Here is a 111,676-nt window from a genome sequence, read left to right on the forward strand (position 1 = left end):
AGTGATAAATCTATCCATATATTGACAATGAATTTTGGGATGATATCTTAAAGTTGGGGTCCTAAATGTTATTCATGGGATATTCCACGATTCTCTCCATCATCCTCTCCACAATCCGGAAATTTTGCTGCAACTCACGATGGTCAATAGCAGGGAAAAAGCATAAACCATAAGACGATTTTTCCATGGCCCGAGTCCGTATGTGTCTGTAAGTATCGCGAATTCTTCTTTTTATTCCTGTTCATTTGATATCTTGATGAATCAATTGGTGTATGCGAAACTATTTTAGCAAATTTCATATATTTTCTATGATTTGGTTGAGGTTTCAAATGGGATTAGGCATCAGTTGGATTGGGTTATTTTGACTGTGTTAGGGTATATCATTCGTATTTCTTTGCAGATTATTGATTGAGTTAATTTTGGTCTCAGATATATAAATTTTGATGGATTTTCAAAAAATTTCCAATACTTGTTACGAAATCTACCATGACTATGTGATGCAAATATTCTTTACAATGGATTTCATAATTTACCATGACTAAGATAAATTAGTCATACGATCCTAATTAACCATATCTCTATATCAGTTGTGACGTCTCATTCATAAGTATAGATTTCGTAATTTTTTTTTGGAACACGATAGATTTGTAATTTACTATGACTTTATATGATAATTGATTGTAGATCCTATAATTGGTCAACATAGCCCATGAACCTTCCAGTGACAAACAAAATTTATAGAGCCTGGATAAGCGTTTGCAAGGGGAATCATAGAAAGTACTTCCTCCGTCTCTCTTTTAGAGTCCAGTATTTCATTTTGGATTGTCCCTTAATAAGTGTCCATTTTGTAAAGTTAATGGATAAAAGTTGGTGCATTTTCTATTTTGCCCCTAAAAGTGAATTCCATTTTGAAAAGTTAGTGAGTAAAAGTGTAATAATGATGTCTCCATAGAGGGTAAATAGGGAAAGTGAAGGTAAAAGTTGATGTGAAAGATGTAACGATGATGTCTTTTTAATAAGTTGGAGTTACGAAGCAGGATACTTAAAAAGGGACGAAGGAAATATAAAATGATGATTACCTAACGACGATAGATGATGTTGTGATTCCAATGTTGTAATTACAAAAAAAAAAAAAAACATTAGTGTTCTTGATTTATGTACCATGATCATGATGTGATCCAATATCGTTTTTGTTTTACCATAACCCCTATGGAAAATGTATATTGACCAAAATTTATCATTTTCTATTACATACTTCATTTTTACCATAATTCTTGAGGGATGGATCATATTTAACTTTATTACATCGCTAATAAATTTACCATAACTCCTGCTATGCATATGTGTTTTTATCATAATTTCTTCATACATGCAAATTGAATCACAAAAGCATGGGGACCATGATGTTCTGTAAGTTTTGAAAAGATAAAAGATTATCTTATTCTTTCGACTTCTCCCACGATAGCATGTAAGTTTTCATCCCTGTTATTTTAGAACCCAACAAACCTAACCATGGTTTAGACATTGAACCATTTTATTGGGTCCCATTAATATACCACATTTTCTCTATTAAAAAGTCTAGAGCCACAAAAAAAATGCACAAATATATACACAAATATTCACATAAGCAAATAAACTATAGTATTGTGCCCGTTTGATGCACGAGACAAAAAAAATTTACATTATTGGTTTTTTATTCTCATACATCAAACAAGCACAACGCTTTGTAACAGTATAAAAAAATTAAATGGTGGTATTAATAATATTAGTTGCAAGAACTCCTACAATGGTGGCACCGAGAAAATAATGCCAACCTATCTCATAATAAAAAGATCAAACGAACCCAATTTGCCAAAAATGAAAAATGAAAAAGAATTCATAAATTAAGATAATCAAAAAAAGTATGAAATTTCGTTTATAGGCAAAAAAAGGAGAAGGTAGGATCAGGAGTTTCTCGTCACATGAGCACATAAATAGGAACTGATCACACAACGATCTTACACATGCGCAATATCTGGGCGGAAGAAAATTTTATAGGGTGGTTGGACAGTGGATGGAAAAGAAAAAATGAGGAGCAAATAAAGAAAACTTTCGGATATTATTGAATACCCTTCCATTTTTTTTATTTTCCACCCCGAATCCAAGATCCCAAAGAAAGCCTTATTAGGGATGACCTCCAAGGACAAATTTGGGTCATATTGATCATAAGAAGCAAGTGAATTTAAGCAAAAATAAAAAAACTTTCTGAGCATAGCAAATTTGGTGATTACTAAAGCTTACCATAAATTCAGATATGATAAGTGGAATCCCCCTTTTGTTCCAAATTGTTGATTTATTATTTTATTTTGAGATGTTCCAAAATATTTTAGCCCTCTTGAAAATTTACAAATCTAAAATTGGTAAGTTTTCAAAATTCAGTTATGCTACACTTACACACACCTTACACAAACTCACTCACATCAAACATTGAGCCCACATGTGTGGGCCCTATGTTTGATCTTTGTGTGGGGGGTTGATTTCACCATGATTTTTTTGAACCTTCTTCTATAGACTGTGAGAGTGTTGAAGTGATCTTGTGTACCTGCAGAACCGGAGGAGCTGTTCCTCCGGGAAGAAGCTCTGATGAACAAGTCAGTAAGTGGAGGAGGAAGGAGAAGTTTAGTCAGAATATTTGCTAGGAGAAAGAAGTGAGTAATGGTAAATTTTTCTAGACCTCTTTACTTTTGGAGGTGGTCTTATATTTATAGGCAAAGATGTAGATTGCTGCATAGACTGGTTCTGCAACCCACGTGGTGCGCCACGTTCGGATGACGTCACATGTCAGGTGCATTTATTAGGCTCCGCTTCATAGGAGGTTGCAGAGCCGCATTTGTCAGTGTCAGGGAAGTCGCATCATTTCAGAGATGTCACGTCAACCATCAAAGAAGACAGCTAGCATATCACCAGAAGCTTCAATAGAGGCGGTGCCCGATTAGATTTTTTCCCGAATGAACAAAGTCCTTTCCAAACGTTCACCAAGTAATCCGGAGAACGATAAAGTATCCGAACAAATTAAACCCGTTGACGCTCGGATTATTTCGACGTTCGGTGACGCACAGAAGACCCTCGTATCCTTCGAAAAAAGGGACAATATTACACACCAACCCACAGATGAACTGAGACAACTAAACGATGAGCTCAAACAGAATCGACCCCTCTGAACTCCTTGAACCTTCGGATATTTCGGCCCACTACACTTTGGACCCAATGGTTGATGTCAGTGAGTACGTGTGGGCCCTATGTTTGATTGTGTGGACCCTATGATTGATATGAGTGAGTTTGTGTAAGTATGTGTGGTAGTATATTAATTGTCCAAAATTATCCTCATAAATGTCTATGATTATATTGAAGGTGAGTTACAATAAAGGATAATTTTGGAAAATGACATCTTGAGATGTGATGTAATTTTAATAATTATATGTACTCTTGAAAAGTTAAAATTTCAAAGGAGTACACAATTAGGAACAAAGGGAGTAAGAATTAAGTAATATTACACAAATTTGATCGAATATGATTAGTTAAACTTTTTAAGTATAGAAAAAAAGAACTAAGATTTGATTGTTTAGTTAACCCAATATTCAATGGCATTTTAGTCATTTAGTGGCAGAAACTAACGTTGTCCGTGTAAACTATTTTTTTTTTTTTTGTCAATTGATAGAAAAGATAATTTACATCATGTATGAAGTATAAAGTACAAATTTGGGATACTAAATTAATTATGAGAGTCCATGAGACAATCAAGTCCAATAATTCAATCAATATAAGAAATAAGCTCATTATAGAATAGAAATAAAGAAATAGTGAAACAGCAGTAGGTGTTGTAGAGATTCGAACTCCTGTTCTCTTAATCAGATGCAAAAGGCATGACCAATTGTGCTAGTCCCAGTTGATTGTGTCAATGTGAACTTGACGGACTGGAAATCTAGATTACTAGTAATACTAATAGTTTGTAATATAAGGGAGGTCAGTGTAATTTTAAAAATGTCAATTGGAGTTGGTAAAAAAAAAAAAAAAACTGTCGCCTAAACCATTGGCGGTTACAGACTTCAAAACCCACTCGCGTGTATATATATACACACAGCCCTGGCCCCTCCTTTCTTCTTCCCCCCACCCCCCCCCCCCCCCTCTAGAATTCTTTCAGACTTTCGTCAGTTTTCTTCAGAAAAAAGGGTAAGTTCCAAAAACTCGAACCATTTCGATTTCCTCCTCCTTCTTCTTCTTCTTCTCTTGTTGTTATTGTTGTTGTACAAATTACATTCATTCACATGTATCATGTACTCCATATGCGTATGTACCATACGTATGCGTTAAAATTGGGAGCGGTGGGGGACCCGTGTGGGGGTCGGAGACGAAGTACCAAAAAAAAGTAATTAGAGGAGTGAGAAAGGCAAGAGAGAGAATTGAAGAAAACTTAAACATCACGACAGAGGAGAAATGGGGGGTGGGGATAGTAAAAGACAGCTAGCAATGAAGGAGGATGCTCACCTACCGTCACAGGCTTCACTCCAAATCCCTATCCCTTTTTCTTAGGCCCTCTCTCTCTCTCTCTCTCTCTCTCTCTCTCTCTCATTTCAAAAAACTCAAAGCAAAACCCCCAGCCCCTCATTCTCCTGCTCTGTTCTGTTCACAGAGTGACTAGTAGCAGTATAATGGAGGTCTAGAGAGTAGGTGTTTCTGTCCTTTTGTCGTTTTTGTTTGACTGGATTCTGTCTCGAAATTACCGCCTGTGAATAATTTTGTTAGCTTTTAGAGGGATTTTGAGCGGGAATTGCTGTTGGGTTTTGGCTCTGCATTTCATTTGGGCGTAGTAGATTTCTCATGCCTAATTTTCCGCTCAGAATATTGATTTTTTATTTTTTATTTTTGTCTTTGGCCTGAGTTTTCAATGCGGTTTTAATGGCTGCAAAAAGGAAGCTTCCTCTGTATTTCTTGCATTTTCTTTCTTTTTTCTTAAAAAAAATGCAAGAAAACCAAATGCTTGTTTTATGTGCATTTTTTTTTTTTTTTAAATTTTCTTCCGATTTTGGTTGGGTATAAAGAATTAAGGTACTACTAGTATAATAAAGTTGTGATTTTTTCTTGATTTTTCCTACGTTTTCGCAGTAGCTAACCAGTCACTTAACAATTCTTCATGGTTATGTATTTCCCCCCCTCTAATAATATCTCTGTTCCTTCTTCTTCGTTGCAGTGAAGTTTGGTGGGTTTTTCTTTGTGCATTCCAGCTCCCTTCTTTCAAGGTTTGCATTACAGTTTCTCTTCCCTTCATTTTTCTTCTCCCCGTTTTCCATCCCACCAAAAAAGTACTATATAATCTTGAAAACCCATAAAAATGCACCGAGATTCTTCTGTTTCAAATGTAGAATCTTCATTAGATTTGCTAAATTTAGACTCAAGGGATTCTCAGTATCTCTCAACTGCAATGAAAATCCAAAAGAGCGAAAAAAGAAAAGAAAAGAAAAGAAAAGAAATTATCTAAAATCTTTTGCTAACATACGCCACACGGCGCATGTGACGCCCAAAATCATCGACACATTTGTGGCCCGCATCACAGCTGTGTGTTAATTATCCCGCTCTCATTACCTCACTTTCCCTTTGGGCATTTCCTGTTTGTTTCTCAGGAAAAGTTAAAGCAAAGGAAAAAATGATGGGGTCTGCTGATTTCGCGGAGGAGCTAGACTGCGGCAGCTTCTTCGATCAAATTGATGACTTAATCGATTTCCCCGCCGACAATGGGTGCGGTCTCGGCTCCGGCGCCGACGATTTTCCCAACATTTGGTCTAACCCTTCGGGTTGTTTGCCGGGTTCTGACCCGATTTTCACCGGCAATAATGGCAACAGTGCTTCCGACCTATCTGCTGAGCTCTCTGTTCCGGTGAGCATTATATTATTTTTCATTTACGGAGTATTTATCAGCTCAATTTTCTTCAAATCAAGACGGAGAAAGGGATAAATGGTGGTGGTGGTCGACACCTCATGGATATTATAAAAAGTTACATTACTCTACTTGTATTTTATTCCCTCCATACCATTCTTTTTGTCTTTGCATTTCATGCCACCTTTTATAATAATTTTTTTTTAAATTAAAAGTTACTCAACTTTTTTTTACGCCATTCAAAAGATGTCAGTAGTCAATACCTAAGCACGACAAAAATAATAAGACGGAGTGAGTACTATTTATTGCCTAACTCTGTAGGCCCGCTACATCTAGGTTCTCAATACAAGAAATCTAATATTAACCTTTCTTCCTTAGTAACGAATTCTGAGCTATGAAGTACAAGTACTCTAAAAGTAAATAAATCCTCCTGTGAATTACTAAATCCGTTTTGGAAGATGCTAAAAAGAGCTTACTGGGCTGTCGTTAATTAACTGTATAAGCATTGGCCTAGTTAAAGTTCTGGCTCCCTTGAACGAGTTTGCTGTTGTTAATTTAGTGGTATTTTGCTAATTTTCCTCGACAAGTATTTGGATAACATTACTATTATGTTGTTGACGGCCCAAACTGTGTCAGTGAGGAGAAGAAAATTTCAACAAAATGAAGAATTAAGAAAATGTTGGGTTCCAAATTCCAATGGACATATATCATGTATTTGATTGAAATTCACATACATCGACATACTTTTTGAATGATTAATTGTACAACAGGTTGTTTTTAGTATTTTCATGGGAGTATTTATTTGCGCTTGATGGTGAAATAATCCTTTTGTATGGTCAATGAATTTATGGCTTTTAGAGGATGGTTATAAACTTATCATGGATCCTAGGTTTTAGCATTTGACCTCGATGTTGCTCCTACGAGATTTGAACATCTTTTCCGTCAAAAGTCAAATCTTTTCTTGGTTTCAAAATTCAAATCTTTGCTTTTGCCCAAGTTATTTTTTTTAAACTTGAAATTAAGTAGGGAAGGAGTAATTTTTTAGTGTATACAAACAGCAAAATAGTCTTGGAATAGAGAATGATGTCACAAGTCTTGAAATTATTACTCCTACAGTCCTACTTTAATGCAAATCAAGGCGGCGTATATGTCTGCCAATGCTTATGTTACATCATTCTTATCAAGTCAAGAATGCTGTGTAAACTTACAAGTTTTGAATCTCTGTTCCCTTAAAATTTAAATTTTTGAAGTCATAGTTTGAAAAAATGATCATGTTAACTCGTACATCATTCTGGTGTTTAGAAATCATTTCAAAATGGTGTTTGCGTGTTTAGTTTGTACATCCTTTGGCACTTGACAGGGTACCGTTTTCAAATTGGTTTTTGCGAATGCAAGCCAACTCACCATCGGACAAAGTCAACAAGAGTTCCACCACCACATGGATACTTAGTACTAAATTTATGGGCATAATCCTATTTGAAATGGTGCAGAACATCTTGAAGGTGTACCCGCTATGTTGTGGTAGCTGATGTAATGGCTCTGAATCATTAATGTACCCAATTGTGCATATACAGATATACTATCATCGCATTACCTATTGCTCTACCCGACCTTGAAATGTTAAAAGACTGATTTTCTTTTTTCTTTTTTTCTTCCTTTTTTTGGAATTTGGAATGACTTTATACATTTAGCTCTCATGCACTATAAAATCCTGTGATCTCTCCTTTTAACGCTGGGTCATCACGTTCAACAAAATCTTGTCGTTTTAACTGATTACTCTTCAATCGTCTAGTCCTGATTCCTTTTTTTTGTTTGTTACCATTGTTGATTTTGTTGTTTCTGATGTTCTGTTTTCTCTCAGTATGAAGACATTGTACAACTCGAATGGCTTTCAACATTTGTGGAGGATTCTTTCTCCAGTGGAGGCATGACCCTTGACAAACAAAACCCTTCCATCAACAAGCACTCATCTCACAGCCATTTCCAGACTTCCAGTCCCGTCTCTGTTCTCGAGAGCAGCAGCAGCAGCTCCTCCTCCATGGGGAAACCAGCCACACTCAGCCCAACTCAACGCGGTCCCCACCGTGCTAGAAGCAAGCGGCCACGCCCTGCAACTTTCAATCCCCGCCCGGCAATCCAAATCGTGTCTCCAACTTCCTCTCTCACAGAGAATCCCCAGTTATTAGCTCCCCTAGTAGTTTCCTTGGATTCTCATAATTTTCTGGAGTCTCATTCTATGAAGAAGTTACCAAAGACATCCGGGGGAGAACACAAGAAGAAGAAAGTAAAGATGTTGCTTCCGTCGGCTCCTGCGGCGATGAATCAAAATCCGCCGTCACAAAGTGTCAGGAAATGCATGCATTGCGAGATAACAAAGACGCCGCAATGGAGAGCAGGCCCAATGGGCCCCAAAAGCCTTTGCAACGCGTGTGGGGTCCGGTACAAGTCAGGTCGGCTGTTCCCTGAGTACCGGCCTGCTGCAAGCCCAACGTTCGTACCGTCATTGCACTCCAATTCTCACAAGAAGGTCATTGAAATGAGAACCAAGACCTTCGAGCCAGAACTCATTCCAAGCAGAAAACTTTCACTGGATTACTAGTTGGAGTTCTGCCCTTCACGACCTTGATTTCCTCAGTAATCTCATGTGATGTCCCTTACAGTTTTTCATTTGTTCTTTGTACAGAGTGTAATGGGGGGATATGAGTATTAGATCGCCTTATTTTAACTATAAGTAGAGGAAAGCAATGAAATGAGAAGACTCAAGAAGTAGGGAGTAATGGATGTTTAGGCTCTAGGTTTGAGGTTTAGTGAGTATCAAAGTATCAATCTTTTAAGATGAATAGGCGTTGAAGTCAGTGTCGTATCTTTCATCTTTTTTACGGTTACACTTTGTTTCCCAAGTTTTGGGAAGTCTTTTTGCAGTTAATTTGTGAGCAGGTAGTTCTGAGATGGGCAATGGGTACGATCAATGATGATGCTTCTTCTACTTACTTTCGTGTGGTTGTTTCTTTCAACTGTGTTGGGATCTTGGATTTGTTGAGGGATTTTCTTCACAAAATGATCTAGGATTTGTGGCGGGATTCCCTTCACGAATCGAAGCCATGTTTCTTCGAGATTTTTGCCTGAAGTGTTTTTGAGATCCAACATGTTGGAAGGGCTATGTTTAACCTGTTAGTGAGAAATGATAAGTTCACAGACCATGTATTTATTCTGCTGCAGAAACCTAATACTAGTATAACCGTAGATGAAGCATATAGTATTGGGATTAGCTCATGCACTGGATAAAGAGGCTTTTGATGAATGGTTGATACTTTTTTACCTTCGTGAATTCTCATGATCATGCTATATTGCTAAGCTTGGAATTTGGATTTCTCTTCACGAGTAAATGAATGCAATTAGAAAGAGCCTTGTTGATATTTTCACAGACGTTAATTGTCATAATAGAGAGGCTGCAGTCATTTCCAGTTTTTGTCGGTCGTCGAACAATCTCGATGATACTCTCTTCCATTGCCTAACCTTACACACTTTACCTTCAAGTCAGCTATCTCCTTCTCTACCCTGGCATTTCACTTCTTGAATATTTCAGACTCCTCTGACCTGTACTTAATTTAATCTCTGACCTGTACTAATTTAATATACCCATAACTTCCTCGAATGATTATTGGTATCTAAAACCGCCAAGCGAAGACATTGTAGTTGGATCCTATACATCTATATGAACAAGCTCCATCTTGTTAGACCTAGGAGGTCTGCCTCCTTCATGAAAACTGACTCGTCTAGCTTGTAGAAAATACATACTCACACCTTTTAATATCAACTGACTCAATCCAATCCATGTTAGCTTTCCATGTGACTGCATGACTTCTATCCCCTCCTCACTCATGTGTACCAATCTGTTGTGCCACAAACTTGAACTCACCTTGCCATCCGCAATAACAAGTAAATCACACCCTTGTGAAGTCAAGTAGAGAGTACCATTCTTCTTACTGTGAACTACCATTATAGTACCATTGGAAACTTTTCACGTGTCACCTGTTAATATGTTGAAGTATAACCCGGTGCTCCTAGTTACTCAAATAAGATTTCTCTTCAACTGCGGGACGTGTCTGACATCTTTTAAACACCATCGGTATCCATGTGTCTCAATCTGCATGTCACCTCTACCCACGATACTACGTGGCTCATCATCACCCAAGAACACTTTCCCAAAGTCTCCTGCTACATAGTCTTCAGAATCCCGTATCAATCACCCATGACTTGGCCATACCGTCCATCACCCGTATCCATAGTTCATAAACATTTAATCAAACACCTGGAATGCGTCTAAATAAACAGACAGGGAGAGATAGAGAGAATAATTTACCCGGATTGAGGTCGGAACTATATTTGCAGCAGGTTCAAACTTCGGTGGTTACCTGAGGCGGTGGATGCCGTAGAAGATTTGAGAGAGAGGTGGTGGTGCTGGTGGTTGGTGTAGTAGCTCTGAGGAAGAGGAAGGGAGGAGTGAAGAGGGGAAGTCATAGCAGATGAGAAAGAGTGGGTGAGAGAGAGAGAGAGGAGTGGGCGTTTGGTCGAGGGAGAGGCATGGGGGTGTGGGGAGCGGTTGAGAGAGAGGGGTGGGATACAGAAGACATGGTATGTATGCAGGAACTGCCGTGTGTGCCGATGAGCGTCAAAAATTAGAGACGTCAAATCCATCTCAACCGTTGCTAAATCTGGCTCTTAATCTTGGCCCTTGAGTAAAAAGGTTCTAACCAATCTAGACCATCCATTCAGGGCAAAATGATTCTGTACTGTTGGATTTAAGTCCCCTTAATAAGATATTGTTAGTAAATAGTAAGAACATAAAGGGAAATGTAAATAGCTATTTTCTGGTATTTGTATTAAAAATTCAATTGTTTGAATATCGACAAGTACTTAATCGAGTTTCATTAGTGTAAAACCTTCTTTTTAATCAGAGGTGGGACAGCCGGACAGGCCGCCTGCCACTCTATATAGTTCGGCCCCTGACTTGAACCTTGTCATCAAACACAATACCAACACATACTAACCGAACTACAGTTGTGTTAATTCACTGAGATGCAACATAAACGAATAATAATCTTCTAGCATATTCAGATTGAAAAGCATTTTTATAACATGAACCTTGTTTGCTGTGGAAAGCTACTCGTACATCTCTGCAACAGCTGCCGTGATATCGAACGTACATGGTGGGGCGGTTCTGGAGACCCTTAAAAAAATCCTCCAAATTTTAATCTCATAGTTTCCGATGAAATTTTGATGATCCAAGCCGTTCAATGTGTTCAGAACATGATTTTAAGAGTGCCCTCAAGAAACTGGCAAAAAAACTAATCGGGAAGGGCTTGATTTGAGCAGTTTTTATTGAACCGTTCAATAAAGTTCAATAAAAAACTGTTCAGATGAAGCTCTTCCCGGTCATTTTTTTTGCTGATTTCTTGCACGCACTCTTAAAATCACGTTCTGATTACATTGAGCGGCTCGGATCATCAAAATTCAATCGGGAACTTGGAAGGATTTTTTAAGAATTTTTTTAAGTGTCTTCGAAAACGCCCCAGTATATATATGGTGTGCCACGGACTTCACGAACGATAACCAAATCAAATCAATCATCTTCTAGTTATGAAGATACCGATCTTGGTTTCACTCGCCTGTGTTCTTCCATTTTTTAAACCCAGCAATGGCCTCTTCCATTTTTTAAATCCACCAATGGCCAGATCCTCTTGGCATTATATAGTCCTCTATCTACGTCTTCCACGAAGCGAATTTCCAACCCTCGAACTAACCAATCTTGACAACCACTGCTTAGTGCAGTTAGTCAGTCATTGTCTTCTCTTTGTGAAAGGTCTTGGGTTCGAGCCCCATAAAGGGCAGACCCTTTAGGAGACCAGGGCTATGGATAGCTTCTGGTCTCCCCGTGCTAACTCTAACACCCCACTAACCCCCGCTGATGTATATTGCTGTGGCCAAAAAAAAAAAAAAATCCTAACCAATCTTTGATTTCCCGTCTTCCAACCCATAGCTCCCACTGAAAAACCCAAGGTTGTTTAAACAAGTCTCTTGAAATCCTAGATTGTTCGAACCCTGTTTTCGCAATCTCGGCTCTGATTCTAGTTGTTGGAAATTAAGCTACGAGTTCAATCTCACCAACACACGGACCCTCTTGATCCTCGAAAGCTATGAATCACAAAATCACACAAACAAAACAAAAGCAAAGGTAGACACCATGTCTACTCCTCGGGAGCCACACGCTTGTTCACTAGTAATCTAATCGATGGAGTACACTCACAAGTTCTCTTTCACAAGATATAGCAGTCTCTCTGAAAAATATATGAAATTCTAACCCTAAAAATTGTAATAGGGATATAAAAACAATTGTGCCCGTGACTCCATATAGTGCTTGTCCGGATGCAAAACACGCCCGTTTGGATTGGAGATGCTGAAAGCTCTAGTTTCTAATTGATCTCGCGGCCGTTCGGATGTTATAGGCTTCACACCCTGATATATATAGTACCAAGCTCATAAAATAAGGATTTTTGTTTTATGTAGAAGAGGGAATTAGTTGGATTTGCTCAAGTTTCCGTCTGAACAGGTAGAACTGTTTGGTCCAATCTTCTCATAGAACTGATCTCCCATCAATCAAAATACAAAATCCCAATTCTCCTAAAAAAGGGGAAAAAAAAAAAAATCAAATTCTGTGTCAGTCCTTTGATTGGGCTTAGAAATGGGAAGAATCAGAGATATCCAACAAAAGCTGCCCAAAAGTCCTTGGGAAAATGACGGCCCATGACGTGTTTTGATAATTAATAACCGTCAAGAACATACTTAGAACAATTGTTAATGCTAAAAATGTCTTTGTCATGTATTAATTATCAAAACACGTCATTGGCCGTCATTTTCCCAAAGTCCGTTTGTTGGTTTTGGGCTGGAAACCCACTATTGGGCTTCAAAAGTCCCTATCCATTCCAAAATTTAAAGGCTGGCCCAAGAATCTTTCTTTCTTCTCTCCAACAAAATCCTCCAACCAGGAATGCATGTCAACCAAAATGTCATTTTTTCTGTTTTGTATTATTGAATAATTTTGTAACACCTAGCACACATTTCTCACTCTAGTGTAGACTTGTATATAAAAGGTGGTGGGAGCCTACAACACAACAAATGAAGTGCACGTGGGATCCAATCTTTCTTTTCGAAGTCCCAATTAGTATGATGGTAGTAATTAAAGTTTGTTAGGCCTTTAAGCAAGCAATCCATTTTATTTCAACACATGTGGATATCTGGGCCCTTGAGTCCTTGACTAATCTTTCAGCATACGTGGCGTAGTGCAGCTAGTCTTGGGACGCATATAGATGTAGTATTAGGTAACGATGCGACTCCTTAATTTGCAAATTGTAATATAGATTTGTACTCCAAGAAGCAGCAGCTGCATCTCAACCGTTCATTTCAACAATAAATTTTCCGTGCTTATGGACGATTATTATAGATCGAATATTTTTCTTACAAGTAACAAATACTCCTAAGAATTTGCAAGTAATCTGGACCATTAAAATCATTTTTGGAGTTGAGATTGCAGGAACAATTCCCTGCAGGGGCGGAAGCAATTAAGGGAAGGTGACACGTACCGATACCGCCCCCAATTTTAGAAAAGGAAAAAAAGAAGACTTTACACATAAAAAGGTTAAAAGTGGATATATGTGAAGAACACTCAATCTCATGCTTTGGCATGGTGGTAAAGTGAGATGATTAAATCACCAAAGTTAGGTGCTACGGTTTGATATCCCTTAGCACCATTTGCTACTTCTTTTTTTTCTCTTTCTGTTCTCTAAAACTCATCTCTCTCTCTCTCTCTCTCTCTAAATTTTTGCATAGATTTCCACTATATTTGTATTTTTTGTCACTAATTGAAAAGCAATGTATCCCATTTGGACATTAAATTTTTACGTGACCTATTCCTACATTTTTTCTGTAAACTAATGTGGTTCCATCGACTAGGTTATTTATGGTATGCAATACTTTGTACAAATATTGTCAAAATTGCAATTTAGAGAATAGACTGTTTGAATCAAGAAAAATTAATATGATAATATCTTATATTTGCATATCATAAGAGAAGTTAAGCAATCATTTATTTCTTTTTCAAAAAAAGCCCATGACAAAACTTAATTACATAATATCACACTTAAATTTTTGTCTTCATATTTCTGCAAAACATATAACTAGATTTTTATTGAACGGTGTCATCCTCACGTCTAAATCTTAGCTCTACCACTAGTTCCCTGTCCAAAAAGAAATTGGCTACAAAGAAGGCGACTTCATTGGAGATGCTCTTAGGTAATATATCGAGTATAAATCTAGAGCGTAACCATGAGGGGAGGGAGAAATGTAAAACTTAACTAGCTAGCAATCTACTGAACTCGTGTGATAAAGAGCACTAATGACTTAGTTCATGTCCATCGTCGATAGCTTGATTTTCCCGAACCCCTCTAACACCGCATGCGTTTTTATAAATTTATAAGTCTGAAACAAGTGCCGGTCTTGACACTTGGGTTGTTCAAGTCCGACCTCAAATTTGGTTGCCCACTTAGTATTTTGTATAAAAAAATAAAAAAGACATATAAGCAAAAAAACAAAAACAAAAACAAGGTAATATTGTGTCTTTAGCTTGAATTACATCAAAAATTCAAAATCAAAATGAAACCCGGTTATAATGCTTTATGATTAGCACGATTCGATTTAAAAAAAAAAAAAAAAAAACTTCTCCTTGAATTTTTTGAAGCAAATTCTTCAATTAAATTATCGTACTTTAACTTATCCAAGTACTTATTTTCACATGAGATTATAGCCAACCCGCTTAATTTTTTAAAGTGGGTGGAAACTATACATATTTAAAAAAAAATTTGAATTTGCAAAAAGCAATTTGGATCATGCCCCTAATTTTTTTTCCACTGGATTTCTAATTTTTTTTTATATTTACAATTTTTTTTTTGTTGCCCCATGTCGGGGTTTTTTCCAAGCCTGCAGGTTTGCAAGGCTTACCGCCTAGTCGGCCCTGTCTGAAACTTATTATTTTGATTTTTTTTTAAAAAATTTTGTAACTTTTTGTGTAGCTTTTCGTCGTAATTTTTGGAGTTAATCGTTCATCTCCACAAGACGAATCGGAATATTTAAACCGATGTTGAAAAAATTCAAATATAACGGTACTTTAGATAAATAAAACATCTGTTTGATACTTTTTTCGTTTTTAGCGAACTTTTTTTTTTTGCTTTCCTTCATAATTGTGTACTTTTTAGACCTCTCTTATCGAGACTGATGATTAATCTAAAAAATATGACACAGATATAACAAAAATTCAAAAAAGACGAATAAAACATACAAAACAAATAAGAAAAATAAGTTTACAAGAATGGTTTGCCTCTTTTTTTTTGTCATTCATTAAACTCAATCTACTTTATACTAAGGGAGTTGAGGAGGAGGATGGACGTTTACGAAAATTGAACTCTACTAATATGCATGTAAGTATAAGAGAGACACTAACTGCATTCCGCTCCACTTAGTATTGTCTTTCCTTAAAAAATGAAAAAAAGTGATCTTCAAAGCCCAAGAGGATCCTAAATATGCGTGGGATCCCAAAATTGTTGACCAGATGCGGAGTATGCTGTAAATGTGCATAACTCAGCAAAGAAAGAGGCGGGGCCGCCGTCCGCGGTCACCGGAGCGGCACATCAGCAGCCGCCACCGGTTAGGTGTCTGACACGTGAAGAAAATCAATGTCTTAGAAAAAGCTAAAGCTAAAGTAAAATTAAGGGTGACAGTCCATGTGGGCCACATTTGTTATTGCTTCCTTTTTGTCCAACTGGTGAGTGACCTTTTCTCAGAAAGTTTATCCACACAGCAATTGTGCATAGTAATTGTGCAGATCACGATGGAGAGTTCATTGGAGCTTCTATACAAATAATTGAGCAGTGCTACTGGTACAGCAGCTGCTGCTGTACAGCAGCTGCGTACAGATTCCTTTTGCGCTCGCCTCGGGTCTCGCAAAAATGATTAGAGCCGCTCATGTTGTTCAAAATACATTGTTTAAGGTCCCTGAAAAAAATCACCTCAATCCGATATCGGGAAAGGTATTTACGAATCATCCAACTTTGCTTCAAAATTTAGGCTAAATTTTGAAGCAAAATTGGATGATTCGTAAACACCCTTCCTGATATCGGATTGAGGTGATTTTTTTTGAGGAACCTTAAACGACGTATTTTGAACAAAATGAGTGGCTCCGATCATCTTTGCGGAACCCGAGACGGGCGCAAAGGGGATCTGTACGCAGCTGCTGTACCAGTAGCATTTTTGCAAATAATTTGAGCTGTGCATTAAATATAAAATATTTTCTTAAAGGCTCTTACAAAAAATTAGAAAATTAGTTCAATTCGATATTGACAGAATATAGATGCTCGATATCTATATGCTCTTTGTACGGGAACTCCGTAAAGCAGAAACTTGATAATAAGAGATTTAGACACAAAAATTAATTATAACCTTTTAGGATAAAATAATTTGAAAAATAAGATTTTCGCACGGTTCAAATGAATTGAAAATTGGAGTAATTTAAACAGTCTAAAAAATTAAGTTCTCCAATTTTGAATCCGTTTGAATCAGTGCGAAAATCTTATTTTTTGATTATTTTATCATAAAGTGTTATAATTAATTTTTGTCTCTAAAACTATCATAATCAAATTTATGCTCGTTTGAGGGAGCATAACCGAGAAGAAGAGGAACCATTAACCTGCCCCACAATTTAGATGACGTGGCCACTGGCTATTGGTTTTCCGCACAACCCAATGTAAACGGCCAGAACGTGTATAATTTAATTTAAACTCCTTATAAACATGTAAATTAGTTTAAATCAACTAATTTTGCGCACGATTCTATACTCCCCCTCTCTGTCTCTCTCACTCTCTCTTTTTCGGTGCTTCGGAAATTCACATACAAAACACGATTCTACTAGGAGTATTACTTTTTGGGCACGATTCTTCAGATGGTCTGGGATTTGGACACCGCATGGTAATGTGGAGTAAGGCCCCGTTTTCACTAATAAAATATACTAAAAATTTAACGCATTTTATCATCTTGTTGTTACTAATAAAAAAGTCTTAAAATTTTAATGCATTTTACTAATTGGTATCTCCTAACAAAAAAGTTTTTTCCAACTCAAAAACTTTTTCACTCAAAAACTTTTTCATTAACGGAAACAACTTGACATTTCTCAACAACTTATTCACTGCCAGAAAAACCTAACTTTTCAACCACAAATAAAAATCTAAAAATTTTTCATTACCGGAAACACCTTCTTAGCTTCTATTTTGAAACTCTGTTGTTAGGCACATTCTATACATGCTTATTTTTTTTGGAAGGTAAAAAAATTTCATTAATCTATGAAATTATTACAAATTAACAGGAATAATGAATGATGGCATGATATTCCTAACCTGAGACCCATTAGAGTTACAAAGCCATGAATAATCCTATACTCATCCGAGACCCAAACCCAAGATTAGCAAGAAACCATCCAAGGAAACACCCAATGGGACAAGCCCACATCAAATAGGCCAAGCCCAAGATACACCCATACCTAAAGAGCAAAGTAGCCATTACCGAAAACCTAAAACCCTAGCGCCGCCGAGCCGCAATCGCCACCGGAACACCACCCAAGCCCAAATTAGCCCAAGCCCAAACAACAACAGCAGAGACTGCTCGCCAAAAACAGCTCGACGAGGGCAGCAGCTTGACAACGCCAAGAGACCACCACCACCACCGCAGACCCTCAGGCCGCCCACCATTACAGCCACCAAAAGCATCAGCAATGACAAACGCAGCCCGACCATCGTTCGATCACAACTCCAAGCTCCGATACAACCATTGTCGTTAGGCCCAGACCCGAGGTTACCTAGCAGTAACTCCAGCGGCTATATGAGGAAAAATCGAAGAATAAACGAACCATAGTCGCCTCCGGAACCCCGATCAACACCAGCCAAGATCCGACACATGCCGTTAGGCCCAGACCTAGCATACCCAACAATAACGCCAACGGTGAATTAGAGAGAAACCGGAGCAAAACGGGAGAGAGGAGGGAGGATGATGATGATGGAGGGGAGTGGGAGAGGAAAGTGACAAAGGAGAAAAAGAAGAAAATAAAGAGAAACAGAGGAGAGAGAGAGAGAGAGAGAGAGAGAGAGAGAGAGAGAGAGAGAGAGAGAGAGGAGGGGGGGTCCCCCCGGAAAACCCTAAAACTATTTGAGGGGAAGAGTTTTAGAGAGAAAAGGGGGGTGGTTTTGCCTTTTAACATGATGGTAGTTTGAGACTTAAGCTTTGTTTGGGTGTAAAATATTTTTCCGTAAAATATTTTCGGTGTTTGATTGTATAAAAAATTAGAAAAATATTTTTCATTAATTAGATAAAAATGACTTACTCTTAAATCATTCGTAAGTTATTTTTCTGAAATAAACTTACTGCCTTATACTGCAATTCTCACTGCTCAGTTTCCTTTTGATCGTCAAACCTGACCCACATTCAATTCCCCCACTCCCTCTCTCCTAAATTAATTGAATTCCACCGCTAAGTCCCCCCTCTCTACACTATTTTGTTGATTTTTGAAAATATTTTTCATGTACTAACAAAATATTGAAAAATAAAAATTTAAAATTTATTTTCTAAAAAAATATTTTGTATCGAAACAAACGGAGCCTTAGGGTTCATTTTTCAAAATTAGTCCACGATAATTTCTAAAGCACCCTAGCTAGTACTCACTTATAAATAATGCCATGGTTGTTATTGGTGCAATTGCAAAACAAATGCGTTGGGTGGCATTAAACTATCAAAAAGTACACCGAAAAGTATGAAGTTAGCAGGTGGCAATCTTCATTATTACTATTTTTAAAATCAGAGCAGTCTTCATTAATTTGTTTGAAATATTTGTACACACTTTATGAAAATATGTACAGTGCAAAAATTAAGATTTTTTTATGCTTTGTAAATTGACAGGCTCGGAAGGAAAATCTTTTTGGATACCCCATACATGTGGGTCCGTATAGGGAGAGAGGAAATGGCTACAGGGCTGGGTGGGGGATGTGGGGTTTTTTTTTTTTTTTTTTTATCGGCTAAATAACATTTTATTAATGAAAAAAGGGTTCCCAACCTACAAAAGTTTTTTATAGAGTGGTTAATTGGAGATGAAGTTCATGCTAAGTTTGTAGAAATAAAGAAATGAAGGGTGAGTCGGAGACTTCGAGTACATTTGTTGCTCACACATGTCCGGTTAAAGCGTCTCTTTCTATGTGTGTTTTTAAAATGGTTAGGAAATTCTCTACAACCCCTATTACAAACTAATTTTTTTTGCCTTGTTTCTTTAGAGAGAGAGAGAGAGAGTCATGTGGAAGGCACCCAATATAATTTAGTCATGTAAAAGGGATATATATATATATATATATATATATATATATATATGTATGTATTTTGGTCATGTGAAAGGCATAGTAGTATTATATAATTTGGTACATTCTTATTTGATTTGACCACAGGTGAAGCGCACAGGTCACTGCTCTTGTAGAGCACATATATAGATGACAATTAAGCTGTGAAAGTCTTTCGCATTTGAAAATCAAAGTGGCACAATTTCAAAGTAAATTCCGGTCAGATCAATTATAGATTTCATGATGTAAGGAATAAACATTTATTTTCAAATTTGATAAGATTTATACTTCTATTCTAACAACTCATTTGGTACAAATGATCCTTTGAAGATTGATTTTAAGGTCAATTTCACAGAATTAATCAACTTATCCCCTTCTTAAACAATATGCGATACACGTAAACACGTACAGCATATTTTTGGATAACTCAGGCGCCCAGACGCGCGCCTCGACTAATCCTGGGGACTAGTCGCATCGCCCACTTGCGGGGAGTCTCAATTAAAGTTAGAGCAACACTCTGTATGGACTGACCCCAAAGGAGTTGATATAATCTAAGAGATTTCAAACTTGAAACCTTAAGAGGGAGCAATATATATACGGAGCGGTTCTGGAAACACCCAAAAAAACACCTAAAAAACATCTCATAATTCCCGATCAAATTTTGATGATCCGAGCCGCTCAATATGATCAGAACGTAATTTTAAGGGTACCTTTCAGAAATCAACAAAAAAAATGACCGAAAAGGGCTTGATCCGAACAGTTTCGAACAGTTTTTTATTGAACGGTTTAAATAAAAATTGCTCAAATCAAGCCTTTTCCGGTCATTTTTTTTTCTAATTTCTCGCAAGCACCCTTAAAATCACATTCTGCACACATTCAACGGTTCGGATCACAAAATTTTGATCGGGAACTATGAGATTGAGATTTTGGGTGTTTTTTTAGATATTTTTTTGGGTGTCTCTTGAACCGCCCTGTTATATATATATATATTGTCAAAACGATAACAGATGATATTATAGATACCAAAAACAGTACATCAAGAGGAAACTCCATTTCTAAACAAGAGATCAATAAACCAAACAGGAGGGGACTCAGTTCAAAGACTATACCCAACTCCAACTAAACTCATCGCTCCAAACAGTCAGAGCACTGCAGAAAACAACCAAAAACACCCATATAGGAGTGATAGAAGCCCCACAAACGGGAAGAAATTCCACAGAGTGGACATCAAAGAAAGAACAAAAAAGAGAAAAACCATTAACAGAATCGAACGGAGTTAGCCATACCAGAGCAGACTTCATCCACCAACTTAGATCTCCCACTCCGGCAACCACGATCTACAAAGTACTACTCTAAAAGCCGTCGGACTGCATGACAGAAGAGAGGCGACGGAAGGTGGCTTGGGGAGGAGGATGGGGGTGAAAGGGGAAGGAGAAAAACCTCCGAAATCTAAGATGAGCAATATATATTAAGATAGTAATAACTAATACCATACCATAGTGAATGTTTCAATACACCTTTCATCTTGATGATAACATATATATAAGCAATGATTTTTGCGTCGTCGAACTCTAGTTGTCTTGATAACTCTAGTCGTCAAGCTCTTTACTCGTTCAACTCGTTTCTTGGCAACATTCTTCTCTACTAGTCAGTATTCAATTGTGAGCTTTACCTATTGTGAGGAGAACCTCCAAAAAAAAAAACTTTATTCGCAAGGTGAACCAATCTTATCACGGTGATTACAAAATAATATTCAAGTCCAAATCACAAAGAAAAGAGAATAAAGAAATTAATCAGACAAGAAACGATGATTTGCATGGTTTGAATTTGATTTATGCCTGCAACTAGTCAAACGAGAAAAGATTCCACAATCAATAGAATCTAACACTCTAATAAAAGCTACATTTTATTAGTGGAATTACAATATCCTTACTTTCGTCTGCCTCTCTGAAAGTAAAATTCCAGCCAATTCATGTTAATTTCCTTAGGACATAAGTCCAAAGATAAGCTGGAAATATCCAAAGAAATGTTGCTCGTGCCCCTGCTCGAGCAATTTCCTCCAACCATCGATTTCTAAAATCAAGCCAAATAGTTAGCTCCACACTAACAAATAGTTTGTACGTATCATTTGATGGTACAACTAGCCTTATCATCGAATATTGTAAGCAATATATGAGAGTGCCTTATCAGATTGATTGCAATTTTGCTGTAATTCAAGTTATGAAATGACGACCTATAGGCTGAATTAGGATGTCTTGATTTTGTGAATAAGCGTCTTGGTTTTAATTCAATGGTGAATCATACGAAACAGTTTTGATCATATTAAGTCTTAATGTTTTTAAACATCATTGTACTTAGTGATTACGCAGACTACCCTTCATTATGTCGATTATGGATTGAGCTAGTCTTGCGGTTGACACATAAATATAGAAATAGCACAAGAAGTAGTTCTAGGAGCAGCAATTTGAGATCCCTTCGATCTTCATGTGCTCTTCTCCATATTCTTTCTATTGTTATCAGCAATTGATCTCTCTAAATTCAAAATTAGGATTTGTTGACAATATTATGGGATTCTCTGGCTAAAAATGGGTGGCAGTTTTTCTAAGCCATTGTGCATGGCTGGTGATTTCAATGAAATTAGAAACCTTGGGGAGAGGCAACGGTGTCCTAATAGGGATAAAGGTATGATGGATTTAAATGCATTGTAGAAGAGACAAGCTTTTGGATCTCCCAATTGTCACGACTCAAGTATGTTGACAAACACTTGGCATGCTTCTCACATAAAGAGATCTAGAGTTCTTTGGAGCAATGTGGAAGCAGGATTCTAGGAAACTTTTAGAACCATCTCTCAGAATAAATAATCTAGAGTGTTGTACATAAATCTAAACTTGTGTAAATAATTGCAGAGAATTCTAGAATAGGGTAGTTGAGAAGCTTTTAGAGTATGTTCTAGAGTTCTAGTTCTTTGGTGTATAAATGGGTCAGGGTCTCAGTTACCCAAACCGCTTGAAAGCTTTGTACTCAAGTTCATAGTAAAAGCTCTTTCTTCTCTACAAAGTTCTGATCACTCTCCTATTCTTCCATCGTTTGGTTTATTTAGGTGCAAGTTAAGGCGGACGTAACATCTAAGGCCGCACAGTTGACTTAGGAAATTCTAAGGTTGTGACACAATGCATGTGAAAAACTTTTCGCGTGCCGATTGACAAAAAGGGAAAGGGGTTGAGAAAACAGAATTGCCCACATTCGAAAGGATAGGTTATTGAGTGCTCTCGGGACAATGGTCTAAGACAAATCAAAACACACCTCATGCCATTACGTTTCTTAATTTATCAATATAAAAAAGTTAGGGATTCCACAGTTTTTACCCGTTACGACACATGTGGGGTACACATGGCGTACCACATGGCCTATTTGCCAGAGCAGAGAATAATTTCTCCATTCAAAAGGGTCAAATCACTCATTTTACAAAATTGCACTTTATCCGTTCCTAAATTTTGATGTCACTAAACCTGGTCTTCGAACCGAAATATCAGGGACACATCCCAACAACTAGTTACTCTTAAAGACATTAGTGACCATGGTTAACGAACTCCCCACTAAATATGGTTAACTGAGTCTTCTCCGGCTGAGACAAGAGCAAGACTGCAAAAATCAAAGACTCCGCTAATGGTTCTTGAAAAGTAAGTACTTATTTGCAATTTTCAAATTTAAATATAATTGACTTATTAAATTTTTTTTTTTGTAGTATAGATCTTGTTTGACAGATCTCGATGAAATCTTTCGAACAGTTAGCGGAACAGGGCTAACCGTGGTTACTACTTAAATGTTGCTTCATTTCAATGTTAGCCCAAATGACTCAAGATATTGCAAACATATCATGAGTGAAAGACGAACACGTAAGGTTAATGGTGTAAGTTACATTTGATTAACACCCCACATATGATTCATTGTTTTTATAATGTTTAAAAAGAATTCTCTTCCTATGTAGTTTTTTTTTTTTTTGAATGGTGAATTTTTTTTATTAATCTCTGAACAAGGAGGACGGCACGTATGTCCAGTCTAAGACTCAATCCTTTAATTAACAAGATGCCAACCAAAGAACAACTATGAGACAAGCCAAAACTCCTTAAAGACCTAAAAACTCAAATAAAATGGGACAAGCTCAAACAATTAAGATCCAAACCTACAAGTAACTGACAAAAGTAATATATTGTAATAACAAATTTCATGCCATGCCATGCCTATATATGTCAACTGACTCAACTCTGTCGAGGGCGTGTCATGTTTCTCACATGTTTCAAGTGTCTATTTATGAATTACACCGGCTAGGCTTCCTTAAATGTTGCAGAAATATTTTTATGCAACTAATCAAGAGTGTCTCTCTTTTAAAAAAAGAAAAAGAAAAAGAAAAAAGAAAAAAAGACGACAATATATATTAGCCCGTAACCGGCCAGTAAATACAAATTTCAGTCTTTCTAATCAGAAAACATCCGTTTACCTGTCTTTATCGTATAAAAACTATGAAGACTAAACCCTCGTTACTTTACTCCCAAAAGCATTTTAAAATATAAGGTTATTAAAAGGCTTTGATTCATAATTTGACAAAACTAAAAACAAGAAAACGAATACTTTCGGTCAAAGGTGGCGTTGGACAATCACTTTCTATAAAACATTAGAAAATAAAATAAAATGCTTTCACACCTTTTGTCTGCACTCATCTTCTGTCTTCTTGCATGTGAATTTATAATACTGCTACTGTATTTCACGAGTAAGAAAATTCACACTTAAAAAAGGCAACGCTATACATTTACATCATGAAGATGATACAAATGAGTACACCTAACGATTTTACACTCCATTTTTACCACTTGCATACTACTTTTTTCATTTGCTTTTGCAAGCAAATCTATAACGGTTATTCTCTATAACACATGAAAAATAAAGTAATTAAAAGGATAGTATCGTAATTTTATATAAATAAGAATAAAAAACTATAAACAGGACGAGTAATAGAGAGTGTAAAAATCACTCCCTTAAATAAGTAAAAAAAAAAACTGTGCTGTCCAAAAATGTACACCAAGTTGTATGAGATTCATCTCGGAATTCCAAACAAATATCCCAGCCGTTTAATTTGTTTAAAATATTTTTAAGCATTTCAACATAATAATCAACTCAATCGAATATTGTTAAAGCTTTAATTGTCGGAGTTATTCGATTTTTGGTGCTTGAATTTGCAAGGACCATAAATTGAATGAAATATTGTCAAACTCTTATCGATATTCAATTGAGTTTATTTTTTATTGATACTTATAAAAAATATTTGAAATAAATTAAACAGTTTGAAATATTTGTATGAAATTCTGAGGAGGGTCTCACACAACCCGATATATACATGGTGTAAGAGTAAAAATCGAGTAATTATTCAGTGATTCATACATATAGTCTTGAGCCTCGCATACATATGTGACGTGGTAGGTCCAGACCACACAATAATTTTTCTAGTAAAAACCAGAAATAGGAGAGATACAATAAAACTCTGGGTACACGTACACCAAATGTCCACCATGCCACGTGGGATCCATCTTGGAGTCCCACATAAATGATCGAATCCACTCAATTTATTTAGACTAATTTTTTAAAAGGTTTCTAGAAAAAATCAGTTGATTTTTACCCATATTCGATTGAGGGTGGGTTTGGATTAAAAAGTAGGGAGTAACTTTTTTCATTTCTATTCAATTTTTTTTTTGCATTTGTTAATTTTGCATCAAATTTTTATGACTTATTTGTTGGTCTAAAAATAAGTCAAAAAGACAGTTTTTTTTGACCTTTTTTTGGTCTTTTTCAAAAAAAAATTATGTGTTCCGCTAAAAGATTTATATTTTTTCGGTTTCTCTCATCAAGACAAACTAATAGGTCATAAAAGTTTGACACAAAACTAATAAATGCAAAAATAATTGAATAAAGACGAAAAAAGTTACCCCTACTTTTTAATCTAAATCCACCATAAGCTGTTTTTTTACAATGTGCTTTAGAAAATTTTAAATTGAATTTAGCGATTCCGATTATCTGTGTAAGATTTTGAGATGGGTTCCACACGGCGCGGTATGTATACCATGCCGAGAAATTTTTTCGGTGCCGAGTGGGTATATTCCACGTGGTACCCACTCAGCAAATTCGGATTGTCCAATACACTTTTGGACGGTTCGGATTGAAACCCTATTTCTCCTCCCCACCCTAACACTCTTTCTTTCTTTTTATTTTTCTCCAAATCCAAGCCATCAAAAAATGCAATGGATGACTCAGATGCGCCGAACGGACATCACATGATACTCACCATGCACTGAATTTTTTTCCATGCCATATGGTTTACCCAAAGTCGGAGTCGGAGGGATATGTGGGAACAACGCCCCATACACTGGGGTGGGACTAGTGCTATGAATGGGGAGATTCAGATCTGAGGGGAGGGACCAAAAATATACTTGCAGCAGAATTGAAGTAAGAAAAAAATGAATGACAAAATTATTTTCACATAAAAATTAGCGAAAAAAAAAAAAGGATTACTCCGTAGGAAATACAAATACTGTAACAGGGAAACAGAGAGGGGAGAGAGAGAGTGACAGTTTTACCAAAAATAAAAATAAAAAAAAAGAGGAGAGAGAAGAGCACCTGGAATGTCAAATGTTTTGGAAATACTCGAAACAGCCTCATCCCAAAATCCAACCCCCGACCCCCTCTCTCTCTCCTTGCTCTTCCCAAAACCAAAAAAACTCCTTTGGAATTCTCTCTCTCTCTCTCCCCCATCTCTCTCTCTGTATCTCTGGCAACAGTCTGGTCGGCAACTTCCTCACTGTGTGTGTGAGACTGCATAAATACAGTGTGTGGTCTCACTCACCCTCTCTACCCTTGCAAAAATACTCCATTTACTATTCTCTCTCTCCCCAGTTTATTGATAGAGAGGATTTTTCCGGTGCGAGATCCATTCACAGCTTCGCGTTTGGTCTTAGAAGGGGATACGGAAGAGATCATCATAGGAGTATCTATGTTTTACCTCCTGATTTCTTCGTCTTCGAGAGGCCTTGTAGAAAGGTAAAATCCGGCTAATAGATCTCAATCTCTTCCCCTTTCTTTTCTATTTGCTGCTTACTACAGTGGAAAATGATGCAAAATGACTTCTTTTTGGGCTTTATGTGTTGTGAAATTTAATTACTAAAATCTTTATATATTTGTGGAGTAGGAGTTTTAATTAACCGCTCCCAGTACCCTTCATCAAATCCTTTTTTCACAAACTTCCCAACTTTGTCCCATCCGTTTTAGTGAGGAAAAAAATCTACTTCGTCAAATCTTTTACTCCCATAGAATTTGAAGTTTTCTTTTCCCCAATAGTAATTTGGTGGCAGAACTTTCCAGTGGAGCTCTTTTTCTGCAATTTTGAAATTTAATGAAAGGTTTGGTGAAGGGTTTTTTCTTCCTTCTAGTGTTTCTTTGTTGGGTTTGTTGGGTAAGTTGTTTGGACAAGTGTTGGAGATGAACTAACTTTTGGGGAATAAAATTTCAAGGCTCGAAACTTGTGTTCATACATACCTTGATCCAAAAAAGGAAAAAAAAAACTTGTGTTCATACATTTGCCTCAACAACCAAACAAACCCTTTTGTTCTTTCCTTCCTTTATGATTCGACTAAAATTTGTGTGATTTCTATCCATGTTTGCAGAATTTACTGAATCTATTAAACAGGGAGGAGACCTTTTATTCTTGTGAGGCTTAAAAATAGGGATGATAACTGTAATGAACTCAGTGACCAAACCGATGAATGAAGTGGAGAAGTGCTTAGATTCTCAACTGTGGCATGCCTGCGCCGGCGGCATGGTGCAAATGCCGCCGGTGAATTCGAAGGTGTTTTATTTCCCTCAGGGCCACTCTGAACATGCCCACGAGAAAGTTGAATTTGGGAATTTTTCAAGAGTTCCCCCACTGATACTATGTAGAGTTTCAGGTATCAGGTTTTTGGCCGACACTGAGACTGATGAGGTTTTTGCAAAAATCAGGCTGATTCCTTTGATGAATAACGACTCCGATTTTGAGGATGATGATGGGTTTATGGGATTGGATAAAACCGAGAGCCAAGAAAAACCAGCATCTTTTGCGAAAACTTTGACCCAATCTGATGCAAATAATGGTGGGGGTTTCTCAGTGCCAAGGTATTGTGCGGAGACTATCTTTCCGCGGTTGGATTACTCAGCTGAACCACCGGTTCAAACGATCCTCGCGAAGGATGTTCACGGAGAGGGGTGGAAATTTAGGCATATTTACAGAGGGACGCCGCGCCGTCATCTTCTGACGACGGGGTGGAGCAATTTCGTGAATCAGAAGAAGCTAGTTGCCGGCGACTCCATTGTTTTTTTGCGAGCCGATAATGGGGATCTTTGTGTTGGGATTCGAAGGGCGAAGAGGGGGATTGGTGGTGGCGGGCCTGAGTCGCCTTCGGGATGGAATGCGTTAGGTGGAAACTGTGCCTCTCCTTTTGTGGGATATTCGGCTTTCTTGAGAGAAGATGAGACCAGATCTACGCGAAGTGGTAGTGGAGGCGGTGGTTATGCGAATGGATCTATGAAGGGGAAGGAGGGAAGAGTGAGGGGTGTGTCTGTTATCGAAGCAGCTACTATGGCTGCTAAAGGACAGCCTTTTGAGGTGGTTTACTATCCACGAACTAGTGCTCCGGAGTTTTGTGTGAAGGCATCAGCAGTGAGGGCTGCAATGCGGATTCAGTGGTGTCCTGGGATGAGATTTAAAATGGCTTTTGAAACGGAGGATTCATCTCGTATAAGTTGGTTCATGGGGACCATATCTTCTGTTCAAGTCGACGACCCAATCCGATGGCCTAGTTCTCCATGGAGACTCCTTCAGGTAGCTTCCACCAGAAATTTTTACACTATGCTTTGGTGGCGCCTTATTATTGTTGTGAACTTTGTATTGCTTCCAAGTAGTTTTTTTTTTGTTTTTGTTTTTGGTTGATCTGATTCCATGTAGTTTATTTAAGGCAACTACTGTCGTATTTAGTTTACTTCATTCTGTGAAAGTAGTCAGAGAATTTTCTTGTGGTCTTTCAAGTTGCTTGTTGAGTTCGATACTTAGTATTATCTCTCTATGTGGGGACATAAGCTGCGTGTACCTTGCTTGGGTTCGGTGGTTCCTGCTTGAACTTTATTAGTATTTAACAGTAATAATCTTTTGGATCTTAGAGGTTTCTATGGTAATGGAGGACACAGCTCATGATTTGATCCATTGTTGCCTCTTAATGATTAGTGCTACAAAGTAAAGAATGACATGAAATTGTGTCATTGCACCCCACGCACCTCTTCTCTAATTACCAAACAGGGATGGAAAATTCCTAATTCTGAATAACACTTTACAAGTTCTACCCTCTTCTTTACCTGTTCTTCATTTCCATCTTTAGTTATCTAGGACTTCAAAGTGACATGTCATGTTAGGAGAAATCCACATTGATGAAAAATGCAGGCTCACATTTCTTGTATCCTGGCCTTTGACTTGATGCCTTTTTTCTCCATATTTTGGATTATCTACCTTTGACTTGTTTTACTTTCAATAAAATAAAGACCTCTCATAAAATCATGCATACATTGGGGGACTTGATGCTTTTCATAGCTTCAAATTGCTTGATGGTACTTCCTTTCCCCATACATCCAGTTGATTTTTTATTTCTGTCGAAGACCTATTATGAGCACCACTTTGATGACCATATGATGAAAACATAGAAATAGTTTTTGTAAACTTTTCAAATTGAATCTGCAGTATTTATCATAAATCCATAACACTTATTGAGGAAGGAAATTTATCAAATCTGACAATGGTGCTAATCTACATTTGCATTTGAAAGATGAGATTTGTGAATTAATGGTTGGTTCTAACTCGTGTTGTTTAAAAAACATCTTGCAGGTAGCATGGGATGAACCAGATTTACTTCAAAACGTAAAACAAGTTAGCCCATGGTTGGTCGAAGTGGTATCAAACATGCCGGCCATCCATCTATCTCCTTTCTCACCACCAAGAAAGAAGCTGCGAGTCCCACAGCCCTCGGATTTCCCCTTTATTGGACAATATCCGATACCATCATTTCCAAGCAGTCTCCTCAGGCCCAACAACCCGTTTTGTTGTGTGCCCGACAACATTCCTGCAGGCATACAGGGAGCCAGGCATGCTCACTTTGGACTATCTTCAGCAAATCTCCACTTCAACAAACTGCAGGCAGGTCCGTTTTCCCAACCACCACCGAGGGTTCCCACCGAAGATAACGACAGTCTTTCTTCTTTGCTCTCTATGGGTGTCTATACCCAAAATTCAAAGGACACTAACGAAGTAAAGGCACCCATGTTCTTGCTCTTTGGTCAACCTATTCATACAAAGGAACAGATTTCCCAGAGCTCATCTGATGGGAATCAAGAGAAGACCCCGAATTTTTCTGATGGCTCGGGATCGGGAGTTGTCCAAAATGGTCCACCGGAGAACTCCTCGGACGATGGGTCCCCCTGGTACAAAGATAACCATAAATCAGAATTTGGATTGGAGACGGGTCAGTGTAAGGTTTTCATGGAATCAGAGGATGTTGGTCGGACCCTCGATCTCACAGCCCTCGTTTCATATGAAGAGCTGTACAGAAAACTGGCCAATATGTTTAGCGTAGAACAATCGGAGATGTTGAGCAACGTGCTGTATCGGGACGCTTCAGGTGCTGTTAAACATATTGAAGATGAACCCTTCAGGTGAATGTCGTTTTTTTGGTGTTTTCCTTTATTTCCTGTGAAGTACTCCATTTTTAATTACAATAAAATGGGAGTTTGGTTTATGAGTTTTGCATAGCGAGCATGCACAAGTTCTTCTCACAAAAGTATTGTTGTGGTGGTGTTGGTTGCAGTGAATTTTCAAAGACGGCAAAAAGGTTAACGATTCTAATGGATTCGGGTAGCGACAACATGGGGAGGTAGATGAAGGGGCGGTGACGAAATGTGATTGTACCTTGTTAAAATGTACAGTTGAACTATTACCTATTCTATAGCTTAGGATTCTTGTTTGTTTCCTAAAGTTTCTTGGGGGTTGTAGGAGAAGCCTACTTCAACCAATTTTCGGTTTTTAGTTTGAGACTCGTAGCTGCGGTTTGATTGGTAAAAAAATGATGGTTTTTTTTTTTGAGTTACTCATGTTTCGTGAAAAATTGTTAAAAGTTTGGAGATGAAATGTTCTGTATTGAAAACATTCCTTTCATGCAGAATCACACTTTGTTTCTTTTATGAGAAGGCAATGCAAAGCTTGAGTTAATTTTATGTGTTCTTCCGCATATGAATTCTCCAACTTCTCAAGTTTTGATGCACAGAGGTCCATTTTGTACTCAAAGATCAGAATACCTCCAGCTTCTACTTCTTCTTTCTGAATTCCAGTTGGAATCGGATCAAAAAAGAAAAAAGATAAAGATAAAGAATTCCAGTTGGATTGGATTGCATTTGTCAAAGAAATCTAAATTACTCCTGTTTTGAGGTACAAGGGTTGCAATAAAATTCTCTAGTGTTTGTGTCTCTCTTGGTCTTCTCCTTTCTTCGTGATTGTACCTTCTACGTGATTGCACTTGTGGTATCAGAGCCATGACCCCTTCTAGCTTAAGCCCCTTATGGGGACTTCTTTTTCAATATTACTTCAAATCTTTTCTACAAAAAAAATTGAAGTGTATGTTCTGTGGTTGCTTTAATAGGATCCTCCACATCATAAACTCCAAAACCTATTTTGGTTGTGAAATTTTTTTATCAGTAGGTTAAAAGTACCTTGAGACTTTAGCTCTTGTGGAAGCAATGTGTCTCGATTTATCTATCCTATCATACCAAATTCAACTAACCAAATTGGTAACACCAAAAAAAAATAGTACTATTACATCATCCAAACAACCTTGCTAAAGTATAACATTTTATCACTGTATTAGTAGAATAAAGTTTTAACTTGGGATTTCACTACTGAACTATTGGAGATGTGGTCATATATGACATTCATATCCTTATATGTAAATGCAAAAACCTAAAAAAAATAATAATAATTAAGACAGACAACGTACTTATTCATTTTCTTGCAATTTTTTTTTTATGTATGCTCTATAAAACAAATAGTATTAGCTATTTTACTTATATTTTTCTTTTGACTTTGTTCCCTATCCAATTTACACATTGATAGAGAGGCTTTATTGGGAAAAAGATGGACAAATGTTTTTTTGGGTTCTTTTGATTAGAATGAAAATGAAAGCAAGAGAAAAAAATGGATAGTGCAAGAAACTGAATCTTCTATACAACTCAACTTAAACTATTTTAGAAATTTAATTTTCTTGTGAAAATTAACAAATCTTATGAGACTTCGCATTAAATCCAGAGTCTTGCTTTCCTATCCAAATTCACACCATATACCAAGGTTCAACGTCCCCGAAACCTTTCATTTTTGCCAAAAATATAGAAATTTTTTTCACTTTCTTTTCTATGATCTCACTTTCTTTCGTTTTCACTTTCCATCATTCTAATCAAACATACCCTGAGAATAGTTATTCTCATTTCTCACTCTTTAATTGCAATGTTTTCAACATCTAACCATGGGAGCCTTCTCTAGTGCCGCAAGAACAGGGAAATAGATTAGTTATATATCCTTGGGATTTGAATCCGATTATTAATTAGCCTAAAATGAAGGACTGACCACAAGGCTTTTAAAAGGTAACACAAAGATTATGTTGTCAGAAAACTGCTTGATCAATCCCACATCCATTAGTCAATTGGTTCGTGCATTTCACTCTCAACTAAACGTATTTGTACTCTCTTTTTTTCGGTTTTTTGCTTTTATCAAACTTCAATTCATATCCATTGTCTATTAACTCAGATACGCACTGTTAATAAATTTATGATATTTTTAGTTAGGAATCAAAGCCTTGTACCGGAGAAAACCGTTGAAATTTAAACCATACATTGGGATCTGCTCAAAGACTATTTGCTGTCATAGCCTTAGAATTTCCCAAGCCAACCATGTGGCCTTAGATGCTATGCTCGCCTTTGTTTGCACCTAAGTAAGCCAAAAGATGGAAGAGTAGGAGAGTGACAAGTTTGTAGGGAGAGAAAGAGCTTTCACTGTGAACTTTAGTACAAAGTTTTCAAGTGGTTTGGACAAATGAGGCTCTCACCCATTTATACATGAAGAGAGAAGTGTATGTAGAACATAGAAGCTTCTCAACCACTCAACTCTAGAATTCTCTACAAGTATTTAAACAAGTCTAGAATTATATACAATGCTCTAGATTATTCGAGGGAGATGATTCTAGATACATTGCTCTAGGAAACTTTAGATAGTTCCATAAAAACCTTCTTGTCTTAGTGGGAAGCATGTCAAGTGCTTGTTAAAAATGCTTGAGTCATGACATTCCCCCAACCTATTGAGAATTCGGATGTGCTCAAAGGAGCATATCCGAATTCTTCTAGCGAACAGTCTTTGAGCAAATTCAAATTTAGATTTCGACTGTCTCCTCCAGTTCAAAACATGGATTGTAAAGGATCCACTTCCTTTTAATTACTTCATGGAAAACAAGTACTTACACGTAATCACTACCTCTCCTATTTGACAAGTCAAACTCAAGCCAAGTAGTGGGTTAATCAAGCTTGACTTCAAGACAATAGCATTCAAAACCAAACCGCTTACCCATTTGTTTGACCAAATACGAGCTTTGAAAGCCAAGTAGTGGGTTAATCAAGCTCGACTTCAAGACAATAGCATTCAAAACCAAACCGCTTACCCATTTGTTTGACTAAATACGAGCTTTGAATTAACTTATATCTTCAAAGTGATCAAACAAATGGTGTTTGATTAAATATTTATTATCCAGATCACCGTCCACTATCAATCCCTTAATTCCAATGGTGCAAACAAGCCAAACCAATTCATTTATTGAATAAGCCTCTATAAAAGAGCCAAGCCTATACAATCAAACCAAACTTTAGAGCGTTGAGTTTGGCTCATTTACTACACAAACTTAAAACTCGAGCTCGAGCTGCTTGCGAACAACTCGATTTGTTTGCAGCCCTAATTTCAATAGTGGCTAGGGACGGATGCAAGATTTTGAGGTTGGAGTGACAAACATTCAAAAGAACTTATAATATTGGAAGACGATATTATCAATAGCAATTGTAAAAAAAAAAAATTGTCATTTATAGTTTCGATCAATCTATTCAATTAATATGATACGATACGATCATGATTGATTGTAATTGCATTGAATCTTAGACTTTTATATTTATTTTAGAAAGCAAAATAGTTTTAGAAAAACAGTACGTATATAAGACGTTAGTTTTCAAAATACCTTGGTTGGACCGGCGTTGAATTAAAACAATGCAATTTTAAAAACGTTATTGTGGTTTCAATAGAAAGTTAAAAGACGATCTCGCTTATGCTCATCCGCCCCTGATAGTGGCTATATAGATTTATAGGATGTATATATATATAGTCATTTTCAAATGAGCAGGTCCTTATTTTAGTTAAAATAAGGACCTGTCAATTTCTCTCATTTTCCGTTCGAATTTCAATGTCCGAGCCGCTCAATGTGTTCAGAACGTGATTTTAAGAGTACCCACGAGGAATTAGCAAAAAAAATGACCGGAAATGGCTTCATCCGAGCAGTTTTTATTTGAACCGTTCGATAAAATATAAACAAAAACTGCTCGGATGAAGCTTTTCCGGTCATTTTTTTTTGCTGATTTCTCGCGAGTACCCTTAAAATCACATTCTGAACACATTGAGTGGCTTGGATCATCGAAATTCTATCGGAAAAGGGAGGTTTTTATTTTATTAAGTTAAGGTGGTCTCACTCTATATATATATATATATATATATAGAGATATATTATAGTGTTGTATACTCCCGTATCTTGGGTCGTTTTTGTGTGTGGCCGTGTGCGGGGGTGGGGTGGGATTGAATTTGACAGTGCAGTGTGGGAATATTAATTAATTGAACATGAAGAAAAGAACAGACAGACAGCAAAGATTTGACATATACTCCACTCCAGTATGTACTACTAAATAAATACTTCTTCGTTTTTTCTTGTTCGTTCGTTCCGTTTGTATAAAAAGAAAGAAAGAGAGACACGACACATTCCCCTATTACAATGGGACCACTCCGCTCATAAAAGAGGTTGTGGCTATTGATGTATTTTATTACTAAATAAATATGAAGTACCTACGTAGCTGCTCCGGTGTCAACTCTCAGATTTGTTGTGCCGTTTTGATGGTCGGATCGATGGATCATCATCTCCTCCCCTGTTTCTCATTCCCAATACAAGCATGTACTGATAGTGATAGAGTAGAGGATCAAATACAGTAACTATAAAAGGTGGTTTAGACAAGTTATTTCTGCTAAATGAACTTTCACTTAATTTTAGGGTAAATAGAATACTTATCTCAAAATCCATGATTTTGTGGGTTTTGTACACGACAGGGAAAACCCTCATTTTTATTTTTATTTTTAAACCTTTGCTAGAAATTTCGAATTTTTTTTAATCTTTAAGGTTTGCATACACATTTACATTCTTTTGTCTCATTGTTAACGATGATATCTAATTATTTCAAAAAAAAGAAAAAATCACCAATTTGCCATTGTTGTTTCTGGTCTGTATTAACTTTTTATTACCCCATTTAGAAGTGTGATACTCCAACTATTAGCGCAAGGCGAGAATTATTTAATGGTAGAAGTTTGAATTTTACGGTGAAACAGTTGAAGTTTGAGCATATTAATTGCAGGAAAAGTGAAAAGAATTTTACGGTGACAAGTATGTATGCAGAAATTCTTTTCACAGTGGAAGCGTGGGTTTTATCGAAGGGTCAAAACCTCTTTTAATGAAGTTACGGTTATTTGGGTGGAAGTAAATATTTTATTTTATTTTTACCTTTCTGTTTCAAAAATTCTATTGTCCAAATTTCGTACAAATCCAGATCCTACCTGTTTGCATTAGGGTTTCTTTTACGGAATTGATATTTTTATCCCGTTTTTGTATTTTACCAAAAAAAAATACGTACACACTTTCAATACTAAAAAAAGAAAAGAAAAGAGTGTGAATAAATAAAAAAAGAGTGTGTAAATATCAATTTCCTTTCTTTTACCATCCCGATACAAAATATTGTACATATGAGGCAAAAAATGTGCACGAGAACACAAGGCATTGAAACTGAGAAAGTCGTTGCATATTTCCATGACTTGAATTTGAAGCTGTGATCCAATTTAATACTTTACTAGTTTTTATTTCCTATTAGTTAGTGAAAACCAACACAAGATCCAAGATTATTGGAGTATTATTTTTTTTTAAACTAGAGATTAATTAACAACGTTCACATAAAACAAACCCGAGAAATCAGGTTTTCCATATGGGAACTCCCCAATCTTGTCCCTCCATTTCCCTCTTTATCTTAATAATAACATTGACACACATAAACAAACAAACAAACACATCCCAGTATATATATTCGTGCAACATAGTAGTAATTAAGAAGTTAGAAATAAGAAAACTTATTGGAGGGAATGAAGGATGGTCTTGGGGCACCGCTAAAAGGTGTTCAAATCTGGCGACACATAAATGTATGGTAGAGAAAGGTGTTGGAGCACCACTTGACGGTGCCGCAAAACCAATAATTGCCATAAAATAGGTGGGTCACGTAAAATGTATAGTGGAGAAGAGTGTTGGGTGGTACTAGTACTATACCAATAGGGATGGGGGTACAGAAATAAAGGAGCATGGAACAATGGGGCCAGTTGGTGGTTGTTGGATCAATTGGTTCACAAGTCTTTGTTTTTTGTTTTTTTTTAACAGGGTTGGGGTTCAAAAGTCAAACGAAGTGCTTGTCAAAACAAGAGAAACCCAACCATGCATAGTTTACGGACACTGCAATCTTTACATGATCTCTCTCATCATACAATCTTGGCCTGTCATTACATATGATTTGTTGCCACTTGCAAATCAGTTGGACAGATAGACAACAAACAAACTGGTAGAAAACATCTCACGTGAGAGTGAGAAAATTGGATTCTCATTTTGATCTGGTTAAAGTTGATTTGTGACGGGATTTACTAAAGGGAAGGGGAAAGTCAAAAGGGAAACAAAAGGGGATTGATTATCCAAGTATTTGTTTTTTCCTTTGGCAAATCTCTTTTCAAATTCTTGATCCAAACACGTTTATAAAATTACTAGATCATACAATTACTACTCAGTATTTTTACAACGAGGGTGCATTGAACTTCGTCCCAATTAATTCTTTACATGCAAATAATCCTCGGTCCCTCGCATAAAGTTAACACCTAGGCTGACCTAGCCTAAGACCAAACTAGGAAACTCGAAACTAGCGGCGTCTAAATCGTCAAGCAATTAACTCATGGGTCCAAAAATAACAAGTTTTTAAGTGGGTAGTCATATGGTACACACCCTTTATTAGAGAGTGTACCGTACGCACCGTGATTTTAAACCCTTGGATTTCAAAGGGAATAATTCAGATCATCCATTTATTAAATCAATTAATAAAATAAAAAAAAAAGGGTTTAGCAGGTGACAGGTTGTTCTCTCCTCCTTGACTTTCTATCCCTCTCCCTCATATGTAAAATACTACAAATTATATAATATAACCATAATTGTTATGACAATACAAAAAATTGGCACTTTCTTTCCACAATGTGTCGTACCAAAAGAAATCGATCAAATGATACTAGATATAAGACCAAACTATGGCGTAGCACAATCAATAATTATTATTCCCAAGCAAGATACAAGTCTAAAATATCACAAATTAAATATCATATAGCTTGACGTCCTAACAGCCTTGATCGATTGTTCCAAAAATACACTCACTAACGACATTTAGATTGTACATTCAATTTATATATGATATGAAACATGGTCCTCTGTTGTAGTTGAATGTAAGGTAGCCTTGCAACCGTGACACAATAATAACAATTAAATCCGTTGAATTTTTTTTTTATGTTTGTTGATTAAGTCATCTACGTAAATTTTTTCCTCAATCAGGTCTAGGAAGCTCTATCATCAGCACGCATATTGAATAATAGAATGATATTTTCCATTCAAGTAAGTGTCTAGCTATAAGCCATCAACTTCATTCTTGGTACGAATGACCTAATTGATATTATGTAAATTGTAAAAGATAGAAGATTTCAATTAAAAAAAAAACCTTATGTGGGGCTCAGATGGTGCATTATTAAATTTTGATGTTGTATTGAAATTGAACGACGAGATTTGTTGAAGTATAAAATTTCAATGATTAACTATGTAATTTATCCTAAAAAATAACAATATTCTTTTAAAAAAAATAGAAATGAAGGGTGCAAAACTTGAATCCAAAATATTTTAGATTTTAGATAAATGTCCAAACTCCAACACCTTATCACTATGGTACACAATTGATAATTTGTAATTCTAAAAGCTATTAGTTATATAGTACTTTCTTGTTCGTAGGGGTCCTATTTCCCGTTTGAAAATTTGAGAAGACAGTGACCTCAAATGCCTCCGTTTTAGTGTTGGGCTTGCACTTGTAGATTATATTATAGCCTATGTCATTGGTGTAAATCAATATGTCGACTATAATAAATTTTTTTGAAAGAAAGTACAATGACAATAAATTTACAAAATTATTTAGATTGTACTTCCACGACCTAGTTCCAGGGACCACCATTAAATTTGGATTGGTATGCATAGGCTGAAGGTTTGCCACCGATCCACGTGTCAAATATACAGTGCCAATTGTTAAGTGCACCGCCCTGAATATTGATAAGATTGAGTAGTAATATAATTAATTTTACCAATTACAAAAAGGGGAGTAATTTTCACACTCTATTTTTTGATATTCATACTTATTTTTTTGTACTCCATTATAGTGTCGAAAGTGTATGTATTTGAGACAGTTGGATAATTAATTTTTTTAGTGACATCTCATTTTTCACGAAGGAATTTTGATTTTTTGAATTAAATTTTGTAGAGAAAAAATCTAATATAGACTAATATTTTGAGAGGAAATTGTAGTTGTATTCGAAAATTTGGATATAGTACTTATTTTTTGGTGAATTTCTTGAATGAAAATTTTGTGCGAGAATTTCATTTTTAGTTTAAATTATTGAGGTATTGTGTAGGAAAAATTAAAATTTGAAAAAATAGTGTGGAGGGAATTGAAAATTAAGATAATATGGTGGAAATTTTCAAATTTTGAAAAAATTATGTGGTGGGAATTGAAAAAAATTAGGTTAAGCTTCGTACAACACATTGTGCTAAGGTAATGACAATCTATAGTATTGTTATAATATTTGTGATTATTTTATTCAATATTTGGTATTTAATTTACGTATATATTTTGCTTCGGTATAACTATTATGGATTTTTTACGACATATTTTTATTTTTTTGTGGAATATATCATCACAAAAAAAAATATATACGATAGGTTGTGGTAAGGTAACGCCACTTTATGATTTTATCATAACAATTGTGGTTATATTATTTAATTATAGTATGCTATTTTGCCGATTATAACCATCGTTAACTGAACAAGCTAATTGAATTTTTTTTATACGACACGTTGTGGGTATAAAAACATCAATTTATTGTATTGTCATAACAAATTTGGTTATATTACTGAATTTGTGGTATTTTAGACATGTCTTATTATATTTAATCAATTTCCTTTATTACGACACATTGTAGTAAGAAAATGTCAATTTATGGTATTGTCATAACAATTGTGGTTTGTTACATAATTTGTGGTATTTACATATGTTTTCTTTTGATACGACACATTGTGGTAAGAAAATGACAATATTAGGTGTTGTCATAACAATTGTGGTTATTTTATAAAATTTGTGGTATTTTACAAATATTTTTGGCTTGGGTGTAACAATTGTTGATTTTGGTACGACAATTTTTGATTTTGTTACGGAATATCATAAGAGTCAAAAAAAATTGGGTACGACTCATTGTGGTAAGATAATGCCAATTTATGGTATTATTATAACATTTATGGGTAGCATTATTTAATTTTTGATATTGTACGCATATATTTGGTTGGGATACAAGTATTATGGATTTTGGTACGAATAATTATGGTTACATAATAACAATACTTTTTAATTATGAATAACCTGCTAATGACCTGTTCAACAGGTAAATTTTAAAATACAAGTCATAACTAGCACCTTAAATATGCATTAGAAAATCAAAAATCGGCATAATGAAAATCACAAATTCTCGTAATTTAGACATACGGTATACCCTTTGTACCGTAGCTTTCTCCTTTTTAAGTAAACCAACATTGATGATACCCTTTTAATTAATTGGACCGATAAGAAAAAAAGAGATTCTTTGTGTGTGGAAAAGAACTTTGAAAACTAAAACTTATTAAAAAGGGTATTTGAATGGGTAGTGGGAGATGGTTACAAAATCCCAATCATGAAGATTGGTGAGTGGTCTGGTGATGGACCTGTAACGACCCTGATTTTTGGTAAATAAAAATTTCGTTAAATATTTGAATTTTATTTTTAATTACTAGGTATTACTTTTAAAATTCTTTTTTAATTTCTAATAATCCGTCATAATTAGATTTTAGTCTTTTAAAATTCATTTCTTGATTAAAAGCCCTACTTAGCTAGTAAAGTTAATTTCCAACCGACTAGTTGGAGGAACCGAGCAACCAATTCACCTAGTTATAATACCATAATCCTAAATGGACCTTTTTGACCCTCTTTGAGCCTTGTGAACCCCTCCCAACCCTAATTAAACTCTTAGACCTATAGAAGTAATCATTTCACCCATGACTAGTTATTCAAAGCCCATACCTATCATCTTTATTTCTTCAACCATTGGTTAATAAATGTTAAGGAAAATTCTATCCATTGGATAATAGATTTTTTTGACTTGCCAATGTAATTATAAGCTTGACAAGACAACTCATGCCATCATTTTGCTTCCAAAAGAAGCGAACTTAGCCTTGTCATGCATGCAAGCCTAGAAAGAATAGCCTTGAACTTAATTCCCCTCCTAGACTTACTTTCCTAGATTTTCATAGATGTACATATATACATATATATACATACTTGGTACAAGAGAGAGAGAGAGAGAGAGAGAGAGAGAGAGAGAGAGAGAGAGAGAGAAGGCCGAGAGAGGAAAGAGAGGCCGAGAAAGAGAGAGGAGGGAGAGTGTGGTGTGTGCTTGTGTGTTGTGCACTCAAAGCTACCCCTTTAGCCTTAAAGTCTATTTATGACTTGATAACCCATTTTTAGTCAATTTTTAGCATAGAATCCTAGCCCTAATCATCCTAGATTTGATTCCAAAGTAGCCTTTAATCATCCTAGAAATTGACTACAATGTAGACCTATGAATGACTAAACATGGAAGGCTGTGCCTTAGCCTAATCAAACCCTACCCTAGACTTGTAAGACTTGCCAACCTAGGCTATGATCACCTAAATTTACCTGGAAAGCCTAAGATCCTACTTGATTTTATAGCCTTATGCCTAAAGATTGGATTTGACAAGTCATGGAAGACTTTCAATCATAATTTGCCTTTTTAACCATTGGACAATATTTGCTAGGAAAAATTTTATTCATTGGGTAATAGAAGTTAGTTTGGCTATAAATAGCACCCCATCTTTCCCATTCAACTCACACTTTCACCCATTCAACTTCTCTCTCTAGAATCCTTGTGTTCTTACTTTGTTTTTCCTAGTTTTTCCTTGTTCTTGAGTTCTTCCTAAGTTCTTCAAGAAACTCATCCTAGGCCGCCACTAAACCGCCACTCAACCACCCTTCGATCCATAAAGTTTAAGTAGTTTAGTCAAGATCTAGTTTCGAGAGAAACCTTTCTCTTTCGAAGCTACCGGAGGCCAACCGTAGGAAGTTACTCCGCCCGACGTACACATTCTCTCCGTAGTCGCCACTACCGCCAAGAAGAAAGGTAGAGTCCCATATACGCTATCTCTAAGTATACGTAGAGTCTCTTTGTCCACCAACTCCAAGTATAACGTATAACCGTATGTTGGAAGTGTAAGTAGATTCTCCGTATATAAGGTTATCTATCACTTACAATGTTTTGAAATGCATGATAGTTAATAACTTATTTTCGCTAATGGAAGTATGAACATGTTGGAATAATCGACTTTTACTCTAATAAACACATGTGTTGTTTTGAATTTTCCACAAAGGAAGAAAGAACGGTTTTGCAAAAGATAAGACTTTATCGTTGATAGAAATATTTGTATTTTGATCTTTAGATGGTTATGAGCATGTGTTATGAATTGTTTGCATTACTTGTCTTGTTGTAAAGCATAAGTGATTTTCACTCCAAAGACGTCCGTACATGTGGCGTTATACTTTAAGTGATGATTTAAGCATGATTAACAATATAGAGTTGGATGATCTTGCTAATTTAGTTTCAAGATTATAATGAATGATTTATGATTACGTATGTGAAAAGTCCTACCGCGGAGTTATTGCATAAAAACGAGACACAGAAATCGAGAAAGTAGAAACATGACACCTATGGTGTGTTAATGGCAAGGTATGTTTTGAAACCGCAATGTTGCCGGACGTGGTAGCCCATTGTGTGTAAGAAAACCCGCAATGTAGCCGGACTTGGTAGCCATTGTGTGGATTTATGGAAACCGCAACGTGGCCGGACTTGGTAGCCCGTTGTGTGAATGAAAACTCTCAATGTGGCCGGACTTGGTAGCCCATTAAGTGGATTGTGAAAACCATAATGTGGCCGGACTTGGTAGCCTATTGTGAAGATTGCCTATGGGGCCGGACGTGATAGTCTCATTGGTAATATGGCTTGGTTATCCGTAGAGAGAAGCCAATGCAAAATTTTGCATGCCAATGGGAACCCGGCGCGGCGGAACCATTGTGAGGATACTCGGGAGACCGGCGCGGCGGAACCAAGGTTGGGTGTGTTAACAACAATTTTGAAAATGTTGATATGATTATGAAATGTGGAAAATGGTGACACGATCTACGAGGAGTCGCGTAGGAGAAACCCAAAAAATCATGGACACCAATGTTAGTTGAATAGTGAATGCGGATGTGTCATTGTTAACTGTTTTGTCGCATATGTATGAACTATGTGGAAATCATTGAATTTATGATCGTTTGTTCGTAAGTTAAGGGTTAGTGAGTATGGGTTATTCTATTGAGCTCTCGTAGCTCACGGTGTTACCTTTGGTGACCCTGACATATTATATTGGTTGGGACGCCGGTATAATGTGTCAGATCTTATAGATTAACAGAATGAACTCTACACCTTAGAAGCTTTTGGAGCTGAAGAGCTGGCTAGGATGGAGAAGCAGACGGAGCTGTAATTAGGAACCCTAGTTTCCCCTCCCTTTTATAATGAAAGTACTTATATGGAGGTTATGATGTAATAATGAGCTAGACTCTATTTAGATATTCAATAAAATTGTCTATTTAACGTTCCCAAAATTCGGAGCGTTTCAAGACCCCTGGTTGAGGTTGCTCCTAATAGCAATATTGGTTAAGCATGACCAAGGTCAAGGACCTTATGGATGATATTGTGGGTTGGCATACCCTACTGGTGTCCCAAAGTTTTGAACTTAAAACATTAATTGTTGCAACTATTTAAATATACATCTCCCTAGTTTTGTTGTTTTTTTCGAAAAGCCCTCAATGGAGGCGTTCCCAGTCTGGTTTATTTATTTATTTTTTTCAACCTCCGCTTCTATACATTGGAGATGGTTCTGATGGCCCTGACTGGCAATTATTGGATATCAGAAATGAAAAATAAAAAGTTCCTCAAAATCAAAGATTGGACCTGTAGATGTGTCATAGGGGGGTTGTTAGGGGACTTAATGTTCACGCAAGTTGCCCTATATCTGACAGAGTTCTGGAGGACATGGAACACCTGTTTAGGAGCTGCCACAAAGCTAGATAAGTCTGCGAACCCGCAAGCTTTGGAGCCAAGTAAATTATGTTTTGGTAACAATATTACTTGGGGCATAATTTTTGTTCTCTCTTATTGGCAGATTAGGAAAAGCAGAAACTCGAAAGCTTTTGAAAACGTTATCACTGATGCCCAAGCAAACGTGACAAAGTCTCACTCTAGCAAAATTCAAGAGGTTTTCAGGACCTCGATAGCCTCTTCTCATAGAGAACCAAGACTTATTACTTGGTCTCCCCCACCTGCGAGTAAGATCAAGATGAATACTAATGGGAGCGCAAAGGAGGATGGAAGGAAAAGTTGGCTTTGGAGGGTTATTCAGGAAGGATAAATGGTGATTGGTTATGCAGATACTTGGGCAAAATAGAGGGATGCAATTGCATGGAAGCGGAGCTACGAGGAGTTCACAGAGGATTGCTAATTGCGCAGAGGAAAAAATGTCATCATTGAATGAGATTCAGATTTGGTGGTGGAACTGATGAGGAAGGGAGCAATCATTGAAGACGACAGGTTCCTCATGAAGAGGGGCAACCGTTCCACTCATCACATTCTGAGGGAAGGAAATATGTGCCCTCATAAGCTTGCTAAGAATGGAGCTAGGGGTGAGCATGAACCAGATTGCTTCAATGTTATAGTAATTCAAAAACCAAACCAATACATAAGAGGATAACTGTAAAAGCCCATTTACTATTGTCAAGATTGTAATTTATCTCAGCATGGTGAGGGAATAATGAATGAACCCTTTCGGCAGAAAGTGATCCGTTAGAGATCGTACAGGATGCCAGAGAGAGAGAGAGAGAGAGAGAGAGAGAGAGAGAGAGAGAGAGAGAGAGCAGCTCCAATAAGAACCTTGAAAAGCCCTTTTTTCTCACGCGCAATAGCAAACGAAAGGTAGAAACAGTGTTAAAAAGAACAGTGCTGCTTAATAACAAATCTATAGCTCCATTGAACCCATTAGGATATTGGGGTGACAGCGCATATAGGCCTCTTCGGTACCATTATAATCAGAAATTTGGTACACGTGCCAATGCACCTCGCCTGCATGTTCATAAAAAGCATCCAAATCGGGTAGAATTACCCTCCTATATGTGCACATGATAATTCACCTGACCTTTAATGACTAAATGCTTGGATCACGCATTGATCGATGAAGAGATAACCGAAATGGAGATGGATTCGCATGAACACAAAATTTTACGACCAATTATTAAACCATAAAAGGATGTTTTTGTCATATCTGTTCATTTTCTCCTTGGTCCCTAAACAACCATAAAAAAGAAGAGTGTAATGAAAGAGATCATGATTTAACAGAACAAGTTATATGCCCATATAGACGATCAACTTCATACAAGTCTTGATGTACAAATACACAAATACCAGTGATCTTTGTTTGTCAAAAGTAATTAGACCAAGCACATAAAGGCAACTACTTTAGAGCAATGGGGCTCTTCATAGAACTTTAACCCAGCTTCATTCTTCATGCATTCGTATACCGTCGAACATGAAATGCCATACCTGAAGCATAATAAAGGGCGTGATCAGTTACCAACCTCGACATGTTTCATGCTTGAATGCCAGCGGATATCTCATAAGAAAATGCATATTTGACGGTAGAAATGGTCTATGTTTACCAGGTAAGAAAAGACATCAGACAGTGTGCGTGACTAACAATTTGCAACTATACAACCTGCTGTGTACCTCAACTTAAACTATGGCCTCAAGACCTCCCTTGGCCACACGAGAAAATCAACTACTAAAAGGCTGGGGCAGAAATCAAATGGAAATTTAGCTTATCATGTGACTGCAATCAGAAATTTTGAATCATGAACCAACAAATTACCAAAACTAACCTAAAATGGGCTATAGAATGGATTCTTAGGCCGGTCAATTTTTTTATAACCTCCTGAATATTTTCCATCAGGTATTGATACTTCCAAGATAGTCAAAAGTTAAATTTGCAAGACATGAATCTGTGACCCCATAGGAGCCAGGCTATGCTGAGACAGTCATCTTGCCTTGTTGCACATTCTGACCGATTCGGCCCCCGGAACTCGAATGAACTCTTGTATGGATATTTATGTTCAAAACACATGAAATTTATGTGTCATGTGTACACTTCGAATGAGCATGAAACTTAGCAAAGGAGGTCAGAAATTTGATGTCATGCTTAATTGGTTATGCATCTTTCCCATTGGTCGATTGAAGAATGTAGAAGTTGACCTGGCCGGTGTCAAGACTACTGCCGACTTCTAAGTAATAGAAATCATAGATGAAAAGGACCCATATCCTACCTTGTTGGGGATTTATTGGGCTTTTGAGAATTATGTTGTGATAGATCTCAAGAAGGAAACCATGACCTTTGAAGCAGATGGAACCAGAGTAGTTCAGCCTTTGGACACTTCATACTAGTGGAACGATGTTGTACCATGCTTCCATAGATGTGCAACTTGTAGTTTCATTCCGAGTATGTCAATGCATGATTTTGTTTAATCAAGGGGTTAGTTAAGTCACAAGGTATAGAGATGTCTTGAGCTGTGCTATGACTTGAGCCGTGTCATGTTCTAGAGTGAGGTAGGCATGGCGTATGGGAACCTAGTGTATGGGATCATAGTTTATGGGAACATCACAACATTTGACTTAGTGGATTTTTCGGTCATTGAGAACAACGTTAAGTGCACATAAAACTCTTGCATGCTGATTTTCTGCACTTGATTTACAGCTTTTCGCTATACATCATTTTTCCACGTCATGCATATGTGGAAGAAGGGTAGCTTGCTTTATTTTATGGAGTGCCTAATACTGATGGTGCTACGTTGCCTGGCATTTTACACCCGGTGTAGATAGAGACGGAGTTCGCTACGAAGTCGCGGTGAAGGACGTGGAGAACATCGAAGCTGAAGAACTTGTTGAGCCCTGGATCTACGAATAGACTAGATGACTCGTCCCTTGTAAATTATTTTGTAAACTTTTACCTAATGTTAATTCAAAAACTTATTCGATTAAAGATTTGGGTCATAATATTGTAATTTAAATTTCCACACAAATTCTATCTGAAAGTTAGAATTTATTCTGGATTTTGTCTAAATTATTTAAATAACGAACCAAATTTACGGGGCATTACTACACCGTTTTCAAGTTCATATTTGCAAACCATAGTCCTAACTCGTAAGAGGATAATGAGAAGCTATAAAGAAGAGAGTAGTCTTTAGACTCTTTACATTCAATGGAGTTATGTTTTAGGTAAATGATAATTACATTTTTGGATTTTACCTGGCCTAAGAAGCATGGATATGGATATGACCCAACATGGACAAACATACACGGCACTTTCTAAAAGTTAGGACACGACACAGCATGGACAATTCACTCAAAAAGACGTTTTCTCAAAAGGGACAAAATAAAAGCATAGAATAAGATCCCTATCTGGATATGCAGAACAATATAACACACTATATACACAAAGTGTCCAAACTAGATGCAATGACACCATGAAAGCCACGAGGTCAGTGTAGTGAGTAATTAACTGGATCACATATACAATATGCTCATAGAAAGTATCACGATGTCAGCAATACAAAACCTTTTAAGAGATAAGCAAAAAAGAGGAAATTTGTAAGAAGTCGCAAGAAAAATGATTTTTTTATCAGAGAACAATTTTGTATGTAGACCCAACCAAAAAGAAAGTTACAAATAAACCCAAATGAGATGAGGACAACTATTGTAGAGCGTGCCTGCACCGTCGACAAAAAACGAACTCATGTCGCTTTGGTCCTCGAACCTATGCAATAGTTTCTATTTCTGAGTTCCTATTCTGTGGCTCTTTCCAAATGTTTGCAATCAGCTATAATTATAGCGTAGACGTAGTCAAGGTGTACAGGATTGGTTTTATCAAAAACTGATAGAATCATTCCACACTAAGGTCTTTTCTATACAACAATTGAATGACCAAACTCTTAGAAGAGTAAACACCTACCACTCCAATACCGTCCCGTGTACAAGAAAGGATTGGTTTGTTCCTTATCAAAAACTGATTGAATTGTTCCACACTAAGGTCTTTTCTACACAACAATTGCATGACCAAACTCTTAGAAAGGTGAACACCTACCACTCCAATACCGTCCCGCGTACACAAAAGAAAAAAGATCTAAGGAGCAACCACTCAACTTTAGAGATAAAATGAGCTGTAAATACATTACCTGGCTGAAACATCACAGATTCACAAGTACCAAATCACAATAGTATTCTTTGCACATTGACAATAAGGCAAAAATCTCTTACCGTTTGAATTAGGTCTCATAAACGCAAGTTCATCATGGTATACCAAAGCAAAAACTACTGATTATGGTTTAAAAGAGAAAAATTCCCTGTGTGCAAAGAACCAACTCACAAATTTATAGGGAAATGACATTGGGCTATACAGCTTACAAAGGGAGCAAATCGCACATTTTGATTATTGGTATGAGCATCTTGGACAAAAATTGGGGCAATATAATCCTTACATAAGGGCCATCCAATTCAACTTTTAGGCGCTAAGCTGCTACAATTTTAGCACAGATGATTATCATAACAGATGCCCAACGCATCACAATTCATAAGTTTCCGCAACAACAGCAAAGTAAATTCACGTTGCGTCCACTAGAAGTGATTGATTTCTAACTACTGATATCTTGGTATACAGTATACCCTTAGAGCATTCCACATCTCTCTCTACTCCCTCTCTCTACTCTAAACTAACGAGCCAGCCCCAAAAAAACCTGCTTTACCAGTCTCGTGGAAATCGCGTGAGAAGTAGCGGGAGCTACAGTTCCTCATTGAAAGACACGAGGAACTGTTTACTCGCTCCCTTCCTAACCACCCATTCAACCAGTCAACTGAGAGAGAGAGAGGGGGGGGGGGGGGGGGGGGGTTCGATCTTGGGGGTTGATCGGAAGACCAACAGAGAGGGGCTTGTGGAAGTGGTTTGGTTTGCTGGTAGAGTTCGATCTTGGGGGTTGATCGGAAGATCAATGCTTTTTCTGTATCTCAATTGCCTGATCAACGGAGAGTAAAGTTGGAGAGAGAGAGGGGTTTGATTTGCTGCATTTTTTCCTTCAAATAAAGAAACAATATTTTTAATGGGTTAGTTTTAATATAGAGAGTCTGATGCATAAAAGTGAGTAACTAAAGTAATAAAGTGGTTTTTTAAGGTGTAATTTGGTCCAAAATGTAGACAGCTTGATGCGGATGCTCTTATATACTACATTTTAAAACCAAATACAAGAGAACAAGTTCGAGGTAATCTTAAGAATCCTTATTAAGTTCTGACCTTTTCTGCATGGATCGTCAATAGTCGCTTCTAATTTCTCATCAAAATTCAAATTCAGATACCTTGCTCCGTCCTTACAATGTCTCAACCCAATAAGCATCACCACGAATAGGAATCACTAAAAGGAATCCCCGTATAGCTTCTAAAGGAGACCATATACAATTCCTCTTCTTGACAACAACGCAGAAATCATAACATCGAACGAATTTACTACTTATCCAAAATCGCCAACCCATTGAGAACTCATCAGTCATCACAACCAGTCAATCAAATTAAGCACCCAAATTCAACGACAAAAAACCAGTTAAAACCCTCTGAACTGAACTGACCTAACAATCAGGAGGCATCATCCTTATCACGCGATCAAACTAGGAACAAGATTCGAAATATAGGAAAACAGAAGGGTACAAAAAGAAATTAAAAGAAGGAAAGAGAGAAGTTGCAGACCTAATTAATTGTAGTAGAGTTCGAGGCCCATGCCGTCGTGAATCTCGTAGTCCTTGAGGGTAATATGGTCCTTGTAGACGTTGTACCACTTCTGGATACGGATTTTGTCCGCACGGGTGCCGGTCTGGGCGGCGACGAGCTTCTTGAGGTCTCCAATGGTGTCGTCGTCGTTGCACTTCACCCTCACCTTCTTCCCCAGACGATCGTTGAGCACCACCTCTATCATCTTTTCTTCTTCGGCTGCGACTGATTCAACGATGGAGGGATGGTGGAATTGGGAAACCCTAGCCCTAGACTTGATTTTATAATGTCCAATTTGCGTGATGATCACACAAACAAACGAGACAGGGAAGGAGAACTCGGTGCAGTGGGTAAACGCAACGGAAGGAAGCCGGGAAGATGCGGTGTCGTTTTGAGTTAAAGGTTTACATCCTGACTTTCAGATAATTCCCATTTCACCCTTAATTAGTTAAGGGGTTTTCTGTTTCCAACCATAAATTTTCTAAGCCTTGCTTGTTCTAAACTTAACCCACAAATTTCATAACAATTTTCTAAATGCAACTTAACAAATAAGCATAAGCTTCCAAAAATACCTTCTCTTTCTACCGGCCATCTCCTCTCCATCCCCCTTCTCTGTCTCACTATTAGGGGTGATACCGGTCTGGTTTCGACCAATTTGGGTGTATTTTTCGGTCGAAACCGGTTATTCGATTTGAGATTTTTAAAAACCGGAATCGGTTGAGATAAATCGGTCCGGTTTCGACTGGCTCAACCGTTTTTTTATCCGGTTTCCCCTCCGTCATTTTTTAAGTGTCCCGCTTCGTAACTCCAACTTATTAAAAAAACATCATTATTACACCTTTCACATCAACTTTTACCTCCACTTTCTCTACTTACCCTCTATGGAAACATCATCATTACACTTTTACTCACTAACTTTTCAAAATGGAAACTACTTTTAGAGGCAAAATGGGAAATGTACCCACTTTTACCCACTAACTTTACAAAATAGACACTTATTAAGGGACAGCCCAAAATGAAATACTGGACATTAAAAAGGGGACGGAGGGAGTACATATATATAACGGGTCTGGTTTCAACCGGTTTTTAGAACACATAAACCGGATCGAAATTATTTTTGCGGTTTATAAAATTTTATAAACTGGAACCGGATCGAAATTATTCAACCAGTTTAAAAAATTCGATCCAGTCCGATTTTTTCGGTTTCGATCGATTTTCCGGTTTCGAGTAACAGTCCTACTCACTATTCTCTCTTCTCCACCATCACCCAACACCACCACCACTACACAATGCCAGTACATGTACACCACCAACGACCCATCACCACCACACCCAACAACGCCACACCACGTCACCACCACCACCTCCATAATCGCCGCACCACTACCACCACTAGTTCCCACCATCACCAACACCACCTCCTTTAACAACAAAAAACCGACATGTTTAGATACACATTTCTAAAAATTTTAAAAATTTTCAGATTTTAAAACTTGAAAATATTTACAAATTTCAGATTCTAATACCTGAACACTTTATAACGCATCTTGATGTATTTTTTTTTTTTTTTTGTGTTAAAAATGTAGATTATGACTCAAAAAATGCAAATTCCGAATGCGTCATGCTCTATATAACGCATACACGAAATGCACGATTAATATCATGCATTTTGCTAATGCGCGATGGGATTGGGTTTGTCGGCGAAAAAATGCAAGTTGACGAATGAATCTGGGTTTCTCTAGGGCTTTTTCAGATGAATGAATCTGCAGCCGATTCGTGAGGCCTCGAAAATGAGAACGACACAGGGGAGGAAGAGCAAGATGGACCACCATCTCAGTAGTTCTTTGAGGAATTGCTGGGCCAGCTCGTTCTAGCCTTGTGGTTTTTTGCGCTTTTCTGCGGACTTTGAGCTTCGTTTTTTCGGCAGGGGAATGGCGCAGCACAAGGGAGCCTCGTTGGAATGAGCACAATAATAAGGGTTCTCGATTTTGCCGTTGACAATCATCTGATCAAGCTGGAGAGCTGCCGGATTAAATTTTTTTTGTCGACTGTTTCTTGTACAGTGGGAGGTGGGTTGGGGAAGAAGGGTGGGGAGGAAGATGATACCTTTGCCAAAACGACGTCATTTCATTAGGGTGTTTTTGTCCATTTTTTAAAAGGGCATTTTTGTCCGAAAATCAGTAATTTTAGAACGGGCCAAGCTTAGAAAATTTGTAGTTGCAAATAGTCGGCCCCTTAGTTAATTATTGTTTTAACAAAATTTTATGGAATCATCCAATTCTAATTTTATGGAAATATCCCTTGATTGCCCGGTTTCTTTGGCCCCGTCGGCCTTCGGCTATTAAATAATTAGAAAATTAGAGATCGTCCCTATTTTTAGCCTTGGTTTGAAACCAAGCCTAAATTATTTTTACCGAACTTGGATGGCTAGGATATATTGCGTACTGACTTTTATACCTCAAACCCTACAAATCGGCTGCTCTCTCTCTACAATGGATCTTGCTCCGCGCATCCCCACTTTCTCCTCCATCAGCTCCCCCAGCCCACTGCCGCTGTCGCAACCCCACCCAATCCCCGCCTCCCCCGTCCCTCCCCCCTTCCCCTGGGCCATCGACCACCGCGCCATTGTCCACAGCTTCCAGTACCTACATCAAAGCCCCCGTTGATCTCGTACCTTTAAGTGGCCGTTGGCGGCCAAGAACACCTCTCACGAGACCTTGGTACCGCTCCTGACGATGAGGGCGTCGAACTAGGAGATCTCCTAGCACTGCTGCTCAGGAGACATGCCGTAGAGGCACTCGACGTCGCCAAAGCTACGAAGGAGGTCGAGACTGCCTTCTTCGAGTTTTATTTTGAACAGATGGTGCCATCGATTTCATCTTCTTCGTCTTTTTCTTCTTGTTCTTCGCTGGTGGCGAGTGTGTTACTGTGATTTGTGATTCCATCAATTCCAGCGAATGTTTTTGTGAACTGGTCGATCAAAAAGAAAGAAGAAGAACACGATGTTTGTTTTACATTTTTTGATGGTGGAGCCTCGTGCTATGCGAGCAATTGGCAGGGTTTTGGTTAGTAAAAAATTCAGAATTATTAGTTCTGGATCTACTATAGTTCCTAAAGCAACGAAGTACACTTCAACATTTCTTTTCTTTTTCATTTTGTTTTTTGTGATGATAAAGTAATATATGAGGGGGTTTTGGAAATTGGAATCTCTTTTTGTGATGGTAAAGTTATTTTGGTGTGGAGTGAGATATGCGAACTATGTATTTTTGGTCATGTGAATTGGCTATGAGAATTGGCTCAGTTCTCATAAAACTAATTATGAGAATTGACAGTTCTTATAGTTAGTTTACATAGTCAGTTCTATGAACAAGTAGTTTTCATAGAACTGATTATGAGAATTGACAATTCTCATTGAGAACTGTGTATTTTAGTGTGTGTGGTGGGAATATTTATAACTATATTTGATTTTGATTGCTGTTCAAAAAAAAATATTTGATTTTGATTACTTTTTTTTATTTTTGTTCAATTTTTGTTCTTTTGTGTATTTTCTATGAGAATTGTATATTTTTCTATGGAAACTATCTATAAGAACTGTGTATTTTCTCTAAGAATTATGTATTTTCTGTGAAAATTGTCTATGAGAACTGTGTATTTTATATAAGAACTGTATATTTTATATGACAACTGTGTATTGTCCATGAGAACTATCAATGAGAATTGTGTATTTTTTTATGAGAATTGTGTATTTTCTGTGAGAATTGTCTATGAGAACTGTGTATTGTCTATAAGAACTGTATATTTTCTATGAGAACTGTATATTTTAGTGTGTGGTGAGGCTATTTGAACTGTGTACTTTCCAGTTCTCATAGCCTGTTCACATAGCCAGTTCTCTATGAATAGAATTTACTATGAGAATTGACGGTTCTCATAACCAGTTCACATAGCCAAAGGTATTTTCTACGAAAATTGTGTATTGTCTATTAAAACCGTGTATTTTCTATGAGAACTATATATTTTGTATAAGAACTGTGTATTTTAGTGTGTGGTAAGATTATGTGAACTGTGTATTTTTCAGTTCACATAACCAGTTCACATAATTTAGTTCTCATAAACAGTTTACAAAGCTAATTCTCTATGAGAACAGTCACTTCTCATAGCCAATTCTCATAGAACTGACTATGAAAACTAGCACCTCTCATAGAACTGACTATGAGAATTAGTAGTTCTCATAGCCACTTCACATAGTCAATGGTATTTTTGTCCAAAATAATATGATTCAAGAATTAATTCTAAAAATATTGCTCTCATAGCCCCAGTTCTCATAACCATAGTTCATGGGTATTTTTGTCCAAAATAATATGCTAACTTGGGCTATGTGAACTGGCAGAGATATTTTTGTCTGAAATATTATGTTAACTGTCTATGAGAATTGGCAGTTTTCATAGCCAATTCACATAGACAAGAGTATTTTTGTCCGAAATAATATGGGTAAGGAGTTTATTCTAAAAATATAAATTTTACTAAAAATAGACATGTACACAAAAAGTTAAAAAGAATGAGCAAAATAGTAAAAATACATGAAAAGTCAAGAAAAATGACTGAAATAAAGAAGGAATATTTTTGTCAGGACTAAATTAAGTCTGAACCTACTTTTTGGGGCTGGCCTCTAAATTCCCATTCCATCCCGAACAAGGCTCTCTATCAATCCACTTACCCATTCTTTTCCGTTCAAAATAAGGACGCCCTCGTCTGCTTACACATCGTACAGGCGATTCCCTAGACGGAAAACCCCCACTTCTGATTACGAAACTAATCGGCAAAGGAAATCCCAAACTATACTAACCCAACCACGATGAATCCCCCCCCCCAATGATTGGAAACCCTAGAGGATTGCATTCGCGATTACACAATGCTCAAATCTTTCTCTTTTTTTGGTCAAACTTTAGAAGGATTTTCATTGATATGAAAATCATTCATCGAGAACGGGCAACCACCCCCAACGAGGGAGGAAAGCAACCACAAATGAGACCTAAACTCTCAAACGAACATTCAGGACCTCAGACAAATAAGGCTTGTTTCCGACCTCGAAAAGTCATCAAGATGACGTAGAAAATCCACCACACCCACAAGGAGTGAGAGAAAGTCCCACGAGGGGAAGAAAACCAACAAAAAAACAGCAAACAAAAATTAAAGTAAAACCTACGAGCAAACAACAGATCCACACCCCTAAGTCCAGGCGCCCAAAAACGTCGATCAAGACCTTCACTTCCGCCGCCGTAAGGCTGGCCGAGACATAGCAAAAGTCACGAAATGGAACTTTGATCACCACATTAGCCACACCCCACCGTACAGCACAACTAATTGCTACCTTCGTCCCAAGGAACTACGCCCTCGTTAGGGCGCGAACCTATGCGACACCCAAAATAATAAGAATGGGGCCAGCCTGATAATGTCGATGGAACTGCAGGACGATCGGAAAGAAGAGCACATAGTGAGGAAGATTGAACAAAGAAGCACATAGGTGGACTGCTCTTGCGATGACGTTGAATCTCACCGAAATCAAGGGAGGGATATGAAGTAGAGCGGGGGGGGAGGCGCCGCCCCTCCCCCAAGAAAACCCTAAGAGTTGAAACTCAGAGAGAGAGAGATGGTAACCCTCCATGGCTCGAATCTATAAGTTGCAATTTCTAGCCCACAATCTCGAACTTTAATTGCTGTTTTCTTTTGATTCCACATATTTATCATAATTCCAACAAGTATCATGTTTCCAGTTTATTTTGTTTCAATTTCACAAAATTATCATGAATCTGAGTACCTTTTGCTTTGAATTTCACAATTATATCATACTTTCTGTTTACGATAGTTTCATCTGGACAAATTTACCATTTGTATTCATGGCTAATTTCAAAAAATTACCATGAGACCCATAAGCAACAACACCCTTACATGATATCAATCATCAATTTTTTTACGAACAAAAATGTAATTTTGCAGAAATAATCATGAAAAACATGATCGATTCTACCATGTTCCAAAATATTTCATAATAACGCATGGTCGATGGGGAAAAATAAATAATGGAATGGTTGTCCTCAATTTTTATGATAATTGTGCATAAAATATCACGTGATAATCATGGTCGAGTTGAGTATATATGTGTGTTTTTGTGACGACCCGAATTTTTGCAATGCCATAAAATAAATACTGCTCCACAATATTACAACCGATGGGCCCTAATTTTCGAATACCAACAAAATGTGCAAAAGACTTCAAATAAATCGCCTAAATCCAAAGACTTCTTAATTCTCCAATAATTGGCCACCACTAATCCGTCTTGTACCTAAAACCACAAATTACGCGGGGGAGTATACAATACCAAGAAGAATTGGCTCAAAAATAAAGGAATTAGCTTAATCAACGATATATCAGATTAATTATATGAGACCTCGTTCCCGAATCATCTCGATACTATGCCAAGCTCCACCCAGGATCTAATCATTTGTATGCGCCAACTGGCCACATAAAAATAGACCAATTAATCATGACCTCGCTAGGTCCATGACTATTCCGTGAGCCTAGGTGAGCTTGTACATAGACCAATCAAATCAGCGGCTTTTAGACTCGTAATCATATTCAACAAATAATATCATCAACGATAACTTTCACAGGGTCAAATAAAATGGCACGGATCCAATAAAAAGCACAATATCAAAAAGAGTACAAGACGAGATAGTGAAGGAAATGCTCCAGAGATTAAGAAAGTATTGTATACTTCTGGTACGTCAAATTACGATCGTGACTGCCTGATCCGAAGATTACAACTCCAAGAATAAGATCCTAATGTTATGTTAGACCTCGATCATCCAACCATCGAATTGCTTGATTTAAGCAATGAAATCCTCAAAACTTAAAACCATCACCAAGCATAATTTCCTAATGCCAAAAGGCTACTGACTTACGTTGCCACCATATGAAAAATAGCCACTGCATGGATTTATGAACTATAACCTACCTTCCTCTTTTATTTCCCAACCACCAATTACATAATACAATCTACCCTATTAATTATCTTTTATCATTCTAGCCATCCACGCACACAGCCATTTAAAGATATATATACACTTATAATTCTACATTTTTTATTGATTTATTCCTCTCCAAAAATAATGGCAGCCAGCCACCTACGATATTTGCACGGGGAGAATTCGCCCAGGCATTAAATCAAAAATTAGGGCCGGACAAGAATTTAGCAAACTTTTTTTTTCTTTTAGTCGATTTTTAACAAAATTTCAAAAAAGATGAACACAAATTTCAAAAATTTAGAAGGAAAAAAAAAAACTTACCATCACACCGGCCAAATTACATGGGCATGACTAATTCTTGAATGACTATTTTTTAAAATAAATTTTCGTTTTTCTACCTGATCCCGGATCCAAAAAATGATTCCAATTGTTGATTATGTTTGTCTAGCTGGGTAGGTGATACTTAAAAAAATTTAAGGCGGCCAGGGAAAGTGATAAGTATAAATGAAATATCAAATAGGTTTGTTTGAATAGAGAATCATGCGCAATAGGGCTTGTAGCCCAATGGTATCTCATGGTTCTCCCCTTGTGGGATATGCCAAGATTCGAGCCCCGCAGGAGCGTCTCTGGGTCAAAGCTCGTGGTTCTCCCCTTGTGGGATGTCAAGATTCGAGCCCCGTCAGGAGCGTCTCTGGGTCAAAGCTATAGACAACCTTTGGATCCCCTGTGAACTGACTTACTAACTTGTCCTTAATCTCCGCTTATGTATACCACTTGAAAAAAAATATACAAAAATAGAGAATCATACTAGGCCGTTAACTTTTTCTCGAAACAAACATGTTTCGTTTACATTTATACAAAGTGCCCAATTATAATTTTCAGCAGTCGATGAGCCAAATAAAATGGACAGCTCAAATTATGAACAAGAGTTGGGACCCATGTGAACAACACTGCTGATGAGACCCTAGATCCCCTTGCCAGTGTGTTTGAAACCAGATACAAAACCCTACGTCGTTGGATGCACTTAACCCACATGATGTGCATGTAGAATAGAAGACACATCTAACAAACAACTCCGAACACATTTATGTCTAAAGCAATTCTGATGATTATTAAGTGGTCATTGACAAGATAAGGGGAAAAAAAGAAACGTCTCACCTTTTCACTCTACAAAATTGACACAGAAAATTACTCCGCTCTTAGGTGAAGAATCATCACAAATTCACAATCACACTCAGATAGAACATATACTAAAGTCACCCATAACTTCCCCTCAAGTCCTTTTCCCCCGTTTGGATCTTGGAGGAGAAAACCGAGAAAACCAATTTTAGGAAATCTTTAGGTGAAGCCCTTTAAGTGAAAGGGGGAGAAAGCGAGAGAACATGATGTGCTCCTTTTTTCTGATCAGAGAGAACTTGATGTGCTCAAAACTGGAGAAGGTGAACCAAATGGGTCAACACAACTGAACAAGGCAAGGGGGAAACGCACAAGTACAGCCACCAGTGTAGCAGCCAAACTGACGCATCTTCACACAGAATTTACATGCACAGGTTGAGCATCACAGCACCATAAATAGTACATCAACTCCAAAATCTGGACCTCATTCCTCGTTCGGTTTATATACACATACAACAACTTGAAACATCCTAGTTTAACCTTGATATTTCGACTGATTTTTCATTTTGAATACTTTTTTTTTTTATCGGCATTCATTTTAAATACTTGTATGTTCCTAAGGAACCTACAAAGTGTTGAGAAGCTTCATCATGAAGTTGAACTGTATATTCGGAGAAGTCTTTGGTTGGGGCCAATTTGCACCTTCTGGCACTGTGACACATTTAAAACCTTGCCCAATGTACAACTTTGATGCCCCAGGGTTGTTCAGGTCACAGTGCAATGAAATTGCACGGCAGCCCCAGGTTCTGGCTAGAGCCTCTGCCTTCGCTACGAGCCTTTTAGCTATCCCCTTCCTTCGAAATCTCTCCCGAACTGCCACATTTGATATGTATGCAATTCCAGTCCTGCAAATTTAACACATGCCTCACTTGTAACAGAAAAATTGTTCAGTAAGTGCGAAAAACAGATTATAAAACAATTAAAGCACAGTTAGTCCACTATAATTTGAATATACATCCCCCAAAATTGTAATGGTGTACCTTGATGCCTGTACAGTAAAAACAGTAGGCCACAAAAGGCATAAGAGTTTTACGTGGGAAGTAAAAGTTCCCATGGAGATTCTGCAATACCACTAAAAGATTGGCACTAACAAGTGGCATTCAGGGGTAGCAGAAAGTAACTTGCACATACAACCTTGCGTGAGATCCAAAAGTTGGGTCTTGCCTGAATGCATTTGACAAATTTTGAGTTTTATAAGAACATTAGCGAGAACAGAAGGTTTACATGCATCACCAAAAAGGCATTTGTTCTAGGCAGGAAGTCAACAACAATACATTGCGTCATCTAACAAAATACAGTAACGAGAACCAACACATGAACCCACAAAAGAGACAAGACTATTCAAATTCCTCAAATCTTGTGCAGTACCCTAATCCACTAAACCATAAATGTGAGACGAATACTGTAAATCAAATACTTCCCTCCCAATATGAACACGCATTGAACTCTGCACACCACCCCCTAACTTTAGCATGAATATCAAACACTATTTTGACAGTCCGTCCTCTCTTGAGCTTGTGAGTAATAGTTACAAAGGAATCTTGAATCTAAATCTTCATTCAAAAACCCTGGAGATATGGTTTCTATTAGATCAACGGGTAAGTAATTCTATTCATTCACATCCCACCAAATGTAGCCAGATTGCACTATGCTCTTTTGGCATATGGAAATATGAAGTCCACAAGAGTTCAGAACGTCATTTCCTCATGGGCACAAAACCCACATCAAAGCCACCAACATTGCTTAGATACACAAAAATTGCGATGACAAACTGGACGCAAGACTAATGGAGAAATGGTCGGCAACATGTACCAAGTGGAACATTAATTTAGGGTAAGCAACGACCAATCTACTTATCAATCTTAAGGCAAGGGAAAAGAGCAACAGAGAGAGCACCCATTTTAAGTGGTTGGCGATGAAGGTGGATATCGATGGGATGAAATCGATAACATTATTTTCCACAACTCAACTGAATTTAATTGTAGTACCTAAACACATTTAAATTAACTAGATATGAGGTGATTTGTGATTCTTATCCCTTAGTGCATCCTGACAGGACTAAATCCTAGTGATATATTTTGCATCAAAATTAAAAAAATTCATTGGATTGGGCTGAATTTGGGCAAGATGCTATTTTTTCAGTCAATATAGCCTATTTTGAAATATTTTTCACGCTTTTTATCTATAAACCTGTTTATTCATCTTTTCAAAACTTGGGATTAATTAATTTATTTGGTAAACTAGATTCTAAAAGAATTCTTTGGGATAAAATTAGAAATTTCATATATAATTGGTCATATCATCGTGCTTACATAGATGCTTTTATACAACAGCGTTAACGGAGGGATAAGGGAATTGTAAGAAATAACTCATTTTTTCATTTCTTTAAAGAAGCTTGCTTGGGCTACTACTATTTACCACATTTGGAGAGAAAGGAAGAGTAGGATGTATGAGAGAATGTATTTAACAGCTCTTTATCTATTGTAGAAAGGATCGTTTTTGATGTTAGGTGTAAAGCTTTGAGTTTTAGGGGAATCAAAGACAATGTCCAGGACTCCAGGAGTTTCTGCGAAAACTGGGGCATTTGTTTTGATATTCTCAAGTTGTAATTTAGTGGCTTTGTGCCTGATCGGAAGGCGCCTTATGGCAACTTACAACAGTATTTCCACAACTCAACTGAATTTATTTGTAGTACCTAAACACATTTAAATTCACTAGATATGAGGTAATTTGTGATTCTTATCCCTTCGTGCATCCTGACAGACTAAATTCTAGTGATAAAATTAAATAGTCAATATGCATTTGAAAACCTTCTCAATGACATTCCAAAAATATAATGGAATACCAATGGGATTAAACTTGGTGAACTAGATAACCACCAAAATTCAAGTTCATGCAGATTGTGAAGTTTTTTTGGGGGGTACATAGGGAGGTCGTAGTCAGGGAAAGGGGAAAGTCTTGCCTGAGGCAAGACTCAAACTTTGACCTCCTGTGGGGGTGAATTGAATCGAGTTTGATACTAAAGAGAGCATGATTTCCAGACCTTAAATTAACGTAAGCTGACAAATTTCAGTACTACAATAAGTCAGAGCTCTCACAGAGGACAACAGATGGTGATAGCATGAGGAGCTATGAAGCACGGGTACTTCGAAAATGTCGCCGTACCCGTACCGGGTACGGGTACGGGTACGGGTACGGCGTGGGTACGGCAAAAACGTACCCGGTACGGCAAAATTATGTTGGGTACTTTTGGTAATTTTGGGTACGGCACGGGTACGGCAAGGGTACGGCAAGGGTACGGGACGGGTACGGCAAGGGTACGGGACGGGTACGTTTTAGCCCAAAATGAAATTTTTTCAAAATTTCTGGGATTTTTTTGTAAATAATTATAAAATGTGGGTTTATTATGTAATTTATTTGTCATTTATAAACACCTCTCTCTCTCTTTGTCCCTGTCTCTCTCCATCTCTCTTCTCTTCGTCTCTCTCTGTATATTTTTTTTATCGATCGAAATAATCTCTCTTTGTATATATGTACGAATGTATGCATGTGTAATGTATATGTATATATGTATCGGAAATTCTGAATACTAATAGATATGCATATTTTGAACTGATTTTGCTTTTGTTTGGTAAAATGGGTTTATATTTCATTTTATGCAATAAAAAATAGAAAAACATTATATATATATATATATATGCCGTACCCCCGCCGTACCCGTACCCTACTTTTTTGGGGTTTTGCCGTTTCCCGTACCCGTACCCGTACCGTACCCGTACCGCGTACCGGTACCCGTGCTCCATAGATGAGGAGAGATGGTAAAGGTACCGACTATTGAAGTTGGCCGTGGTGTTAAGTGCAAACGATAAAAGGTTGATAGCTAGTACTCCTGGCGATAAAAAGTGGAAATGTTATTGCATTTGGTAGCAGGATGTCAAACCTATTGGTGACTGCAAAATCCGGTGGAGGTAGCATACGGTGAAATGCGAAGGAAAGTTAGCTGCAGCAGTGATGATGTGAGGTTAAAAGCATAAAGCAATGGGTGGTCGAGCAGTGGTTTGGCAGAAGGAATTTCAAAGATTGTCGTCAAGTCAAAGCATGATGGATGGATAGATAGGAAAGAGGAGATGAACAACTTGAAGCCCATAGACATGGAACTTACAAGTCCATCCGTTAAATTTATTTAACCATGCTACTCTATTGGTGGCCGCCGGTCACATGTGGTATTGTATTTCTTCAAGTGTGCAATTGTGCACACACATATGCATCCATACAAACATAATAAACAATGCGTATTATCCAAATGCATGAAAAACAGTCTAGGTTGTTAGAATAGAGTTGGACTTAGTCCCACATTGGTTGCTTATGTTATGTAACTAGTCGCCACATAATATAAATAAAGCTCACATGTGTTAGGGTTAGTTAACACCCTATACACTTTTCCTTTCTTTCTCTCACAACATGGTATCAGAGCGGGATCTTAATCTTAATCCTAAACCACCACAACAATCCTAAACCACCGTAGCCTTTGTACATAATCCCTACAATCTTAGCCTAAACCCTAGTCTCTGTACATAAAATCACAATCCTAATCTTAGCCTCTACCTTAACCCTAATCATTAGTTCACAGGACTGTTCACCGTCGGTACTGTTCACCGATTACTGTTCATCGTCGGCACTGTTCACCGATACTGTTCATCGTCGGCACTGTTCACCGATACTGTTCACCGTCGGCACTGTTCACCGATTACTGTTCACCGTCGTACTGTTCATCGCGCACTGTTCATCATTGTTGGGTATTATTCCGTTACTCTTATGCACTGATTGTTCTAGTAATTTTGGATTTTTTGGTCAATCTACAGTTTATCCTCTCCAATAGATGGTAGTTTGGGTATGTTGAAGTCTGATTTCAATTGTTAGATTGTGTTGAGTTATTTGGTCTATGTTGGCATATGAGCTCTTGGTTGTTGCTTGATATTGGGATTATGTTGTTCGGTGGCTACTTTGGTTTTGTTGGATGCATGCGGTGTCGTGCCCTTGGTCGTTAGCCGGTCAATCAGTTCCTTATTTCTTGTTTATTGGCCGTTTGTTAGTGGAGTATTTGGTTGGTTGATCTATCGGTAGTTGACTAGTTGCCTCTCATTGTACGGTAATATGTTTGCAATGAAATCTGGTTCTGATTTTACTTCCGCTGATTCTGGTGATTTTGGTTCTTCATTTAGCCGTGATTATGGGTACAGTGGTCGTTTTGACCGCGTTTCTGGTGGTCATGGTTTTGGTCGTTGTGGATTTAGTCGTACAGGTCACATGTCAAGGAGAGGTGGCCATAGTCGAGGCCATGGTTATAGACTTTGTACTTATTGTGGGGGAACTAATCATACGGTGGACCACTGCTATGACCTACATGGTTTTTCTCAGGCTCATCGGGTTACTTCTCCCAAGGATATTAGGCAAGCTGCACGCTCCACTGCTATGGTGACTATTTCTATGGAGGAGTACCAACGCCTTGTGTCACTTCAGACAAGTTCCTCCATTGCTACGCTATCTCAGACAGGTTCTTCTAGTGCTTGTATTGCAACTTCTCATTTTTCTGTTCCTTGGGTTATTGATTCTGGTGCATCTGATCATATGACTGGTAATTCTACTATTCTTTCTGGCCGTCAGTCTATTGATAAACCATCTCGTGTTACCTTAGCAGATGGTTCTACCACTGATATTACTGGTTTGGGTTCGGTTTCTGTTACTTCTTCTTTGACTTTGGATTCAGTATTGCACGTTCCTCGTTTTCCATTAAATCTTATGTCTGTTAGTAAACTTACTAAATCTTTAAATTGCTCTGTCACATTTCTTCCTCATGGTTGTGTGTTTCAGGATCTCAAGACGGGGCGAAAAATTGGTGGTGGTACTGAGCGTGGTGGTTTATATTACTTTACTGACAATGTTCACCCTAGTTCTGTTGCCTTTCAGTCTTCTGTGTCACCCTATCAACATCATTGTCGACTTGGTCATCCATCCCTTCAGAATCTTAAACGGCTGGTACCTTCATGTAGCCGTGTTGATGCTTTGCCTTGTGAAGTCTGTGAGTTTAGTAAACATCATAGAGTGTCTTTTTATCCTAGCGTTGAGAGTCGCGTAACCCGTCCTTTTCACTTAGTTCATTCTGATATTTGGGGTCCAATGCGTGTTCCTAATGTTTTTGGCTTTCAGTATTATGCTATTTTTGTCGATGATTATTCTCGTGTTACGTATCTTTATCTCATGAAAGAGCGGTCAGAGTTGTCTTCTATCTTTAAGTCATTTTATATGGAAATCAAAACTCAATTTGATACTTGCATTCGTATATTTCGTTCTGACAATGCAGGTGAATATTTTCATAATTCTCTTTCTAAGTTTTTTGATGACCATGGTATAATTCACCAATCTTCTTGCGCTCGAACTCCACAACAAAATGGAGTTGCCGAACGCAAGATTAGGCATTTATCAGAGGTTATGCGTGCTCTATTATTTCAAATGCAAGTTCCTAAGTCTTACTGGAGTTATGCTATTCTTACAGCATGTTACTTGATCAATCGTATGCCATCTAGCGTTCTAGGTGGTCAGATACCCCATACCGTTTTATTTCCTGGTCGCCCTCTCCACTCATTACCCTTACGAGTGTTCGGGTGCACCTGTTATGTTCATGCTCTGGATCCTGACCGGGACAAACTTGATCCACGGTCAATTCGGTGTATTTTTCTGGGGTACTCACGCACTCAGAAAGGGTATAAATGTTACTCACCATCTCTTCGTCGTCATTTTGTTTGTGCTGATGTCACATTTAATGAGTCATTGCCCTTTTACTCGGGTCACAGTACTCCAGTTGACCTTCCTGAGTCTGAGTCTGTGTTTCCTATTTGTGTACCATCTGGTCCTCCCTTGCAGGTGTATGTTCGTCGGCAACAAGTATTAACAGCCCCACAAGTACCAGCCACCACGCCTCCTCCGTCCCAAGATCCGGTTGCACCTTCACCTCCACCTCCACCTCCACCTCCACCCTCACCTCCACCTCCACCTCCGCCATCACCTAGTCTTCCTATAGCTCTTCGCAAAGGTATTCGGTCTTGCACATCTCATCCTATTGTTCAGTTTGTTTCCTATGATCATCTGTCTCCGTCCCTTCGTGCTTTTACTACTTCTATTTCGTCCATTTTTGTTCCTAACACTGTTCAGGAGGCCTTATCTGTTTCTGAGTGGCGGACAGCTATGGAGACTGAGATGTCTGCTCTTCATGACAATGGCACTTGGGAGTTGGTTTCTCTTCCACCAGGAAAGTCTACTGTTGGATGTCGATGGGTATTTACCGTCAAGTATAATCCAGATGGCACAGTAGAACGGTACAAGGCCCGTCTTGTGGCCAAAGGCTATACCCAGACGTATGGCGTTGATTATGCTGAGACTTTCTCTCCGGTGGCCAAGATTAATTCTATTCGCATTCTTATTTCTATGGCTGCCAATCTTGGTTGGCCCTTGTTTCAGTTGGACGTTAAGAATGCATTTCTACATGGTGACCTGCTCGAGGAGGTTTATATGGAGCAACCTCCTGGGTTTGTTGCTCAGGGGGAGCGTTCTCAGGTGTGTCGCCTTCGCAAAGCCCTCTATGGTCTTAAGCAGTCCCCTCGAGCTTGGTTTGGCAGGTTTAGTGATGCTGTGTTGCAGTTTGGTATGCGTCGCTCTCATTCTGATCATTCTGTCTTCTCTATTCAGTCAGATCGGGGAAGAGTAGTGTTGATTGTGTATGTGGATGATATCATTATTACTGGGGATGATCAGAAAGGTATTGATGAGCTGAAACAGTTCTTACAGCGTCAGTTTCACACCAAAGATTTGGGTAAGCTACGATATTTCTTGGGTATTGAGGTAGCAAGATCCAAGGAAGGGATCAGTTTATCTCAAAGAAAGTATACGCTAGATATTCTAGAGGAGACTGGTTTATTAGGAGCAAAGCCTGCGGAGACTCCTATGGATCCAAACGTCAAATTGTGTATTGATCAGGGGGAGATATTTCCTCATCCAGACCGTTATCGTCGCTTGGTAGGCAAGCTGAATTATCTCACCAATACACGGCCTGATATCTCATTTGCTGTCAGTATGGTAAGTCAGTTCATGTCAGCTCCTCGTTTTCCACATTGGGACGCTTGTCTTCGTATTGTGAAGTATCTCAAGGCTCATCCTGGACGTGGCTTGTTTTATCGTTCAAATGGTCATTTGCGTGTCGAAGCCTTTACCGACGCTGATTGGGCAGGATCACCATCTGATAGACGGTCCACAACTGGGTACTGTACTTTTGTTGGTGGAAATTTAGTTACCTGGAAGAGCAAGAAACAAACTGTGGTTGCTCGTTCCAGTGCTGAAGCAGAGTATCGTGCCATGGCTCATACTACATGCGAGATTGTATGGTTGAGAGCTTTGCTCGAGGAGTTGGGGCTTGGTGTACAGTTACCTATTCCTATGTATTGTGATAATCAGGCAGCAATACATATCGCTTCGAATCCGGTATTTCATGAGAGAACCAAACACATCGAGGTAGATTGTCATATTGTTCGGGAGAAGATAGATAGTGGCCTGTTGGCTACCCCTTTCGTGTCTACAGGAGCTCAGTTGGCAGATATCTTCACCAAGTCTCTAGTTAAACCACGTTTAGAGTTGTTACGTAACAAGCTGGGATTTTGTGATATTTATTCTCCAGCTTGAGGGGGAGTGTTAGAATAGAGTTGGACTTAGTCCCACATTGGTTGCTTATGTTATGTAACTAGTCGCCACATAATATAAATAAAGCTCACATGTGTTAGGGTTAGTTAACACCCTATACACTTTTCCTTTCTTTCTCTCACAACATAGGTCTCTTCACTGCTCTTGGTCATCCATCTATTGTGTAGTAAGAGTAAGGTCAATCAAATTAGAAAGGAATTACGATCTTGGTTCAGTAAAGACCTTACCCCCTGAATCGCGATCATCAATGGTGTCTTCTTTTTCATTTTCTTCAATGTTCAAAAGTCACTGGGTCGGGCGGCTAGGCACCACCTAGCGCCCTGGCACGATTAATCGACTCCTAGAGATTACTCAGTTTTTCCTTTTTAATTTTTTTTTTTTTATAAAAATATTACCTCCCCAAGTTTTGAGGAAGTAGAACAACATAAGTACAGAAAAACATTAATTCACATCCAAACAAAGTAAATAGAGCCTACATACACATAATTTCAATTTATTTCGTATAGCATAGATGTATACATAATATTTATATTGATTTAGGTTTAGATATAGATCATTTATATTGGATAATTCCTAACTCTCTCCCACTTGATCCTGCAAGCCTTTACTTCTTTCTTTGATGGCTGTCACTGCGGGTCGCTTCAAAGTTTCAGGTTCTGTCATGAAACCCCGTCTTTTTGGCCTCAATTGCTCTCATAAGAGTTCGTTCAAAAGTCAAAAGGGTTAGGATGGTAGTTTCACTTGCTTAACTTACTGGTAGTTGCATAAGGACACTAAGCCCAATGGGATATTTCCGCTGTCCTATTACCATTAGATGCATATTATATATTAAAACTACAACATTACCACAACATTTAACCCCTTAGATTTGCAAAATTACATATTTAACCCATGATTAATCCTGCCTAGCTACTTAATTCTTCAATTAATCCCGCCTAGCCCCTTAATTCTTCAATTAATCCCGCCTAGCCAGCAAATTCTCCAATTAATCCCTCCTAACCGCCTAATCCCGCCAAGTCGATTATCGCCGCCTAGACGATTAGTCGCCGACTAATCCCACCTATCAACCGACTAATATCTTGCCGCCTAATTCAACGCCTAGGCCCATAGTCGAGGCGGCGGACCAGCGCCTAGTCGGCCTCCTAGGCTGACTTTTAGAGCACTGGTTTTCTTTCCTCTTTTCTTTCTTTTCTTCTTTTTGCACTAAGTGAAATGATAAGTGATGGTAATGAAAATTCAGGTCAGCTGTTCCATCTTAGATGGGATCATGGGAGGGTTACATTAAGCACTATGTTTGTGCACTAGCCGACTGAAAACATGTTTGCAATATTACACATAGCAAACCAAATGCTTTCATAAATAGATTCATGAACAAAGCAGCGAAAACTGATCTCACCTTCTTTGCCGAAGTGGTCCTTTCCTTGGCAGAAAATCAGCCACGGTATCCACAGTTAATATCCCAGCCACATTCCCCTTGTTTAAAATAAATCCACCATTTTGACCTCCTATTTTACAATCTTCACTACCAAAGAAGAAAGCATCAAGAAACGAGCTACTAGTAACAGCAACCAAACAAGTTCTTCGGCAACCCGGAGGCACAGAGAATCCAGAGAGCATTGCCACCAGCCTGTCAATTCTCAGCACAAAATCTAGAGGGAATGAGTATCCAGGGAAGAAGGAGCTGCAATGAGTCTCAGCCACTTCCCAAGAGTCCTCTATCCTGGCTTCTCGAACTACTATTTCAGGCGATACAGTTGGAGGGAATAGTTCAGCAACTTGACTGGCTCTGCAAAGCAAACCTGTACCCAAAGACAGGAACATTGATAGTAAGATTCTTCAACAATTCAGTCCAAAAGGAGGGGGGGAAGGGGGGGAGGGCGGAGGGGGGAACTTATAATTCCCAACCACGTTATCGTGATTAGGTTAGAAAGGGTTGTCCAAATTTGTTTTTGTATAGTCAATATATGTTATTGGGTGCATTTCCTAGCAGCTTTAGCTTTTCAGACAATTGCCCTAACATGATATCAGAGCTTTAAGGCTTTGTTCATTTTGGGGTCTCAAAACCCTTGGGCACAGTCTCCAATAAATTTTCTCCATCTCTCTCCCCTCATTACTCTCAAAAACCTCCCTCAAAACCCAAACCGAACAAGGTCTTGGTATCTTACAGGTCCTGTGTTCTAGTCTCTCTACTTGCAATTATTCTTGGTTTGCATTCCACTTCTCTCCCTTGCACTTTGTTTCCCTGTATCTACTAATAATGGCATCTCCACGCGCAAGATGCGGTTCCCTCATTTGCATGAGAGAGAGAGAGAGAGAGAGAGAGAGAGAGAGAGAGAGAGATTGTTGAACTTTTTCCTAATTGATTGAGCTTTATGAACAATTGGTGACCCAACGGTTACAATGACAACAAAAGCGCCATTTTCGAGCAACCTGCTGACTAGATACTGGTTTTAAGCATGCACCTTCCAGGCAATATATGCTAAATCATATTATGCTAGAAGTAGCTCTCGCAGTAAGATTAGAATTTTTATTTTTATATTTTTTTGGTCAATGTAAGCTAGGTTTACAGATACATTTAAAAATTACACAGTTGGGTGGGAAGAACACAGCCTGAAGAACCATACTTCTTTTTTGCAATCAGCCAGAGACTTCGAGATTAACAAGAACAAAGGAGAACAAGCCATACGGAGATTTACCTTGCCTATTAAAAACTACAATACATAAGAGGACTGTAACCGTTCAAAAACTCATAAATCAGCCCATAGAATTACTTTTACTAGCTAACAGAAATCTGATTGAACGGCAGAAAAGTAGTAGATACCAACTCAGCTTAGTAGATACCAACTTAGCTTACTTAGGCAAAGAAATTGAAAAAACCAGGTCAACGATTGGACAAACACCATAAGGAGCAAAACAAATCCAAATTCTTAATAAAAGGAGCTTAAACTATTTCCCCGAAAAAAGAAACGAAGGTCAAATCCAATTCGCGCCCACAAATTCAAAGAATGAGAACATAATACAGAAACACATCCATAAAAATCCAAAGAAGAGCAGTCAAGCTAGGAAATGTTCGGGAAAACCATCAATTCAAACAGAGAGCATAAATGCTACTACTATACCTGAATTTGGGAGATGAGAGAGAAAGGAATCGAAGCGAGAGAGCCTATAAGCAAAGGTTGGTTTGAGCTTATTGCAATTGGAATGGCGATTGACGGAGGTTGGAGACACTGAGATTCCCAGTGGCACCGTCCGCATCTCTCTCTCTCTCTCTCTCTCTCTCTCTCTCTCTCTCTCAGACAGGTTTCGATTTCGGTTGCAGAGAGAGTTCGAAAGATCATGCCCTCCTCCCCCGCTCTGAAAAATCAGAGATTCCCGTTTGCCGTTTGTTTGGGATTGAAAACCATTTTAACAGCACGGGGTTGAAACTGAAACACTTGGAAACTAGGGTTTATTTTGTTATAAGGGTACAACCTAGGAAATCCTCACGTAGTTTTCCCAAACTTGTAGTAGAAATTTAGGGGGCGACTATTCGCAGTCCCGTATTTTCTACTTTAGCCCACTATATTTCGGTAAATAATTGTTGAGAATCATACATAATATTTCGGTAAATAGCTGTTGAAAACAAGATTATATTTCCGTAACTACATGTCGAAAATATGTTCAACCTTCGGTAAACAACTGCCGAACATACATTTTCGGTAAATAGTTGTTGAAAAAAATATTAAATTTCGGTAATTGTATGCTGAAAATGTATTTCAATTTTGGTAACTAACTGTCGAATATAATTGAAAATTTTTAACGGGCTAAGGAAGAAAATACGGGGCTGTGAATAGTCGCCCTCGAAATTTATTTCGTTAACTTTTCAATCCAACTACCAAGCCCGGTTTCCACTAATATTTTTGTACTATAATTTATTGGCTTTTGTAAAGTTACTATACTCCGACTAATTTTTTTATTTTTTTTCAAAAGTGAGTTATTTCTACTAAACTAAAATGTCGAACACATTTTCTTTTACTATAACCCAACACATGCATTTTCTATGATTTTTAATTTATTAGAAACAACTTGACTACAAATAGCTACAAGAATTAGTCCACATGCAATTCCTAGCTTAGCTGAAATGCCCCTTTAATACTCCGTAAGATATTATTCGGTTCTTACTTCTTTGGCATGTGATGCCTAAAAAATTTTAAGCTGTTGAAAATTGATTCGATTAAAGCTTATTGAGAATGGTACGTGATTAATAACCAAAGCTTGAATGTATTTTTTAAAAGCTGGTTAAATTTGTTCATGTTAAAGTGCTCTTATAGCTAAATTTACAGTTCATTTCAATTACTTAAGCGAGGTACTAAACTATTTCTATCATTTTCCAAAAAAAAAAAAAGTGAGGTAGTGAACTCATGTAATATTATGGACAAATTAAAAAATTCATTAATTAAAATAACTAACTCCAATTAAATAGCCTCCCTCTTTTTGTATGTTAAATCCCAAAAAATATTCTCCCCCAATAGCTTAAGTTTGTTGCATGCAACAGCTTTTTTATATTTGAAATTTGTTCTCATGCAAAAGCTCTTTATTTTTTAAATAAAGGCAATGACTACTTCAATAATGGCATGAACCCTTATTTTTTTAAAGGCAAAAAAGGAATTTATTAATCTTTGAAAACAAATTACAAAGATTAAAAGGACCCTAAAAAAGAACCCTTATTAATTGGAGCAGATTCAATTTTTTTTTATCAAAATCCTGTGCAACCAAATCCATTTGAATTCAATTTTTTTGGATATTAAAATTTATAATAATGCATTAATTTGTTGGAATGGTCTACTCTTGGATGGCTAGAAGGTTGGCCAAAATTGACCAATACAACTTCTCTTATGAGTATTTTAAGGCATGAGATCTAAACTTTATTTAGAAAAAGTTAACAAAATTTGTGAAAAGCTATTTGAGTTCATGCATGTCCACTTACGTTAAGCAGGTAAATTCCCTTCGAATAGTACAATAGATTTTGTATGTCTCCTTCAACCGTTAAAAGTAGGGTATAACTTAAAAGGTTACTTGCAAACTTTTACGGAGTAATTAGTTGAGGTTTATGACACATATTAGCTTGCTATATGCGTGGAAGAAGGGTTGAATGATTCCATGATGAAATGTTGTTAGTTCATTCCATGGCATCACTTCACTTGTACGTACGATTTTATGACTCACATATATTTAACTGCAACTCTTTTATCGGTTGGCTACATAGGATCACTTTTAGTTTATTTTCTTCCAATGGGTGCAATAACATAATTTATGAAACCAAGTAATTCTCTTATATTTTGTAAAAATAAACAATCTTTGAAATGCTCAATCAAGAACAATAGCACACTATGCCTACAAATATAGTTGATCAGTTTTGGTCATTGCATTTCAGGTTGGGAATTTATCGTAGTACTTCCTAAAGATGGTCATTCTAATAGTTAAGGCTTATATCTGACAAGATGTCACTATGTTATTAGTGATGGTCGTGTTTCTTAGCCTTGATGCTGCCTTTTCTAACTATGTTGCCGTTGATGTTTTGTTGAAGGTCTAGAGAAAGTGTTTGGACTAAAGCACACAACAATTACTCTATTTCCCTTGCTGATGAAGCTGAACTAGTTAGAATGGCTTCTAATGGAAGAAGTATCTTGGAATTTTGTTAATTTTAGGGATCAGATGCTCAACTGTCTAACAAATTTGCTTGTGGGATGTTCAATCCATTCACAAATTGACCGTTTCTTGTCTAGAAGATAAAACCAGCAAAGTTGGTATATAGCCTTCATTCATAGGCATGCTATAGGTGCAATGCAACTATAACAAGTACTCATCAGTTTCCTTGTAAGTACATGACAACATTTTGTTTTTGGGGGCAACTAAGTAAATGATGTTCTTTATCAAGTTTATTGGTGCAACTAAATAGCACATGGTTGATCACGGCAAATTGTGTTTTTCATTTGTTGCTTTGGTACGATTTTCTATACTTAGCACTTTTTGGGAAAAGTAGATTGTCACACCCCATACCGGCTAGTACTCTAATGAGCCCAATCTGACGCGAGGGTGCAAGTGCAACATCAACCATTAACCTTTACCTTTAATTCAAGTTCTAACAATTAAGTTAATCAACAGACACTTTATTGATAACACAAAATCTAACGTTCTTACAACACAACGAAAGTCTCAAAAAAGCAGATAAACAATACAATGAACTAAATATTCACATAAGCTGCAACTACACCCAACACGCTACCCTAAGCGAGGGTACAACGTACACGACGATCAATAGTGGATATCTACAATACCTGCAAAACTGGATTCCAAAACAGAAGCCGAAAGTGTTTATGAGACATAGATTCAATTCCATATTAAATGTACAGCTAAAAGATAATCTCAACTTGTCAACAGTTGTCAAAAAATTTAAAGCAACGCCGGGCACACAGTCAATAATTTAAGGCATAATAGCCTTTTGGCACAAAGCCAATCACTGGGCACTAAGCCAACATTTAAGTTCAATTTAATATAGAACAACATCTATGAATCAAACACTCACCTCGTGCTCCAAAAGAAAGTACAACTTATGGTTTCGGTACTCCTTGATTCACCGACTCGTCATCTATCCACAAGCCAAACAATTTAGTATATAAATACTTGAAAGGCTTAACAAATGTATTACCAATATCTTGCATCAACTCAACTACATAACAATTGTCAAACATAAGTAAGTTCACCAATTCACACCCAAAACCAAGAATCTCACAAAATACACACTATCTAGCAGAACAGTTGGTTGAATTCTGATCGTGATATTCTATAAGTTTAGAGTTAGATTTCGAGACCACAACCATTTGAAAGTAGACTCTCAAAATATCAATCTCAATATTAAATTTTGCCCTAATCAGAGTCCGAATGACCAAGATATGCTCAACTAAAGTTACACAACATAAATATGAGGTTACAGTTTCTGCAAGACAGTCCGTGTTCGAGAATTCATTAAAAATTGTCTACTCAATATTTTTCAATGATTCTAATGCCAAAACATCACCAACTGATCAATGTTTAAGACCCCATGAGAACCCATGGTCAGTAAACACATTTAACTTCGACAAAGTTTATGAGAAACGCAGCTCCAAAAGTTGCCCAGATTCCCAAAATCACCAAACCATTAACTTTAAATCAAAAACTGATTTCACCTACGGATAATTGAGGCACAATCCTTACATAATCAAAAAGATATATGAGTCTAGTTTAAAAAACAAGAAATGGTTTATAAAACCAATATCCATGCTAGGAGATATGACCGTTTCCTCAAGACATGTCATTGTTGTCTGCACATACACGAATCTGAGAGTAGTTTGGTGCTACACAAATCTGAGAGCAGTTTTGTAACATCCTCTCAACTTTAGGTACTTAAGTGTTCTTTTTATAACTTAAAGGGGTGGAGTGCAAATATTCTAAATGCATGTGTGTGATGGCCTCTCTTATTAACACCTATTATATACATAAAGTTTAAAAAAAAAAAAAAAGAAAACCCAAGGGAAGAGGATTTCTCATCTACGTTAGGAAGAGAGAGAGATATATATATATAGAAGAGAGGGAATCAAGGACCAACATCAATGAGGTACTTTCTTCTCTTTCCTTGATACTTCATGAACTTGAAACAGCTAGGTATTCTCGTGTTCTTGAATTGGATTATTCTAGGGTTTTGAGTAAAGTGGGTTTAGGTATCCTAAAATCAAAATTAGGAGTTGGAATTCTATACCGGGTTAGGAAGCTCCTAACTAACTCTTAATATGATGGAAATTGCTTATATGTGCTAAAATAATAGCTTGTAAGTGCTGAAACAAGATTTAAGTTGTTGAATCTGTTAATAGGTTACTGGAAACTACTATATAGATGTTGAAATCGCCTCTGTAGTTGCTGGAAATCACCTTTAAGTGTAGGAATTTGGTTTAACAGGATTGAAATATGAATTATAGGTGCTGTAAATGAGTATTAATTGCTGAAAATTGTTGATTTTCCTAAAAATATGCCTTAAAGTGCTACAATATGCATTATAGTTGCTGAAAATATAAGTTTGATGCCGAATTTAACTAAATTAGATGTTGCGTTGCTGAGAATTCGTTAAAGAGGGAAGTTGGAACTTGTAGTGGCAATTGGTGTGATTGTTTAATCTTTGTTATTAGAATTTAGATTTTGTGCTCATATGAATGGATTAAATGTTGTGGCACCGCGACTCCACGTAAGAAGTGAGCTTGTGTTGATTTTCCTTTTTGTTGGAGACCGAGGTGAGTGTTCGACCCATAGATGTTCTTCAATTGAATTGAACTCGTGATATTGAATTGTGACTTCATGTCGATGAGCAACAACGGCCAAGGGCCGAACTTTGTGTCGTGTCTCTAACTTCGTGTCGAGTTAGTGACTTCGCGTTGGATTAGTGACTTCGTGTCGATTATTTGCTTATGCTTAATTAATAGTGAACTTAGATTTATTATTTTTATTGAACAACATGCATGTCTCATATACACTCCTGGAACTTGTTTGGGGTTCCAGTTTTGCAGGTAAAGGTCGGTGTCCACTATAGGTCGCGTTTTGTGTTTGTAGCTCGCTTGAGAAGCTCGTAGTTGAGGCCTGCGGGAGTCTTGCCTCTCAGCCCGTAGATGATATTTGCCTAGTTTTGGATATTAGTTGGTTATCTAAAGTTTATTTCTTGACAAACTTCCTCTGTAGTTTGTAAATGACAGTTATTTTGAGATAGAAATAAAATGTGGCTGTTGAACTTCAGTTTTTAGTTATTCTTGGAATTGCTAGTAGTTGTTTGTTTGGTTGTTGTTGCATGTCGTGTCGGGATAGGCTGATGAGGTGCTATTCCAAAATGGGGTGTTATAAGTTTGGTGCGTGATTTTTATCTTTTTCCACACTTCATATAAAATTCTAAAAATTTTACAGCATAACCTAAACACATAGAGGCATCTCCAGTAAAAATAACAGAAAAAAACATGATCAACACATTGATGAGAAAAATTCGTCAAATACATGACAGATTCAACTTTGCTCAAACCCAACTTTGCACAACCATAAGATATACGAATTTTCTAAGATAAAACCCAACTCCAACTTCTAACACCCTCTCTCATGAACCCCATTTAGTGTATACTAGATGGAGAACATGAGACCTAGCATGAGAAACATGAAATTCAGTACTTAAAGAGATGAAAATTACCTAATTAAGCTTCAATTCAAGGCTAGTAAAATCTCCTCTAGTTTTTCCCCTTTTTCTTCTTCTTCATCTTCTTCTTCTTCTTCCTCTCTCTCTCTCTCTCTCTCTCTCTCTCTCTCTCTCTCTCTCGTAGAACAAAATCTCCCCTCTTGGGTTTCTTTGTTTTTTTTATGAGACACACACACACACACACGACACATATGCACAACACTATGGAAAATTCACACTTTGGCCCTTTAAGTTATTAAATGTAACATTAAAGTACCTTAAATAGCGGATCAAAAAAAAAAGTACCTCAAATATAAAGGGTGTTACACCCTCCCCCTCTTAGGAAATTTTGTCCTCGAAATTACTTACCAAGTTCAAACAAATGTGGATAGCTCTTTCACATAGATTCCTCCGTCTCCCATGTAGCTTCGCTTTTCGAATGATTACGCCATTGAACTTTCACCAACGACATTACTTTTGAATGAAAAACACGCTGCCCTCGCTCCAAAATCCGAATCGGTTCCTCCACATAGGTCAAGTTCTCCTTTAATTCCATTGATTCTGTATTATTTAAAACATGTGTCGAATCCGGCATATATTTTCTCGACATGGAATACATCATGCAACCGTGCCAATTCTGCCGGCAAAGCTAATCGATAAGCTGTTGCCCTTACTCTTCTGATAATCTCATATGGCCCAATGTACCTCGATGCCAATTTCTTCTTTCCTTTAAAACGAACGACCCCTTTCCATGGCGATACACGAATGAACACAGGTCACTTACCTCAAATTTTAAATCTTTCCTTCCTTTGTCAGCATAGCTCTTTTGACAATCTTGTGCAATTTTTAAACGCTTCCTTATAATTTGAACTCCATCAATGGTTTATTTTACCATTTCATGACCTAGCATCCGATCCTTGCCCGATTGCTCCATTTGCCGTGCCAACATTTGTCTCTCACCCACATCGTTCCATATAAAGCCTCATACGGTGGCATGCTAATCCTATTGTGATAGCTATTATTATAGGCAAACTCAATCAACGACAAATATTCATCCCAGCTGCCCCTAAAATCAAGAACACATGCCCTCAGCATATTCTCCAAAGTCTGAATAGTCCGTTCAGATTGCCCGTCAGTCTGAGGATGGAAAGCTGTACTAAATTTCAGTGAAGTACCCATAGTTTGCTGCAAACTCACCCAAAATCTAGAAGTAAACTTCGGATCCCTGTCACTAATAATAGACATAGGCGCTCTATGCAATCTAATAATTCCATTGACATAAATTCAAGCATACTTATCTGTAGAGTACGTAGTCTTGACAGGTAGGAAATGAGCCATTTTCGTCAATCGATCCACAATAACCCAAATCGAATCATAACCTCCCTGAGAACGCGGTAGCCCTGTCACAAAATCCATTGTCACATGTTCCCATTTCCATTCCGGTATAGGAAGATTCTGCACAAACCCGTCAATCTTTGATGTTCAACTTTCACTCGCTGACATGTCAAGCAACTAGCCACAAATTCTGCAATCTCTCTTTTCATGCCAACCCACCAATAAAACTCCCTCAAGTCATAGTACAACTTTGTACTTCCTGGATGCATGGCATAGGCTGAATTGTGTGCGTCCTCCAAGATTTCTCTTTTTAGAGTTGCATCATCCAAAACACACATTCTATGTCTATACAAAAGCATACCATCATCTCGAATATTGAATTCAAAAGTCTTACCTTCAACTACCTTCTTTCTGATTCTTCCATATATGAATCATCACGCTGTCTATCTCGAATATTGTCCACAAATAAAGGCCGAACACTGAATCGTGCCAACAAAACATCATTGTTATTCAAAAAGAACTCCATACCCATTTGTTTCAGCTTAGTAAAATTTATAACTCTCGAACACTAGATATAAGCCATTCTCGCCGCTGTCTTTCGACTCAAAGCATCGGCAACCACATTTGCTTTCCCTAAATGATAGTGAATAAAACAATCATAATCTTTAATTAATTCCATCCACCTCCTCTGCCTCAAGTTCAACTCCTTCTGTGTAAATAAATACTTAAGACTTTGATGATCAGAATAGATTTCACAAGTCACTCCATACAAGTAATGCCTCCATAACTTTAAGTGCAAATACAACAGCCGCTAGCTCCAAATCGTGCGTAAGATAATTATGTTCATGATTTTTCAACTACCTCAAAGCAAAAGTAATAACCTTACCCCGTTGCATAAGAACACAACTCAAACCTTGATGAGAAGCATCAATGTAAATCACCATGTCCTCAATACCCATCGGAATAGTCAATACCGGCGTAGATACCAACTGAGTCTTCCTGAAAACTGTCTTCACATTCATTAGACCACACAAACTTGACATCTTTCCTAGTCAATTTAGTCATAGGCAAGGCAATAGAATAAAAATCCTAAATAAATCTCCGATAATATCCTGCTAAACCAAGGAAACTTTAGATTTCAGAAACATTAGTCAGCCTTTCTCAATTCACTACTACCTCCACCTTCTTTGGATCCATACAAATGTCATCTCTAGAGATCATATGACCCAAAAATGCAACACTTTCAAGCCAGAATTCGCACTTGCTCAATTTACCATACAATCGTTTATCAAAACGCAATGTTTGCAATATAATTCTCAAATGTTGTTCATGATCTTCCTTAGTTCGAGAATAGATAGGAATATCATCAATAAACACAATAACGAACAAAGCTAGATACAGCTGAAACACCATATTTATAAGATCCATAAATACTGCTGAAGCATTAGTCACTCCGAAAGGCATAACAAGAAACTCATTATGGTCATACCTCGTTTGAAAAGCCGTTTTGGAGACATTATTGTCCTCTACCTTAACCTGATGGTATCCTGATCTTAAATCAATTTTTGAAAAGATGGTCGCTCCCTCCAACTAATCAAACAAATCATCAATTCTAGGCAATGGATACTTATTCCGTATTGTTACCTTGTTCAACTGCCTGTAATCAATGCACATACACATAGTACCATCTTTTTTCTTCACAAAAAAACCAGTGCACCCCACGGTGAGATACTCGATCGATTAAACCCTTTGTTAAGTAAGTCTTTCAATTGAATTTTCAATTCTAGCAACTCAGCTGGCGCCATTCGATACTATTGAATAGAAGTAGGATTTATTCACAGTATCAATTCAATAGTAAATTTCACTTCCCAATCAGGCACAATTTTCGGTAACTCATCTGGAAAGACATCCAGAAACTCCCTCACAATCGGTATATCCGATAACTACAACGGTTTCTTCTCCGTGTCAACAACATAGGCCAAATACCCCTGACATCTCTTCCTCAATATACTCACAGCTTTAAGAGCAGATAACATACCGATTACAGAAGTCTGCCTATCACCACATAATATAAGTTCCGACTCACCCCATATTTTAAAAACAACTTCTCTATTAAAGCAATCTAAAGATGCATGATATGTAGATAAGAAATCCATTCCAAGAAGAACATCAAAATTGGACATTACTAAAGAAATCAAATCAACTTCTAGATTTCTACCACCCACACTCACCACACATGTGGGGAAAGATACCTCAATTATCACCACTTCTCCAATGGGAGTAGATATTGCCAAAGCAGTGTCTAATAACACATAATGCTTATTTAAATGCACATTAAACAAGTTCAACACAAAAGAATGTGTAGAACCAAGATCAATTAAAATTTGTGCATCAACACCACAAACCATAAGAGTACCTGTCACCACATTTGGAGTTGCCTGAACATTTTGCCGTATCATGTCGAACACTTTCCCTGGTGTTGTAGGCCCACCTGTTCCACCACCCCGGCCAACAGACCCACCAAAACTCATTCCACGGCCAACCGGAACACTGCCACTAGAAAATGCACTTGAAGCTTGCGGTTTCGTGCAATAAGTTGCAATATGCCCAATTTCTCCATATTTAAACCCTTTTCTTGATTCTGGACAATCTCTCATGCGATGATCGGGCAATCCACAGCGGTAACACTGGAAAGGAGCCCCACGTCCACTTGAACTACTCCCCCTGCCCAAACTTGGCTTACTTGCCTCATACCCTTGACTGCTTTGTTATTTACCCTCACTTTGACCTTTAAAATGTTGAAATTGCTTAAACCGAAAAAAACCTTTGCCTTAGATACAAGGTTCGAGAAAACCCCAAGCGTAGGGCTAGATCGTCCATAGCATATTTTTCGGAAGTCCGGGATCGTACCCACAGAGAATCGAATATAGCTTAAATCGGATTGAAGGCTTTATATGGTGGATTGTGGCGTTTAAGACGGCCAACTTGGTTTTGCTTTAGAAGATGGAAAATTAAGGCAAAAGACTAGAAAAGTAGTTAAGGAACTTAAAAGAGGCAAGTCTAGGGATCATCTATCCCTTGACAAAAGCCGTTACCAGTTCTCGAATATAACTCAAGTGAGAGTCACGACCGTGCGCTCACACTTGGAAGAATTAGCTTTAAAAGACTACATTTAACAAAAGATGTGATTAACCAGAATTAAATCAACCTATTTTTGCTAATGTATCTAACACGTAGGAGGCCACGAGCCCTTAATACATCGCGTGCCAAGACCACTTGACTAAACAACATACTAAGGAGTTAACACCCCTCACTTAGACCAAAATGGCTAGGTTAACCCAATTCCGAAAACCATGATTTTAAGCCCTAGGGTTTCGAGAACCAAATAACAACCTAAGTCCTCGGGAAAGATTACCCCGAGACTTAGCCAAACGACTACTCACATATAGCTAAAGCACAAAAGAAAGCATAAAAATGAGACATAATTTTTAACTGATGAAATCGAAAATAAACTTGATATTAAGAAAGATCCAAGCCGTACGAACAACTTTAATAAACGAGAAAACGATAAACGACAAAGACTTACTTGAGTTCTAAGGAAATTACACTTGAAAAGCTTAAAGAGCTTTAATAAAGTTCTAAAGTTAAAAGACTTAAAGGCTAATAAAGAACTACATACAAAAGGAGAGAGATGGAGCCCCTATTTATACAAAATGGGTTTCTCTCTCATAAAATATCTAAAAATATCCTAGAAAAGGCAACTATTCCATAAGTGGAAAGTCCAAAAAGCAACAAATATCTGGCCGAAAGCTCATGGTATCGATATAGTTTAAGCAAAGTATCGATACCACGCTCCTAAGTTAAAAAGGGTCATTTCCCCGTAACGCTCCCGTATTGATACGGGTTAAGGCCGTATCGATACAACATTCTCCGCTTTCCAAGAAAACTAATGCCTGTCGATACAAAATAGGGCTGTATCGATACGTGTAGCTTATCTCCAGGTCTTCAGGCCAGCCTCCAAGACTTGGCACCCGACGGCTCACTGGCTTACCCCAACGCCTCACGCCTTAGCTTTTAGGTCCTGCTGGCAGAAGTTCCACCGGGCGTGGGTACTTGAACTTTCTTGGGAATTAGCCTCATGATCAAAATACGCCTTTTAAGGACGTTTTACCTAAAACACTCAACAAACTACCTTACGAGCAATATTGAATAAAAACGACAAATTATAACTAATAACGCTACTAACTGACGGACTTAAGCACCACGATCAAGCAATCTTAGGTGCTTATCACTCTGATACCATTTGTAATGCCCCGATATTTTAAATGAATACTGGTAGCATTTATTATTATTTTTCAAAAAAGATTTCTTTAGTCAACCAAATATACACGAATGTACCAACATAGGAATTTCTTTATTTCAACCCAAATTGAAAATATTAAGCTTTTATTCAAAGGTAACATTGGTTTGACAAGCATTGGGCTGACTTCTCTTGGAAGATACTGAATCGAAAAAAAAAATACTTATTTAACCAAAACAAAATCTGGCATTTTATTGAAATAACTTCAAAGCAACTCTAGTCTTGATACAGATCCCAACCATACTCGATTTCCGCCCCTAGTATTCCTCCTATGTCAAATCGCTTCACCATTGAATCCTGCACACTCTGGCAAATTAATCGCCGAAGCAACCGATTTATCAGGATACAAACGTATCCGTGAGTGATAATTCATTCAGTAGAATAATCCTAACATTACCAATCCCTTACTTTACAGCTAAGCAGCTTTATCACAATTCATATGAAAATAATAGAACAATAAGTAAATCTATTAGCAAGCCTTTAAATTACTTTCTTTTTCTTTTTTTATTGAATCTCACATTTCATAAACATTCCTGCACCATAGTAGCCATCACATTTTGAGCTCAGAATTTCGTTGAACATATTTAAACATCTTGCTACCTTCAATATCATGAGATACTAGTAGACTATCCTCACAATTCTACGTCCACCAAGCTGCCCTCAATACCTGAGATCCTGCCAGGCTACCCTTAAGTTCCTGCTTGGCCAACCTCACAATTCTAGGTCCATTAGGCTACCCTCAAGGTCCTACTAGGCTGCCCTCAATACTTGACGTCCTACCAAGCTACCCCTGAGGTCCTGCTTGGCCACCCTCACAATTCTAGGTGCATCAGACTGCCCTCAAGGTCCTGCTAGCCTACCCTCAATACCTAAGGTCCTGCTAGGCTACCTCTAAGATTCTGCTGGGCCACCCTAGCTACACCAGGTCTTTCAAGCTGCCCTCAAGGTCCTACCAAGCTACCCCCGATCAATACGGGGTCCTGTCAGGCTACCCCCGAGGTCATGCAAAGCCCACAACTTTCATCTATTTTTCCTTTTCCAATAAACATAGAAATGTCTACATAATTTCTCATTGAAACCACCAAGCGAATCTAAGTTCGATCCAACAAATACAACAATCATGAATCCATAAACATGATTGATTGTTCCAAAATCAATAGTCGTTGAAGTTTACCAAACGGCCGTCAAATTCAATTATTTATTAACCGGACTACAACTAAAGATTTGCATAGTATAGTGAGGAAGTCTAAGTCGATCCACAGGGAGTTCGAATATAGCTTGTTCGGATTGTAGATGTAAGGGTTTCTGGCATTTAGGCGGCCAACTTTTAGTTTTCCTTTGAAAGGTGAGAAATACCCTTCTGGAAAAGACTAGAAATGAATTTTAACTAAGAATTAAAAGCGGCAAGGCAATGGAGTTACTAACGCCCGTAACTTAAGCCATCTAACAATTCTCAATGAAAACACGGTTGAATCGCACGGCATAGGCTATCAACTGGAAGATTTAGCTATGAAAATGGTTAGACTTGAAATAGAGCTTGAATAACAAGCAAGTTCTAAGGTACTCTTGACAAACACGAGGCATGACATTGCTTCGGAACCATGTGAGCAAGCACATGATCACCTGAGATTAACAACGCCAAGACTTGCATTCAAACTAAATATCAAGGTCAAAAACTAGAAGCATGGTTTGGAAAGCGAGCAAGTTCTTCGATTCTTTTGGCAAACACGAGGCGAGACATAGCTCACGGAACCATATGTGCAAGCATATGATCACCGAAGGTTACAATCGACAAGTTTTGTTACATAAAAGGCGAACCACTCACATTTCCAAACCAAACCTCAAGTCTTAAGTTGAGAAAGGCAAGATTAACGTGAGTCACGCGACGTTATTCACCCCATGGCCAAGCCTTATCGACTACTCACACATAGTAGGAAGATGAAGCATGCTAGAAAAATAAGACATAAGATTTAACCGACAAATTCAAAAACAAACTTGATATCATAAAAGATCTAAAGCATACGAACAACTTTAATAAACGAGAAATTAATATAAGACGAATACTTACTTGAGTTCTAAGAAAATTAACTAAGAAAGCTTGAGAGCATCAACAATGGAGAACCTAGAGTAAAAACTAACCTAAGCTAACTACTCTTTCCTAGGAGAGAGGAGAGGGATATTTATACAAAAACCAACTTCCTCTCTCAAAATATCTTAAAAGGTTACTACAAGTAGCAAGTTTCCAAATATGGAAGGTTGAAAAACTGTGAAAAGCTGCCAGTAAGCAATCTGTATCCATACAACCAAAACGGTTGTATGGATACCGAGATGTTAAGCCTGTGTTGGAAATTCTCCGTAGAGGAGCTGTATGGATACAGCCAAAACGGTGTATGGATACGCAGGAAGCTGTCCAAAATATAAGGCCACCGTATGGATACAACCAAAACGGTTGTATGGATACAGCCTTGTTAACTGCAGAAATGGCCTCTAGCTTCAAAACTTGGCACCCGACGCTTCCGAACTTCACCCGATGCTTCGTATCTTGCTCATTAGAGAACAGTGGCACTTTCCACTTGGTCTTGGAAGCTCGGACTCCCTCGAGGCATGTCCATAGTGTTTAAATGCGCCTTATTTATACGAATTACCTGAAATACACAAAAACCTACCTTACGTGCAATATCGCATAAAAACGACAACATATATGTACAAACACAACATACTAGAGGACTTAAGCACCAAGAATATGCATTATTGGGTGCTTATCAATGATACATTTATATGTGAAAGCCAACATAGCAATTGATATTGTGCGAATAAGTAATCCCTTAGTATTTTATGACTAGGCCGATGCCCATACATTACTAAATGTGCGAGCAATTTTATTAACAAGTGAATTAATTTAACTTTGTTAATGTTATTAACAAAACAAATCATGATTTCCTCACATTACAATAACAAAAGGACAAAACTTGTTATAGTCCGAAATTCTAAAGTAAGAAACACAGGGATTAAGGTTAATATGTTATTAATACATTTGGGTCGAAACATGATCGGTTAATAAACTAAAGACTAATAGTAATAAGTCATTAGTTCTTTTGGGCCGAAATCATATGTTAAATAACCTAAGGGTTTAACTGTAATAAAAGTATGTTTTTGTCAAAATCATAACCTTCATGTGCAGTGGGTATCGAAAAAATAGGGGAGAAAGACCTCCGCGACTCTAGAATCGTTTTCTTTCACTCCGGAACATTCGAAACCAATACGTAAACATTTATTATACTTAGGAGAGAGTAGGGGAAGCATTTTATCTACCTCGAATTCAGTCAGGAAGCGAGAAGCAGGTTCTGGATGGTTTCAAAAAATTTGGAGGAGACGACAGAGCACGGTCTGACTTCGGTGATTGGAACTAGGTTCTGTGATGCCGAGGCACGAGTTAGAAGATTCGTAGGTCGAATTGGTGTTCGAAGTGTGGGATCGTGACCCTTTTCATTTTCTCTCTCTAGCTTTTCACCATGGACGAATTTCCTTTCTCATTTCCTTCTCTTCTACTGTTGGCAGTGGTGGTGTTTTTATTTTTATTTTTTTATGGGGAAAGGAGCAGTGTATTTAGGCCTCGTTTGATAACAGTGGTAGATGGGTGGGATTCGTAAGGAGATGGGATTGGAATTGGGATTGATAATGAGAATGGATTAGTAATGAGTATGTTTGTTTGAGATGGGATTGGATGATAGGATTATTAATATCATGTTTGTTTGAGATGAGATTAGATGATGGGATTGGATTGATAGAAGGAATTGGTAATAAGAAGGGATTGATAATGAGAATGGGTTGGGATCGGACTATTAATACCATCTCCCCCGGGGTATTCCTAATACCCCCATTTTGGGGGATTCGTAATCCCATCGACTTAGCAATCCCCCTAACTTTGTGAAACCAAACAAAGTATTAGGAAACCCATTACCTTCATAATCCAATCCTATCTTCCAAAACTTTTATCAAACGGGGCCTTATAAGGGGAGGTGCAGAGAAGAGTGGGGTGCAAGAAATGGGGTAGAGGAGGTGGCTGCTGAAAAATGGGAAAAGGGGGATGGTTCGCTTGGGGAGGAAGGACTAGAGAGAGAGAGAGAAAGGGGACAGAAAAATGAAAGAGATGGTTGAGAGAGGAGGAGATAAGGCTAGGAGCACATTTGGTGGTGGAAAAATTATACAGTACATATGGCACAAGTTATAAATACATATATACACATTTGCACAATTAAAGGATTAATTTAATACAAATACTAATCACAATTACCAATAAATTATATTTTGAAATCACATGAATAGTTAGTAAAATAATTAGTTAATAAAATTTGGAATAATATATATATATATATATATATATATATATATATATATATATATATTGAACTATAATTTTTTCTTTTATTCGAAAAAAATAGGGCCAAAAATCCAGGTCGTTACAATCTATCCCCCTTAAAACAATTTCGTCCTCAAAATTAGGGCGTTTGCTCTGTTACAATTAGTTGGCACATCTGTTGCTTTCTGATTGCTTCTTCTTCCCAGGATTTTGGAATGAGACTTGGTAACTATCCTAGCAACTTGTATTGTCATGTCGGTCACCCAGTCGCCATGAATGGTGGATCCGTCTATCTCCCTTAAATTTGGGACACGTTATGTCTGAAGAGTAAGCGATCAGTGTCTTCTGATAGAGTCTTATGACGGCAAAGTGAGTGAGTAGTCAATTTCTTATGAAATTGACATTTGCAGTTGACCCTTTCTTTGACTCAAAGGTCGCAGGACAACATGGATCGCTTACTTGTCATATAAGACTCACTGTTATTCTGCTCTCCTAATGGTGAAGCTCAATTCATAATTTCTAGTCCCAATCAGTTAACATAGGTAGCAAATATAAAAGCGTGTGGTGCTCTGAAACTGAATAAGGCTTGAATTTATGCGCTATATTATTATAAGGTTACCTCGAATTGCCCTAAGATCATATTGTTCGTAATCTCTTTGATATGCGAATATCCTGCCTCCAGATGACTACCAGATGACTAACTAGGCTTTGCTGGGCCATTTCTTGTACCAAGTTTTGGTTTTGGGGGGAAGGTTGTTGTTGCTGATTCCATCCACTTCGTGGTTGCCTTTGACCTCGTTGTTGATTTCCAAAATCGATTGGTGTTACAAGTGCTTGTTGTACCCCATTTCTGAAACTTCTAGATCCATTTAGTTGAGGACAGGCGAACTTGAAATGGCCTTCCTGATTGCAGTGGTAGCATCTGCCTCCTTGGTCATGATTCTTGCCTTGTTCTTGATTTGAGCTTTTCCAATGTTGGTTGGCTTGTTGTGGGAGTTGGTTGTTCTGAGTGTAGGGTTTGGGTATGATGACCCCTTATCATTGTTGCGGATTGGTCCTCCAGTTGTTGGTATTGCTTTCTTCTGCTCACGTCTTGTCTTAAAATCCAAACTTTCTCTTTCCATCTTAAGTGCGCATTGCACCACCTGTGAATAGGTGGGGAGTGTTTATGCCACAACTGCTCGGCGTATCTCATTGAGTCCCCATTCAAACTTCCTCGCCTTATCATCATTTGTTGGTATGATAGTTGTGGCATGATGAGACAGCTTCTCGAATCGCGCAGCATACTGGGAGACTGTCTTTTCACCCTGTTCAAGGTTCATGAACTCTTGAACCATTACCTGTTTGATTAGGGCAGGAAAGTACTTATCAATGAAGATTTCTTCAAACCTCTCCCAAGTCAATGTCTCTGTAGCATGTGTACTCTTCATTAGTTTCCACCAATGTTGCGCTTCTCCTTGCATTTGGTAGGTGGCTAGAGCGATGCGATTGCCATCTCCGCGGATGTCTAGAACTTCATGGATCTTCTTGATTTTTTCCAACCAGGATTCCGCATCAACGGGGTTCGGTTCTCCTCGAAAGTACGGTGGGCGGCGTTTACAAAATTCACTCAATGCCTGACTCCTAGTCAGAGGGCCTCGTGGTACATGTGTGGCCTATTGTTGATGTTGAGGATTGGCGGCGGCGGCAATAAATGCTTGCATGAGTTGAAACAGGTATTGCACTCCGATTTGTCTGTTCGACTGTGGACCTTCATTTTGTCCATTGTTTTTACCATTATTTTGGTTGTTGTTTTCGTCCGAACCGTTTCTCATTTCTTCCATCTAAAATTTATAAACTTGAGTTACGGTGTCGATAAGCCGTGTTGGCGATCACTAGTAGTAGCTGAATGGTTTTGTTGATTTCAGGTGCACGAGCATTAACGTTGGCATGACCTCAGGACTCGCGCAAGCATTCTTGTCAATGTAGGCAACATTGTTGTTGGCATCAAGACCATGCGTATTGTCCTTGCTGTTGGAGTCGACAAAATGACCGTAGAGAATAACGTCATTGACCTTTGTACCAATCTTGTAACGACTACCCCACGAAGTAAGGTTTAGGGTTTCCAAGGTTTCTAACTATCATGTTAACAAATCAGTTTCGTGACAAGGATTTTGAAGTTACAAGAATAAGTAATATTACTATTGTTATTATGTATATATATACATATTTTTAACGATTCATAATAATGAAATGTCACCCCTTTTTTTAATATTAAATAAATAATAGCAAACTAGTCACATATCAATACAGGGAACGTCATATAGATCGGACACATACCATTTACAATTAGCCTTGCTGTTAGTCAAACAAGTAAAGCCTATGTTTTTTCACGGTACTCTCCCAAAATCTAGGTCAGGTGACGACTTGAATTGTACTTATAGTTTAGAATTAAAATAGGTAACAACTACAATTAGTAACTTAGGTTTACGCTCTCGGAAGTGATCTACCCCATCTACCCAAGGCCGAGAGTTGAACGTATGCTCTGATACCATTTGTAACGCCCCGCTATTTTCTAAAAATAAACTCCATAATACACTGTATTTCAAACACTTCTAGGCCCCTATTTTTTCCATAAATAAATTACATCACCAAAATAAACTTAAGCCGCCTTCTAAATAATTTTCTAGATGCTCCAAAATTATAAACTCTTCCAAGACCTCTCCGAATTAATCCTTATATGCTCCGATTCAATTTCCACTAATCCGGCTCCACACCTGAAAAAGAAAATTATCCGGGAAGTATACGATACAACAGAATAACAAAGCTCATGTTCAAGTGCAATCAATAAGCGATAATCGACCACCTAGTCGAAGCAACAATCACAAGGACCGCATACCATGTTCTCCTTAGTATATGACCAGTGACCCTTTCCCAATACCTTCCTCACCGAGTCATCCTCGACCCATCCTGGATATTGGATAGGCTATTGGTGCATGAGTGCACTCGATCCTTGTACTAAACAGTTCTATAGTACTCAACCAATAACATCATATTCGATACCAATTATTCCACTTTCCAATGATATCCACAAGATTGAACAAATATCACGAGATAATCAAAAGGAGTACAAAAATGAGAGTGAAGAAAGGACTCCGAAAGTGGAAATCATATCGTATACTCCCCGGATCATCTTAAATATGTCTGGCCATTTTGTCCATGAATCAATGCCTTAAAATATTTTTTCACATTTGGACTAAATACACCACTAGCCCACCAATATCCACCATCCAAGACATTACTATCTATTTATAAAATACACTCATAAGCTATATTTTTTTTCCTCTTCTCTTTCTCCCTCCCTTGCCGAATTTCCTCTCTCTCATTTCTCTTTCTCTAAAACACTACAATTGGAAGCACACGAGTGGTGTGGTGTGTGAGGGGAAGGAGGCTTGCCTATTTATACTAGTAAGAAGAAGAATCTAGATCATAGCTAGAAAATTAAATCAAATTTAGATCATAATCTTATAATATCTAAACATAATCTTATATAATCTAATCATTTCTTATAGAATCTAATAATATCTAACAAAATCTATATAATATCTAGCAAAATCTATATAATATCTAATAGAATCCAATCCAATCTTATCCTAATCATTTATAATAAAATCCAATATAATCTTGTCCTAATCATATCTAATAAAATCCAATCTAATCTTATCCTAGATTTTTAGGATTATGAAGTAGGGCTAGGGTTTCCTAGAAAGTCTAGGTTTAGATTTATCAATTAACAAAATCAATTATATCTACAAAAATACTTCAATAAAATTTTAATTTTATTCGGAAAAAAATATTGGCCCGAGATTCGGGTCATTACAACATTTGTTTATTTAGTTATTATATACTTATTTTTTAAACTTCATTTGTATGGTTGATTATCAAAGGATGTCAATTTAAATATGGGATTTGCGTGACCATGACCATTCAGAAGATAGCAAATTGAATAGGGAATTGCAAGTCGATTTTTTCATTTCATATTAAGGCTTTGCATTAGAGAAAATACATTTTCTGTATGGGTTAATTTTTGAAACATGATAGCCTATTATTTAACTCTCAAAGTTATTGTTATTTAAAATTAGCCATGGGAATAAAAATAAAGAAGTTTCTCATAAGTGTCTTTTCCCAACAAATGAACCACTAAACTTTAGTTTTCCTGCAAAAAAAAATTGTCAAATGAACACTCACTGGAAAATAGATTTCTTTTTCCTTTACTTCATTTTACTTAACTTTTCCTGAGAATAACTTTCCGATACAACTTTCCTAACAACTGAACGGAGCCTTAGGAGTCGATGGGCATAGCTTTACTAAATAAATAAAATGCAAGCTAGATACTGGGAGAATGCTGTCACATAGAGCAAGAAAACCAACACCATCAACGGTGGAATTGAATTAGAAATTTAAATTCGGTCAAATACAATTTCCTGAGTTTATATTGTGTCAAAAAGTATAGGGCTTTGCCAATGGGCTTGTAGCCCAGTTGGGTTCGAGCCCCACTGTGGGCGATTTGTGGGTTCAGAGCTATGGATAGCTTCTGAACTCCCTGTAGACTAATGGCTTGTTTGATAAAACTGAAAGCTGAAAAATTAAGTACTGAAAGCTGAGTAGTGGTGGTGGTGGTGGTGGTGGTGGTGGCGGCGGCGGTTGTGGTGGTGGTGGTGTAGTGGTGGTTGTTGTGGTTGAGTGATGAAGATGGTGGTGGATTGGTGGTGGTGGTGGTGGTTGAATGCAAGCATATAAAAATTCAGCCAGAATTAAGTAGCTCAAAGCTACTTAATTTTTATGAACTTTTTATACTATATTTTAAGTGACACTTAATCTGTTAAATAATGTAAAATGTGGTTATCAAACTACTTAATCACTTATTACTTTTCAATTTTAAGTGCTGAATATGGGATATCAAACAACCCCTTAGACTCACTAATTTCACCCACTAACCCCCGCTGATGTATACAATATTAACAAAAAAAAAACATACGGCTTTTTGGTCACCATTTTTAGTTTTAATAAATGTTCTCATCTTTTTTTCTATTAAAAGATATTCTCAATATTTGTCATTTTTTATTTTTTCCCCTTTGATGTTGAATGCATTATTGAAAAACTTCAAAAATAGAACTGCTTCTTTATTGCTTTAATGGGCTTTTTTAGTTGATACCATTAATGTTTTTTAGTCATTTAATATCCCCATTGAATATGAACCAAAATAGTAAAAAATATATATTAAACAAAAAAACCAACAAAAATGTTCCACAATCCTCAAAAGTACTACATTTTTTCTATAGAATTTCATCTACTACAATAAAGCAAATGAAATTATTCACTCAAAACCTTTAATAGAGTTCTAATTAGAACCAATTGAATGTGAAGTAACATAGATTTATTTTATGTTATTTAATATATGGGATAAGCTTATTTTGAAATACTTTTTGTTGTTTTGAATTTCTTAAAGCAAAACGTATAGGGCCCCATTTCGTAACCTTGTCTAGGGCACCAAAAGTCTCAGGGCTAACTTTGCACTTTGTTTTGAGTTTCACATGAATGTGTATTGTGCAGAAATTAGTTGTGGCAACACGCAATGGCATCTAATAATTTGTTCTACTACTGGGAAAAATAACATAGAAAGACATCATTTCAAATCCTACTTTACAAATTCTCCTATCTACAACAAATATGACTTTTAATCTCTATTATAAAATAGAAGGATGTGGGGACAAGTTGTTGCAACGGCTCAGATTTGTATTATAAAACAGAAGGGTGTGGGGACAAGTTGTTGCAACGGCTCAAATTTGGTTGATCCAATGGTTGATGTGTGCTCTTCAACTCTCTTAAGAAAGTGCCCACAATCTTTCAAATATTTCACAAAAATGACATCTCTTCTTTTTACCCAGCAGCTTATGTCGATTGGGTCCCCCCCCCGGCGCCTCTCTCTCTCTCTCTCTCTCTCTCTCTCTCTCTCTCTCTCTCTCTCTCTCTCTCCTGTCATCTCTCGAATTCCGACCGAGGTCTACAAATCCCGTCAGAAGCTAGGGCAAGAAATATTTTTTTGATTATCAAAAAAAAGAAGAAACATTCTTTTGGAATTTTTAATTATTTCCGGCGAAGCTGGTTGAAGAAAGTTGTGTAAAAGTTAGGCCAAGAAAGTTCCGTGAAAGCAAAGGTAATGGGTTTAACAAAGAAACCATTTTTTGAAAGCCGTGTGAAACATTTTTTGGGGATTTTTTTTGAGAGTTTTTGGTGTCTGTTTCTTTCCAGGGTGCAAGTAGTATTTAAATTTCAATCTAGCTGCTGTTTCGGGTGGAATTTGTGCCTGTTCCGAATGTTCAAGAAATTTGGGTGATTTTTTGGTGTGGGTGGGTGTGTTGTTAAATGTTACACATAATCAAGTTTTGTTATTTTGACTCCTCTCGACGTTCCGTTTTGAATGATAGTTTAGTAGTGTAGTCCACGCGCTAGATCCATGTGTTTTCAAATCCTTCTTTTTCTTTTTCCTGTTATCATGGGGGTAGTGCCCGGGGGGGGGGGAGTAATGCCGTAGGCACGAGTAAGCACTATACCTCTAGTGATCGCTTACACTGAGGTATTTCAACCAGGCTCAACCAAAGCCTGAAGCTTTTTTCGATAGCCTGTTTTTTTCTCGTGGTCCGAACTAATTTTTTCTACACCTTATATGGTTAATTTATGGTGTTTGATAACTATTAGTGATTAAAGTTACATTGAGATTTTTGATTTCTGGATTCTAATATGTTCTTTCATTTTTGCAAATGGGTTTAATGTATGTGGTGGGGGATTCATTATAGTGCTATTTTAATTTTATTACTTGGTATTTTCTGAGATTCCATAAGCAAATTAATAGTTATTTGTAGCTAGCTTAAAAGTTTAGTTGGGGGAGTGCCGTAAGCACGGGTAATTCTCTTTCGTGCCACTAAGAAAATGATCACATATTACACATTAATGAATTGATTTAGTGTTTGAGCCACTAACTAGCAAATGCCATAGGTACGGACAATTTCAACCGGGGTGCATGGTGCCGTAAGCACGGGCAAACATTAGTAGTATGATACAATAGCATTCTCTTAAAAATGCTATAAAAAGTTACCAACAATAGCCTAATATAGCGTTCCACAAACACCGAATAAATTTAACCGTGTTTTCATTAAAACCTCCTCGTAATATACAGCGTTCAACCCAATAGCGATCTACCCAATGTTAGGCGGCAATCCTTGGCGCCCCACGTACCCCATTGAAATTTTCAATTCCCTATGAAATTTTTGGTCGATATAGTTCGAAGTTCGAACTAACCCCAGATTTCTCAATCATTCCATCCGAACTGGTTGGGATGGATCTGTTGTTGTTATAGGGTTCTGTTCGTTTCTGGGTGGTTCATTTTTCTCAATCGTTTCTCTGAATCATTTTTCTCTATGCATGTTTGTTCTCAATCGTTTTCTGTGTGCCAGACTTCACAAGTATTTTTCTTGTCGCTAGAGTTCTCAATTGTTTCAGCCTTTCAAGTATGTTCGTGTTGCTCTATTTTCCCTAATAGCTATTGGGTTATCAATGACCAACCTTGATTGTTGTTCTGCTCCCTCAATCGATCCCTACTCGGACAAAAAAGACACCATATTTGAAGAATCCCTAACTAAGGTTGATTCAATAGTTTTATTAATTCTTGGCCATAGACAAGGCTAGGGTTTTAAATATTCATTCAGCATGTTTTATCATTTTAGGTTACTACAACAAATAAGGTGATGTCTAGCGCCCAAAATCTCACAGGAACCTCTGAAAATTCATTCATTAGCATGTCACATCATTTTAGGTTTTGCACATATTATGCACTTATATGGTTTGATAGTCCTTTTGGGGCTTAACGTTTTAATTATTAGCATGTGTGATTCATGAGGGGGTGTGTCTGTGCATTTTTAAAAGTTATGGGGTGTTTGTGGTTAAAACTTACAGATGAGGGAGTCTTCGTGTAATTTCACCGAGAAAAAATTAGAGGGAAAGTGGAGCATTTTTTTTTCTTTACTAATAGAGTAAGAAAAGTTTAAGTAAATTATGAAAAGAGAAGTTCACACTATATTTTGGGTATTTTTCCTTTCGGTATTTTTGTCCACATTCTATGAATTTTTGTTAAATTCACATTTTATTTTTATGAATTATTTTTTGCAATGAGACTAAAAAGTAAAAAATTATGATCAAAAATCAAAATCTTTTTTACTAAAGACGAAATAATGCTAGTTGATACCAAATAATTGGTATATTTTGTCTACATTATATGAACTTTTTTCAATTTTGATCCACATTTTCGTAGTCATTTAATTCCTTTCGTCGAGACGAATAATTAAATTTTAAAATTACGATGAAAAATTGAATAAAAATTCTGAAAAATAAATTTAGTCAAAAAATTATAAGAATAAAAATATATCGTGAAATCACCCTTAATTTCTATTTTCCCCTCTCACTTTTCAAGAGAGTATAGATTTATTTTCTCACATTTTCTCATCCATTCCCTTGTTCCAAACAGAGCATAAAATCATTTTTGTTTGGGAGAGAGAGTTGCGAGAAACTTTTTTGTATACCGGGGATATCAAGGGTAGTGGTATCCCCTCTGGTTCGTTTTTAATTTTTCGGCCACTTTCCGATCACACTTGAATGATCGGTTTTGTTCATTTTGTAGAGTTCGGCAAGAAACTTAATCATGCAAAACATTGTGTTCATTAGACTTTAGTAGATACATGATCGGCACATGTGAAAATTGTTAAAAAAACAAAACAAGGTTGTGATTCAGTGTGGTTTTGGATCCGGTTTTAGTTTTCTTCAATTTTCACGTATGCCGATCATCTAAAAAATTCGATGAACACAATTTTTGGTATGGTTAAGATTCTCACCAAACTCTACAAAATGAACGAAACCGATCATCCAAGTGTGATCAGAAAATGGCCGAAAAAATAGAAATAGACCGAAGGGGATACCAACAACCTTGGTATCCCCGACTTACAAAAAAGTTTGTCGAGAGAGAGGTACCATCCATAGCTCGAACCCTGGAGGGGCAAATGCACCACAAGGGAAATCAAAGCTTTGGTATAAGAAGAGAAAATCTACAAGGGCAAATTATAGTTACCCCCTTTTAACTATGCCTTGCGTATACTTACCTCCCTCTAACTTTTTTTTTTGACACTTAACCCCCTCAAACTAACGGAAATTCAAACGGTCATAACTTCTTCATCCAAAATCGAAAATATGCAAATTAGATATCGATTTCGAGGTCTTGAAATCAGCTTTCTAATGACACCAAAATCACATCACGATTCAAAGCACACAGAAAGTTATGATCAAAATGATCTTTCTGTCTACCAGCCCTTACTTTTTTGATCATAACTTTTTATGTGCTTTGAATCGTGATGTGATTTTGGTGTCATTAGAAAGCTGACTTCAAGATCTCGAAATAGATATATAATTTGCTTATTTTCGACTTTGGGCGAAAAAGTTATGACCGTTTGAAGTTATGACCGTTTGAATTTCCGTTAGTTTGAGGGGGTTAAGTGCCAAAAAAAAGTTAGAGGGGGGTAAGTGTATGCGAGGCATAGTTAGAGGGGGTAACTATAATTTGCCCAATCTACAAATAGGGAAAGGGCGCACCGCAGGTTGTCGTTTGATGCCTGTTGTAATTTGTAAAGCCAACTGGACAGACATCGCATACTTGTTCTGAAGCGAAGATCAACAACTGCTTTTGCTTTCTCTGGTCGTGAAAATCTCTCGGAGCTCTTTCTTGTGTTTTTTTCCCCAGTACAAAAGAGTTGTCAAATTAGGGTTTGTTCTGCTACTAGTTTTTTGTTTTTAGGTTGTAAACCAAACAGAGAGAACTCTAATGTCAGGTCTCCATAGATCTTCGAGCGCTCCTTTGAAGAACGGTCTACCTCCTCAAGAACTCCTCGACGATCTCTGCAGGTTCATTTCTTCTGTTCAATCTCTTACTCCTATTAATTCCGATTCATACGTGGAAATGTTTTTGTCCATCAGTTGCACAAGTGTGTGGTAATCAAGTGATAGGGTTTATAGGATAATTGCTGTGGAAACAAATTTGTAGGGATTCATTCCATTACACTGTCGACAAATGGGGACATATGTTTGTGTGTCTGTGTAGATTCTTTACAAATGTATGGACTGGCACGGGAAAAAAGATCCAATCTGTTGGTTGTGTTGGAGTTCTGAAAGCGACAGAGATGCTGGTGGAATTTGTTTCAGGAATCACCGTGCAATAAGTTTGTTGTTGTTTCTCTTAATCTGAGTGGGTTCATTGTATTCAATGGGCGTGATTATCTTCACAAACATCATGCGCATCAGTATTGTTTATTCTTTGCAAGGATCAAATAAGAAATTATAAGAGCATCTCCAGCAGAATTTACAAAAGTTAGCTTCAAAATTGAACTTTACTACCTTTCTGTGTGATTTGAAGGGTGTGTTAGTAGAGTGCACTTTAGAGGTCCTTATTAATTTAATACTCCTAAAAAACTGACCTTTCTTTCTTTTAGATAATACAATTTGTTGTTGCCATCTATTTATTAGTTGCCACCTCTTTGTTTTTTCTAAACTTACCTCTTGCCTATGAATTACCCACATGTTGTGTATGTGGTTCAGAGGATTGAGAAGGAAGTTTAGATTGTCCATCATCAATACATGTAGGAAAATATATTTCTGGAATATAAGAACCATTTTTTGGAACATTTATAGAACTCATGAAGATTAAAACAAATCTAGGAGAGTGAAAAAGTTTTAAAAATTTGGTAGTCAAAAAACCCAAGAACAAGTAGTATTCATAGGCATTAAAAAGTGGAAAAAGGATAAAAATGAATAGTAAATACACATTCAATTTCTATTTGTATTCAAAAGTAAATGAAAAGGGAATAAAAAGTGTATTCTTTAATACTTGAAGGTTGTTTCTCAACCTTCAAATTTGTAGATAGAGGATAGAAATTTGAAGTGTCAGTTAACTTTTGAAGGTTCTGCTGTTACTCCTAAGACCTGACTGAACCTCTAAATCTCTTAGTTTTTGACATTTGCTACCTCTGTTGGAGATGCTCTAAGAGCTTGAAAATGTGACTTAAAGTTATTGTGGGTTGCGGTATACTGATCCTCAATTTGAAAGACTTATAATTCTTGTTTTCGATTTATATATAAACTTTGACCATTGTTTTTTTGGTGGTTGAACATACCCCACGTGTGGTTATGCATTACCATTGATCGTTTAATGTGGTTGTCATTTCACACGTCATTAATTTATAGACCATTCTTTATAACTGTAGACCCCATCTCTCTTAGTCTAACTCACTTTCATCTACTGAAGTTTATGCTTTGAATGCTATTATCTTTTGTTGCTTAGCACTTATGTTTGGCAATCTGTGGATGGTTTCTGACTTTTTCATTATTCTTGTTATTATTTTCTTGTAGTCGGTTTGTTTTGAATGTCCCAAAAGAAGATCAACAGTCATTTGAGAGAATTTTGTTTCTGGTGGAGTATGCACATTGGTTCTATGAGGACAACTCAGTGGAAAACAATCCATCGCTGAAATCATTCACTCTGAAGGAGTTTACATCTTTAAGTATCCTCATCAGTGTCTATTTTCAGTTGTGTTTTCAATAAGGCTATTACAACATAATCTGATGACGTCCTTGTTGCATATTACTTCTTGTTTGGATGTACTTACGCTTAAAGTACCATCAAGTAGGCTGGCTAAAGTTTGTGATTTTATTTGCGTTGTTTCTTGCAAGCTTCTATTTTATTTTAGAGCATATTTTGGTTCTTTCATCATATAGATTTTGTTGAAATTCCCATTTCCCTTAATGAATTGCAGTGTTTAACAGCTGTGATGTTTTGAGACCTTATGTTGCTCACATAGATGACATATTCAAGGACTTCACTTCATACAAGGTTCGAGTTCCTGTCACTGGAGCTATCATTCTAGACGAATCATATGAACGGGTAAGGTGTTATTGAATGAAAGCTTGTATATACTTAACAAAATCGTTATAAGCACCATTTGTTTTCGTAGCTTCAAGCTACTGACAATGATGTTGATCAACCACAGAGAGTCAGAGATGCATGTTTTTACTAGGTATAGCATAACTGGATGTCGGAAACCTCTCTGAAATGTTAAGACAGTTCTATTCCTGGAGTGGATATACTTTTACGCACCCACACTCTTCACTAAGTAGTGCATTGTCCTTCCTGTTTCTTGTACAAGCTACGACCTTCTCCACTTCTAGTAGGCGTTTCTTGGTTGAAGTGGAACTAAATTGGAATAGTCTTAACTTATGTGTCCATGGATCCAGAAATGGTCAATGAAGTATTACTCCCTTTGTCCCAAAAATTTTCCATACTTCCTGTTGAATGTATAAGTAATAAAGTTACCCTTCTCTCTAATAGCTTAAGCTTTTAGATGAATTAGTGGTTAACAATCTAATATGGTATCAGAGCAGGCAATAGATCTTGTGTTCGAACCTCACTGCCTACCTAATATTAAAATATTTACACGTTTTAGCCCGCTTATAAAGGAGCCCACTTATAAAGGAGAGCCTGGCTACATGTGAGGGGGCGTGTTGAAGGTATAAGTAATAAAGTTACCCCTCTCTCTTAACAACTTAAGCTTTTAAATGAGTTGGTGGTTGACAATCTAATACTTCCTTTTTTAGATCTTCCGTGTTACTTGTCAATTTTAACTAGTCAAGGAATTTTTTTTGGAAACACTTCATTTACTGCCCTTCCTCCCCATAAAGAGAAAAATGCATGGATTTCAAATTTACCACTGCATAGCTGAAGGAATCTTGGAAACCTTATACATTTTGAAGAGAATGATGATGGTGTCCCGTTGAAATGTTGGATTCCTGAAAAAGGACCAAATTTTTTGAGACGGAGGGAGTACTTTTCAAATAATCAGAACTTGAATGTTGCCAGGACAGTGAGGATTTGAACTAAAGGAGTATGACGGGTAAAGGAAATTAGGACCTTATTGGTTTCAAAAATAGGTTTGGACTTGTAATAGGGTGAAGATGAACTATGGAAAAAATGACCAGACAATTTATAACTCGAAATAATGCAGTAATTTGTGTAGATTGAAGAGTAGCCCTTGGTCATAGTCCTGAAACCTGGAGCATAATAAGCTTGTGTCGCTGGCAAAGAAGATTTTCCCAAATTTGCAGTTTCAAGCTGTCATTCTTTCGAGAAAAAAACATTGGACAAAATTTTTAACTGGATTGTCTTATGTACCGTTTCAGAAGTTAGAAATTTGAGAGTCTGCGTTTAGTGGAGTGATCTGCAGCTTGGAGTATGAAAACAAGCATTGGTTTCAATTCTAACTATGTGGTGGTAGTGGTACTCACAAAGCCTTCTCTGAACCAAACAACCCACTGCTAAATAAATGTAAACAACCTCCCTGTTCCCTTAATGCATAATAACCACTCGTTTCTATTCTGCAACAGTACTAAATTGTAATACATGCTGAGTTTGTGAAATTTGCAGTGCTTATTAGTGAAGGGATGGAAGGGGACAAGTTGGAGTTTCCCCCGTGGGAAGAAGAACAAAGACGAGGAAGACCACACATGTGCAATCAGAGAAGTAAGTTTTCTTTTTCATTTGGTATTCCTAAACGTTCCTGTATGTGCAGTAAATACCAATTCCTACCAAACACTAGTTTTTACAATTAGCCTTAAAGTCTTAAACTAATGGAAATGAGTTCAAACAGGAGAAATTTAATTTTTGTTCGTCGTTACTTTCTAGCTTTAGGCCAGAAAGAGGTCAGCTCAATTAAAAAGGTGATGTATGAAACAATATTTTCTTCATTGGTAAGACTTGTTTCATCTGACTTCATGGTTGATACACTGATCATGCTGAAATGTGCTCATTTCTAATTCTGTCTCACAAAGTCTTACCACACATCCATCTCAATATTCTCATTTCCTCTTACTTTGTAGTTTTATTATATTGCTAGATTCTTATATTTGAAAGGTTCCATACCAGCTGGAAGCGAGGTTCTTTCGGATGGTAGCGAGATTCTACTGGATTCTTCTTCTTAATCACAGAACATCAGTTATAATCATTAGGCAGCCTTTCTCGTTACCATCTTCTGATGAGCTAGTCAATGTCTTGTAGGCTGGTTGGAGATGTCGGGATTTGGAATTTATCCTTGGTCTTTATGTGAATTCTTATTTTTCCTCTGTGTGGTCATTTCACTGCCACTGTTGGATTACCACTGCCCTTGCTCCCATCACTGCTACCGTTGTGACTGCTACCACCTTGGTCACCATGGCTACCTTCATACACCCCAGCAATGTTGTTTCCATTGCCCCCTCAACCACCATTCTGGAAGCATTTCACCATAATATTGTCATTTTGAACAGCGTTGCTCAGTCACTACTACCATCTTACTGCTTTCATGAACCAACACATACTGCCTGCAGTCCTTTGCAACTGGATGTGTTATCCTTTCTGAGTTGTGTGGTTTCCAAGCATTTGTTTTGAGTTCCCATTGCAGTAGGGTTATCTGCATGCAATAGTTCAACATTGTGCATGGTTCACTGAGGTGTTATGGTGTTGGGGATTCAGCAGTGACAGCATTTTCAGGCTCCACTAAGCAGGAGAATGTTTGCTTGAGTTCTGCCCGAGACCTTGTTCGATTTTCCGCGGAGGATTTTGTCCTTTGTTTGGGTTCTCAGAGAATCTTGGCTGGTATGCTCTTCTTGGATTCCTATTTTTGAATCATCTAAGGAAGGCATATCATCTTCTTGGAGCTTGTTTTCCACTGTTCTTTTAGTGTTACTATAACTTCTTAATGGTTCTCAGGTGAATTGGTTCTCCTATTGAAGTGTAAGATGAATGGTTCTTCTTGTTTTCTTCTGAATGGTTTTCCATATAAGATGGTGTGTATATGGTCATTTTGGGATCCAAGGCTTTTGCTCATCAGATGATTCTTACCTAAGATATGGAATATCGGTACTTGTCAAAATTAAATAAGAGAAGACAACTGACCTTAAGGATCGAGGACTATTGGCCGAATGTAATTTCCTGATATAAATTGCAGTTGACTGCTACCCATCTAGAAAATTAGAATGTCACATGGTAGCTGCATGCATCCCCTCTCTGTCGCTCCCTAAAAGTTGCATTTCTGCTCTTAGATTCTGATGCTGCATTCTTCCTCTCCATTTAATGGCAGGTCCTTGAGGAAACAGGTTTTGATGTTTCAAAACTCTTAAACAAAGATGAATATATCGAGATGATATTTGGGCAGCAGAGGGTGCGGCTTTACATTGTTGCTGGCGTGAAAGATGATACTGCCTTTGCCCCACTCACCAAAAAGGAGATCAGTGTATGTGGTCTCTCCATCTAAACTGTCATGGTTGTGGAAAAATTAAGTCTTTGAGTTCACTTCTATATTTTTTCCTTCGCATGATAAAAATTTCTCCTGAATTGCTCCTTTGGTATATTTTTGTGGCCTTGTGGGTGTCTAATTTGATTGCAGCTTCTTTCTACATGTCCTAAACTAATATTAATGCCCAAATCTCATGGTCAGCTCATCCTACGTGGGTCACCTGTAGGGTTTTTAACAGTTTTAACTTCCTGGTATATACACTGGTTTGTCTAAACAAATATTTTTTTGCTCATCAAAACAGGAAAATTCTAGTTTTGCATTAAGTTTACCCTTGATACCTGAGAGAAACACTCAATGTTCCAAATGTGTTGAATTGTGGCAACCCTGAGTGCAAGACCTGCTTGCGTGACCACAGAATTTGTAGATGGAAGTTGCGCAATTTTTTTGTTGACAGGACCTTTGAAGCTACATGTCTTGATTTGCATTCTTGTTCAGTAGGTCTCCCTATGTTTTTCAAAAAGACATGTCTTAGATTTGTTGGTTTGAAATTCTTATCATCATACAGTATATGACTTCCGGGCCTTGGGTTAGCGGGTGCAATTTTCTTCTTCCAGGCCCTGGGTTGATATTCTACTTGTGTTCAACTGGTTTATCTTTTTTGTTCTTATATGCCAGACGTTATACTTGTCCGTGAAAGAAGGAAGGGGTCCTTCTATGTTGTTCATGTGTCGAATTGGTAGAAGTATGTGCACTTGCATAATTGAATCCATTCGGGTGATATAAATTAAATCTCCAAATTCTTGTCCTTGTGATGTTTGCATTGAGCTTCGTGTTGTCTGCTTCAGGAAATTGCATGGCATCGGCTTGACGAACTTCTACCAGCGAATGATGATGTTATATCTCGGGGGATTACTGGCCTGAAGCTTTACATGGTTGCTCCTTTCTTGGCGTAAGAACCTTATCGATTGTCTCCGTAAAGCATCTCGCGAGTAACGAGTTTTTTTTTTACTTGGCACATTGGTATATGATTGCTTTGTTCTTGCAGATCTTTGAGAGCGTGGATTTCAACACACCAGCCCCCAGTAGCTTCAAAACCTAATATGCCTTTGAAAGGTTTGTGGTCTCCTTTTCCCTTTAACTGCAAAACTATCTCCTTATTTGTTTAGTTGCCTCGGTTACTCGCTAATTTGAGAAATGGAGTAAAAGTCGACTAAGAAACTGGGACCTTTCCTTTTGCATTGTTTTTATTACAGTGACATGAATTGTAAAACCTCTAATAACTAGTTCAGTTCATCTTGTTGATAGAAATAAGGCTGCACGTTGGCCAGGTTGAGTACAACCCTGGCTGTCCAACTTGGCAGTTGGGGGAGTTTTTAATTTTTTCGATTTTGAAAAAAGAATTGCATTTTGGTATAAATCATAGCCGTAAAGCTGGGCTGAGATTGGTTGATGGCTTTGTGATGTACGCCAAGTATATGCACACAAAAAAAGGGCGGCTCTACCTTGGTTCAAAAAATGCACTGAAATTTTGTATTCCATACATACATGTAAATTTGTATTTTCTTTAATATAGTCAGCATTGGATCATTCGTATGAAGACAAATTAGATGAAAATTTACTTTCATTTGTTAGTAAGTAGACATTGTAACTCAGCAAAACAAACTAAACCATACCCAATAAATTTTCAACTAAAATAAGTGTATATATTGTTTGTATAGAAAAAATTTCTGAACATTTTTGTCACAGCTGAATTAAAATCCTAGAGCTGCCCTTTTGCAAAAACTATCAGATGTATGCGTTGAAGTGTTGGATTTATCTAATACTCGTGTCCAAGGACCTTAACTGGCACAAATACACTGGTAAGAAGGCGGTGTATCTGTCTGTCTCTACCCCCGTGCTCCAGACATTATGATACACTATTCTAATTGTGCTATTAAGACCTTATCTTGATACTTTGCAGCAGAAAGTAAGCTTTTGCAATTTTGATGTAGGAAATCAGACGTGTATTATGTGTAAGAACTAAGAATGCTTAGATAGTAGTTTCAGGTACAAAAAGAAGTACGTATGTCTGTTGTCGTGTCCTCTCATGTAAAATGGTTATGCACACATGAGCCACTTGTCCAAAGTACTTCCAGCTATATTAAAATTGGAAGGAAAGTAGTTGGACTTAGGCTTGTTAATGGACCGGATCCGATCCGAATTCGATAATGTCGATCCGATAATCCGAATCCGATAATCCAAATACGGATCGGATCGGATTAAATCCGTTATCAATCCGAATTCGAACTTTATTTTTTTTAATTTTTTAATTTTTTTTTTAAAAAACAGTAAATTTTTTATTTTGAAAAAAAAAATTGTTTAAGAAGTTGTATTTTTTATTGTAGATTTTTTTTGGAAAATATTTTTTTTCCAAAAAAAATTTGTATATTTTTGCTAAAATTTTTGAAGTACAACAGTTTTCGAATCGGATTCGGATTTTCGGATCAGATCCGAATTTTTCATATTCGAATTACCACTATCGGATTCGGGTCTTATTGGATCCGGCCCATTGATAGGCCTAGTTGGACTCATTGGACAAGGTACAACTAGTTTGGTGTCTGATATGGCCCAAAATGGAGCATGGAGGATAGCGTTGTAACGAATTGGAGAAGGCTAGAATGCTGAAGGTTTTCTGCAAGATGAACAAAAATCATTATGGTTGGGTATTAAAGCGATCAACCTCTGATTCATTTTGCTGACGATCTTTTCGTTTATTTTTTTCCAAAGGAATTAGTATATGGAAGGCGAAGAACAGTTCCACAGGGAGCAGCTCAATGATAACAGAAAATCAACCAACTAAACCTGTAGTAGATGCCAACTCCATGGACACAGGTCCTGGCAGAAGCTTTAGAAATTTCCGTTTTGATACCAATTTGATAATCCAAGCAATGGAAACTGCTTTCTTCTCGTGATGCTGAATCGCTGTTTGTAGTGGACGAGTTTTATGCAACCACATGGTTTGTTGAGTTTGTAGCTGTTGCGTATGCATCTTTTCGACAGCATTTATGACCTCTTTGTGTTTGCTTGGTAGCTGTGCCGACTTTGTTTTGTAAATGATTACAAGGTTAGAGATATATGTATATATTCTGTGCAGAAACTCTTCTGGCAAATGCTTGAATCAGGTTTCTTTTGTTGGTTTCTAGTTTAGTAGCAAAAATGTCGGAACTGCCCATTATATTGGCTGACTGCTTGCATATGGTTCATTGACTCAAAAGAGAATGGGAGTTTGAGCCGTAGTTGTATAAACCCATTAATCCTCCATCAGCTTCAAGAGAAGATGTTCCCTTTGTTTCCTGTCATTGGATGGCTTTCCAAGAGAAGATATTCTTCTTGTTCTTACACCAGCAGAGCAGGAACAACAAGAATAATGGCTATAAATCGAGAACTTTAGATTGGAAAGCCAACCAATGCACAACAACCCTAAAGGAACCTTTAAATCACTGAAGTCACAATACTCAGAATGTTGGATCATCACCGCCACGGATTTACCGACCGAAATATAGACATAACGAAAACAATACCCATACATACATTGCAAAGCGTGGATATGTTTTCCAGTCTATTAATCATGATTAGAAAAACAATAATTCAATCTAAACAGAGAGTCAATCAATTTACCATAAACTGATTTGCTCAATTACCATATGCACAATAGTATAATATATACACAAAGTGAGCTGTTAGTTGCGAACCAAATAATCCGATTTTCCATAAGTAAACATAGTCCTCAAAGGAACCCTGTTTAAACAGAGATACATGACCTTGAGGCACTGCAGAGGTGCAAGTAGCATATCTTTCATTTTCCTCAAACAAATCAAAATGGCAATGCTATTTTTCAACTCCATCAAATAAAGAGGAGCCTATTAAAATATTGCAAATTGCCAAATTTTTAGGTGATAGGCTCTGATAGCGGACCACAGGAGAGCCTCTTCCCGGTGGAGGAGCCTTTTTTTTCCTCGTAAGAGATCAGGATAACAATAAAAAAGTCATGTCATATAGGATACCGTTCGTTGAAGATGCTCTTACGGATTAAATTGTTAGCATCTCCAGCTTAGTGAAGTACGAAAGCAACTAGAACTAGAAAAACAGCTATAGTTTTCTATTCCTCACTCATCTTCATCTTAGTAGGGTTCGAATTCAGTTGGACCATACCCACCAGTCATCTTATTATGTATCTGGCAGTTTGGATATTCATTTTCTGAGGTGGACAGTACAGTGCCAAGAGCTCGAAAACCCCAGCAGAAGAAAATCGGAATGACTAAACCTACATAGAACCCACAACAGGTATAGAAAACAAAACCAGCACAAAACCTTAATACAGGTTCCAGCAATTCGAAACCTCCCTGCTTGCAATCAAATCTTCAACTCTTGCAACTCTTGTGTCACCACCACAGATACCTTCTGGTTGTTCTGGACCTTGTTCTCCATGTGCACCGAATTTCCAGCTTGCAGGATGGGAAGAGCTGTTGAAACAGGTGGCTCCTCTATACGAACTGGCGGAGCAGCAAAAACTGGCAATGTTGGCCTTATACAAACAGGTGGAGCAATACTAGCCGGTGAGGGCTGCCTCTGCTGTGCGGACTGGCTAGGTGGAGGAAGCGGTGGTGCAGAGAAAACTGGTATGGCATTTCTTATCGTCACTGGTGGTGCAATTCCATGGTATGCCCTGAACTTATGGACAGGAATGTAGGGTGCTGCTCCAGCTGCAGGGAACTTCAGAGGCTGGATTCTGGGGCTTTCTGGTGACGGTAGCGGGACATCGTATGATGCAGCAATAACAGGTTGGCTTTCAGCAGGCGCCCTTGGAAATATGGTTTCATTCATTGTAGGGGTTAATGGTCTATTTTGAGGGCTGATGCTTGGGCACATCAAGCTGTTGTTTACAGGTGTAATAACATGTCTGTTTCGAGCAGCCTTGGAGTATATGAGGGGAAGGATTTTTGATGCCCTAATAGGAGGGGGCTTCGTTGTGGTCAAGGGACTAGGGTTCTGTGTTGGGAACTGAATGGGAAAGGATACATCAAGCATTTTTGCTTTCCTAAGAAAATTCTGCAAAGCACGCGATACAGCGACATGCTCCTGAGCATCGGTATTCACCTTCTTGGATGATGAACACTCAGATTGTTGTGCTACTGTACAGACAAAAAAAGAAGCATGTTATTTACATAGTTGATACTTCTAAATTCATTTTTCAAAACTTCTGTTTACTTCAACAAGCCCTATACCTGTGGTCATGTTCTTAACGAGTTCATGAACATGCTTTTACTCAAAAGTGCCAAACTATATTTACCCTAGAAACATGGTAATGGGGAACTAGCATAGTCTTTAAAGCCATGTTACATGGAATAATTATTAGTGTTGTGGTGGGTACATGTAGTGTAAGGATTAATATAATTCTCATTTCGAGGACACAGGGACACTGCAAATATTCATGTGTAATACATTTGATCCATCTTTCTTGGGTAAATATTGTAACAACGTGCAATAGAGCATTTCATGCATATTATGGTAGCTTTACGCATAGCTCTACTTGAAACTTGAAGTACTAATAAATCTTGAAGTACTAATAAATCTTCCCAAGAGAATATCCAACTAAACTGTCCGACACATATCCTACACTGTACCAGTTGTTGAGTGTCCAACACGGGTAGTTTATACTTTCAGAAGGGTCCATGTTCATACCTGTAAAGCCTCTTGGAAGGGGGATGCCCTTCCTGTGTTTTGCAACCCATCACTATTACTGGAAAGGTTTGGCTTTGTCAGGTGTATAACTGAGGCTGGGTAAAGACTAAAAGGATGCATTGACAAACTATTTGGACTACATTGGTAAGATCTGTCCAGGCGCATTGGTTGAAGGATCTTTAAGGATATGGAAAGGGTGTAAACACTTGGATGAAGATGGAAAGATCTGCTAATACAAGATTTGTGATGTGAAACATAAACTTGGCCTGAGGTTAATTGGATTCTACTAGATTCAGAAGTACCAAAAATAGAACCTTTATACTAGGGAATACAATATCTCAATGCATCACACAAGTTCCACACTCCACCAGTTATAGTCTGATAGATACGCAAATAACCTAGAAAGCAAATTTAGAGGCAGAGAAAAAGGGTCTTTCAGTTGCAGTCTGTACGCGGAATGAACTGGGACAGTTTCTCTGCAAGGAAGTTAGCTTTGCGCAAACGAAGGCCGCTAGCTTTAAAACTTAAATACATCTGTTTTTGAAATCACTACAACTACAAAAGATAGAAGGTAATGCCTTAACAACCATCCTTCCAACCTGGCAATACACAAAATCCCAAGGTTTACATATACTATCTTATAAATCCTGTCTCCATACGCACCTCCCTTCTTCTCTCATTCATACAATGCTTATATAATTACGAGGAAATGCAATGTCAATATGCAAATGCACATGCATAAGATCGTTTCATCAACAATGGAAGCGTGACAATCGTCTTGTGAATGTGTGAGGATTAGCACCTATTGACCAAAAAACTGCCAACGAGTTCATTTTTTTTTTTTTGTTGACAAGTAATTCAAAATAGTTTTTGGTGTTGGAAGAATTTTTTATTTTTCCTCCGATACAATATGCAAAACCAGATAGGCCATCTACTGAATTGGTGATGGATATTCGCAAACATTAACCATCATCCCAGCAGGTCCAATATGCATGCAGGCAAAACTGGAGCATTGACATTAAAGATCCTACAAACGGGTTCAACATGCATGCCTGCAGCACTTTACTCCAATAACACCGTAATTCATGAAATGTTTTCTGTATATACATCATCAGTGTGACCAAAAATTATAGAACCGAATTCCAGAAAATATTTCTGCTAGCATATGTAATCGGCGACAACTAAAACTGGAGCTCCTTTATTTTCCAAGGTTTCCGTAAAGTTTCTCATGAATATCATACAAGGCCAGGATTTTCCATTTTTTCCACATGTATCTCGCTATTGGGAAGACGATTAAATCATTCTTAAGAAAAGCCTCTTGTGGCTACATCTCAATGCAAGGATGACTTACGTAGTTTCAGAGATGACCAAGCTGTCATAGCCACATTTTTTTCAGCTTGTTTCTTGTTCTTGGCTGGTTCGCCAGTAAACCTAATGCCAGCCAACTCTACAGTGCAACTGAAAGGTACGTGTCCAATGCCTGACCGGAAAGTTGTGTATATTGGCAAAGATGCTGCTACTCTTTGTGAAACCTCCTGCAAAAGATTCTTGTAGACCCCTGTCTCATCCTGTGAATAATTTCATATAGTCAGCTAAAAGACAGTTCACTACCAGAATGGTTGGAAGAATGTAAAATATGAAAAAACGCATAACAATAGTCTAAAAATATAAGTCTCTGCATTAGGCGTTTAATTTTATATACGGCAACAACGAGCTAGAGCTTACAATGATATCATGCTGCAAAAAAAATACACCGTACATGGGTACCTTATGAAGTATACATTAGAAACACAGGACATCTCCATTTATATCCACAACAAGCACCATAGCCACATCTGTAACTCGATCAAAATATATTACGTTCTGACTTCAAAACAACCTCTATGGTCAAATTAACTTTGATGCTACCTCTGTCTTAACAATCAAGCCTGTCACAAAGTTCTACATAGGGTTTGAGCCAGTGATTAAAACATCAATTTCTCGATCTTTATTTGAGTAGAAGTACCAGCATTGTGATCCAAGTTCTAACAGGAAGACCCATCCCATGATAGAGTTTCAGAATTGTGAACCCGTATAATCTAGATGGGAACAGAAATAAAAGAAGGAAATACTAAATCAAAAGAGGCAGGGCAAAACCATCTCTTGTTGGTTGCATCAACAGAAACCAACCAATTCCGCTTTGTGGGTTTTCAATACAATTCTCAAATTAGAACATGTAAAAATACCAGGATTCCAGCCAGAAAAGCCATTCACCTAATCTCTCCTGAGAAGCTAAGACTGTCAAAAAAACGCTCCAGAAAAAGTTCAACAGGTCAGTAGGGTAGTTGCAAAACCACATGATTACGTGTATTAGCAGTGCACAGCATAAGTAGCACACTGTGCACATAAGCATTGCTAATTTCTTTCCCCTTCTCAATTTTTTGTTCACGAAATCCCCGCTGAAGTAAAAAACATGTGCATAACTACAATTTTACAGAAACTCTTAGCATTGTTAATTTCGCCCCTTCAAATTTCAACACTAGTTCAGTGTTCACCAAATACCAACTAAAAGTAAACAACTCAGAAAAAAAAAAGAACGTAAAAGTAAACAAAATGAGTATGAACTCGATCAAACAGAACATCTTCTTAACATTAACCCCAAGGGGTTGGCCTAGCGGTCAAGTCTTGGGACTTAAGGGTTTGCTCTCCTCTAAAGTCTCAGGTTCGAACCTCTCAGGTGCTATCAACTCGTTTGGGCCTAATCCATACGAAGCTTTGCTCCGAGTCCCCGCAAGAGGGTAGTGGGATTGGGCCTCTTGGATTAGTTGAGGTGCCCGTAAGCTGGCTCGGACACCTGAGTTAATAAAAAAACAAAAAATTACTACTAATTTCCCGCTTCTCAATTCCATCAGTGAATCATTACCTTTTTTTTTTAAACTCAAACTCAAAATTTGAGCGGAAATCCCCAAAAACCCACTCCACTCCACTCCTTTCACCCAAACCCATACCAAATTAAGTTTTACTCAAATCAAGGGAGACTCCAATTTTTGCAAGGGTTTTTTCTCCTTCTCAAATTTACTATCATTACATTAACGAAACTTTTACTCAAATTTGTGCCTAGATTTGGATTCTCCCATTGGAGTGCTGCATGCCAAAATGACCATTAACAAATCTTAACGGAAAAATTGAGACGAAACCCTAACGTGAAAGCTCACCAGAATCCTGGCGGCAAGTGAATGCGAGGGTCCACTGACGGCGAGCGCATTGAGGGCGACCTCGGCGGCGGAGTGCTCGGCCTGCCTGAGCGTGGTGCAAAAGCTAGGGCTCTCGAAGGAATCCCCGTTGAAATTCACGACCGACTTAAACCTCGGCGCGTGATCCGGACCCTCCCTTATGCACGTGTACGACGGCAAGTTAAAACAGCTCCTCTGCGCCAGCTCCTGCAGCTGATTCTTATACATATCTCTCTCTCTCTCTAGAACTCCGTGAAACTATTCAACTCTCTAGATCGGAGCGTCGAGCTCTCTGATTGTAATGCGGACCATCCAACTGGATCGGAGAGCTCTAGGGTTTCGATTCATACATATAGATTGAGCGGTAGAGCGAAAGAGCTCTTGAGAGCGAGCGGAGAGGGGGAAAGAGATTGGAGAGCTCAGCAAACGAGAGAGAGAGAGAGAGAGAGAGATTTGCAGCTTAGAAAACAACGAAAAGAAAGAGAGAAGAAAGTACAGTCTGTGTTTTTCTGTTTGTACTCGATTTCTGGTAAGTTAGGAAGTGGTCGCCCTCATGATAGGGTTTTGGGTTGATAGAACACTGACCGTTGGATTGATACAGTGTTGAGAATTGAGAGTGATTTGGTTTTGATGTAGGGTGGGAGCGAGTACAGGTGGATGTAGCTTTGTTTTATTTATTGATTAATCTGAAATTTGTACATATTGGCCTGTTCATTTTGAGGTCATGGTTTTTAATAATTTTTTTTGGAAATTGAAATCTACACTTTCTTTTTTGACATCTACACTTCATTTTTTGGATTTTAGTGTTGAAAATGTATGTAATTTTTTTGCTAGAAGACAAAAAAAAGAGTGTAGATGTGAAAAAAGGGAGTGTAGATTTCAATTTCCTTTTTTTTTTATAATACTTCTTTCGTTCTCTATGTATTGAGAGTTACTCCCTAATCTCTCCGTCCTGGTTTGTTTGTCCATTTTTTAAAAATCAACTTTTTAAGGAAACATAATGATTGCTCTTTAAGAGTTTTGATTTTTCAAGAATACCCCTCAATTTCCTAGCATTAAATGGAAGTGGACATTCTCCAATGCATTATTTTTTGAAAGAGAAAGGGCATTAAGGAAATTTTAACAAGTCAAACTCATATTGGACAAATATTTTGGGACACTTAAAAGTCAAAAAGTGGATAAACAAATTGGGACGGAGGAAGTAACTATAAAAAGTTATGTCAATTTTTAAATTAACAAATTAATTACTTTCGTGTATTATTTTAAAAATTTTTTTAAACCAAATTAAATGATTAATCAAGATCTTTAGTACGGTTCAAAAAATTATATACGGAAGTAGTTGATTTTTTTATTTAAAAAATGATAAGAGATGGAGTATGAGACTTTCAATATGGAACAGAGAGAGCAAGATTTTTTAAATACTATAGGAGATAAGTTGATACATGTAAATTACGGTGTCAGGGACTCGGGCGTCACGACTTGGAGACCTCAAGCAAATCTTAGGCAAAATGCTTAGCAAAAGTGTAATTTCCTTCATTGGCTAGGCATCAAATAAGAGCATCTCCAATAGACTCGTCGGAACCACCATCCTCGTCGGATTTAGAGGCTTTGCCAAGGAAAGGGGCTGAAAATGTGAACCAACAGCCTCGTCGTAACCATCACCACTTCCCCTTTGCTACAGTAACTCGTCACTCCCAACGAGCCACTGTAGCACTCCCTCGGGCTCTCTCTCTCTCTCTCAAAGTCACAAGATTTGTGCCTCAAACAATTACGTCGTCATCGCCCTTGGCTCTGGCAAAGGTAAGCACAGATTTTCGACGAGTTTTGTGATTGTATGTGTTTTGCGATTTTCGGTTGGTTTTGTGATTGTATGGGTTTGAATTTGCGGATTTTGTGATTTGTGATTGTATGGCTTGCACCAGTGATTTTGATAGAATTTCCGATGGGTTTTGTGATCA

The 111,676-nt window shown here is 37.6% G+C and overlaps 6 protein-coding genes and 1 long non-coding RNA gene across 9 annotated transcripts; 4 read left to right on the forward strand and 3 right to left on the reverse strand.

Moving 5' to 3' along the window:
- The first annotated feature begins 4,434 nt into the window (after window positions 1–4,434).
- On the forward strand, window positions 4,435–8,860 carry LOC131318712 (GATA transcription factor 8-like). 2 transcript variants are annotated; one of them, XM_058348652.1, is made up of 4 exons: window positions 4,435–4,703; window positions 5,228–5,276; window positions 5,658–5,911; window positions 7,773–8,860. In XM_058348652.1, exons 3-4 carry the CDS (start codon window positions 5,681–5,683, stop codon window positions 8,508–8,510), a joined length of 969 nt encoding a protein of 322 aa, XP_058204635.1. In that variant the 5' UTR covers window positions 4,435–4,703; window positions 5,228–5,276; window positions 5,658–5,680; the 3' UTR covers window positions 8,511–8,860. The 2 variants fall into 2 exon arrangements, with proteins under 2 accessions (XP_058204635.1, XP_058204634.1); XM_058348651.1 differs by having other exon boundaries at window positions 4,578–4,703; window positions 5,228–5,275; window positions 5,645–5,911.
- Window positions 8,861–26,100: 17,240 nt separating this feature from the next.
- Window positions 26,101–30,723, forward strand: LOC131318713 (auxin response factor 18). Its single transcript, XM_058348654.1, has 4 exons — window positions 26,101–26,475; window positions 27,099–28,291; window positions 29,342–30,165; window positions 30,318–30,723. Exons 2-4 carry the CDS (start codon window positions 27,161–27,163, stop codon window positions 30,385–30,387), a joined length of 2,025 nt encoding a protein of 674 aa, XP_058204637.1. The 5' UTR covers window positions 26,101–26,475; window positions 27,099–27,160; the 3' UTR covers window positions 30,388–30,723.
- A 13,973-nt stretch (window positions 30,724–44,696) lies between these two features.
- LOC131318714 (ubiquitin-like protein 5) lies at window positions 44,697–49,541 on the reverse strand. Its single transcript, XM_058348655.1, has 2 exons — window positions 49,146–49,541; window positions 44,697–44,908 (listed from the first exon to the last, which is right to left on the reverse strand). Exon 1 carries the CDS (start codon window positions 49,369–49,371, stop codon window positions 49,150–49,152), a length of 222 nt encoding a protein of 73 aa, XP_058204638.1. The 5' UTR covers window positions 49,372–49,541; the 3' UTR covers window positions 44,697–44,908; window positions 49,146–49,149.
- Window positions 49,542–57,667: 8,126 nt separating this feature from the next.
- LOC131318715 (GCN5-related N-acetyltransferase 4, chloroplastic) lies at window positions 57,668–69,534 on the reverse strand. Its single transcript, XM_058348656.1, has 3 exons — window positions 69,232–69,534; window positions 67,509–67,911; window positions 57,668–58,209 (listed from the first exon to the last, which is right to left on the reverse strand). The coding sequence occupies exons 1-3, from the start codon at window positions 69,365–69,367 to the stop codon at window positions 57,930–57,932; spliced, it is 819 nt and encodes a 272-aa protein (XP_058204639.1). The 5' UTR covers window positions 69,368–69,534; the 3' UTR covers window positions 57,668–57,929.
- Window positions 61,176–67,576, forward strand: LOC131318716 (uncharacterized). The gene is made up of 2 exons (XR_009197795.1): window positions 61,176–61,687; window positions 66,242–67,576. It is a non-coding gene; the product is annotated as an uncharacterized LOC131318716 (long non-coding RNA).
- Window positions 69,535–95,042: 25,508 nt separating the features above from the next.
- LOC131318718 (mRNA-decapping enzyme subunit 2) lies at window positions 95,043–103,934 on the forward strand. Of its 2 annotated transcripts, none has more exons than XM_058348658.1 (8): window positions 95,043–95,371; window positions 96,872–97,023; window positions 97,276–97,403; window positions 98,940–99,035; window positions 100,630–100,782; window positions 101,631–101,734; window positions 101,831–101,898; window positions 103,552–103,934. In XM_058348658.1, the coding sequence occupies exons 1-8, from the start codon at window positions 95,292–95,294 to the stop codon at window positions 103,734–103,736; spliced, it is 966 nt and encodes a 321-aa protein (XP_058204641.1). In that variant the 5' UTR covers window positions 95,043–95,291; the 3' UTR covers window positions 103,737–103,934. The 2 variants fall into 2 exon arrangements, with proteins under 2 accessions (XP_058204641.1, XP_058204642.1); XM_058348659.1 differs by having other exon boundaries at window positions 97,321–97,403.
- Window positions 103,935–104,796: 862 nt separating this feature from the next.
- LOC131318717 (double-stranded RNA-binding protein 2-like) lies at window positions 104,797–110,204 on the reverse strand. The gene is made up of 3 exons (XM_058348657.1): window positions 109,701–110,204; window positions 107,858–108,074; window positions 104,797–105,956 (listed from the first exon to the last, which is right to left on the reverse strand). Exons 1-3 carry the CDS (start codon window positions 109,944–109,946, stop codon window positions 105,178–105,180), a joined length of 1,242 nt encoding a protein of 413 aa, XP_058204640.1. The 5' UTR covers window positions 109,947–110,204; the 3' UTR covers window positions 104,797–105,177.
- Between the last annotated feature and the right edge of the window lie 1,472 nt (window positions 110,205–111,676).

Source organism: Rhododendron vialii, chromosome 3a, assembly GCF_030253575.1.
Source record: "Rhododendron vialii isolate Sample 1 chromosome 3a, ASM3025357v1".
In the NCBI taxonomy this organism is placed as follows: Eukaryota; Viridiplantae; Streptophyta; class Magnoliopsida; order Ericales; family Ericaceae; genus Rhododendron; species Rhododendron vialii.

Bases quoted from the DNA above. Each gene is read 5' to 3' on its own strand.
- LOC131318717 (XM_058348657.1), bottom strand. From the start codon at position 109,946: ATGTATAAGAATCAGCTGCAGGAGCTGGCGCAGAGGAGCTGTTTTAAC. The intron at 108,075-109,700 runs GTGAGCTTTCAC...AATTATTCACAG, and splicing joins CACTTGCCGCCAGGATTCTG to GATGAGACAGGGGTCTACAA. The intron at 105,957-107,857 runs GTAAGTCATCCT...TTGTCTGTACAG, and splicing joins TTGGTCATCTCTGAAACTAC to TAGCACAACAATCTGAGTGT.
- LOC131318715 (XM_058348656.1), bottom strand. From the start codon at position 69,367: ATGCGGACGGTGCCACTGGGAATCTCAGTGTCTCCAACCTCCGTCAAT. The intron at 67,912-69,231 runs GTATAGTAGTAG...CTTTGGGTACAG, and splicing joins CTCTCATCTCCCAAATTCAG to GTTTGCTTTGCAGAGCCAGT. The intron at 58,210-67,508 runs GTGAGATCAGTT...TTAAATTTGCAG, and splicing joins GGACCACTTCGGCAAAGAAG to GACTGGAATTGCATACATAT.
- LOC131318714 (XM_058348655.1), bottom strand. From the start codon at position 49,371: ATGATAGAGGTGGTGCTCAACGATCGTCTGGGGAAGAAGGTGAGGGTG.
- LOC131318713 (XM_058348654.1), top strand. From the start codon at position 27,161: ATGATAACTGTAATGAACTCAGTGACCAAACCGATGAATGAAGTGGAG. The intron at 28,292-29,341 runs GTAGCTTCCACC...AACATCTTGCAG, and splicing joins CTCCATGGAGACTCCTTCAG to GTAGCATGGGATGAACCAGA. The intron at 30,166-30,317 runs GTGAATGTCGTT...TGTTGGTTGCAG, and splicing joins ATTGAAGATGAACCCTTCAG to TGAATTTTCAAAGACGGCAA.
- LOC131318718 (XM_058348658.1), top strand. From the start codon at position 95,292: ATGTCAGGTCTCCATAGATCTTCGAGCGCTCCTTTGAAGAACGGTCTA. The intron at 97,024-97,275 runs GTATCCTCATCA...AATGAATTGCAG, and splicing joins GAAGGAGTTTACATCTTTAA to TGTTTAACAGCTGTGATGTT. The intron at 97,404-98,939 runs GTAAGGTGTTAT...TGAAATTTGCAG, and splicing joins TAGACGAATCATATGAACGG to TGCTTATTAGTGAAGGGATG.
- LOC131318712 (XM_058348652.1), top strand. From the start codon at position 5,681: ATGATGGGGTCTGCTGATTTCGCGGAGGAGCTAGACTGCGGCAGCTTC. The intron at 5,912-7,772 runs GTGAGCATTATA...GTTTTCTCTCAG, and splicing joins CTGCTGAGCTCTCTGTTCCG to TATGAAGACATTGTACAACT.